Source organism: Dasypus novemcinctus, chromosome 12 (assembly GCF_030445035.2).
Source record: "Dasypus novemcinctus isolate mDasNov1 chromosome 12, mDasNov1.1.hap2, whole genome shotgun sequence".
In the NCBI taxonomy this organism is placed as follows: Eukaryota; Metazoa; Chordata; class Mammalia; order Cingulata; family Dasypodidae; genus Dasypus; species Dasypus novemcinctus.
Window position 1 is genome coordinate 29,365,754 of NC_080684.1, and position 115,540 is coordinate 29,481,293.

Below are 115,540 nucleotides of genomic sequence, written 5' to 3' on the forward strand. Positions count from 1 at the left end.
TAAAAGAAAAAGACTGTCAGCCCAGAATTCTGTATTGAGAAGAGCTGGGATTGAAAAATGAGAGAGAGTTCAAAATATTCGCAGATAAACAGAAATTGAGAGGGTTCATCAAATAGAAACCTGTCCTTCAAGAAATACTGATGGGAGTTCTGCAGATTGAAAGGAAAAAACAGGAAAGAGAGGGTTAGAGGAGAATATAGGAAGGTAAAAATAACTAAAAATATTTTTAAAAAAATAAAAACCACATGACATATATAAACTTAAAGATATGGCTAATGTAACTATTACCTTGACAGTAATAACATTGAATGTTAATGGATTAAACTCTCCAGTCAAAAAACATGGAGTGACAGAATGGATAAGGAAATATGATCATCAATATGTTGCCTACAAGAAACTCATCTTAGACCCAAAGACATAAGAAAGCTGCAAGTAAATGTTTGTAAAACAATTTTGTATACAAAGAATAACCAAAAAGGGCAGGAGTAGCTATACTATTACCAGAAAAAGTAGATTTTAAATACAAAACTAAGGTAAGAGACAAAGAAGTCTACTATATGTTAAATAAAAGGGTGATCTTTCAAGAAGGAAGAACAATCATAAATATTTATGCATCTAACCAGGGTGCCTCAAAATACATGAAGCAAACATTGGATAAACTAAGTGGAGAAGTAGAAGCCTCTGCAGTTATAGCGGGACACTTTAGTACACCATTATCACCATTAGGCAGAACATCCTAAAAGAGAATCAATAAAGAAAAGAAACAGAGATCTTGAATAATACATTAAGGGATCTAGACCTAATAGACAAATTCAGAAAAATATACATTCTTCTTGATGCACATGGATCATTCTCAAGGATAGACCACATACTAGGCCACAAAACAACTCTCAACAAATTCAGAAAGATTGAAATTATACAAAGTAATTTCTCTGATCACAATAGAATGAAGCTGGAAATCATAAGGGTCAGAGACACAGATATGGAAGTTAAACAACACATTCTTTGCAAACAGTGGGTCAAGTAAGAAACTGCAAATGAAAGCAGTAATCTTGAAATAAATGAAAATGAGAACACCACATATCAAAACCTATGGGATGCAGCAAGAGCAATGCTGAAAGGGAAATTTACAGGCATAAATGCCTATATTAAAAAAGAAGAAAGAGCTAAAATCAAAGACTTAACTCAAGACCTGGAGGAATTAGAGAAAAAAAACAACAACAACAAACTAATCCCAAAGCAAGTAGAAAGAAAGAAGTAACAAAGATTAGAGCAGAGCTAAATGAAATTAAAAATAAGAAAACACCAGAGAAAATGAACAAAACCAAATGCTGCTTCTTTGAGAAGATCACTAAAAATGGCAAACCCTTAGCTAGACTATTAAAGAAAAAAAGAGAAGATGCATATATAAAATAAGAAATGAGAAAGGGATCTCACCATTGATCCCACAGAAAGAAAGAGTATCATAAGAGGATACTTTGAAAAATTGTATGCCAACAAGGTGGACAACTTAAAGGAAATGTACATTTTCCTAGAATCACATGAGCAGCCCACATTGCTGAAAGAAGAAATTGATTAACTCAGTAGACAAGTCACAAGTAATGAGAGTGAATTAGTGATCAAAAACCTCCCAACTAAGAAGAGCCCAGGACCAGTTTGCTTCATAGGTGAATTCCAACAATCATTCTGGAAAAACCTAACACCAATCCTGCTTAAACTCTTCTAAAAAAATAGAAGTGGAGGGAATATTGCCTAATTCGTTCTGTGATGCCAACATCACCGTAATACCAAAGTCACACACAGATGCTACAAGAAAGGAAAACTGCAGGCTAATCTCTCTAATGAACCTGGATGCTAAAATTCTCAACAAAATATAATCATATCAACAACACAGCAAAAGAAATATATACTGGCTAAATGGGTTTCATCCCTGGTATGTAAGGATGGTTCACCATAAGAAAATCAATGAATGCAAATCACCATTTCAATAGATCAAAAGGAAAAAATCACAAAAACATCTCTATTTATGCAGAGAAAGCATTTGACAACATACAGCGCATTTTCTTGGTGAAAACACTTCAAAAGATAGGAATAGAAGGTAACTTCCTCAACATGATAAAAGCTATATATGAAAAACACTCAGCTAAGATCATATTCAATGGTGAAATGCTAGGATTTTCCCTCTAAGATCTGGAACAAGACAAGGATGCCAACTGTCACCACTCTTATTTAACATTGTGGTAGTAATATTTACTTGAACACTTAAGCAAGAAAAAGGTATAAAAGGCATCCAACTTGGAAAGTGAGAAGTAAAAATTTCACTATTTGCAGATGACCTGATCCTATACATAGAGAGCCTTGAGAAATCTACAATAAAGATTCTAGAGCTGATAAACAAGTTCAGTAAAGAAGCAGGATATATCAGCACATGAAAATCAGTAGCATTTCTGTACACCAATAATGAGGAATATGAGGTGGGAATCAAGGGGAAAAAGTTATTTACAATAACAACTAAATGACTCAATTGCCTAGGATAAACTTAACTAAAGATGTAAAGGATTGGTACGCAAGAAACTACACAGCATTGTTAAAAGAAATCAAAGAAGACTTAAATCATTGGAAGAATATTCCACATTCATGGATTTGAAGACTAAATATGATTAAGATATCTGTCCTACCCAGATTTACAGATTTAATACAATCTCAATAAAAATTGCAGCAGTAATTTTTACTAAATTGAAAAAGTTAATTTTGAAATTTATTTGGATAGGCAAGGGGCCCTGAATAGACAAGGACATATTGAAAAAGAAAAATGAAATTGGAAGAATCACACTACCAGACTTTAAAATATACTACAATATACTGCAAAACTATAGTGGTCAAAATGCATGTTATTCACACAAGGATAGACATAATGACCAATGGAACAGAATCAAAAGTTCTAATAAATATCCTCACATATGCAATCAACTAATATTCAATAAGGCCACAAAACACAGTCCATGGGGAAGGAAGAATGGCCTTTTTAATTAATGGTGCTTGGAGAACTGGATAAAAATATCCAATAATGAGAGAGGTTCACCATCTCATGCCCTACACAAAAAGTAACTCAAGATGGATCAAAGATCTAAATATAAGAACCAAGACCATAAAGTTCCAAGAAAATAATAGAGGGAAGTATGTACAAGGTCTTGTAGTAGGAAATGTTTTCATAAACTTTATATCCAAAGTGCAAGCAAAAAAAAAAAAAAATAGATAAATGGGACTTCCTGAAAATTAAAAAAAAATCTTGTGCACATAAAAGGAGTTTGTCAAGAAAGTTAAAAGGCATCTTTCTCAATGGGGGAGAAAATATTTGTTAACCATCTATCCAATAAGGCACTAATGTAAAGAAATCCTAAATCTCAAAAATTAAAGACAAACCATTTAAAAATTCTAAAAATGTGCAAGAGTTTTGAATAGAAACTTTTCCAAAGAGGAAAGACAAATGACTAAAAAGCACCTGAAAATATGCTCAACATCACTAGCTATTAGGGAAAGACAAATACAAAATTACAATGCAGTATCTTGCACCTATTAGACCGGCAGCTTTTAAAATACAGATGAGTGCAAGTGTTGGAGAGGATGTGGAGAAAAGGGAACACTTATCCACTGCTGATGGTAGTATAATGATGCAGCCATTATGGAGGGCAGTTTGGTGGTTCATCAGGAAGCTAAATATAAAACTGCCATATGATCCAACAATCCCACTGCTGGGCATATACCCAGAATAATTGAAAGCAGGATAATGAACAAATTGATATGTGCACAAATTGATATGTGCATATCAATGTTCACCGCAGCATTATACACTATTGCTAAAAGTTGGAAGCAACCCAAATATCCATCAACAGGTAAATAAACAAGCAAAATTGGTATATACATAGAATGGAATATTTCTAAGCTGTAAGAAGAAACACAGTATTTTCACGTGGGATAACATGGATAAATCTTAAAGACTTTATGTTGAGTGAAGCAAGCCATTCATTGAAGGACATATATTTCATGACCTCATTGATATGACTTAAGCAAATTGAGCAGACTCACAAAGCTTGAGTCTGGAAGATAGGTTAACAGGAGACAGAAAGGGAGTAGAGGGTGGTGAGCAGATGACCATATAGGCAAAATCTATGATACGGTGGAAGTGTGCGGTTGGGCTGTGTATATGTGTGAGAGAGGTGCAGTGCTATGATTGGGTTTGGTGGTGCTAGTCTGTGAAGGAGAGTAGGGTAGGGTGATTGGGTTGGATTATCCATGGAACTGTGTGGAGAGTTGGAGGAAGGAGCAGGTGAACTCTTGGGATTTTCAGGTCTGTGGTTAAAAGTACAATGGTGGCAATGTTTCTTTGGCAAATATGACAGGGAAGGGCTACTAGAGTAGGGCATCAGATCTGGGGGAATATTAGACACAGGGCACACCAGGGGCATGACTCTATGGAATAAGAAAATGTTCATGTTGTCATAGTGTATTATCTCAGTGGGTGGAGACCCACACAATAAACAAGAAAATATTAAATTCCCTCCTAGTAATCCTGCCATATTCTCAATTAGACAAAAATCTCTCAAGAACACAGGCAGTGCCTAGTAAAAGAAAACAGACCAATATATGAAGCCCTTGATATTATTGCAAGTATCTATGAATCTGATTCTTTACAAATTGAAACTTAGTGGATACCATGGGTTCTGAGGGGTGAGAGGAAAGAATAGATGAATATAGGGTATTTTTAGGGCATGATCTTGCAATTATGGTTACAGGCCATTTTAAAATTCTTCAAAACCTATAAAATTATGGTACAAAATGTAAACCATTGAACATAGTAGTAGCAATGCTTTAATATGTGCATATCAAATGTAAAAAATACACCATCCATTTCTAAAATGTTATTAATAGTGGAGAGTGGAAAAAGAGAGCTCTTGGATATATTGACTCCCTTATAGTTGCTCTGTGAATTTATTTAACCTAAAGTTTCTTTGAAGATACAATGAAAAAAGTAACACACTAGGGGAACATATGGAAGAAATTCAGTGTACATACAAAATAGATTTTAGAGTGATGAAAGACACAATGTATAAAACTTTATATTTATTTTAATTTTTCTATTTTTGATATTTGTATTTTATTTGCTATTTTAAAATCATTAATAATTTATTTTCTTATTTTTATTTGTTTTCTGGGGACTTCATTTTTAGAAATGTTTTGGATCAAAGAAGGGTCACAATGTGGCAGGGGAAGATCATAGGTATGTGGTGCCATAATTGGGGGATCTGTGGGGAAGGGTGCCTCTGGGGCATGCTTCTAAGGCGTATGAATATGTTTATGGGCATTATCTTGTTGGGTGGAGACCCACACAATAACTGAAAGAATATTGAATTGCAATCCTGCAGAGTTCTGCTATAATCTCTAACAGAATGGCAGGTATCCTTTGAGTACATGGGCAATGCCTAGTGAAGGAAGACAGATAAATTACACCAGGCCCTTGATATTGATGATTGTTCTTATGAACCTTTTCTTCTGAAAATGAAACTTAGCCTAGTGTTATACATTGCCTAAGAGTTACCTACTGAAAGCCTCCTTGTTGTTCAAATGTGACCTATCTATAAGCTAAACTCAGCATATAGATGCACATTTCCTCTGGCATAGGACATGACTCTCATGGATGAGCCTCCCTGTCACAGCATTGTTTAAAAAAATCAATTAAGATCTAAGTAAATGGAAGAATATTCCTTGTTTATAGATTGCAAAACTAAACATCATTATGATCTCTGTACTACCCAAATTGATTTACTGATTTAAAGCAATCCCAATGAAAATAAAATAGCATTTTTTACTTAATTAGAAAAGCCAATTACAAAATTTATTTGAAAGGGCAAGGGACCCCAAATAGCCAAAAATGTACTTAAAAAGAAAAATAAAATTGGAGGAATCATGCTACCTGAATTTAAATCATACATCAAAGTTATAGTGGTAGAGGAATTATTGGAAGCTGCTGATGGACTAACAGACTGAGCTAAATTCTTTCACAAAAACAATGAAGAAAGCCAGAATCTGACTGAGGAACCTGCTTGGGGATAAGCAGACCTGGAAAGTGAGGGTCAGAGAGGCAAAGATACCAAAATGATAGATGTGAGTTATCAAGTCCCCATGCCAGCTGGGAAGGGCTCCACTCACCCATTCCCAAGATACAAAACTGGGGTATAATTCCTGGCTAACTGCAGCTGACTGAGAGGGAAAATCTTCCAAACTGTCAACAATTTCAAGGGAAAAGGGAAGAAAAGTCCCTGTGCTTTCCTTCAGTGAATTCAGCCAGGAGAACCCACTTTGATCTCTGATCTGGAGATTCAACACTGAAACATCTTCATGGAAAGGTGCCCTGATGAGTGTTATCTGCTGGCCAGTCTGGAAATTGCATGCACAAAAACTCTTCTCTGTGCTCTCTGTATCCAACCCCTGGGATAAAATCTGTGCTCACTAGCGAATCCCTGGCCCAATTTTGAAGACTTAAGTTAGGCAATTTTGAGGACTGAGAATAAGATGAACCAAATATCAAAGAAGAGCTGTGGATTTAAAAAAACAAAACACACACACAACAAACAATAGGCAAGAGAGAGAAATTGGTCCTTAGCGTAAATTCATCAACATATTCACATGCCTAGAAATCAAGAAAAAATTTTAAGCCATTCTAGGGAACAGTAAGAGATGGCCCACCCAAAAGAACAAACAAAATACCATAAAGAGATACAGGGTTTAAGACAATTAACCACTGATAACTACACAAATCTCTAAATCACTTCAAAGAATTTAAAGAAATAAAGGGTATTAGAAGAACTGGAAGAGCATAAAGAGTAATTTGAAAGCCTGTGAAGAAAAGTAACAGACCTTATGGGAATGAAAGACATGATGGATGAGATTAAAAATACATTAGAAAATAAGAAAGTAAAAAGAAAAAATACACTACAGGAACATAAGAGGAGATTTGAACTGCTTAAACACAGAACTAGCGATTTCAAAGACAGAACATCTGAACTGGAAAAGACAGGAGAACAGAAAGAGAAGAAAATGGAAAAATTGGAACAGAGTTTCTTGGAATTGAATGACAATGCCAAAAGCACAAACATTTGCATTATTGGTGTCCCAGAAGGAGAAGAGAATGGAAAAGGGGCAGAAATGTCAACAAAGTGGCAGGATACAGGATTAATTCACAAAATTCGATGTGTTCCTATACACTACTGATGTGCAATCTGGGATGACAAAAAAAAAAATCCATTTATAATAGCAACTAAAACAATCAAGTATTTAGAATAAGCTTAACCAAAGACATAAGGACCTGTATTCAGAAAACTACAAAGCATTGCTAAAAGACTGAAGAAGACTTAAATAAATGGAAGGATAGTCCACATTCATGCATTGGAAAACTGAATATCACTAAGAAGTCAATTCTACCCAAATTGATGTCCGGATTCAAAGCAATCCCAATAAAAATAGCAACCGCCTTTTTGAAGAAGTGGAAAACCAATTATCAAGTTTATTTGGAAGGATAAGTGTCCATGAATAACCAAGAAGATTTTTTAAAAGAAGAATGAAGTTGGAGGAATTTCACTTCTGTTTTTTTGGTTTTTGTTTTAATTTTTAAAAATTTATTTTTATTTTATGTTTTATTTTTTAATTGTATTTTTTAAAGATACATAGATTACAAAAAATATTACATTAAAAAATATAAAAGGTTCCCATATACCCCATCCCCATCCCCCAATCCTCACACATCAACAATGTCTTTCATCATTGTGGCACATTCATTGCATTTGGTGAGAATACATTTTGGAGCACTGCTGCATCACTTCACATTGTAGTTATCACTCTCCCCCAGTACATTCAGTGGGTTATAGCAGGATATATAATGTCCTGTATCTGTCCCTGCAGTATTATTTAGGACAACGCCAAGTCCTGAAAATGCTCCCACATCACATCTCTTCTTCCCTTTCCTTGCCCTCAGCAACTACCATGGCCACTTTCTCCACATCAATGCTAAAATTTCCTCCATTATTAGTCACAATAGTTCTATAGTAGAAGACCAATAAGTCCACTCTAATCCATATTTTATTCCTTCATCCCGTGGACCCAGGGATGGTGATGTCCACTCCACCTCTATATTGAAAGGGGGCTTAGATACCACATGGTTGATGGATGTGATTCTTCTGCTTGCATTTGTAAGCACTCTCAGTTCCCTGGTGTGGTGGTTGACCATCTTTATCTCCTTGTTTGCTGACCTGGGTAGGTCCAACGAACCAGATTTAAACCTATTACCTAGGTACAGTGGTAAAACCAGCATGGTACTGGTATACAAACAGAAATAGTGACCATTAGAGCCAAACTGAGAACTCAGCAATAGACCCTGACATCTACAGTCGAGTGATTTTTGACAAAGCAGTCCAGCCCTCCCAGTTGTGCCAAAAGAGTCTATTGAACAAATGGTGCTAGGAGAACTGGATATCCATACCAAAAGAAAGAAAAAAGACCCCTATCTCACCTCTTATGCAAATATTAACTCAAGGTGGATCAAAGACCTAAATATAAAAGTGACAACCACAAACTCCTAGAAGAAAATATAGGAAAACATCTTCAAGATCTTCTGGTAAGAGGTAGTTTTTAAGACATACTCAAAACATAAACAACGAAATAAAAAATAGATAAATGGGACCTTCTCAAAATTAAACACTTTTGCACCTCAAAGGAGTTTGTCAAAAGGGCAAAAAAAGCAGCCAATTCAATGGGAGAAAAAATATTTGGCAATGACATATCTAATATGTATTTAATATCTATAATATACAGAGATCATAAACTCAACAATAAAAAGACAAACTACCCAATTAAAAAAATGGGCAAAAGACTTGAAAGAACAATTGTCAAAAGAATAAATACAAATAGTAAAAAAACACATGAAAAAATGCTCAACATCACTAGTGATTAAGGAAATGTAAATCAAAACTGCAATGAGATGTCATTTCACACCTATTAGACTGGCCACTATAAAAAGTTGGAAAACTATAAATGTTGGAGAGGATGTGGAGAGATAGGAATGCTTATTCACTATTGGTGGGAATGTAGAATGGTACATTCACTATGGAGGGCTGTTTGACCTTTCCTAAAGAAGTTGAATATAGACTTGCCATGAGACTCAGCAATATCATTACTAAGTATATACCCAGAAGAACTAAGAGCAGAAACATAAACTGACATTTGCACACCAATGTTCATAGCAGCATTATTCATGATTACTGAAAGTTGGAAACAACCTATGTGTCCATCAACTAATGAATGGATAAACAATTTGTGGTGTATAAACACAATGGACTATTCTGCAGCTGTAAGAAGAAATGAAGTCATGAAGCATATGACAACATGAATGAAATTGGAGGACATTATGTTGAGAGAAGCAAACCAGACACAAAAGGACAAATACTGTATGATTGCACTATTCCAAACTAAATAAACTGTGTAAACTCCTGGGGCTAATAATTAGAATATAGGTCACCAGAAATAGAAAGAGGGTAGAGAATGGAAAGCTGAGAGTTATTCATTGCAGGATTGTTAAAAACATTGTTCGTAAATCCTTGGAAACAAATAAAAATGGCTAAAGTATACGTTGGTGTTTGCATCTAGTAGATGCAATTATGACAGTGGCTGAAAAGGAAAGTCTAAGATCATTTATATTACTAGAAGGAAAGCTAAAAACTGTAATGTGGGACTGTAGAAGATAATAAAACCCCTCATAAACACAAATATGGGTGATATTGCATATATAAGATGATTTTTAGAAAATATAAATACAAATCTATCACAGAGAATGGAAAAGAATTGCGGTTTTGTATGCCAGAGGAGACATAGAGAGATTGAGAGGTGATGAGTATTGTTTGTTTGTTTTTTGGTTATTATCATTATTGGAAAAATGAAAGTGCTCCAGAAGTGATTGGGTGACTAATGCACAAAATATGATTACATAAAATACCACTGATTGTATTTTTTGAATGATTTATGCTTTATTAATATGTAGCAATAAAATTGAAAAGCTGATTAAGAAAAGAAAAATGTAAATATACAAAGTAAATTGGACAGAAATGAAATAGCAGCTATGTATGGCAGGGGAAGCTTAGAGAGATTGAGACGTGAATTGTAAGGGTTACAGTTTTTTTGTCTTTTTTCTTGTTTATTATTAATATTAAAATCAGAATAATGATAATAATCTAATAATGATTGAATAAATGAATGCACAACTATGTGATTATACCAAATACCGTTGATTGTACAACTTGACTAGATTGTATGCTATATTAGTATGAAAAAATAAAACTGATTAAAAAATAAAAAATCACAGGGGTACCACTTTCCTATAATACAATAATAACTCATTCAAATGCAAATTCATCTACCAACATGTAAAAATAAGCACACAAAATCTGTATGGTATTGTCACAAGAATAGACATATGGTATGGACCAAAGGAACCAAATTGAGAGTACTGATATAGTTCCTCACACATTCAGTTAACTGATATTCAACAAGACCACAAAGCCCACTCAACTGGGGCAGAATGGTCTCTTCAGCAAATGAAATAACTGGGTATCTGTATCCAAAAGGAAGAGAGAGGATCACCATCTCATACCCTACACAAAAATGAACTCAAGATGCATCAAAGATCTAAATATAAGGGCCAAATCCATAATGCTTATAGCAGATAATGTAGGGAAGCATCTACTAGGTTGTGTAGTAGGAAATGGTTTTATTAACTTTACACCCAAACACAAGTAATGAAAGAAAAACTAGATAAATGGGACCTCCTCAAAATTAAAAACTTTTTTCATTTCAAAGGAATTTGTCAAGAAAGTAAAAAGGCAGTTCACTCAATGAGAGAAAATATTTGGGAACCACTTATCTGATAAGGGTCTAATATGGATCATATATAAAGAAATCCTACATAAATAAGACAAACAACCTATTTGAATAATAGGCAAGAGGTTTGAAAAAAATGTTTAATTCTATAGACAAAACTAATTTGGTATCCATAAAGAACACAGTAAGAAGAAAACAAAAAAATGAGAAAGAAACAGTTCAAGAGCTGAAAAATGTACCAGGCTCCAAATAGTCTGGTAGGAAAAATTAGACAAATAAGAAACAGTACACAATCTCTCCTTGTTTCCTCTTATAATGTGAAAAAAATAATTTGAGGAGTTTTTGCAGATAAGGAATTTCGTGATTTTTATGTTGATATAATCTTTCAGTTTTCATTGATTCTTCATGAAATGCCTATTTGCTGACTATCTCTTAGCTAGAATAAGTGCTAAATATATTTTATTAACAAAAAATTGAAATAACAATTTTTAAAACTTTAAAACATTTTAGCTCTTTTCCCTTTCTTATTTCTTCTTCATGTTTACATATTCTTTTGGTGGCATTTATTTCAAGTTAAAATAAACATAATATTTATAAAAGCTAAATTAATTCTAAATCTCTAATTCCCTCAATGTTGTCGTTTATTGTTTTGAGCATTCACTGTAGTTGAATGCTCAAAAAAAATCAGTACCCAAAGGTACCTATTAAAATTGTTTAACTTAACTTCAGGGTGCACTCATTACTATAATCTCTCTTCAGAGACATTTTAATTATTTTCCTATAAGAATCCCATCTGACTTGAGAAAAAATGATTAGAAGTCTGTTCATGTTGGAAGGAATATTTATAACACCATGGCTCCCTCTAGAAGGTGGGAAAATAGATTTTACAGCTCATCTCTTTCCCAATAGTCATTTAGATCAAAGTAAAATAATCTATTAGGTGGGTATCCTCAGCATCCAGAATTTGAAGATAATTTTCATTTTCATGGAATTTTTGGGAAGTAGATAATAAATGTCTGGTCTTAGATTGTGCAATATGAGAGAGTCCCACAGATTTCAAGGGCTTTGTCTTGACAATTCACATTCATATGCCATACCTAATTCACTTTATTCCCATAGCTATTGTTCCTTGATGCTCAGACCATAAGGTAGATATGGTAATTAATTTCTTATTTTTGACAAAGGAAGAGATATTTTAGGGTGTTTTCTTCTGTAATGTGTTTAGTTGCATTTGTTTCCATTTCAATTTTTAAAGTAAAATAAGGAGTAAATTTGTAGACATACTGTAGATACGACTCAGTAGTCCTTTGAAAAAACTGAGGTCATAGCCAGGGCTATATTTATGTATCCATAAATAATCATCCCTGCAGTATAATTTTAAGTACATACAGAAACATATTTTCTAACCCCCTGAAACGAGTCTATTGCTTGAAATTTCAATGCTGAAAATACCCATTTTCTAAATTTTAAACATCACTTTAATGATGAAAAATCTAAGGAGAAAAAGTCAATTCTGACTGAATATATATTTGTTCAACAAAATTGTCCCCTTAATACCTAAGGAACACAAATTACTTTCACTACAGACAGAAGACAGAGGAAAGGGAAGAATTTTTTGCTGTTGTTCATGAAGCACAGTACAGGATTAGCAATGTTGAAAAGAGTATTTCATTAAGGCAATTCTTTCCTCATGCACACAGAGGGGATTTTGAAAAAGAAGACAGCAGTAAGGTTGTCAGTTCTTATTACTCCACAGTCTGTTCTACTCATTCCTCTTTGTTTGGCCCTGAAGTCATTGGGAGAGAGTTAGTTCTCCAAATAAAATCAAAGATTAATGTAAGGAATACATATTTGTAAATTATTAACACACTAGTTTACTCATGCAAAAGCGAAACCATTAGTAAATTCATTTTATTTAACAAAGGCAAAAATAAGATTTGTATAAGAAAAAGAGGATTGAGGTAGATGAAGAAGCCTGGGGAGATGAAGAAGCCAGGGGAAACAAAGCACTCTATTTTCCTTTCCTTGTATAAGCAGTTGATTATGTGGGAAGTTAGCAAAGAAGCCAGTCTTTGGACAATGGAAGGATCTTTAAAGAAAAAATAGTTTCAGTTATTTATGAATTCATGGAAAAACCTTGAGAGTTTAACTCTGACTTAAGTACATGTGACAGTCTGTCACTGAAGCATATTTGTACTTTGTTAATATCTTTATCTTGGTTTAAGCCAGCTCAGCACTGGTTCCCTTATTAGAGTTTTCAGTAGTTTTCCTGCATTAGTGTTAATTTCCCTCTGATGGTCCCTTTAACCAAGATCAGTCTTGTCATAAGTCCCTCATCTGAATGTATAATGCATGTCTCCATAAGAAAAGAATATTTCATTGTTCAAGACCCAAAGAACTCATGCTATTTGTAGAACATATTTTAAAGCAAAATGAATGAAATATCTTTCCTATAACTAATTGTTATCTCCTTGGTAAAGAATACTTCATAAAGTGATACAGAAAGAGCAGGAATCCTAGAGACACTGTTTGCAGATCAGACATAGTTTCCTAGTCATCATTACAGAAAAAATAGTGCTGGTCTAGAAGTAGAGCAGTTATTGTTCCATGGAAAGAAGAGTCTTTTTCCTTTTGCTGAAAAACACATGACATGGTCACATCAAAAAAATAAGAACCAGAATACAGGGAATGAAAGTCAATTAATATTTTATTTATCCAAAATTTACATCTGAAATTATAATGTAAATATATAAATTAAGTGATTGCTTTTGAAATATGATACAAAGGACAGCACTGATGGAAGGTGATATAGGTGATGATGTTGGGGTTGGGCAGCACACTTGCCTGCTTGGTTCTCAGACATTAACATACATATGAAACTCTTGATTATAATATTAAAAATAAGATTTCTCCACTAGCATTCTACTTGTACCCTACTACCGGCTGAAATACATTGGGTATGTCTGATTCCCAAGAATCTGCATTTGCAATAAACACCTTTGTTTATTCTAAATAAATGTCACACGTTAAATATCCTAGTCAGATGCAAGTGGTTCTGGAAGAAAAAAATAAAATATTACATGAATAACTACAGTAATCATTTTAGTATAAATTAAATGAATTTTATGAGACAGAACCTGCAGAGTGGAAACTAGATACAATAGTTCCATTTAAAATATCTTATCTCATGTTTTCTAACAGCCAGGCAGAAACAACTTCTGACATAGATTTAAGCAGATGTTCTTTAATAGAACAGAGGAGAAAAAGAAGGACACAGAGATGCTTTATTCTTTGGGAAGAATGGACCTGGGAAAATGTCAGAGTGTAGCACTCTATGCAATCAGGGCACATAACCAGTATACCTGGGGGAGTCAGGCAAAGGAGGTTGGAGGTTTGGGTGGGTGGGAGCTGGGACTGGGATTGAACAAGGACTACTGAGTAGCACAAGCAAATTTCACCTTTGTCACAATTTTGCATAATTTGCATTTGTGGAAAGATTTCTGAGAGGAAAAGACCCAATTAAGATAGGAGAAGAGGAGGATTCCTGTCTTCAAAAAGAAGTGAAAATATATTCCCCTTGACATTAAATATTGGAAAGTAAAAAGGGGATTAAAAATGATTGTGTATTGAGAAGAGGACAATAGAAGAGAGGCTGGTTAAATTTAAGATTCTGGCAAAGGACCTTAAAGTATAAAGAAGGCAGACTACAAGTCAAATCATTCAGTAGGTAATTTTTTTAAAGACTTATTTTTTTTTATTTATCCCCTCCCACCATTGTCTGCTCTCTATGTCCATTTGCTGTACATTCTTCTATGTCCGCTTGCATTCTTGTCAGTGGCACCAGGAATCTATGTTTCTTTTTGTTGCATCATCTTGCTGCATCAGCTCTCCATGTGATAATGCATCTGACTATGGATCAGTAGGTAAATTTTATCTTTAAGATACTCACAATTAGTAGTGCAATATCTTTCTGAATGATATTTTTGTGCTAATAATTGTGTTTGTGATTAACCAATAGCCTGTTCAAAAAGTGCCGGCTACCATCAGTGCTGTGGGGATGTGATAGAATGCTATTTGGCAGAAGGTGCTACTGTTTGTTAATAATGATGACATTTACAGTTTATTTATGAATTGTTACAGTTTTTTGTATATATTGTTTCTAAATATCCCAGTAACTCTGCAAATTATTTTTGTTTGTTTTTATTATTTGTCTTTCAGAATGTCAGGATCAGAATCATCTTTTTGTAACATAGGTTATTGGAAAGCTGTGTAGTCAGAATTCTTTTATGAGTGTGTCTGATTACAAATTCCTGCTTTTGTTTCTACTACAACAAAGAGTATTAATCATGAATCATATCTCCTGGGTTGGGTAAAAGAATCAATCATGAGAGAAGAGGTAATAATTAAACCTGTCCTTTTGCTTTTTGTCCTAAGAGAAATTCATATACTGCTACTGTGGAATTTGTTCTATTTTGATGTTCTATATTATAGAATGAAGTTCTATATGGTCAGAACTGGGTCAGTATGTTGTTCTAATAGAAGTAGATTGACAGACAAGGAGATGGAGAAAACAGGAGTGCTATTAGAAAAGCATTTAAAAGTGGAATAATACAGTGGGTTTTTTCAGTGAATTCATAACAGTTCCAGGGCATAGGAAAGTAGTGACATTAAATTTTCCTTTACAAAAGGCAGCTTTATTGATTTTTCTTTATGTTTAATTATTTGTTTCTCTAAAAAATATTATTCACTAGATAGCACAGAGAATAGGACTGTTAAGTGAACCTTTTACTATGTGCTTGAAGAAAAGGGTAGAATTACTAACATGATTATGTAAAGGTTAATTAAGTAATTAGTTTTAGATTATGTTGGCAAGTGGTCTAGGAGAGTGGATGTGAAAGAAATGGATTTAAGGATCCAGATAGTGGTGTAAATTATTTAAAGAAAGAAGAAAAATATTCTGTCTTCGGTACAAGAAGATTTGGCAGCAATTCTAATCTCCCTTAGGTTGCAGTTTGAGCCTTTTAGCTATCAGTATTATCTTAATCCTTCTACCCTTTTTGAAAGATGAAAGTAAAAATTGAATTAGAAAACAAATGTAAGGTTCAAGGATCCATTCATTTAAAAATTATAGGCATGTCAGCTACAGTTTCTGTAGCCACAAATGATAAAACCAAAACAATGTCCATGTTCTTCGAGTTTATTTTCTAGTAACTCTAATGACCCAAAGGCCCTAAGACTGTTAGAATATTCTTGAACTCTGAAATGTCTCTCTCTATATTATGTATGTGTACTTCTGCTGATTTTAATGCAAACTGTACAGAAAAATTCCTTAAATGAAAAACATCAGTATTTGTTATCAGAGGCAGGATGTCTGGCTCTGTGATGGGGAAGCTGGTCACAAAAATGTCACACTCCACAGAATCCTTTAGAAGGTGAATAAATCTTCACAAACATAGCAGATAATTCCAGCTTTGGAAAAGAAAGGAAAACAGAAAATAAAACAACTGTAGATTTGAGAAAATGGTGTTTGGGTAGCAAAGTCTGGACAAAGGGAAAAAAATAATCTTAAGCACCAGTAAGATATCTGAAAGAGTAATAGAAACAAACAAACAACAGCAGCAGATGGGAAATTATAATGTAATGTAATGTAAGAAGAAGAGGGCTAAGACATAGAAGAGAAAGAGACAGTAGTAGAAAAGGAACATTTACAAAGTTAAGAATTGGGAATATTTAAACCTTTTATAAAAGAGTGCATTCAAACTGACAGTATGAATCAAGAACTTTGAACCTATTGACCAGAAAAGACATTAAAGAACACAGATTAGTCTAGGTCTACAGACAACTTTTCCATTTCTTCTTACATTTATTAAGCATTCCATACATTTCAGAAATAAGGGAATGTTAGGATGTATAAAGCATAACTTTTGCTTTGGAAGTTGTAGAAACATAGAGGAAAATATAAGCATATTGAACATTTGCAATACTATGCAATCCAGTTTAAGATACAGTAAAGGACAGGTGCTTGGAACAAAACACAGGAAAGAGCATAATCTCACATAGTCCGAGTGGGAAAATGAAGACTTCTCTGAAAAATTGATACCTATAGAGAATCTTGAAGGACTAAGAGGCATTAAAAAGTCAAAGAAGGATGGGAGGATTAGCCTGTGCAGAGGGGTCAGTATATAGGAAATAAAAAGAACTGTAAGTAGATAGTTTTACTGCAAATTAAAATATGGGGTGGAAAGGCAAGGGCTGAGGTGTACAGAGCATAGAAGATCCTATCCATGAAAAACATTGCATATCACACGCAAAAAAGATTTATCTTTAACAAGAAATAGTTAATACTGGAGGAGGAGAAGGCTCAGAGAGGACATGGTTTCACTTTCAGAGTATAGAATGTCCAGAATCTGCGGAACAGTCAACTGGTTATGGACATTGACAATGGTTTAGTGGGGGAAAGATCTGGGCTTTGTAATCAGTTATATAAATGATGATCTAATTCATTTGACTGGGTAAAATCATCTCTACATAGTATTGCATAAGAACAAAAAACAGAAAACAAGAAGGAAGAGCTCTGAAGATAGAAGGAAGTGCCAATATTTCATTGATGGGCTGAAAAAAAAGAGTCTGTGTAGGACAGTGATAGGAGAGCTATGTGGTTTGTAGAAAATTCAAAATGATGGCATGAAAACCATTTGAAGAATGACTAAACTTCAAGGAAAAATTTTTTCTGAGGATGCAGGCATGATAAAAATTAAAATCTGCTGTTGACTTCAAAATAAACAGTGCTTGTAGATTTTTGGAAAGCAGTAGAGTTTGGATGTGAGAGTTAACACCAGGTTGAAGTCTAAATTGAGTGATATGATGAGAAAGTAGAGACATTAATGAATTTTCAATGGTATTGAAAACATAATGAAATAGGCATAGCTTGGAAAAGAATATTTAGAGATATTAAACATCTTTATAACTTTAGTGGCTTTGAGGGAAAAAATGTCAATTAATTGAAAATAACTGAAATTTCAATGAACTGAAACATAACATGAAAACATATGAGGATATTCATTTTTGTAAATGCCTTCAACACATTTTCTCATACTATATTTAAAATACTTGAATAAGAAATCATCTGTGTATACTGTAGTTTTGGAAATAAGTTTTAAGGATTACAGAGATGCATAAAGAGGCAAAGGAAGAATCATAATAACAACAGAGAGAATTTATTTCTTAATTGCCTGCATATATCCTATATACACAGTTTGTCAAGGAACAACAACAACTCTTAAGTAGTCATCAAATGGCATCCTCTTTATTGTAACCTATGTGTCAGTCTAATGAATGTAATGATTATAAGGGTTAAACTACACTTTTAAAATTCTGAAATTCAAAGATAATATTAGAAAAAGTGGCATTAATTCAGAATAACATAAATACTTAAAACAATCTCTGTTGCCCATATCACATGTAAAATGTAGGAAGACTACAGGAAGAGGGGCAAGATTGGTTAGGTTGGAGAGGGAGAAAATAAATTTATGCCAGCTTGTTTGGCTTTAATATACCTGGCCTTTTGCTATAGGGTTTGAATATCTACCCCCTCATGAAAATTCTTTGATATACATATTTTTTAATATATAGATTTTGTGCTGATGTTAAAATCAGCAATGGGAAACCAAACTGCAATTACAACCTTCATTCTGCTGGGACTGACAGAGGATCCTCAACTGCAAGTTCTTCTTTTTGTCTTTCTATTTCTTACTTCCATTATGAGTATAACAGGGAACTTGACTATTATCACTCTCACATTACTGAATCCCCACCTTAAAACAATACCATCACCTATAATGCTTGTATAAGTCAAATGTTTTTTATTATTCTTTTTGGAGCAATGGAGTTTTTCTCCTGGCAGTCATGTCCTAGGACCACTACATGGCCATCTGTAAACCCCTTCATTTCATGACCATCATGAGCAGCAGTGTCTGTATTTTATTAATCATTGGTTGGTGGGTGGCTGGCTTGATGATCATTGTCCCACCCATCAGCTTGGGGCTCCAACTGGAATTTTGTGACTCCAGTGTCACTGATCATTTTATCTGTGATGCAGGTCCACTCTTAAAGATTTCATGCACAGATACGTGGTTAATAGAATAGATGGTTATCCTCATGGCTGTCTTTGCACTCATCATCAACCTGGTGTGTGTGGTTCTGTCCTATAATACATCATCAGGTCAATTCTGAGATTCCCTTCTGCCCAGCAAAGAAAAAAAAACTTTTCTACTTGCTCAGCTCACTTGATTGTGGTCTCCCTCATCGATGGAAGCTGCATCTTCATTTATGTGAAGCCTTCTGCAAAGGAAGAAGTGGCCATAAATAAAGGCATTTCAGTGCTCACTACTTCTGTTGCTCCCATGTTGAACCCGTTCATTTCCACACTGAGGAACAAGAAAGTCAAAAAGCTTTCGATCACTCCATAAAGAGGATTGCATTTCTCTCAAAGAAGTAGAAAATTTGTTGACTCAAAGTAAAATGAAAGAAGAAAGTCTCTTATTTATTTTTTGCTCTCTGCCTTATTTCATTGTTTCCTGTCTAGAATTTAGTTTGATTAAATTTCTCAAATATTTCTTTTTAATTTACATTTTTTATTTTTGCAACATCTCATTTTGAACATCAAACATTGCACCAAAGTGAGTCATTTATCTCAAGACAATTGTCTTTATGATAAGAGTACTGTACTGATGTTCACACTTAATTCCTAAAAGTTTAAAACTTATTAGTAATATTGCTGTCTAATAATCAAATACTTCTTCACAGAATGTACGTAATTATTAAATTGAAAGAGCAAATTTCTCCTTTTTCTTACCTTCAAAATAAACCAAAACAAGTTTTCACATGGAAAGAGCATATACTTGAAATAAAATCTCAATTTTTAACCAGCTTCAGTAAACCTAGGAAGCTCTAAACCATGGGAAAACAGAAATTCTCAGAGAAATGTGATGCTTCTCAAGGATTTTTAATATTGCATTCTCATGTCACCTTAAATCACTCATTTAAAACTAAGTGCAGCTCCCATGTGGAGCTGGCCCCTGTGCAGTGCTGACGCACGCAAGAATAGCCTTGCCATGCAGGTGTGTCCCCCGCATAGGGGAGCCCCATGTGCAAGGAGTGCACCCCAGAGCAAAATAAAGTTCAGCCTGCCCAAGAATGGCACTGCACACATGGAGAGCTGACAAAACAAGATCACGCCACCAAAAGAAACACAGATTCCCGGTGCCACTGATAAGGATAGAAGTGGTCACAAAAGAACACACAGCTAATGGACACAGAGAGCAAACAACTGAGGAGGGGGAAGGGGAGAGAAATAAATTTTAAAAAATGTTAAACTAAGTGCACACGTAGTGCTTTCCTTTATTGTGAAATAGTGAAATATATTTCTAAGGAACTAAATCAAATCACAACTTCTAGTCTTTTTCTCAATGCTCTATGGAAGAAATGAAAGCAGTAATATTTAAAAGTGTACAAAATTCTATTCAAGGTAAGTTATATAGTAATAGTTCCAGTTTCTTCCTCTGAAGTAGTTATCAAAATTAATATTGTAAATCCAAGAATCAAAATAAAAAATCCAGCAACAGCAACAAATGTATAACTTAAAAAGTTAAACCAAAAATAGCATTCATTCCAGAACAATTTAATAATGATAACAGCAAAAGGCAATAGGAGATATCAGGGAATTGATGTAGCTTAAACGATTGGCCTCCCATCTACCATATTGGAGGTCCAGGGTTTGATTCCCCAAGCAAATTGCCTGTGAGTACTGCCAGCCATGGAGGAGGGCTGGCCCCTTCAGAGAGCTGATATAGCAAGATGATGCAACAAAAAGAGGCACAGAGGAGAGAATTAGAGACCAGGGAGCTGAGGTTGTGCAAGAGATTGAGCACCTCTCTCCTACTCCAGAAGGTCCCACAATCAGTTCTCTGTGATGCCTAAAGAAAAGACAGATAGACACAGAAGAACACAGAGAGTGGACAGTGAGCACAAAACAATGAAGGGGGAGAGAAATGTATAAATAAAATAAATCTTAAAAAGAAAAAGTCAATAGCAACAGGAATTTGGGAATAATCAGAATTGAAGAAATGGAAACATCTTCCTAATCACTGATAAGAAGTATAATTATTTTTTATATTACATAAATTACTTAAAAGGCAAATATTTAATTTCAAACAAATTGAAAGTGTAAATTCACTTTTTATGAGTTACGAAATCAGAATAGATGGATTAGAGCGAATTGGAAGGAACACCAAATTTTAAGTTTTGATAAAATTAGAAAACTCGAGGCTAATTGAAAGATATAAAATAACAAGGTTTTCAAACCACCAGAAAAAGGGAAAATAAAGAACTACAAACAGGATTAATTTTTGGAATTATGAGCAACAGAACAATTAAATAAAATATTCCTCAATGAAGCGCATACATTTTGAAGCAATGAGCATTACATATCAATGTAACAAACAAACTAATAAACCTCCACGCATAACACATCCTCTCATTAATTATAATCTCTGAAAGTACATAAGTACTTCTATAGGCCAACAGAGGAAAAGACAACAACAAAAATAACTTCTGAAATCAAATTTAAAAAGAATAGGAAATATTTAAGTTAAAATTTTAGTGGGTTTTTAAATAGCCATTGAATATTTCTTTAAATAATTTTCTCTTGGCAGCATTTTGAAAATAAATCCATTTTTGAACTACCAATGATGTGTGCACTCTTTTCAACCATTATTATTAATACTTTTAATTATCACATGAATATAATTCAGTTTTGTCAAAATGCAGAGACAATAACATAGAGTAAATTGAGTAATTTACCATAGGTAGAAAATGAAGGAGACTGAATTGTGATTTCAAGTCGTATTTCAGTTCATTACAATACACTGCCTTTCAGGAAGAAGTTTAATGTTTACAAGGAAGAGTGAAGAAAAGCCCTGTAATTGGAGTATAAAAACTGGCAAGGCAGTAGATCTATCTCTGCTTGCAGTAATACACTCTTAGTTTATCACTATGTCCCTTATATCTTGCTTTTATTTAATCGTTTTATTGACATTTTAAAAGTAAAAGTAAAGTCTACTAAACATAATTCATGTTACTGATGCTGTGTACCATATTAAATTCTATTCTATTATATTTAAGATTTTATGTTTTGATAAAGAGAATGAGATAAAATTGTATTTATCTTCACCCTGTCAATTTTAAGGCATATTTAATATGAACATGACCTCATGGAGCATTCACCATAGAGCTCTCTTGTATTGAAATTACTGTAAAAATATTTGAGTCTGGAAACCTGAACAAGAAAATCTTTGAAATATCCATTATGAAGGCCAAAGTAATTACATGCCATTTAGTACTGCACATTTAATAAAATAATGTGTTAAAAAATGAATGCAACTATTATATATGATATGTTTGCAGGACAGAATTAAATGCATTTTAAAATTAATTGTCAATTTAAATAATATACTATAAAAACCATACATTAAAACGAGAAAAAATTTAGGGTATCAATGTATAAAAATGAAGCAGATATAGAAATGAAGAGCAAGGAAACTTGAGTCAAATAGCATTTTTGCTACAATCTTCTTTATAAGTGAGTTTATATGTAATAACCACAAATATAGGCAAAAAGGATAATTGATATTTAGTATTAGAAACATTGATAACTTTACCTGGGGAGAAAAGTACCATTCTTTTAAACTAGAGGTGAAAGTTATAGGTGGAGGGAGTAATAGAGATAGAAATAAAAGGAAATAAGAAAAAAAAAGTCTTGATAAGAAGTCTCTGTACTGATGAAACTTATGAACCAGCGACCAAGAACACCAAATAGAGCCTGCAATGTTTCCCTACATCCCTGGGGAAATTTGAAATGCATACAATCCTCTTCTCATACTAACTAGAAAGTGAACAAATGTTTGATCTATCCACTGTTCCCTTGACTCAAAATGCAGATAATATATTGTGATGGTTAGGCTATTGTATCAACTCGGCCAGGTAATTGGGAATAGGCACATGTCCATGGAATTCACTGGTCTTACCATGTTTACCATCACCCTGAAACAGCTGGACTGATAGAAGGGTGGAATGGCCTTTTGAAGACTCAATTACAGTGCCAACAAGGTGGCAATGTATTGCAGAGCTGGGGCAATGTTCTCCAGGAAGCCGTGTATGCTCTAAATCAGCATTCCCTCTATGGTGCCGTTTCTCCCATAACCAGGATCAATGGGTTCAGGAATCAAGGGGTGGAAATGGGAGTGGCACCACTCACTATTACCCCTAGTGATCTACTAGGAAAATTTTTGCTTCCTGTCCCTGCCACCTCAAACTCTGCTTATCAACAGGTTTTAGTCCCCAAAGGAGGAGTGCTGTCACCAGGGAATAAAATAATTATCCCATCAAACTGGAAGTTAAAACTGCCACCTGACCACTTTGGGCTCCTATTGCCTCTGAATCAACAGTCAAAGAAGGGAATTACTGTACTGGATAGGGTGATTGGTCCTGATTATCAAGGGGAAACAGGACTGCTTCTACATAATGGGTAAAGAAGAGTTTGCCTGGAATACAGGAGATCCCCTAGTATGACCATGTCCTATGATTAAAAGTCAGTGGAAAATTGCAACAACCCAATCCAAGCAAGACTAATAATGGTCCAGAATATTCAGGAATGAAAGTTTGGGTCATCCCACCAAGCAAAGAACCATGAGAGCTGAAGTGCTTGCTGAGAGTAATGGAAATATGGAATGAGTAGTGGAAGAAGGTAGTGATAAATATGAACTTTGACCACATGACCAATTACAGAAATGAGGACTATAATGGTCATTAACCTTTCTTCCTTGTTTCATTATGATGATGACTGTATAAGTACACAAAATGAATTTCTTTGTCTTCTTTCCCAAACTATTCCCTTATCATGTAACAAATTTATCAGTTTTATGTCATAATGTTTGAGGATGCCATGTTTGAGAGTGAATATTACTCAAGAACTTGGATCCTATCCATATGGAATTAATGTGTTTTTGGTTGTACAAAGGAGAGTTGAACATTGTTATGGAGAAATATATATATATATACATATATATATGCATATATATATGCACATCTGTTATTGTTTTTACTTAGAGTCTAAGTATGGTTTAAGGTAATGTGCATGATTACTGAGTTGATAAGGGATGGACTGTGATGGTTGACTATTGTATCAACTCAACCAATAAATTGTGCCCAGTTGTTTGGTCAAGAAAACACTGGGCTAACTATAATACAAGGGCGCTATGGATTTTAGTCACCATTGACTTTACTGCAGTGGTAAATTATAGATATCTGATTACAGTTACATCAATCAGGGAGATTTTCATCAGCAATGAGTGATGCTTTATCCAGTCTGTTGAATGCCTTTACAGGGGAAGTGATTTCAATATTGAATGAGAATTTCCCAGCTCATCTTTGTACAGCCAATGTCTCCCAGAACTCATCAAGAACCTTCACTGGACTTTCATTGGAGCCCCTTGTTGCAGCCTGCCTGCAGAACCTGGACTTCTGCCTCCCCACGGACATGGGATAGACTCTTATAAAATCACATACTATTGACAGATATCTCTTGTTGATTCTGTTTCCTTAGAGAACCCTGACAAATACATATACAAACAACTGGTATATTATTTTATAGCTTATTTTCTCTCCTTTAGGTATAATATTTAGTTGATCTAAGAGTAGTGCTCAGTCTAAGTACACTATAGAAAATATCAGGAACATGCAGAGCACATGAAATGTCTCCATTATTTTATGCTCATTGTAAGCATTTTTATAAATTTCAAAAACATAAATATAGCTTTATTGTACTTTATTTTTGATAATATGGATTAACCTTCTCATTGATCACAATAATAAAACTAGAAAAAATATCCACAACTTTTGAAGTATGGATAGGCAGAAATTAAAAGGAAAATGGTGTTCAAATATCTGAAATATTCCAGATGAGTCCACAATTATCTAGACCGATTATTCATCCAGAGGTACTTCTCAGTTCACAGAGGTTCTCAAAAACATGGCACAAGCCAAATGCAATGATCTTAACTAAATGAGGAAATAGATTTCAGTATTTGAGACCCCTAGAAGTGTGAGAAAAGATGGGAACAAACCCAGAGGGATAGGAGACTTAATTTTATGACCCCCAAAATCAACACACAAATTGTCTGTGAGAATGCTGTGACCTTGGTTAAGGTGCAGTCATCATCTGGGAAAAGGGCACAAAGAATGATGATCTGGAAAATAAAAGTGGGTGTACTTGAGATTAAGAAGAACTCAGCATGCTCTTAACCCCTGTTCTGTGTCTCAGAGCTGGAGGGAGAGAAAGTGAGAGTAACAATCAGTACCAGAGCTGGATAAGGAGAATTTATTAAGTAGATCAGCAAAAAGATAGAAAAGGACAGTTTAATAAGAAAATTTGCCTCATTTCTTCAGAGATGATGTACCCCTGAACCCCGTTGTGTTGTGTCTTTTTGTTTTCTTTTCACCTCTGTGTTCATACAGGTTCACCTGCAACAAGTGGCACCTGAACAGGGACTTGAATGACAGCAGGGTCCGGGGATTTCCAGATGAATTGGTAAGACAGAGGAACTGTCCCATAGCGGTAACAGGAATTTTCAGTCACAATGGAACGAGTGTGCTTGTTGCTTAAAACATTGCTGAAAGGTTGTGGAGTAAGAGTGAAACAGAAAACTCTTACAGAATTATTTAGATTAGTAGATTCTCATTGTCCATGGTTTCAGTCACAGAGACAACAATTATTTAATGTAGATCAATGGCTTAAGGTTTTGAAAACGTTAAGAAAAGCTTATCAAAATGGCATTCCCACATCTCTTAAGGTCTGGTCATTAATGAATTCGATAACTGTGTCCTTACAACCCTTGCAAAGTGACTCAACTGACAACGATTCTTCTTCCTTCTCCTCTTCTGATACTGACAATGAGGGGTCTGGTGAAGAAAATGAGTATATTTTAGGTTCCATTAGAAATTTAACTCAGACCTCTGTAAAGAAAGATCATAAGCATAAACATTTGGTGACTCAGACCTCTCTGCTACCTGGTAATTATGGTACCTTTAATATTAACCAATGCGGACTGGAGTCTAATAAGGCAACTATTACTAGTTCTGCTCTTCCTTCTCATGAATATTTTGCAGTCTTGCTGCAGCAAGATATGTCTACTCCCCCTGATTATGTAGAAAAAGTAAGTCCAATTCCAGCTCAGACTGGGGTGATGAAGGGAATGCTGCAAGCTGCTTGAGAGGGGGATTTGGAAGTAGCAAAATTTTGCATGTTTTTCCTATTGTAGTTACCCAGCAACCACCTGATGCACAAAACCCTCAGGGTTGGGTGCAATTTAATCATGAACCTATTCCCTTAGATATGCTTACTGGAACTGGAGCTTATGAACATTTACAGCAATTGTAGAGACTATAGGCAAAAGTGCTAAATAAAGTCCTTGTAAGTGAAATCTGTTGAAACGTTGACAAAAATAATGAAACAATTCTGGCAGCAACTGTGCAAACCCTCTGCTGCCTACATGATAATGTGGCTGTGGGCTAGTGAGGGCTGATAAAATTAAACCACTGGAAGAGGAGGAAACCATGAAAACATTAGCATTCTGTTTTGTTTCCATGCTGATTCTGATTGGACCTATTTAGCCAAATTAATAAAATTAGTACAAAATTTTTATCAAGGTGTTAAAAGGAATTTTCAATTTTGAATCAATAGCTTACTCCTAAACTTCAAATTTCAGTGTAATCTTAAAGAGTAATAATCCAAAAAATGTTTATTAACTGTCTGTCTAAAACTGCTAAAAAAAAGCTTAACTGCATTTATGCTGCTGAAGTTATCTTAACTGGTTGCTGATAACTAATAAAAGTGTTTCCAAGAACAAGCTTGCACATTACAGGCAACATGGATTCCAGAAGAGATCTTAAAAGCAGTAAAATCTAAGATGTAAAATGATGGAGAGCCTACAAACAGCTATACAAAAAAAAAGTAAGAAAGTAAGAATTATGAGTCAAATTATAAACTTTATGTTTCTGTTGGTATGTTGTAATATTTTTGTGTTTGTTTTTTCAATGTCAGTGTATATTTTAATACCTGGTAATATAAATTGATAAATAAAAATTTCTAAAAGAGTTCTATTCAAATGGTCAAATTAAATAAGCACTTATATTAATACTTAAGTTTAAATATTAATGAGATCTCTACAATGATAAAAATTGTAAGTCTTAATTAATGAAATTACTATGTCTCTTCATAAAAAATTGTTCTTGCCTAAATTGAAATGAATAGCTTATTTTTCTTCATAAAATAAAATCAAGGATGTAAAACTTAAATATTTTAAAAAGTAAAAGTTTGTAGAAGTGCTGACTAAAATTTGATGTTTGTTCTTTAAAAGTGTGTTTTGTCCTAAAATAAGACAGCTGGTTTTCATAAAATCAGAAAGAATATATGCAGGATGGGACTTGAAAGCATGGGGTAAGTTATAGAAGGTATTGTGGTAACTTTGGGTAAGAGAATATGTTCTGTAAAGGTAAAACTTGTCTAAGGCTAACATAATTATAGTCTATATGGTTTTAAATAATAGTAAGTGTATGGAAGCATTGTTTGAAGTGTTTAATTGACTAATTCCAAGAAGTCATTATTAAACAAAAACTGAATTGTTAATAACAATAAAAATAATTTTATAACAGGAAAGCATGTTGGCAGCCAACCTCCTCTGCCAACTTGTTTCTTAAAACTTTCTAGTATTGCATCCTATTAGGTATTTGAAAGAAAGAAAATTTATATTTGCATATATCCAAATTGAATCATTATTTTAACAAGTTTGTTTATGGTTAAAGTTAAGTAGATTTGATGGGTCTGTCTATAAAGTTTAAAGTTTTAGTATCAATTAGTATACTAATATAAAGTTAAATTTTGTTATTTCTCAATGTTTCTCAAGTCATTAGTCTGTTTTAGTAAAAGTTTATAAAGAATTTTCTCCTGAATAATCAGTATACAAAGAAAGTCGGTTTTATCAAAATAGCTTCTTGTAGTTTAACCTTATCATTTCCTTAGTTTTCTAAGAAGCAACAAGTCTTATCATTTTTAAAGGAAGATAATGTTCAAACCTGTTTTCTCAAAGTCAAATCCTGAAAAGTATCTTTTTATTTCAAACTCTTGCAAAAGATTTGTTCTTTTACCTTGAAAAAAGTAAAGTAATAAAATAATTAAGTTCCCTTAATATGTTGTAAGTTGAATGGGAAGTGTTTAAAAATATTAAAAATTAAATGGAATTCTTCAACTCTCTGTTAATTAAAGTTGTATAAGTAAGAAGTTCATACGAATACTTAGAGTGTATAAAATTCCTGAAAATTTATCAATGTTTCAGCATAATATTAAACAAAAGCACAATGTGATTAATCATGGTTTTGACTGGCTAAGGATCTGGAAAAAATTATCATTCCCTTGGAAACAAAAGTATTTACTGAATTATGGCAAAACAATTTATTATGGCAGTCTGTTCTACCTAATTTTGTTGGGATAGCTGATATACATTTACCATCAGATAAATTTCTAACATTTTTTTCAAAACATACCTTTTATCATCAATGTAATAGTAAGGGACCAGTCAATAAAAAATGATAGTATATATTTTACAGATGGAAATGGAAAAGGAAAAGCTGGATATTATTGGCCCACTAGAAAAATTATTGATACTAAACAAACCTCACCCCAAAAAGCAGAGCTGTCAGCCGTTATTCAATTATTTTCTGTTGTACATGAACCCATTAATATAGTAGCTGATTCTGCCTATGTTTGCTGCTATACTGTTAACCATAATGAGACTTCTTACCTTTCTGAAATTATGGAGATTGATTTACTTTTGGCTAAATTACAAAATCTTATTCATACTCGGTCACATCCCATTTATATTACACATTTCCAATCACATTCTATTCTTCCTGGACCATTGGTTCATGGAAATAATATTATAGATTCTTTAATTGGAAATATTTTGCAAGATGTGCTTCATTTTCATCATATGAGGCACACAAATGATAAAGGTTTAAAGGCATGCTTTCCTTCAGTCACTACAGAACAACCAAAATATATCATCCATCATTGTTCTCAATGTAATCAATATACTCATCTCTCATGGAATGAAGGTGTTAATCCATGAGTTTTAAGTAGTGATCAATTATAGAAAATGTATGTCATTGTAGCCTACATCCATGTAACTGTAGATACATGTAGTGGATTTACTTGGGCTTCTGCTATGACAGGAAAAACTGCAAAACATGTTATTCATCATTGTCTTGCAAAACATGTTATTCATCATTCAATGATGAATACAAAACATTGTATTCATCATTGTCAAATCTCTGCTTTTTGGGGTGAGGTTTGTTTAGTATCAATAATTTTTCTAGTGGGCCAATAACATCATTATGGGTGTGCCTAATAAGATTAAAACTGAAAATGGCCCTGCATATGCTAGTAAATAATTTTCTAATTTCTATAAAGCTTGGAATATCCAACATAGTACTGGAATCCCCTATAATTCCCAAGAACAAGCTATTGTAGAAAGAACTAATGGTATTTTAAAAACCTATTTATATAAATTTTTAAATTAAAAAATGGGAAATGAAGGGACATCCCCCATAGACATAACAAAGATGGGCCTAATTAACAATTTTCGGCCAAAAGGTTTATTAAGCAAAGTCCTTTGCACTCTGAACATTCTTAACATTCAGGCTAACACTCATACATCAGCAGCTGGATGGTTTTGGGAAGGAAAATCAGGACATTGTAAAAATCTTCAACAACTGATATATTATAAAAAGCTTTTAGATAATACATAGTACCCTGCTGTGGTTAAAGTTTGGAGTAGAGGGTATGCTATTGTCATTACAGAAAATGGAGATGAGTTGTGGGTTCCTTCACAGTTTATCAAACCTCAGGATGTGAATGATGCAGATGCTGGTGTTTCCAGTGATAAGAGCTAACTATACCTATTGGGCGTAAATTCCTAATCCACCTCTGCTGGAAGTATGTACTTGGGCAGATACTTCATATCCAGTATGTTTTAATGATTCTTTGGGGTTTCTGGGGTCTATTGAACATTGTCTTCCTTTACATCTGGAAGAAAAAGGACAGTTATTACAAAAGACTGCCTTCCCTTTTATGCATCATTGTGTCTCTGTCAGGCCTAGTCTTTGCTTTCAACCTCATGACCAGAGTTTAATCATAATTGAAGGCATTGCTTTATTTGTCACTACTTATCTATCTATTCCATTTACAAAGTTGAGTTGGCTAAACCACTTTTGTGAAATCCATGTATTTCTGCAGTGAATGATTGGTTTTATTGTCATGGAACCAATGCCATTCAGTCCTTTAATGATTCCTATGGAATAGTATAGGATTGGGCCCCTGTGGGAGCTCCCCTTCCTGTTGGACTGAACATTTCTTGGAATGTTGGTGTTAATAAGACCTTTGTTATTACCACTGCATCTAAAATACACCCATGGATAACTTTAGAAAATATTTCAGCAAATAGTGACAAGATCAAATGGCATAATTTGGGAAAATATATTCCACAACCATGGGATGATTCAGTTAACGTTACTCAACATAATCTATGGAAATGGTTACTGGTTCTGCAACCCATATTGGTGCATTTGTGCACAAAGGAGTTCATAATCCTTCTAAATAAGTTAAATTGGATAAAGGGGAGAAAAAAAATTGCAGGCATGTTTGAGGGTCCCTTTAGTGTTTGTATTAAGCATGTTGGCTACTTTAACTGTTAATGATACCAGTTTTAATTGTTCTAATTGTTCTCTTAGAACCTGTGTTTCTTCCAGTGTCTGGCTACATACTAATAATACTGTTCTACTGACTCAAGGGGGTCATGGAGTATGGTTGCCGGTCATACTGCCTCATCCATGGCAGCTCACTCTTGAATCGCACATTTTGTGGAACTTTTTAAACTATTACATTAAACATACTAAGCACTTTACTGGGTTACTAATAGCAGGAATCATTGCATTAATTAGGATAATTACTGCTGCTTCTGTTGCTGGGGTAGCATTACATAATAGCATTCCTGTTAACACTAAGGAATATGCTAATCATTGGCATAAAAATGCCAGTGACGTGGCATAGTCAAGCTAAAACTGATCTGGAACTTAGTAATTGTGTTAATGATTTAGAAAATGCATTAATTCATCTTGGAGATAGTGTATGTAATTTACAACTAAGACAAACCCTTAAATGTGATTGAAATGAGTCTAACTTTTGGATTACACCATTGATTTTTAATAATAGTCTTACAATTGGTTAGAAATTCAGAATCATTTGCTAGGATATAAGCATAACTTAATGCTTGATATTTTAAAGTTGCAAAAACAAGCACTAGACATATCACAAAATATGCTAAATATTCAATCTATGGATTTTGTGATGAACTGTCATCCAACCTAAATGCTATTAACCCATTTCATTGATGAAGTGATATGATATTCCAAATTCCCTCTCTGGCAATGATTGAAGGACCCCTACTATTATCTGTGAGTCTCATTATTATGTACAACTGCATAAAAAGGTGGATACAAGGACAAATACAGAACTTACAACTGATCCAGGTCAGATTGACACAAAAATACCCCTAAAATAATCATAGTGCTGCTGGTAGTCAATGACAGGTAAGACTTTCAGAGGAAAGCAACCTAAGACAGTCACAGTCACTTGATTAAATAAAAAAGAGGTAATTGTGAGAATGCTGTGGCCTTGGTAAGGCACAGTCCTCATCCTGGAAAAGAGCACAAAGAATGATGATCTGCAAAATAAAAGCAGGTGTACTTGAGATTAAGAAGAACTCAGCATTTCCTCAACTCCTGTTTTGTGTCTCAGAGCAAGAGGGAGAGGAGGTGGGAGTAATAATCAGTGCCAGAGCTGGATAAGGAGAATTTATTAAGTAGATTAGCAAAAAGATATAAGAGGATAGTTAATAAAGAAAAATTGCCTCATTTCTTTAGAGATGATGTCCCCCTGAACCCCACTGTGTTGTGTCTTTTGTGTTTTCTTTTCACCTCTGTGTTCATACAGGTTCACCTGAAACAATTGCCCTCAAATACTTAACTCCTTCTTTGCACATAAAAAAATATCAAAAAACAGAAACAAAGATAAAACAGAATAGAAAGTAGCTGGGAGGGCTCAGATATAAAAATAGATTTTATCAGATATTTAATACTAGGGAAACAAAGTCTGGATTTGAAGGCTGATCATGTTAAAGGAGCTTGGTAAATAGCCCAGTCTTTCTGTTGAAACCACAGAAAATATATTCCTTAGGTATAATGAAACAACTAAATAGAATAATCCTTACAAAATGTGAAGTTAATCCACTACAGGGTGAAGATGCTGCATTAGTTTCCCATTTAATCAGTTTTAAGCTTTTATTAATACATGAGAAAAATTTAATATAATAACACAAGTGATGGGATACAAAATTACCCAAGAACAAAATTAAATAATGAAAGTTAAGTGGCTATGTGAATATCAGACCAATGAGATCTTAAGACAGGAAATATTACTAGAGATGAGAAGTGAAATTTTATAGTGATAAAAGTGACAACTAAATATTAAGGTGTACAAATCTTAGAAGGTCACTTTCTTCCCCAAAATAGTAAGAGGACAGGCAGAAACTGTCCAGAAAAACAGTTCTTGGGCTCAGGACTTAAAGATCTAGAATAAATTAAACCATAAGTCAAAGAAGAGTCCTAGCACAAAGCCACTCAATGTTAAATCACTATGCAAGAAAGACAAACTGATCATGAGAGTAAACTCATCATCATATTTGGATCATTAGACATCAGCAAAAAATAACAAGCCATACTGAGAAAAAGAAGTAATGGCCCAGGAAAAGGAACAAATCAAAACACCAGATGAGCCACAAGATTTAAAGCAAGTAATCAATGATGTTCATGCAAATCTCCTAAATCAGTTCAAGGATTTGAAGGAAAATATAGTTAAAGAAATAAAGTACCTTAAGAAGATCATGGGTGAGCACAAAGAATTTGGGATAAAAGAGGTTAAATTGAAAAAATTGAAGAACAGATAGATTAAAGAATAGAAAAAAACAAGAGAGCAGGGACTCAGGGAATCCAATGACAGCATGAAGTGCACCAACAAACAGACCGTGGGAATTCCAAAAGGAGGAAAAAATAAGAAAAAGGACAGAAATACTATTTGAGGAAATAATGGTTGAAAAATTCCCAACTTTCTTGAAAGACAAGAATATACATATCCAAGAAGTACAATGTACTCCAAATAGTAAAAGTCTAAAAAGGCTTACATAGACACAAATGCAATTCAGAAGTTCAAATGCTAAAGATAAAGAAAGAATTCTGAAAACAGCAAGAGAAAAGTGGTACTTCCCATACAAGGGATTTCCATTAAGACTTGGTACAGAGTTCTCATAAAAAATAATAGAGAAGACAGTGAAGTGGTATATTTGAGATACTGAAAGAGAAATACTGCCAGCCAAGCAATTGTCCTTTAAAAATGAGGATGAGTTTAGTTTACTCCCCATTCTTGAAGAATTTGGAGAAACTAGAGTTCATAAACATGAGACCAGCTCTATAAGAATCACTATAGGGAGATCTGTGACCTGAAAGTAAAAGAGAAAAAAAGGCTTGGAGGAGGCTGTAGAAATGAAGATTATGAGAAAGAGTACCCAAAAGGATAAAAGGACAGACAAAAATAAGCTATGACATATGAAAGCTAAAAGCTAAAATGGTCAAAGTGCATGATGCTTTTACAGCAATGAAGTTGAATGTTAATGAATTTAAATTCCCAATCAAAAGAAACAGACTGACAGAATGGATAAAAACAAATAAACAACAAACAAACAAAAAAGCTATAAGCCATCCATATGCTGTCTACAATAGATTCACCTTAGACCTGAGGGTACAAAGAGGCTGAAAGTGAAAGATTGGAAAAACATATTTTATGAGAACAATCACCAAACAAAAACCAAAAGTAGCTATACTAATATCACACAAAACACACTTTAAATGCAAAAATGTTATAAAAAAGACAGCCATTATATATTAATAAAAGGGCAATACACGAGGAATAAGTAACAATTATGAATATCTCTGTGCCTAACCAGAGTGTCCCAAAATAAATGAGGCAAATTCTGGCAAAGATTAAAGGAATAATGGATATCTCTACAAATAGGAGACTTCAATACACCATCACATCAACAGTTAGAAACTAAAAGCTAGACAGAGGATGAACAAGGAAAACAGAGGACTTTAATAATTTGATAAAGGAGCTAGACCTAACAGCCACACAGAGAACATTACACCCAAATCATCAGGTTATCCAGTCTTCTTAAGTACTCATGGATCTTTCTCCAGGAGACACCACTTGTTAGGTCACAAAGCAGATCTCAATAAATATAACAAGATTGAAATTATATAAAACACCTTCTCTGATCATAATGGAATGAAGCTAGAAATATTCCTATATGGGAAAGGGAAAAATTCACAAATATTTGGAAACTAAGCAACAGTCTAAAACAATCAGTGTAGCAAAGAAAAATTTCAAGAGAAATTAATAAATATCTCAAGAAAAATGAAAACAGGAAAGAACTTAAGACTTATGCAGCAAAGACAGGGTTAAGATGGAAATTTTTAGCCCTAAAAGCCTATACTAGAAAGAAAGAAAGGTGTAATCAAGACCTAACTGAACACCTGGAAGAACTAGAAAAATAAAACAACAAACTAAATGAAAATTAAGCAGAAAGAAAGAAATATCAAACTTGAAGCAGAAATAAATTAAATTGAGAAGAATAAATAAAGAGAATCAACAAAACTAAAAGGTGATTCTTTGAGATGGTGAATAAAATTGATAAACTCTTAGCTAGACTAACAAAAAAGAGGGAATAGGCAAATAAAATCAGGAATTAAAGGGAGGGCATTACTACTAACACCACAGAAATAAAAAGGATCATAAGATGATATTATTAAAAGTTATATGTCAACAAATTAGACAACCAAGATGAAATAGATAAATTCCTAGAAACACACAGAAACCTTCATTGACTTTAGAAGAAATGCAAGACCTCAACAAACCAACCACAAGTAAACAGATTGAATCAGTCATCACAACTCTCCCCAATATGAAAACTGATGGCCAGATGGCTTCACAGTTGAATTCTACCAAGCAGTCCTGCTTATACTCTTCCAAAAATTTGAAGAGGAAGGAAAATTACTTAATTCATTTTATGAAGCCAACATCACCCTAGTAACAAAGCCAGTTAACGATACTACAAGATTAGAAAACTATAGACCCATCTCTCTACTGAATAGAGATGCAAAAATTCTCAACAAAAATACTTACAAATTGAATCCAACTGCGTGTTAAAATAATTACAAAACACAATCAAATTGATTTTATCCTTGATATACAAGGGTGGTTCAATGCAAGAAAATCAAATAATGTAATACACCCCATTAACAAATTCAAGGAATCATCTTCATTGACACAGAAAATCATCTTGATTGACAGGGAAAATTCATTTGACAAAACCCAGGCCATTATATACATTGTCATAACCTACAAAATTGTGCAGGACAGAGTGTAAACTATAATGTAAACTCTACTCTATGATTGGTGGCAATGCTTCAATACCTAACAAATGAACCACAGTAATGAAGGATGTTGTTAATGTGGGAAGGTGTGGGAGGAGGAAAGGGTTGGGTGTATGGGAATCCCCTATTGTTTTATGTAGCATTTCTGTCATCTAAAGCTTCTTTAAAAAATAATTTAAAAAAAGACATGCCATATATCTTTGAGACTCAATAAATTTCAAAAGATTAAATTTTTTAAAAAAGTGAAAGAAAGCTACTTAACATGATACAGGGAATATATAAAACCCCAACAGCCAACATTGTACACAGAGAACAGTTGAAAGCTCTCCCTCTATGATTGGGAACAAGATAAGGATGCCCAATATCATCACTGTTTTTCAACATTGTGCTAGAAGTTCTAGCCAGAGCAATTAGGGAAGAGAAAGAAAAGAAATCCAAATTGGTGAAGAATAAGCAAAACTTTCAGTATTCATAGATAACATGATCCTATATTTAGAAAATCCTGAAATATCTATAGCAAAGCTACTAGAAATAAAGAAGAGTTCCGCAAAGTGTAAGGATACAAGGCAAACATCCAAAAATCAGTAATATTTTATACACTATTAAAGAAAAAGCAAGGGGAAAATCAAGAAAAAATTCCAATTCCAATAGTAAAAAATGAGAATCAGATATCTAGCAATTAATTTAAACAGGGTTGTAATGTACCTGTACTCAGAATACTACAAAAGAGTGCTAAAAGGAATTTTAAAAAGACCTAACAATTAAAGAACAGTTTATGTTCATGGAATGGAAGACTAAATACCATTAGATATCAATTCAACCCAAATTGGCTTATAGATTCAATGCAATACCAATCAAAATTACAACAGCCTACTTTATACAGATAGAAAAGTTATTTACCAAATTTATTTGGAAGAGAAAGGGGCCCCGAATAACCAGACAATAGCTATAAAAGAAGACCAAAGTTGGAGAACTCACACTTTCTGACCATATGGCATGTTTTAAAGAAACAATGATCAAAATAGCATTGTGTTGGCATAAAAATAGGCACATTAATCAATGGATTCAAAGTGAGAGTTCAGAAATAGACCCTCATCATTATGATATCCTGATTTTTTTTAATTTGAGAAGTTGTGAATTTACAAAACACTTATGCTGCCACACAGGATTCCCATAAATTGCCTCACCACCAACACCTTACATTGTTGTGGCACACTTTTTACAATTAAAAAAAGAACATCATCATAATGTTACTGTTATCAAAAATCAATAGCTTATATTTCATATATTATTCCCACAAACCATCCTAGAATTAATATCATGTATTAGTATTGTATATGTGTTATGGTTCATGAGAGAATATTCTCTTATTTATACAGTTAATCACAATCCATCATTTACGATGGGGTTCACTGTGTTATACAGTCCCCTGTCTGGTAGAAACCATCCAAACTGTACCCCCAGTGGTTCTCAGTTTCATCACAGATATGTGCTGTCATCAGCTCAATCCATTTTAGAAGGTTATCATTACTCCAAAAGGAAAAATTCCAAACTCCTTTCCACACCCCCTTTATTGTTCCATAACATTGATATGTAACCTTCTTTGTCATTGCCATAGTATTATTATAGTATTACTGTTATATTGACTTAGTTTGTGAGGGATGCCATTACAAATACTGTAGACAGTTTGGCTTAAACAACAGGGATATATTAGCTCACATTTTGGAAGATAGAAGTTCAAAATCAAAGTATTTGCAGGCCACGCTGTATCCGAAGTCTGTAGCATTCTGGTAGTAGCATTTTGCAATTAATCTCTGCCCCCATGACATGGTGATCTGTCTGTATTTTTTACCTCCTGTGGTTTCTATTCTGAGTCCAAATTTCCTTTGCCTTAAAAGACATCTGTTTTATAGTCTTAAGGCCAACCTTGATTCAACTTGGCCTCATCCAAATAGGATCTTCAAAATCCCTATTTACAAAAGAGATGCATAACTTGGTCCAGAGGTTAGGACTTGAATATGCCTCTTTGGGGGACCTTATTCAATCCCCAATTATAAATATATGTAATGTAAATATATATATAATATATGTAAGGTAAATGTAAATGTATATACATATAAGTTCATACTCATAACTCCAATTCTAATTCAACACTCTACAAATAATGAATAGACTTTCTCCTTTTCATATTTGTAATTTCTTTCCCCTACAGGGAGTAACTAGGATGCCACGTTCTTCAATGTCTCATTCGCCTAAGTGTAGAATATGCACAAAACAGTTATGAATTGATAACACATATCACTGCTTAAACTGACCCTAATATACAGATTTTAATTATTTACAATTTTACCAAGAATTTATACCTGAAGAAATGCACAAATATTATGAATACAATGTGGTGGGTTTGACAAATGAATATATTGATGGAACTTACATTCCTATTCACTGTCAAGAATCACACATCACTTGCAAGCTTCTGTTTCTAGTTGTTACTTTTGATATTTATAGAAAAATTATGGTCAAGAGTAAGCACCTTTATCCAAGGAGACCTCCATACCTCCATGATAAAACAGTCATCCATGGAATTACTGTGGACAAGATAAAGATAAAAGGTATCTGGTGTCGCCTGTTATTCCAATTAATATGGCTGCTTTAAAATTGACCTCAATGGTTCTTTTTGTTGTTTGCCTATTGCAACCATTTACTGGATTCACAGATTCTGTTGTAAAGAATTTATTATACATAGAGAACAGAAGATCCTTTCTGCTCCATTACGTATGAGGCTTCACATGGAAGTGAACACCTGAAGATATCTCTACTCATGGTCTGGCAGTTAAATCTGTCACTTTATACCATTATTTCTCTATATATGTGGACTTCCATGAAGTCTCTTCATGGGATCACTTTGGGCTTTTTCATAGCAAATTTGTTGGGTTCCAAGGTCAAATATCACTAAAAGAGAGCTAGACAGGAACTTGAAATCTCAAAGCAGTTTTTCTGCTCTACTTAACTGGTTGGAGCAGTTACTACTTACTGCTCAAATTCAAGGGAGCGAATTATTATATTTTTGGTTTTGATTTACATTTCTTTTGAAAAATTTTTGTTTTAGTTTTAGGGAAGCTTTAGATTGCATAAATGTGTCATCAGAATTATAGGGAATTCCCATACACCACATCCCCTCCCACTCCCCCAATTTCCACCATTATTAACATTTTTCATTTCATTAGTGTAGTACAGTTATTAAAATTAATGAACACATATTGTAGCATTGCTTCACATCTAACCATGGTCTACTGTTTATATTAGAGTTTACTCTTTGCACCCCAGAATTTTATAGGTTTTGACAAAATTTTTAATGGCCTGTATCCTCCTTCATTGCTATGACATACGGGCAATTCCAATGTCCTCCAAATGCCCAACACTACACCTCTTCTTCCCTCTCCTTCCCCTTAGAGCCTCTCGTGGTCACAGCCTTTATATTAATGACACAAGTTCTTCCCTTGCTAGTATAATATTAAGTTTACTTTAATAATAGTTGCATTCCACCCTTATGTTTGATCATATGTCAATATTGAGGTTTTTGGGATGGTGATACTTACTCTGCTTCTGGTTGAAAGGGAACTTAGATCCTATGGGGCACATTGATGGAACTATCTTGCTTGCATTTGTGGATACTGTCTGGTTTTCAGGATGGGTTTTGGCCATAATCATTCTTTTGTTAGTTGTCCTTGGTGAGTCCAATGAACTGGAGAGTGGTGTTGCAATTCTGCTATGATTCAGAACTCAATCAGCACATGAACAGTCTGAGGATTTATATCTCTGGAACATATATTTAATGAGTATAATGCGAATTATAGGTTCAAATAAAAGAAATGGAAGAGCTATGTGTAGGGAAATTATAAATGAGTCTAATTCTGTTACATCGGGCCGGGGGGGGGGGCATATATTCCAAAGAAAGTCCACTGACAAGGTGATGAATTTCTGTGATTGCCTGGTAAGTCCTGCAGCATTCTGTAATTGAGTGGCAAGAATCTCCTGATACATAGACAGTGCTTCACAAAGGAGAACAGGCCATTATGCCAAGCTCTTGTTACTGATGATTGTACTTATGATCCTAGTTCTTGTGAAGTTGAAACTTAGTCTAGTATTATATATTGCCTAAAAGTTACCTCTTGAGAGCTTCCTTGTTGTTCATTTGGTTCTCTTTTTAAACCAAACTCACCATATAAATGCACTATATCCCCCCTCGCACCAGGTGTGGGTCATGAATCCTGGGGATGAGCCTCCCTCACACCAAGGGATTATTACCAAGTGACATCTAATGAAGTATTTGGAAAAAGACTTTGGCCATAAAGGGAAAATATTAAATACATTTGAGTTTTAACTTTAGAGATGTCAAAGTATGTTAGGAGGTCATTCCAGAGGTCACATTTATGCACATCTCAGCAGGATCTCATTGACTTTCAAAGTAAGCAGTTCCTTAAACATTGGGTCTTCTGAGGATTCTAAAAACATATAAACAGTATAAGGAAGGCACACGATCTCAGGAATTCAGCACCCTATAATTTAAGATTCATTTAGAATTTCTCTACACATGATTATTCTCTCCCTTTTACTTGAACCTATAATTAAAAGTTTACTCAATAAATATATGTGCCAGAGAATTAAATCTTTTGTATTACACCTATTTTTCCCTCTCCCTCAGAACGTCTGGTGGCCACTGCACCCACACTAATGATAAAAGTTCTTCCATTGATAGAATCACAATAAGGCTATAGTAGAATAACAGTAAGTCTACTCAAATCCATCATTCATTATACAGTCCTGAGGATTCTGGGATGGTAATGCCCACTCTGCCTCCAATTGAGAGGGGGATTAGATCTCATGGGGCAGATAGATGAGGCTATCTTCCTTGTAGTTGTAGACTCTCTCTGTTCCTTAGGATGGTCACAATCTATCATCATCTCCTTGTTAGTTGTACTGGATGAGTTAAATAAACTGCAGAGTAGGAGTTGCAACTCTGTTAAGATTCAGAGCCTAACTAGCACATGGAAACCCCAAAGATTTAATTTTCTTGGGCATACACCTATCAACTCTAGTACTAAATATAGATTCAAGTAGAAGAGGTAGAAGAGTCATGTTCAGGGACATCAAAACTGAGCCCAACTCTGTCACACTGGGGAGCATAAATTACAAGGTAGGGTCCACTGACCAGGTGCCAAATTCCTAAGCTTTCAGCCTTGCCTATAATGTCTAGATGTCTCCAGAGCTCTCAATAACTTAGCTATTTGAGGCAATATTTCCTCTGGCAGTTAAATGCCTAGACATGCATAAGCTTTGAAGTCTTTTAGCCATATGCACTCATTTGTCTTTACTCTTTCCCCCTTTTGGTCAAGGTCATTTTTCCAGTTGCACTGCTGGTTGATGCTTGGTAATAATCCCTCAGTGGCAGGAAAGCTCATCCCTGGGAGTCATGTTCCATGTTTTGGGGGAAGGTAATGCATTTATATGCTGAGTTTGGCTTAAAAAGAGGCCACATTTGAGCAACAAGGAGACTCTCAAGAGATAACTGGCAGCAACAACCATTGTTTCAGTAATTGAGAAATAATATTTCCTTAACAATGTATTTACCTTCAAGAGAATCTTCACTTCTTGTAATTTTTCTTGAAGAACAGATTCCACCAATAAGCAACTATTAATTTTATCAAGAATATCCAGTGGATTAATCTATGCTATTTGTAATGACAAACAAACAATAATAACAAAAAACTAATACGACAAACAACAATGGGAAATATTCTTTCATTGATAGCTCAATCAGTCCCACTCTACTAAATCAGTTGGTATACTAGCATAACTACACACTCAACAGGACAAATAAAATGTTGTGGAATCTATGTGGTACAATACTGACAACTGGGGAAAAAAAGCAATATAGGAAACTTCACATTACTACTTTAAAGGAAATGAATCTTATTTTTATATTTTAAAAAGTCATTTATTTAAATTAAAAGACATTGATATTTGATATAATTTGATATTTAAAAATTGTACATAGTGAAAAACATATATATAAGACAGTCATAAAATTCATCATATACTCTCATTTATTCAATATATTCTTTGGCATATCCAAGAAATTAAAATTCCTTTATATATTCTTGAAAAAAAATTTGTTTGTAAAATCAACTACAGGAATATTAAATCAGAAAATATTTTCTACTTCAATTATGAAAGTATGAACAATGTAAATACTAAAATAAATTTATACAAGTTAAATAATTGATTTACATTCAAATAAAATAAAGTTTCCTTATGTTGCCTATTGTCATTATGAATAATCACAGAACAAAATTAACCTCTACATTATTCCTTTAATGGGTAAGTTCTCTTGGAAGATTTTAAGCATATGCAACAGAACATCTTTTATATGGAATAACAGAAAATTAATCTCAGAATGGATAGAATAGAAACAGTTTCTAAACTCACAGTGGCTAAAGTGAGCACTAGAGTTTACTAGACATGAATTATTCAGCTTGAAGAGTCAGATTCATTTTTGTTAAATTTACATATGTTTTCATGTTAGTTGTTTCAATAAATAGTCTTATTTTTCTGAAGAAGAAGAAAATATCTTTTTGAATACAATTAGCAAGGCTTTTTGAACTTGTTGGCTCCTCAGAGTATAAATGAGTGGATTCAACAAAGGTGCCACTGAAGTATTAAGCACAGTTACTTCTTTACTTAAAGTAACTCTCTCAATTGCTGATGGCTTTATGTAGATGAAGATACAACTTACCTAAGTGATAGAGACAACAATCATGTGAGATGAGTAGGTGAATAATGCTTTTTTCTTTGTTGAGCAGAAGGGAATTTTAGAATTGTCTTGATGATGTAGAAGAAAGATAGGATTACTAAGGACAATGTGGCAATAAAGGTCATAATAGCTAATAAAAAAGCAATCGATTCTAGTACCTGTGTGTCTGAGCAAGAAAGTTGTAGGATAGGAGAAACATCACAAATGAAAAGATCAGTGGTATTGGAGGCACAGAAATCCAGGTTAAGACCCAAAATCAGTGGAGGGAAAATGACAAGGAAGCCAGTTACCCAGGAGCCGAGTACAAGCTGGTGACAAAGTCTTCTGCTCATGATGGATGCATAATGCAAAGGTTTGCAGATGGCAACATAGCGGTCATAGGACATAGCAGCCAGAAGGAAAAATTCTGTACCTCCCAGGAAGATGTTAAAAAAACACCAGAGACATACAACCACCATAGGAAATGGTCCTTTCCCTGGACACAATGGTGACTCAGAATCTGGGGATGCAAACAACTGTGAATGAGATTTCCAGGAAAGAAAAATTACAAAGGAAGAAATACATTGGAGCCTTTAGATGGAAATCTAACAGAGTGAGGGCAATGGCAGTTAAGTTCCCTGACGTGCTCAACAAGTAATTTAGAAATAGAAATACAAAAATTACCATTGTAATTGAGAATTATCTGTCAGTCCCAGTAGAATAAACTCTGTTTGGTATAGTTCTTCATTTCACTTTTGTGATTTCAATTAAGTTTTAGAAATAAAAGGTTGTGGAAATCAGAAATTACATGAATGGATTTACCCCCAATGAATGGTAAAGAAAATGAAACTTATTCAGTAACATACACACTTAAATTATTTATATAATACTCCATGATATTTGAAGGTTTAGTCAAGAACTGAGCAAAAGAAGCTGTAACTAAGAGTTTTAATGTTCTATGGAGGTCAAAATGATTTTGAATTTGACATATAAAACCAATGATAGTTGATTTTCCACCTTCTCTATAAACTTCCAGTTAATGAAACTAATTCCAGATTTTCTTCTGTTAATCAATTAGATAAAAGAGCATGGTTCAGAATTCAAACAAACTCCACTAGTTTTAAAGTATTAATTTCTTCAAATTACAATATTGCCAGTTTGTTGTATTAAAATCTATAATAAATTTCTAAAGCCTTACAGTACATGCCAATAAAAATACTTTATATTCCCACAGTAGTCTTTTCTACCTTCTCAATGAACTACTAATAAAGAAAGAATAGTACTAAAAAAAAAAGAGGAGGAGGAAAGAAAGAGGGTAGGAGGGTATATCAAATAAAATAAATACTAGTTAATTTGGTATATGTGGGAAAAAATGAAAATGATCATTAAGCAAACATGGATACAATAAACTAATAAAGCCAAAGCATAATAAATCCTTGGACACTATGCCATGTTTCATCAGGATCATAAGAGAAGGGAGAGCATAGAAAATGCATTGCTTCTCTTCACAGTCTCCAGCCACATACCTTGATCTAAACCTACCCTCCAGATGCAGTACTAGGAAAGTGAAAACTCGCTGTTTTCTTTTCACATTGCCTGGCTCTTCACATATCCAGCAGTCACTCATACAACTACTCAGTGCCTGTTAATACAAAGAAGTATTGGCATAGGATGTATGTGATGACTTGGATGGGGCAACTGTGTTCTGGTAATATTTTATGCTTTTAATTGTGGGATTTCATGTATTAGAATCTCAAACTTCCAGTGATAAAAACTGAGTAAACTGGAAGACATTACTGTCTCAATAAAGCAGAAATATAGAAAAAAGTGGACCCCATTAAATATTAATAACTGGTCTTAAATCTGTGCTAGTCCACGTTTTTTCCAGCTATGGCTCTGAGATGAATGAACATATTTATGGATACCAAGACAAAGGGAAATCTACTATTCAGATTAATATTTTGGCAGGCCTTTCATTGGTTAACGATGAAAATTCTTACCTGAACAACACAATAAATATAACTGAATTTTAGAAAAGAGTAATAAGGATAAGTTAGGAGAGATGTATTTGGAAATTGTATTGAATCATTTATTACTAATGAGATGGTCTTGGAAAAATTCCTTAGCTTACATTTAGTTAATCTACAGAAGGGTGGTATAATAGTTTTGACCTCAGTTATGAGTATTAAATGAGATGTGGATCACATGTGTCAATGTCTAGATAGTAACACACCACTTAAAAAACAGCAGAGAATAATATACATAAAAACTGTAATATGTACTCAGAGCTTCCATCGTTTCATAGAGCTTCTAAGAGTTAAGACTGTAGCAGAAGCGGATTGGCCTGCAATCTGCTCAGACCAGTGGAGGCCTCTGCACACTGCAAGGGATATTCCTGGTTTTAATATACAAATAATATAATTTATAAAATATTATTTTTGTAGTTCAACTTAGTTATCTCCAATTTGCATTATCTGGTATATGTAAAATTTGAACCACTTTCCTAAATCTGAAAATGCAAATGTCAGAATAAAGTTTAATTTGAAGATGCAAAGATAGGTAACAAAGGACAAGAGTAAGTAATGGGCTTAAAATATGTTTGCTTCAAAGATATTATTAATAAAATGATCTACAAGACATAGTGCTGAATTTAATTTTCCAATAATATAATAACTCTACGTACCACTTTTTAAACAAATTTGATTGTTTATGCTGATTTCATGCTCATCTAATTGATTTTGTGGCCCAAATTCAGAGGTAATGTCAAAAGGTTTAAATAGCATTGCTTATTTTATTACAACTTGCAGGGATTTTTCTAATTCCAATGAAAATCACACTAATTTATTAGTTTGTAAACACAACTAACTCATTTATTTTAAGACCAGGAGGTATAATCTTAGAATAATGCACTAATAACACTTTATATGTAGAAATAATTAAATGCCTAGAATTGTTAACGCATGCATTATTTGATAAAAAATAAATAAAAGGGAGAAATATCTGATGAACCTAAAACATAAGAACTTTTTTTAAGGAAAGGCGTGCTATTGGACAAGAGAAAGGGGATAAAGATACAATTTTAAAAATTAATAAATTTATAATGATATCCTCTGGCCATCATAATGGTAATGATTTCAAAATTAAGAAATAAAAAATTAGCAAATTATACAATAAGCACAAAATAACTACAGTTAAAATTAAAGGAACTCTCACGTATCTGTGTCCCAACTTCAATAAAGTCAAAACAGTTGTCTTCTTAAGCAAGTTATAGACCTTTAAATATAAACACCTATCATTTTATTTAAATATTTCTGATATATAGAAAAAGATTAAAAGTTAGTAGTTATTTCCCAATAGCCAAGCCTTAGAAAGGAAACATAAATCATTTGAGGGTGCTCTCATCTTTTAATATAGATGCAAAAATACTAGGTCATATATAAATATAAAGAATGAATGCACTGTGCTATGTTCATTTGTAATGAAGTACTTGACAACAAGAAAAATATTCAAATTATAGGTCCATATACAATACGAACAAATGTTAGAAATCTAATATTCAATTCAAAAGCATATCCCAAAAGACAAAATATAGTTGCTATCATTTCTACATTATTATTGTATAAAAATATACAAAAATGCAATATAGAAAGAGACAAATGAAAAAAGAGAGATAGTAAGATATAGAATTATAATTTTTCATGTATGTGCAGGTAAAGAAGGGAATAAAAAACAAAATTTAGATTAGTAAATATCTCTGACAGGTAAAATAGAGGAATGCAAACCAAACATAGTATATAAGTTATTGCGTATTTCGTTGGGCAGTATACTCTTAGATATTCTTTTCTTCATTATAATAAATTGATTTTAAAGTAAAGAGAGATAGAAAGGTAGGAAATAAAGAAGTAAGCAAGGGAGGAAGTATGGGAGGGTCAGAGGGAGGAAGGGCAGAAGTCAACAACTTGGGCTTGATGCTTAGGTACAAAAAAAATGACTTTTTTCCACCATGATTATTCTAATCATGGATGCCTAAATATTTTCAGTAACTGCATTTATCAGTAGAATATATTTTATAATACTAAAATATGTTTCAATATATTTCCACTTCAACGTGATATGAAAAACTATTAGGTTGCTAGTACAGCAATAAAACAATGTGTGTTAGACCAAGTAGATTTATTTTTAACTTAAATGACACAATGATGGTATGAAATTAATAAATATTTTATTTTATTTTATCCTTTTCTTAATTTATATGAGAAAACACTATTCAATTTAGATTCCTTAATTAAAGGAATATTAAAATTTCTAAGAATAGCACTGTTATGTGAGCAGTAACTAATAATTGACTGACTAAATCCTAGGCATTTTTCAACCTAGAGAAAGATGATGAACTTCACCACTATTATTCAGCATTATTCTTAAATCTCTGACCAATTAAGCAAGTTTATAAAAATGTATCAGGAAATTCAAATAATGCTTTAATGGTAAATAAAACAGATATTCTATTTACTGATCTGATTTGTCCCTTAGAAGAGCCAAAAAGATTAATTGAACCTATTACAACAATAATTATGTTCAGTAATGTGAACAAATAAAATATAATTGGAAATATTCAATAGTCTTTTCAAAATAGAATAATTCAAATGTAAAATGAAATTTCATATTTCTCAAAAAAAATAAACTCTTAAATTATGTGCAAGCTATACATGACAACATCGTTTAAAAGAGAGCAATATAGAAAACAACCAAAACTTCCAAATAACATCCATTCTTTGAATTGAATTTATTCATTAAGATGTTATATTTTGAAGTGAGAACTTTGATAAACATGCATTCATAAGAAAAAAGCCTTTAAATAGATTTTAGACACAAAATTCCAAAACAGTGTCTATAAAGTGATACCATTTTTATGTGTCTATAAAGTCTGTAAGTATGATTTCTGTACTAGTATACAGAAGTAATAAACATGATTAAAGATATTATTTTTATGATATATTAAATAATGCATTATATATTTAATAAGAAATTAAGTCATTCTTAACAATATTCTAAGAGAAATGAAGAAACATAACAATCTTTTCAAACTTGTGCCTTCATTATTTTTTCGTAATACCTAAACGTATCATTGAGTTGAGAAAACTGATTGGTGAGATATTTTAGAGCCATGATTTCAACATAGAAAATTTATTAATGCACATGATTAAGTTATCATGTTGTCAGCAGATCATTTTCCTAATAAATTGAACAAACCATGACAATTTGCAATTTAAAACTATTCCTGAACATGGAACATAAACACTAACTGAATAAGCAAAATCATTTGGCAAGTAATATTCTCTTTCTTTTAAATTCAAATATTTAAATTACTTTCATTATAGTTGATTAAATTATGCTATTCAATTTCCTGATCTGAAGTTTTCTATTCCTTTTAAAACATTGATTGCCTAATATTTTTCCTTCTATGTGATTGATCCCTTTTTCTGTGATATGAAATCAGGAATCCTTTACTCCTTAGATTAAAACATTACATTTCTTTAGTACTTAACAGTTTACTTATTTTGATACTTCTTAGTAGATTTATTCTCCTCTACCTTAATTCTTTAGTAAATAATCTCCATGTGTTTGGTGGAAAGGATGTATTACAGAATCATAGCTAAGTCAAGGCCCTTCTTCCTTAATCATATCTTACTTTCATACTATTTCTGTTGCTAATATGTCTTCATTCTTACATCTAACCTATTATGAAAAATATTATGAAATTATCTGTATGCTTATTGGGGGTATCGGAGTAATTTCTGAATCTAGAAGGAGAATTGGTTCTGCAACCTGTACAAATTTGGCAATTAAATTTCTCAATGATATGTTAACATTGTTCACAAGCGTTGATTGGAATTATATTTTCTCACCTCACATCTTCACAAAAATTAGTTTGAAACTTGAGAAATATTTAATTTCTGCCAATTATTTGTAGATGAAAGAATCGTTCTCTAAGGGATAGTGTCCCCGAGGAGAAATAGAGAAGATTAAATACATTATAAAGAGATTATAAATCACCAGCTGCCTTTTATTTCCTTTCATTTTATTATATTTTATAAAAGAAGTTTTAGGATAAGATGAAAAATATTCATATATACAGAGTTCCCATAAATCCACTGCCCCCATTATGAACACCTTGCTAAGTGTGGTATATTCATCACAACTGATGAAAGCATATTACTATAATTTGTCTATTAACCATTTTCTATGGTTTATGTTAGGGTTTCCTGTTTGTGTTGTACAATCCTTTGTTTTATTTAAATGTTTTTCTAATAGCATATATACAACCTAAAATTTCTACTTTTAACTACAATTCAGTGAGTTAATTATGCTCACAAAATGGTGTTACTATACTCACCATTCATTACCAAAATATTTCCATCATGAAATAGAAACTCTATGCAATCTAAGCATTAGATCCCTCTTCCCTATTTCCACAGCATTCCATGGTGATTTTTATTCTAGTTTCTAACTTTATGAATTTTCTTATTCCAATTATTTCATGTCAGTGAGTATAGAGAATATTTGTCTCTTTGTGACTGACTTATTACCACAAGGATGTCTCAAGGTGCATCAGGTTTTCACATGTATAAGAATTTGATCCCTTTCTAAGGTTAAATAGTAGCTCATTGTATGTTTCTGCGACATTTTGTTTATCCATTCATTGGTTGATGGACTCTTGGGTTGCTTCCACCTCTTAGCAAATGTGAATAATGTCTTTATGAACATCAGTGCTCAATATCCACTCAAGTCCCTGCTTTCAATTCTTTTGGTATATAATAAGAAACAGGATCATTGGGTTATATGACAATTCTATACTTACATTTTTGAGGAACCATGAAACCATTTTCTAGAGCACCTGCACAATTTTACAATACCACCAGAACTGAATGTGTTCTTATTTCTCCTTATCCTCAAAAACACTTGTAATTTTCCATTTTCATTTAAAAGTAGCCATTCTAATGTATATGAAACCATATCTATTTGTGGTTTTGATTTGCATTTCTCTAATAGCTAATGATGTGGAATATCTATATATGTGTTTTTGTCCCCAACTGTATATTATCTATAAAGAAATGCCCATTCATGATTTTTTACCAATTTTTATTTGGGTTCTTTGTCTTTTTTTTGTTACAACATATTAACATATTAACAGACAAGTGATCATCACAATTGATGTAAGAAAGGCATTTGACAAAATCCAGCAGACCATCATGAAAAAACATTGTTCAAAGTATAGCAGTGAGCCCTGTAAAATGACAGCTTCCTACCCAACTGAGAAGGATACATCAGATCAAAGAAAGTCTCAGACAAGTACAGCTTGAAGAACAAAAGGGCTTTTAATAGGGGGTTAACATGGGCCCTTGCCCTTGATGGTCTGAAGAGAAGATCCTCTCTCTTAGAGATTCTGAGCCTTGTAATGACCTAAATTCTCAACTAGGATGGCAGGCAGAGACCATGGCACTATAGAGGCTCGAGGTGTACTTGCCACAGAGCAAGAAGGGTCTTTTCATATTACATCTATGTGTGGATGTGGAGGGCATGTGATGAGGAATCATGATTAAAAAGTGCAGACTTGGCCCACTGGTTCGGGAATCCGTCTACCACATGGGAGGTTTGTGGTTCAAACCCCCGGCCTCCTTGACCCGTGTGGAGCTGGCCATGCGCAGTGCTGATGCGCACAAGGAGTGCCGTGCCACACAGGGGTGTCCCCACGCAGGGGAGCCCAATGCACGAGGAGTGTGTCCCATAAGGAGAGCTGCCCAGCATGAAAGAAAGTGCAGCCTGCCTAGGAATGGTGCCGCACACATGGAGAGCTGACACAGCAAGATGACGCAACAAAAAGAAACACAGATTCCTGTGCCACTGACAACAACAGAAGCGGACAAAGAACACACAGCAAATAGGCACAGAGAACAGACAACTGGGGTGCAGGGAGAGAAGAGGAGAGAAATAAATAAATAAATAAATCTTTAAAAAAAGTAAAAAGTGCTGTGATCAGGAATGTAATTAAGAAATGGACATTTGCAATGTTTCCCTTCAGATAAGAAGTTAAAATTTAACAGGAACTACATAAAATGAGCATTTACAATGTTTGTCAGTAGGGCTGAAGTTTTATCTTTACAGTAATTAAATATGGTATCCATTGATATGAAAGTGATCAAGCAGTTCAAAGATCATATTATTCTTAAAGTTTCCTGGGAGAGTATCTATGCATACTTTATCAGTCACATGCTCAGAAACAGTTATTTCCCAAGGCTTGTTGTGTAACTATTAAGAAATGAAAAGCTAACTGAAAGGAAAAAGATCAGGAACAGTTGTTAGAAAAATGCAAAACCATATGTGATACAATATGCAGAAAAATAAAAATAGAAGGAAAGTTCCTCAACTTGATAAAGGTATATATGAGAATAAACTGTTAACTTCCTTTTCAATGGTGAAGGACTTAAAATGTTCCCTCTAAAATCAGGAACAAGACAAGAATGCCCACCATAATAGTTATTGAATCTTGAATTGGAATTCTAAACAGAGCCATGTGTAGGGAAACCACAACTGAGTCCAACTCTCACACTTCGTAGCATAAATTCCAAGATAACATCCACTGGCAGGGTGCCAAACTTCTGACATGTCAGCACTGCCTATAGTGTCTGGATGCTTCTAGAGTCCTCAGGAGTCTGGTTATTTGGAGCAATATTTACTGTGGCAGTTGATGAGATCCTATTGAGATGTACATAAGGATAACCTCTGAAGTGAATTCCTGATTCACTTTGAAGTCTCTTAGCCATAAGAACTCATTTCTATTTACCATTTCTATTTTCCCCTTATGGTCAAGGTCTTTTTCCAGGTACATTGTTAGATGGTGCTTGGTAACAATCCCTCAGTGCCAGAAAGTCTCATACTTGGGAGTCACATCCCTGGGGGGAGGTAGGGCAGGGTGGTGGGGGGAGGTACCGCATTTACATGATTTTGGCTAAGAGAGAGGCACATTTGAGCAATGAGGAGGCACTCAGAAAGTAATTCTTGATTACTAACTTAATATCATTACTTGTGATTGGTCTGTTGAATTCATCAGTTTCTTCCTTTATCAATGTAGGCTTCTTAGTATTTCTACAAACTTGTCTATTTCATCTAAGGTATCTATCTTGTTGGCATAAAGTTTCTCAAGGTATCCTCTTATGATATTCTTAATTTCTCTGTGATCAGTGGTGATATCCCCTCTCTCTTTTTTATTTTATATATTTACATTTTCTCTGATTTTTCCTTTGTTAGTCTAGATAAGGGTTTGTCAATTTGATTTATCTTCTCAATGAAACAGCTTTTGTTTTGTTTTCACTAATTTTTTCTAGTTTTTTTTTAAATTCTCAGTTTCATTCAGTTCTGCTCTAATTTCTGTTACTGCTTTCTGTTTGCTTTTTGATTAGTTTATTTTAATTTTCTATTCCTCCTGGTAAGCAGTTAAACTTCAATTTTAACTCTTTTTTCTTTTTTAATATAAGCATTTACACCTTTAAATTTCCCATCTCTGCACTGTTTTGCTTCATCTCATAGGTTTTGAAATACTGTGTTCTCCTTTTTTATTCCTTTCAAGGGAGTTACTGATTTCTGATTTCAATCAGAGAAGTTACTTTGAAAATTTCAATCTTTCTGAATTTGTTGATACTCATTCTGTGGCATAGAATGTGGTTTATGCAGGAGTATGATCGATGTAAGAAGAATGCATATCCTCCTGTATTTGCAAAGAGTGCTCTGTTAGGTCTAGATTCTCATTACTTATATTAGGTCTAGATCCTCTAACATATTAATCAAGGTCTCTGTTACTTTATTGATCCTCTGTTGAGATGTTCATTCTAGCATTGGTAATGGTGGATTAAAGTCCCCCACTATAATTGTAGCTGTCTCTATTCCACTAGGATCTTCTCCTGGCTCAGGTCTTCTCTTCCAGGGGTTTGCTTCTCTTTCCTCTGTGTGCTTACTTTCCAGGGCTCCAGCTCAATACTCCAGCATCAAGCGCCAAATCAAAACTCCAACATTAAAATGTGTAACTCTGTCCTTTGCCATGTCATTTATCTGTGAGTCCCCTTTTATCTGTGTGTTGCATGTTCTGCTACTCCTCCTGGTTTTTCATTTGTTCATTAGAATGAACTATGTCTTCCTGTTTTGTAATATGGCTTGACATTTTTTGTTAGTGTCTAGGCATTTGTTGAACTTGATGGGCCTATTCTGATGATTAACTTCTCTTTCTACTCTAGAGTTTTATTTTGTCTTTTTTTCTGTTAAGTTTCTTCTTTGATGCTTAGTTCCACTTATTTTATATCCTTGTAGTTGTCCATGTTTCCCTGAAAAAAATGTAAGACTAGAGGCAATGAAAGGTAGTAGAAGAAAGAAAATTAATAGTAATACAAAAAAGAAATAAAAAAGGAAACATAAAAGAGCCAAGAAAAATAAGCAATAAGTATGAAAACACATAAAAAATACAAAGGGATAAGATTTTAAAAGGTGGAATAAGAAAACAAGAAAAAAAAACAATAAAAAATATAGAATAAAATAAATATAAAGGTAGTGAAAAAAAATGAGGAGCAAATAAGAGAAAGTATAATGAAAGTAAAACAATGGAAGAGGGGAAAAATGAAAGAAATGAAAATGAGAAACTAAGGAGAAAAACAGAAGGATAAGTAAAAAAAGAAGCAGAGAAAGAAAGTATAAACAATACAGGAAAATGAGGCTTCCTACCTAGGCCAATATGAACCATCTCAGATTACCAGTGCTCATCAATCACCCTGCAGCCTGCCCAACACAGGTAAGATACCTGAGTTTAGAGGACAAAGTAAAGAATTTCATGCCCTTATAATTGATTTCATGGTCCAGATTCAGAGATGATGTCAAAAAGTTTAAATGGTATTTTTTATTTTATTACGATTTCAGGGCTTTTTCTAATTCCAATGAAAATCACACCAGTTCATTAGATTGTACACATGGATGATTCATTTGATTTAAAACCAGCTAATATATCCTTAGAATAATGCATGAATAATCCCTTATAAGTAATAATAATAAAATTCCTAGTATTGTTAAAGCATGCATTATTTGACAAAAATAAATAAAAGAGAGAAATACCTGATACACCTAAAACATAGTAACACTTTTCTGAGGAAAAGGCATGCTATTGGAAAAGAGAAAAGGGATAAAAACACAATTTTAAAAATTAAATTTATAAGGATATCCTCTGGCCAATATAATGGTAATTATTTTAAAATTAAGCAGTAAAAAATTAGCAGATCATACAATATAAGCACAAAATAACTGCAGTTAAAATTAAAAGAACTCTCAAATATCTATAGTTCAACTTCAATAAATTTAAAATAGCTAAGTGTCTTCTTAAGCAAGTTATAACTCTTTAAAGGATAAACACCATTCATTTTATTTAAATATTTTTAATATATAGAAAAAGATTAAAAGTTAGTAGCTATGTCCCAATAACCAAGCCTAGAAAGGAAATATAAATAATTTGAGACTGCTTTCACCTTTTAATATAGATGCAAAAATACTAGGTGAAATATAAATATGAAGAATGATTGCACTATGCTGTATTCATTTGCAATGGACTACTTTTGAATAAGAAGAGTGTTCAAACTATAGGTCCATATACAATATACATATATGAATAAATCTTAGAAATCTAATATTCAATTCAAAAGCATGTCCCAAAAGACAAAATATAGTTGCTATTATTTCTACATTTTATTGTATAAAAAATAACAAAAATGCAAGGTAGCAAGAGACTACTGAAAGAGAAAGATAGAAAGATATAGAATAAGAAGTTTTGTTTGGTGTGTGTGTGCAGATTAAAACAAGGGAATAAGAAACAGAATATTTAGACTAGTAAATATCTCTGACAGGTAAAATAGGGAAATGTAAGCCAAACATAGTATATAAGTAATTGGATATTTTGTTGGACTGTGTATTCTTATATATTATTTTCTTCATCATAATAAATTGATTTAAAAAGAGAGAGAGGGCGGAAATAAAGAAGAAAGAAGGGGGACAGTAGAGAGGGGACAAAGGGAGGAAGGAAACAAGGCAACACCTTGTGCTTGATGCTTCGCTACCAATTTTTTTTTTTTTTCCACCACCATGGTTATTCTCATGATGGATGCCTAAATATTTTCAGTGACTGCATCTACCAGAAGAATATATTTTGTAATACTAAAACATGTTTCAATATATTTCCACTTCAACTTGATATGAGAAACTATTAGGCTGCTAACACTGTAATAAAACAATGTGTGTTACAGACCAAGTAGTTTTATTTTTAACTTAAAAGCCACAATGATGGTATGAAATTAATAATGATTTTATGTTAATTAATCCTTTTAATAATTTATATGAATAAAACAGTGTTTTAGAAAACGTAGCAATACAGTTTATCATTCAATTTACATTCCTTAATTAAAACAATATTAAGGCTTCTAAAAATTGCACAGTTATGTGACTGGTCATTAATAACTGACTTACTAAATCCTAGCCATTTTTTAACATAGAGAAAGATGATGAAAAACACCAATATTATTCAATGTTATTCTCAACTCTCTAAACATTTATGATACATACAAAGATGTATCATAAAATTCAAATAATGCATGAATGATAGATAAAATAGATTTAATTTCTGATTTGATCTGATTTGTCCCTGGAAGGGTCAAAATAATAAACTGAAACTGTTACAACAATAAGTTCCTTCAGTAATGTGAACAGATAAAATATAAATATAAATATTTAATAGTCTTTTCAAAAGTAAGAAAAATTAGAATTTTAAATTAAAATTTAGCAACCTCAAAAAAACTGATGTCCCATATTATTTGCAAGCTATACATACCAACATTGCTTAAAAGAGAGAAAAATAGAAAGCATTCTAAATTTCCAAATAATATCCATTCTTTGAATCAAAGTTATATATTCAGATGATATATTCTGAAGTGAAAACATTGAAATATATATATTCGCGTGAAAAATTCTCTAAATATATTTAAAAGCAGTATGTATAAATGGATCATATTTTTATAAATGTGTAAAAATGATGCATGTAAGTGTGATATCTGCAAATGTATTAAAAATAACTAAGTAAATTCTTTCAGTTATATATTAAAACATAATGCATTTATATTTTTAATAAGAAAGAAGTAATTCTTAACAATATTCTATCAAAGAGAAATGAAAAACAAATATTTTTAAATTCTTATCTGATTATTTTTCATAATACCCACAACTATTAGTGAGTTGAGAAAACAGATTGGTGAGATATTTTATAAAGCCGTGATTTTTTTTTTCTTTTCACCTTTTTTCTTTTCTTTTTTTAATATAGGAAACCTGAGCTCAACCACTTGATGTTCATTTTCTTGATGTGGTTGTTTCTAGGAGTCACCAAGTACCAAACCCAAGACCTCCAATGGTTCTCATCCACTTGAACCACATTGACTTTCTTAGAATCATGGGGTTTTTTGCTTCTTTTAAATGAATTGTTTATTTATTTATAAAAGATACAAAATAATTCACATATACAATATAGGAGACTCCCATATATTCAACATCAAACCCTTTTCCCACTTCCCCAGCGATGATCTTTTTACATGTTCATGTTATATTTGCTGCTGCTGCTGTACAGATATTGAAACATAGCTTTCAAACAGTGTTCTATTTTGGTTTACATTATGATTCATATTTTAGACTATAAAGTTTTCTAAATCTTTAGTTTCCTTATGTTTTACATTATGGTTTACATTATTTTTACTTTATTTTAGTTTTTCTAAATTCGTATGCATTCTATTTCTAATCTTTAAACCCAGCACTATATCTCATTTTCCTATTTAATGAATTTGGCAATATATTAGGCTTCATTTTTGAAGAGACATTGGACCACAAGAGGTTCAACTATAGCAGGCAGGGAACACTGGTGTAGGGTATTATTGATGATGGCACATGTTTCAGAGGAAGTTCTCCAGGGCATGTATATAGGGTACATAAAAATGTTTGGATATATGTTGGGTATTTTCATATTAGTTACAGTTACAAATTACAACTAAGGAGTGCTGAGTTCCTAGCCAGGATAGCTCTATCACACTCCCCAGTGGAACAGCAACAACCCCCCAAGGGCAACAACAAAGAACAACAAAGAAGGATGATCTAATAATGAGCCCTTGTTACTGATGACAATGTCTGTGTGCCACCTAGAGTTGCAGGGTGCCTAAGAGTTACCTCCGGAGAGCCTTCTTTTTGCTCAAATGTAGCCACTTTCTAAGCCAAACTCAGCAAGTAACTGCATTATCTTCCCCACCAGAATGGGGCATGACTCCCAGGGATGAGTCTCCCTGGCACCAAAGGATTACTACCAAGCATCAGCTGATGATGTAACTAGAAAAAGACCTTGAATAAAAGGGTCAACTCAGACCAGCAGAATATCTCAGTCTACTTGTAGGATCTTGTGTTAAAAACTGCTATTTGACCTTGAATAAAAGGGGGAAATGGCAAAGACAAAGAGTTTATATGGCTAAGAGTTTTCAAAAAAGAGTTGAGAGGTCATCAGAGGGGTCATGCTTATGCACACCTCAGCAGGACCCCAGAGGCAGCCAAAGTAGATACAACCCAAGGTACTGGTGCTCCTGAGGGCTACGGAGACCCACAGGTTCTATGGTCATAGCAGAAGGTTCTGGAATTCACTGCCATGTCAGTTGGCCCTACTTCAAAATTTGTGTTCCTGAGTGTGACAGAGTTGGACTCAGATGTGACCTTTCTACACATAACTCTTCTATCACTTTTACTGAACTTGCAATTGGCACTACAGTTGGTGTATACTCAGGAGACTTGAATCTCTGGACTGGCCATGAGCCAGCTGGGTCCTGAGCCTCAGCAGAATTGCAACTCCTACCCTCTGGTTCCTTGGACTTACCCGGGTCAGCTAACAGGGAGGTGAATATGATCAACCACCACACCAGGGAACTGAGAGTGCCTACAACTGCAAGTATCCATCATCCATGTGGAATCTAAGACCCCTCTCATTATAGAGGTGAAGTGGACATCACCATCCCAGGGTCCACAGGATGGAGGAATAAAATATGGATTAGAGTGGACTTGCTGATATTCTACTATGGAACTATTGTGACTAGTAATGGAAGAAAGTATAGCATTGATGTGGAGAAAGTGGCCACAATAGTTACTGAGGGCAGGGAGAGGGAAGAAGAGATGTAATGTGGGGGCATTTTTGGGACTTGGAGTTGTCCTAAATGATATTGCAGGGACAGGTGCAGGACATTATATATCCTGCCATAACCCACCGAATGTACTGGGGGAGAGTATAAACTACAATGTGAACTATTATCCATGTGGTGCAGCAGTGCTCCAAAATGTATTCTCACCAAGTGCAATGAATGTGCCACAATTATAAAAGAGGTTGGTGATGTGGGAGGAGTGGGGTGAGGGTGGTGAGTAGTATATGGGAACCCCTTATATTTTTTTAATTTAACATTTAAAAAGTAAGGAGCAGAATAAAAACAAGATACATAGATTACCTAAGATGTTACATTTTAAAAAAATAGGCTATTCCCAAATGTCCTAATCCCCACAACTTCCACTTTCCCATATTAACAACTTCTTTCATTAGTGTGGTACATTCATCGCAATTGATGAACACATTTTGGAGCACTGCCACATAGGATGGATTATAGTTTACATTGTAGTTTACCCTCTCTCCAAATCCATTCTGTAGGTTATGGCAGGATATATAATATCCTGTATCTGTCTTTGCAATGTCATTCAGGACAATTCTAAGCCCTGAACATACTCTCATATTATACCTCTTTTTCCCTCTCCCTTCTTTCAGCAACTTCACTTGCCACTCTCTCCACATCAATGATATTGTTTCTTCCATTGCTAGAATCACAAGAAGTTTATACTAGAATACCAGTAAGTCCATTCTGGTCCACAGTTATTATAATTTTCCAATCCCGAGGATTTGGATTGGTGATGCTCACTTAACCTCTAATTGAGAGGGGTCTTCAATCCCATGTGACTGACGGGTGGGACTCTCTTGCTTGCAGTTGTTCCTCAGTGTGGTGGTTGTCCATCCTCACCTCCTTGTTAGCTATCCTGGATAAGTCCAATGAACTGGAGAGTAGAAGTTGCAACTCCGCTGAGGCTCAGGGCCCAACTGGCACTTGGACAGCCTAGAGATTCAAGTCTCTTGGACATGTACCTACCAACTCCAGCACCAAATATAGGTTCAATAAAAGGGACAGAAGAGGCATGTGTTGAGAAGTAACATCTGAGTCCAACTCAGCACACTCGGGAGCACAAACTCCAAAGTAAGACCGACTGGCAAGGCACCAAACTCTGGAGCTATCTGCCAAACCATAGGACCTGGGTATCTCCGTAGCCCTCAGGAGCCCCACTATTTGGGGTAGTATCTATTTTGACCATCTATGAGATCATGCTAAGACATGTGTTACCTCTCTGATGAACTCCCAACTCATTTTGAAGTCTCATAACCATATAAGCTCATTTGTTTTGATTATTCCCCCCTTTTATTCAAGGTAATTTTCCAGTTTCATCGCTAGCTGGTGATTGGTAGTAATCCCTCAGTGCCAGCAAGGCTCAGCCCCAGGAGTCATGTCCCACAATGGGGGGAAGGTAATGCATTTATTTGCTGAGTATAGTTTAGAGAGTGGCCACATTTGAGCAACATAGAGGTTCTCAAGAGGTAACTTTCAGGCACCTTGCAATACTAGGCTAAGTTTAAACTTCAAGAGCAAAAGGCTCATTAGCATGGTCATCAACATCAAGGACCCATCAATGGACCATCCTTCTTCACTGGTCATTTCTCTACTTGGGAGATTGTTGCTGTTTCATTAGAGAATGTGTCAGAGCTACCCAGGGTGGGAATTCAATATTCTTTCGGTTATTGTGTGACTCTTCACCCACTGTGACAATGTCCCATGAACATTTGAACATATTTATATACTATTATATATGCCCAGTTGAACTTCCTTTCATGTATCTCCCATAACTGACACCCCACATCAATGTTCCTCCCTTGCCATAGTTGAACCCTTCTGTGATTCAAAAGTTATTCAAAAAATGAAGTCAAATATTTCCCCAAATAAAATTTGTAGGAAAATGAGATAGTAATGACAGGCTTAAACTTAAGAAAATACATAATAATTTAGGAAAACTAAAACTTAAATAAAGGTAAAAAAACTGGGGTACTAAAAAATGAAAAATATTTAAATTTTTTTAATGTTTTGCCTTTCATCGCTGTAATAACTGTTGTCCTGTATGTACAGTGGCAGTTTCTTCCATTTCTTCTTCAGATCTTACTTTTTTTTGCATTATGTCTTCAAAGAAGTTTTAGGTCACAATAAAGTCACATGTAGAATATAGAGGACTCCCATATATCCAACATCCTCTCCCTTCCCCTCCTTCCTTATTAATGATCTTTTCACTTGTGGATGGTACATTTGTTTCAACTGATGTACAAATATTGAAACATAGTTATTAACCATGGTCAGTAGCTTACATTATGGTTTATATTTTAGATCATACACTTTTATAAAGTTTTGTGAAATTTAACATGACCTGTATCCATCATTGCAAGATCATACAGAACACTTACACTGCTCCCTAACTATCTCCTCTTGCATCTATTCTATTTCTCCCTCTCACTCCCTGCAGGGCGCACAGCAACCAGCAGGCTTCACTGCTTGAAGGACAAGCTTAATAGGTACTTGCAGCAACACTGAGGGCTTGGCACACTAGTGTATCATCCCTCATTAGGAAGCACCCATACTTTTGAGAGACAGCCTCCCCTCTGCTTAAGAACATATCGGGCCTCCCCAGGATGTAAGTACAACACCTTCTCACTCATTATATGGGTCTCCACCCACTGATGTAACACACTATGACAAATTGAACACTCACACACTCCCTAGAAGCCTTCCCTAGGTGCACCTTCTGCTGAATACCCCCACATTTAACACCCTAAACCAGTAACTTTTGTCATAATTCCAAAAGAGTTTTCTCAACATTGTAGTTTTAGTCACATACCCATTAATCTTCAGTATTCACCTGCTTCCTCCCCTAACCCTCCCCTCAGTTCCATGGACCATCCAACACATTCTCCCCACCTTAGGTCACTGTCAATCTTGCACAGCCCAGTCCAACTATATCTCTACACCCCTGTCATATCCCTTCCCTACACAACTACTCACACTTTATCATAGTGTTTGCTCATGTAGGCATTGGCTCAAAAAAATCTACCTTCCTATTTCCTGTAAAGCTATCTTCCAGACTAGCTCTCTGAGTCAGCCTGATTTGCTTAATTCATACCAGAGAGGTCATGTAATATTTGTCCTTCCATGCCAGGCTTGCTTCAAGCAACATAAGGGCCTCAAGATTCATCCATGTGTTAGTACTGTATCCTTCTTACAGCTGAGTAGTATTCCATTGTATGTATATACCACATTTTGTTAATCTGTCCATCTCTTGATGGGCATTTGAATTGATGCCAACTTTTGGCAATAGCGAGTAATGTCTCTATGAACATTGGTGCACATACATCTGTTCATGTCCTTGTTTCCAGTTCTTCTGGGTATATACTCAGTAGCAGAACTCATGGGTCATAAAGCAGATCTATAGTTAGTTTTTTTGAGGACTTTCCAAACTGTCCTCCACAATGTCTGGACCATTCTACATTACCACCAGCAGTGGATGAGGGTTCCCAATCCTCCACATCCTCTCCAACACTTGTTGTCCTCTGTTTTTTAAATGGCTGCCAGTGTAATGGGTGTACAATGGTACCACATTGTAGTTTTGATTTGCATTTCTCTTATAGCTAGTTATGCTGAGCATTGTTTGATCTTTTAATGTGATTTTTAGCCATTTGTATTTCTTCTTTGGAGAAGTGTCTGTTCAAATCACTTGCCCATTTTTAAAGTGGGTTGTTTGTCTTTTATTTCTTTGTATATGCTGGATATTAGGCTACTACCAGATATATGTTTAACATGTATTTTCTGCCATTGGGTAGACTGTAAGCTCTTTTCACTTTCTTGTCAAACTCGTTTGAGGTGCAAAAGGTTTTAATTTTGAGGAGGTCCCATTTATCTACCTTTTTTCTTTGTTGCTCTAGCTTTGGGTGTGAAGTTCATGAATCCATTTCCTATTACAAGGTCTTATAGATGTGTTACTACATTATCTTCCAAGATATTCATGATGTTGGCTCTTATATTTATATCTTTGATCCATATTGAGTAGATTTTTGTAAAGGTGTGAGATGGTGTTCCTCTCTCATTTTTTTTTGATATGGATATCCAATCTCCAAGCACCATTTGTTGAAGAAGCCATTCTCTCCCACTTGAGTGGGCTTGGTGCCCTTGCCAAATATCAGATAGACTGTATATGTGACGATCTATATCAGAACTCTCAATCCAGGCCTATTGGTCAGTATGTTTGTACTCGTGCCAATACCATGCAGTTTTGACTACTTTAGCTTTGTATTATGTTTTACTACCACTATTGTGATTCCTCCAATTTCATTTTTCTTTTTCAATATGTCTTTGTCTACTCAGGGTCTCCTGCCCTACTAAAAAAATTTCATAGTTACCTTTTACAATTCAGTAAAAAATGTGTTGATTTTTATTGGAATTGCTTTAAATCTGTAGATTATTTTGGTAGGCTAGACATCTTAATGATATTTAATCTTCCTATCCATGAACAGGGAATATTCTTGCACTTATTTAAGTCTTCTTTGATTTCCTTTAACAGTATTGTGTAGTTTTCTGTGTATAATCATTTACATCTTTAGTTAAATTTATTCCAAGATATTTGGTTTTTTTAGATACTATTGTAAATTGGATTTTTTCTAGACTTCCTCCTCAAATTGTTCATTATTGGTGTACAGAAATGCTACTGATTTTTGTGCATTGATCTTATAATCTGCTACTTTGCTGAACTCAATGATAAATTCTAGAAGCTTTATTGTACATATCTGAGGGCTTTCTATGTATAGGATCATGTCATCTGCAAATAGCGAAATTTTGACTTCTTCCTTCCCAATTTGGATGCCTTGTATATCTTTCTTGCCTCAATGCTCAAGCAAGTACTTCTAAAACAATTTTAAATAGGAATGGTGATAGTGGTCATCCTTTTCTTATTCCCAATCTTATAGGGAAGGATCTTAGGATTTCACCATTGTATATAATGTTAATTGTGGGTTTTTCCTATATATCCTTTATCATATTCAGAAAGTTTCCTTCTATTCCTAACTTTTGTAGTGTTTATATCAGGAAAGGGTGCTGTATTTAGTCAAATGCTTTCTACATCTATAGAGATGATCATGTGATTTTTTTTTGTTTTGATCTGTTTATGTGATGTATTACATTGATTGATTTTCTTATGTTCATGTGTTGCTGATTACAATTAGTAAGAATTTTATTGAAGATTTTAGCATCTAGGTTCTTTGGAGAGATTGGTCTGTAATCTCCCTTTCTTGTGGAATCTTTGGCTTTGGTATTAGGGTAATGTTGGCATCATAGAATGAATTAGCCAATGTTCCTCTACTTCAATTTTTTGGAAGAGTTTAGGCAGGATTGATATTAGTTCTTTCGGGAAAGTTCCATAGAATTTACCTGTGAAGCCATCTGGTCCTGGGCTCTTCTTAGTAGGGAGTTTTTTAAATGATTGATTCTATCTCTTTACTTGTGATTGGTCTGTTGAGTTCATCCATTTCTTCTTTTTTTTTAAAGATTTATTTATTTATTTTAATTTCCCCCCGTCCCCTGGTTGTCTGCTCTCGGTGTCTATTTGCTGCGCCCTGTTTCCTTGTCCGCCTCTGTTGTCTATTTGCTGCCTCTTGTTTCTTTGTCCGCCTCTGTTGTCGTCAGCGGCACGGGAAGTGTGGGCGCCGCCACTCCTGGGCAGGCTGCTCTTTCTTTTCACGCTGGGCGGCTTTCCTCACGGGCGCACTCCTTGCGCGTGGGGCTCCCCCACGCGGGGGACACCCCCGCGCGGCACGGCACTCCCCGCGCGCATCAGCACTGCACATGGCCAGCTCCACACGGGTCAAGGAGGCCCGGGGTTTGAACCGCCGACCTCCCACGCGGCAGACGGACGCCCTAACCACTGGGCCAAAGTCCGTTTCCCCATCCATTTCTTCTTTTATCAATATAGGCTGCTTGTGTGTTTCTAGGAATTACTCCATTTCCTCTAAATCGTCCTTCTTGTTGGCATATAAATTTTTAAGTGTCCTCTTATGATACTCTATTTCTGTGGTTCAGTGGTTATATCCCTTTCCTCATTTCTTATTTTGTGTATTTGCAACTTCTTTTTTTTTTCTTTGTTAGTCTAGCTAATTATTTGCCAATTATATGGATCTTCTTAAAGAACCAACTTTTGGTTTTGTTTATTTCTTCTAGTGCTATTTTATTTTCTATTTCATTTAGCTTGACTCTCATCTTTGTTACTTCTTTCTACTTCCTTTGGGATTAGTTTGCTGTTCTTTCTCTAATTCCTCTGTGTGTGGTTAGTTCTTCAATTTTAGCTCTTCTTTTTTAATGTATGAATATATAGCTATGAAGTTACCTCTCAGTACAGATTTTGCTGCAACCCATAATTTTTTCTATGTTGTTTTGCCATTTTCATTTGTTTTAAGGTAGTTACTGATTTCTTTAGAAATTTCCTCCTTGACCCACTTTTTCTCTAAGAGTGTGTTGTTTTACTTCCATATCTTTGTGCCTCTTCTGTTTCTCTGCCCCTTACAGATTTCCAGCCACATTCCATTTTGGTCAGAGGAATTACTGTATAATTTCAATCTTTCTGAGTTCATGGAGACTTTCTCTGTGGCCTAGCATGTGGTCTATCTTGGAGAATGATCCATATGTACTCAAGAAAAATGCATATTCCACTGCATTTGGGGTGTAGTGTGCTATATATGTCTATGAGGTTCAGATTCTCTAATGTATTATTCAAAATCTTTGTTTCTTTATTGATTCTCTGTGGAGATCTTCTGTCTTATGGTGATAATGGTGTATTAAAATCCCCCACCATAATTGTAAAGGCATCTATCTCTCCAATTCGTTTTTTCAGTGATTGCCACATGTATTTTGAGGCACCCTGGTTAGGTGCTTATAGGTTTATGAGTGTTCTTTCTTCTTGAAAGATTAGCTCTTTTACTAATATATAATGTTCATCTTTGTCTCTTAAAATAGTTTTGTATTTGAAATCTTTTTTGTCTGATATTAGTATAGCTACTCTTGCTCCCCCCCCCCCTTTTTTTGGTTATTGTTTTTTGTTGCTCTCTGGTCATCTTTTTATCTTGATGGGTTTATTCAGTTCATTAGCTTCTCTCTCTGCTATAATGTTTTATTTAGTTGCTGGGTTTTTTTGTGGATGTGTTAAATTTTCTCTTTAACACTTTTTTCTTATTATTCTATTTCCTTGTTGTTGTCCATGTGTCCTTGAAGGAAAAAAAATTAGGGCCAGAGAAAGCAAAATAGATAAAAAAAGAAAAGGAATAACAGTAATAATGATAGTAAAAGGTAAAAAAGAAACCATATAAGACCTAGTTAAATGAATATTTAACTCATGTAAGCAATGTGACTAATAGGAATACAATGAAATGGGAAACCAAATATAGAGAGGTATATAGAATGAATTAAAATGCCAGAATGATGAGGAGGGAAAGAGAAAAAAGAGGACGAAAAGAAAAAAGTTATAAAGAAAGAAAACAGAAGAGAAGAGCTAGAAATAAAAAAAATAGAAAAATTGGAGACTAAACAAAGAGAGGTGGAATGTAAGATCAACAACAGAAAGCAGAAGATAGAAAGATGTAGGAAGGAAAAGGTAGCATTGGTAGGCAAAATTGTTATGCACAGAAAAGGGGAAATCAAGGAAGAGGAAGCACAGCAAACAAGAAACAAGCCAGCAGCACCTAATTTAAAAAAAAAAAAAGGTGGGGGGAGGGAGAAAGAGGATAGAAAGACAAGAAAACAAAACAAACAAACCCACATGCAAGCAGTCAAACAGAAACTAAGGAAAACCAGTCTTCCCTCTTAGGCCCCTGTGGAGCTTCTCAGGCTGCCAGTGTTCATCAATAAATTACCCTGTAGCCTTCCCTCTGCAGATTTTGAAGCAGGTTTTAGCTATTAAACTAATTTAAATTTTTTTTAAAAAATTTTAATGAAAATTAAGAAACACAAGAGAAGCTAATACAAGAATAATGTCTATGTTTTCCATGTGCTAGAGTATAGGTTGTTTGTTTAATATCTTGGTGGGTCACTATTCTGAGAGGAGACCAGAATTGAACAGGGACCTTGCACATTCAAGGTGTTAACTCCTCCACTGAGCTAAACTTCTCATTGGGTAGTTAGCGCTTCAGAAAGCCATCTAGTCACCTTTCCCTTGGGCAGGTTTGATTCTTCACAAATTCCTGCTGCTTAGAAGTCTGCCCAGTTTCTTTCTATTCTTATTGCTTTCTCTCCCCAGATAACAGGAGTTTTCCCTTTTGAAATTCAAATGATACCCTGGTGACCTAACTCACCACAGAAAAAATGATTCTCAACCCTCTTTCAGAGCACCCCCTCCCCCCAGGGAACTTTAAATAGACCATTGGAAGTTTTTTAAGCACTTCTACTACCCACTTACCTTAGAGGAATTGAAATTTTGATAGTTTCCAGCACTGGGATATTTAATTACCTGACTCCACCCTCTTCCAGGCCAATTTTCCCTATCCCAGGTTAGTTAGGTAAATCAGGCTGCCTCAGCAGATGCCTCTTTCCTCTTCCTGGTGCCACCTCGAGCCAGCTGGTATGGTCCTGAAAGCTAAAAAGGGGGGTCCAAGCAATTAAACCCACAGAAGGAAAACCCCTCTCCATCCTTCACCTAAACCCTCCCATTCTTGGAGAAAGCCTCATCCAGATGGGTAACTGAAGGAAATTAGAGCTTGGCTGGCCATGGCGTCCTGCCCTAAGGGGAGGGCTTAGCTGTTCCACAGCTCCAGCCTCAAGGTCCAGAAACTCAAAGTTCTACCTTGAGCAATCAATCTCTTTATTGATCTCTCTCCAGACTGATGCCCTGAAGCCTCCTGCTCTGTGAGTTCCCAAAACAGCTCACTGGAGCTTGATCTTGCAACTACTTAGCCATTTTATGTAGAGGGATGAGGAGTCTGCACTTAACCTGACACTATTCTTGCCTCTCACTATCTTTACTCTAGAATCATGTTTTTAACTTAAAATTTTAGTGATGCACTTGATTGACTTTTTATGTTCTCAGCAGTTAATTTTCCTAATAATTTGAACAAACTTCGCAGTTTGCAAATTAAACTATTTTCAAACATAAAAGATGAGCACTAACAGAAAAAACTATTTCATTTCACAAATAATATTTTCTTTCTTAAAATTCAAACATTTAAAGTACAGTCTATTTCAGTTATTACATTTTGTTATTCAATTTCCTGATCTGAAGTTTTCCTATTCTTTAAAAAATATTGATTGCCTAATAGTTTTTCCTTCTCTGTGATTGATCCTTTTCCCCATTGTGTGAGATCAGAAATCCTTTGTTCTTTAGATTAAAACATTGCATTCCTTTAATAAATAACAGTTTGCTTAATTTGATACTTATTAACATATTTATTCTCCTCTTCATTAATTCTTCAATGACTAATATCCTGATTTTTGGTGGGAAGGATGTACCCAGAATCATAGATAAATAAAGTCTTTTCTTCCTCAATAATATCTTAAATTGGCATTGTTTCTTTTGTTATTAATAATATGTCCTAGTTCTTAGTTCCATTTTATTCTGAAAAATAATTTGAAATCATTGGCTTATTGGGGGTATCAGAGTAATTTCTGAATCTAGAAGCAGAATTATGTCTGCAACCAGTACAAATTTAGTGGTCAATAATTCTAAATGACATAATCATTGTTCACAAGTGATCGGAATTAGCACTTCGAAGGAGGTTTGTTTGTTTTTTTAATATTTTTAAACATGTATTTAAAAAGAAAGACTGGAAAAATATCTTCTTACCTTGCTATGTTTAAATTCTAGAGTTGCACGGGTACTTTTTATCTATAGAGCAGTAGATAATCATTCCCTCCACATATCTATGGTGCCATATCTTGTGTAAGCCACAAAAGTGTGTAGAAACAAAGTTGGAAGTGCATAAATGAATCATTATGTTCTTGCTTTTTTTGGATTCATAAAATGGAAAATGAGGAATAATTCATGTTTATTTAGGGAAAGTATAAGATGTCATCTTTAATTCACTCTTGTTTGCCTTCAAACTTGCAATAATTCTTAAAAATGTATAATAAAAATAACAACACTATGTAATTACCTTTAGCAGTACTTGGTGGTATATTTTGTCATCAAAGGTGCATAAGCAAGCATCAACCATAATGATGAACATAATCATTGAAATACAGTGTTTAATTTTGAATTTAGGAAAATTAACACAAAAGGATATCTTAGGTTAATTATAAGTATAGCAATAAAGTGTGAAAGTTTTAGTAATGTTTTTCTGCACGACCACATTTATCTGAACACAGGGTAGTATCTATGCTTTGGGTAATAAATATTTCTAACAAACTCCTCCTTTAATTACCAAATAATTTTTGAGACAATATATGCATACAACTAATCTCACCTCACACATCTTCACAAAAATTATATCTATGATTATTAGCTTGAAACATGGGAAATATTTACTAGTTGCCAATTATTCTTAAAGTAATTAATGCTTCTCTATGGGAAAGCCAAGGGGAATAGTGTCCCTAAGGAAAAATGAAGATTAAAAATATTCTAAAGAGCCTACACAGCAGCCCCTGGCCTTTTTGGTTTTTTTTCATTCTATTATTTTTTGTGATAGAAGTTGTAGGATTACAAAAAATTAATGTAGAAACTGCAGCGTTCTCATAAATCCACCACCACTATTATTAACACCTTGCTTAGTGTGGTACATTCATTCATTAAAATTGATGGGGAGCAGTTATGGCTCAGGTAGTTGAGCCCTCCGCTCCCACATGGGTGGTCACAGGTTTGGTTCCTGAAAAAACAAAAACAAAATATATAACATTTATGAAACCATTTCCTACTACAAAATCTCATAGATGCTTCCCCACAGTTTGGCAATTCTTCAGGAAGCTAAATATAGAACTGCTATATTATCCAGCAATCCCACTACTGGGTTTTTACTCAGACAAATTGAAAGCAGGGACATGAACAGATATGTGCACACTAATGCTCATTTAAAATATTGGAAGTAACCTGAATATCCATTAATAGATGAATGAATAAGCAAACTGTGGTATGTACATTCAATGGAAAACTACTCAGCTATAAGAAGGAATACAATACTAACACTCATGATAACATGGATGAATCTTGAAGACCTTATGTTGAGTGAAGTTAGCCAGGCACTGAAGGACAAATATTACATGATCTCAATGATATGAATTAAGCAAAGTGAGCAGACTCACAGAGCAATAGTATGGAAGTTAGGTTGACAGGAGACAGAAAGGGAGTAGAGAATGGTGAGCTGATGCTCTATATGGGCAACCTGTGATAAGGTGGAAGGGGGTGATTAGATGCATGTAATAGTGAAGTGATATGATTGGGGTCAGCGGATTTGTCTCTGTGGGTGGAAATCTATACAATGACCAGTATTGAATTCCCATCCTGGGGAGTTCTGCTACTTTCTCTAATAGGACATGAAGAATCCCCCAAAATCAGGGGCAGTGCCAAGTGAAGGAAGCCAGACCATTACACTGTGAGGCCCTTGATACTGATAGTTGTATTTATGAAACTTTTCTTGTGAAATTGAAATGTAGCCAAGTATTATATACTACCTAAGTGTTACCTTCTGAAAGCCACCTCATTGTTCAAATGTTGCCTCTCTAAGCACAACTCAGCATATAAATATATTTCTTTCCCCCCAGCATGGGACATGAGTCCCAAGGATGAACTTCCCTGTCATAGGGGCTATTAACAACTGCCTCCTAGCAATGCATATGGAAAAAGACATTGATCAAAAGGGGGAACAGTAATACAAATGAGCTTTTAGGGATAAAAGACTTCAAAGTGAGTCGGGAGTTTATTCCAGAGGTTACACTTATGTAATTCTCAGCAAGAGCTCCTTGACTGCTACAGCAAACAGTGTCTCCAGTAGGGGGGCTTCTGAGGGAGTTAGAGGTAACCAAAAACTATACTCAGGGCAGACAGCGCAAGGATTTGTCACCCTGTCATTGGGCCTCACTATGGAATTTATGTTATCCAGTGTAACAGAGTTAGACTCATTTATAGGTTTGCTACGCCTGGCTCTTCTGACTCTTCTACTTGAACCTATACTAGCACTATACTTGCTAAATATATGTCACAGAGAGTTAAATCTTTGACCTGTCCATGTGCCAGTTGAGTCCTGAATCTCAGCAGAGTTGCAACACCTATTCTCCAGTTAATTGGACTTATCCAGGACAACTAACAAGGAGGTTATGGCAGACAATTCCCTTCCCAAGGAACATGGAGTATCTGTCACTGCAAACAAGATAGTTCCTTTCATCTGCCCCATGGGATCTAAGCTTCCTTTTAATTAGACACAGAGTGAGCAACACCATCTCCAAATCCTCAAGATTGGGAAATGAACAATGAACTAAAGTAGACTTATTATTATTCTACAATAGACTTACAATTATTCTAACATTGGAAGAATTCTTTTCATTGGCATAAAGGCAGTGGCCACCAGAGTTTCAGAGGGATGGGTGAGGGAAGAATAGGTGTAACATGGGGGCATTTTGGGGACATTGGGTTATCCTACAAGATATTGCAGTGACAGAAACAGGCCATTGTATGTTTTGTCATAACCTACAAAATAGTGCAGGGTAGAGTGTAGCTGTAATGTAAACTGTAATCCATAGCTAGTAGCAATGCTTCAACATGTGCTCATCAATTATAACAAATGTACAACACTTATAAAGGATGTTGTTGATGTGGGAGTGTGGGAGGGGGAGGAAGTTGGACATATGGGGATCCCTTATGTTTTTTATGTAACATTTATGTAATCTAAAGTTTTTTAAAAAGAAAAAAAAAGCAGGAGAATTTTTTCTTTTTTTATTAATGATATTTCAGGGATAGATGCAGGACATTTTACATCCAGCCAGAACCCACTGAATGGACTGGGAGAGAGAGTAAACTACAATGTAAACTATAATCCATGCTGTATAGCAGTGCTCCAAAATGCATTAATCAAATGTAATGAATGTACCACACTAATGAAAGAAGTTGTCAATGTGGGAAGGGTGGTGGGTGTAGGGAGTGGGGTATATGGGAAACTCTTATTTTTATTGTAACATTTTGTGTGATTTATGTATCTTTTAAAAATGATAATAAGGAAAGAAAGAGAAATGATTGAGGGAAAGTAAAAAAAAAAACATACAAAGAAAAACCGACACCAATAACAAATATCACAATAAAATCAATTCAGGTTAGCCAAAGCCAATATGGTTCAATGATTGAGCACCAGTTTCATCCTGGGTACCTGATACATTAAAAAAAAAAAAAAAACTAATGAAAGCATATTATTATAATTATATAATTGGTCTGTTATCAATTATTTATCATTTATATTGGTGTTCCCTGTTTGTGTTGTATAATCCTTTGTTTTACTTGAAAATTTTTTTCTTATAACATATATACAACCTAAAATTTCTTCTTTTAACTACATTTAAATATACAATTATGTTAATTATAGTCATATAATTGTGTTACTATGCTTACCATCCATTACCAAATCATTTCCATTACTTCAAATAGAAACTATATACAATCCAAGAATTAGCTCTCCCTTCTCTACCCCCATACTGAGCTATGGCATAATATAATCTAGTTTCTAACTCTATGAATTTTCTTATTCTAATTATTTCATACCAGTGAGTATATAGAATATTTGTTTGTGACTGACATTTCCTCTAAGATGTATTCAAGGTTTACCATGTTTTCGCATGTATAAGAATTCAATTTCTTTCTATGCATGAATAATAATCCATTGCATTTATCTGCCACATTTTGTTTATCCATTCATTGGTTGATGGAAACTTGAATTGCTTCCTTCTTTTGGCAAATGTGAATAATATCACTATGAACATTGGGTCTCAAATATCCACTTGAGTCCCTGCTTTCAGCTCTTTTGGGTATATACCAAGAAGTGGGATTGTTGGGTTATATGGTAATTCTATACTTATACTTCTGAGAAACCAGTAATCTATTTTCCACAACACCTGCACCATTTTACATTGCATCAAGATTGAATGAGTATTCCTATTTTTCCACAGCCTCAACAATACTTGTAATTTTCTTTTTTTATTTAACAGTAGCAATTCTAGGGAAATACGAAAAAAGTTTTGATTTGCATTTCTCTAATGGCTAATGATGTTGAATATATATGTGCTTTTTGGCCAACTATGTATCTTCTGTGAAGAAATGTCCATTCTAGATTTTTGCTCATTTTAATTTAGGTTATTTGCCTTTTTGTTGTTACAACACATTATTAATAACAGAACTAGGGGGAAAAAGACACATGATCATCTCAATTGAAAAGAAAGGGGTTTGCAAAATCCAGCAGACCTTCATGATAAGCCATTGTTCTGTGTATACTAGTGAGCCTTGTAAAATGACAGCTTCTCATCCAACTGAGAAGGATACATCAGACCAAAGAAAGTCTCAGACAAGTCCAGCGTGGAGAGCATAATAGTGTTTAATTAGGGGCTAACGTGGAGACTTGTGATAGATGGACTGGAGGGTTGACTTCTCTTGGAGTCTGAGCTTCATCATGGCCTAAATCCTTATCTATGGTGGTAGGCAGAAAGTGTGACACTTCTGAGTTTCAAGGTGCACTTGCCACGTAGCAAGATGTGTCTTTTATACCAGGTTTCTGTGTGAATGGGGAGGGCACATGATGGGGGAGCATGATTAAAAGGCGCAGAATAGATAATTAAGAAATGGGCATTAGCAATGTTTCCCAGAAGGGCAGAAGTTATACATTAACAGAACTACATAAAATGAGGATTTACAATAGTGCTGAAGTTTGTCAATAAGGCTGAAGTTGCATCTTTATAATAATAACATAATGGATTCATCAAAATGAAGATGGTTAAGAGTAAACAGATTAGATTATTCCTGGAGTTTCCTGGGAGAGTATCTAAGCATATTTTATCAATCATTAGTTCAGAAACAGTTATTTTCCAAGGCTTTCTTTGTAACTATTAAGAAATGAAATGCTGACTGGAAGGGGAAAGAACTGGTATGGTTGTGAGGAAAATGCAAAATCATATACAATACAAACATGTAGAAAAGTAAAAATAGAAGGAAAGTTCCTCAGTTTGATAAAGGCCATCTATGAAAACAAATAGTAATGTCTTACTCAATGGTGAAAGACTTAAAGTGTTCCTCTAAAATCAGGAACCTGGAACTGGAAGTTCTAAACAGAGCAGTTAGGCAAGAAAAAGAAATAAGAGGCAGCAAAACTAAAAAGGAAGAAGTAAAGTTTTCCCTATTTTCAGATGACATAATCCAATAGACAGAAAATCCTGAAAAATTCATAATGAAGACCCTGAAACTAATTTAAACATTCAGCAAACTGGCAGAGTACAAGGTCAATCTGAAGAAATCAGTAGTGTTTCTATATACTGGTAAAGTACAATATGTAGGTGAAATCTGCACAAAATCTATTTACAATAGCATCTAAAAATAAATTTAAAAATATATCTTGGAATAGATCTTTTGTTGGTGTCACTATTGCTGTTTCCTGCAACTTTGAAAGATCAGTGGTTCTTAAAGTTGAAAACAACAAAAGCAATTTGAGTTCTTGAATTAATGAAAATGGGTTGTACCCAGTACTTGCAGGATCTTTTATTTTAGAAATGGAAACCTATGATAATCTAAAAAAAAGTATGCAATATCTTAATAAAGGCTTAATAGTATTCCATGATGTTTTATTTTAAAGGCAAAATAGAGACTTAAATTTGCATGAATTTTTCATTCATAGAAATTATACTTTTCATAACATTACAATGTCATACTCACTTTGTTGGATGCAGCAATGAACTTGTGGCTAAGTAGAGAATAAGCTTGTTCCTAGGTGAACATGCTGAAGTGTTTAAATGTCATGATGTTTGCAAATCACCCTTGAATTGCATAGCAAAAAGAAAAAACAATACATAGTCTACTTAGAGGGTGCTCTATAAGAACATTTGGTAAATATTAGAAAAATGATTTTTTTTTACTATTCTTACAACATTTCTGAGAGAATGAAATTTTCTAACATTAACCCAAACGAATTGAAAGCAGGAACATGAAACAAATGCACACCACTATTCATATTGACATTATTCACAGTTGTCAAAAGATGAAAGCAACCCAGAGATCCATCAATAGATAAATGGATAAGCAAAATGTGGTAAATACATACTATGGAATATTATTCAACTGTAAGAATTGATGAAGTTTTGACACATGCAACAACACAGATGAACCTCAAAGATGTTAGGTTGAGTGAAATAAGCCAGTCACAAAAGGACAAATATTGCATGTTCTTAATGATATCAACTAAGGATAGTGAGCAGACTAATGGAGGTAGATTCTGGAAGATAGGTTACTAGGAGATAGAAGAGGCATAGAGAATGGTGAGCTGATTCTTAATATGTGCAGAATTTATAATAGGATTGATTATAATATTTTAGAAATAGATGGAGGTGATGATGGCAGAGCAATATGAGTATAATTAACAGCACTGAATTGTGAGTGTGAACATGGTTGAAAGTAAAAGTTTTGATCCATCATCCATGAAGCTAGACAAAAAGCTCGAGGATAAAATGGGCAACTGTATAATTCTATTAAATCTGGAGTGGTCAAAGATTGTAGTAAAGAATGCAAATATACAAATTTTCTTTCAGGATATATAACAAAGCTACATGGCATTGATAGTGGGGTGATATATAGGGAAAATGTTCCTAAAACATACCTTTATAGGATATGAATGTGTTTGTGTTGTCATAGGTATATTTACTCAATAGAAAGAGTTCTCACAAGCAACTGAAACGATATTAAACTTCCATCCCAGGGAAATCCTGATGCCTTCTCAAATAATATGGCAAAATCTCTGGAATATATAAACCAGGCATACAACAAAAGGAAACAGGCTTATAAGCCACGTCCTTTATCTTAATGCTTGTACATTTGAACCTTATTCCTACAGAAATGAAACAGCCAGATTACAATTAATACCTAAGAGTTACCTCCTGATAATACCCTTTTTACTCAAATGTGACCTCTCTCTAAGTCAAACTCAGAAAATAAATTCACTACCTTCTCCCCTCCAGATGTTTGACAAGACTCTCTGGCATTGATGGATAATTAGCAAGTGCTAACCAGAGATGCAGTTGAAAAAGGCCTTGACAATAAAGGGGAAACATTAAAAGCAAAAAAATTTTTAAGACTATGAGGTTTCAAAGTGAATAGGGAGGTCATTGCTTATACAGGTTTTAGTCAGATTTCACTAACTGTCACAGTAACAAAGCCTCATACAAGACTGTTTGCAAGGGGTCTAGGGATGTCTGGACACCAGAGGCAAGGCACACACCTCATAAAATCATCATGCCTTTTGCAGGCCCCATTTTGGAACATATAATAATCTTTTCCCCCAATGTAACAGAGAAAGACTTATTTATAATTTCTCTAATCATGATTCTTCCACTTTTTTCACTTCAGCCTAAATTTTCAATGTATCTGTTAAGTATATTTCTCAGAGACTAAATCTTTGGATTGTTCATATGCCATTTAAGCCCAGAGTCCCAGCAGAGTAGTGGCCAATTCCTAATCTCCAATTCTTAGGGCTTTCCCTAGACAACCAACAAAATGATGATGGACAAGTACCATCCCAAAAAGCAAGGAATATCTACAACTGCAAAGTAATTTCTTCCATCTGCCCCACAATGTCTAAGTCCCCACTCATCCTGAAGCAGAGGGGATAGCATCCCAAATCCCTCAAGGTTTAGTCATGAACAATCCTAAGGGCAGAGTGTAACACAGACCAAAGTAGATTTATTGATATCATAGTTATTATCTTACGTTAACAGAAGAACTTGTAACATTGATATATAAATAGTGGTTGCCAGGGCTCCAAAAGGAAGGGGAAAGGGTAAATGGTTGCAACACAGGACATATTGGGGCAGTGAGATTCTTCTGTATGATTCCACAATGACAGAGACACATGACTTCATACATTTATCAAGACCGATGGAACTGTATAGTACAAAGTGTAAACCATAATGTAAACTATAGACTTTGGCTAATAGCAATGATTCAATATTGGTTCATCAACTATTATGAATGTGACACATTAATCTAAGATGTCAATAATAAGAAAAGCTATGTGTGTGGATGTGGGAAGGTTGTATGAGAAGTCCATATACTTACAGTGTAATTTTAAATCTAAAACATCTCTAAAAATAAAATTTAATATTACATTAAAAGAATATAATGCAATCACTTGAAGAAAAATAAACATGTATCATTTACATGACATAAACTTCATAAAATTAAATATACAATTTTTTTGGTGAATGTACAAAGTTGTATAACCCTTCATTTTTACATTTTCATTATTCCCAAATTTTCATCTTCATACTTATTCCATCAGCGTTTGACACAGTCCTTCATACCTTCTTGAAATGCTTCCATCACTTAGTTTCTGTTTCACTCTATTCTATTGCTTGTATGTTATTTATCTGATCTCATTGCCCTTTTCTCTCTGCCTCTTTGCTCGGTTCTGTTTCTCCAAAGCCTCACAGCATAAGTGTTCTCTCAGGATGCAGTCCTTGGACACTTTCCTTCTTCAGCACCGTGTTCCCTCTTTAGAGCATCTTGGCTAAAGCACCATCTATACTGGCAGTGGCTTCTGTATTTAATTATCTATGCCAATCTTTTCCAAGCAGTCCTGATACACACAAAGCAGCTTCAAAATATCTCTGTGTGTATGTCTAACATGTATGTCAGCTCCTCCCAGGAACCTGCTCCAGCTCTGGCTCCCACTTTCTATGCCCTGGGATTCCAAGTATGAGGGGTTCCGGTGACTACTTTGCCTTCTCTTTCCCTCTACCCCATATCCATTCCTTCTGCATACCTATGTCCCATCATCAGAACAAGTCCATATCTGTCCCCTCCTCTTTGCCTATACCTTTTTTTTGTGTTCAGCTCCACCTTTGACAGGATGACTGTGATTTCCTCCTTCTCTTTTCCCTCTTGCCCCTAATTTTGCTTAAGTATATGGAAAAAGTCACATTTTGCAGTTGTTTGCACTGTTCTGTATATTGTGCATTAAGTAAAATGTAGTATTCACAATGATAAAATATTCAATATCTTTTCTTACCTTTCTCTGTTTATTTTATCCATTGTAGAGAGTTGTAAAAAGTTCCTAACTCCTTGAAATATTGCAATTCTGTTACTTTTCCAAAGCTATGCTATTAGTTGAATACACACATTAAATATTTTCTTGGGAATTCAAACCTTTTTAGCATTATGAAAGGGCATTTAATTTCTAGTTTTTTCCATATTTATTTTATTTGATATTGACAAAGTGAAATAAAATGTTCTATTTTTAAAGATTAAAAAAATCATGAAATAACTAAGAACAACATAATGTTCTCACAATTCATCATTTACAGAGAAAGACTGGCATTAGGTTCAGGTGGAAGAGGCCTCTTTCAAACTAGACTGACTTTTCCTGGATTCAGATAAAGGAGAGATGGAACATACCAATAAATAAGGAGAAGTAACATCTGCATAGCTTGGAAACTTATAGATACACTAACATGTATTCAAGAGATTTTACTGAGCATAGAGCACCAATAGACATATTCAATTACCATGTGTGCTATTAAGCCAAGTGCCAGTTATAACCTGAAGGGACTTTTTACATTTAGGTTCCATGTTGGGTTATAGCAGAGACATGATTCAAAGTGATCTTTGGTAGAGATAACCTGAAAACTTAAAGCCATTTACTAAATACACATTTATTCTTCACATTTGAACCAACATCTATCTATCTATCTATCTATCTATCTATCTATCTATCTATCTATCTATCTAATCATTTTTCATGCCCCACATTTTTATGTTTTTTTAATTTTGAAGTATTTCAAATTTACAAGACAGTTGCAAAAACAGAGAATGGCAACACACCCTGTCACTCTGATACCCAGACCTAATTTTAACACTTTGCTACATTTGCTGTATCTATCTATCTATACATATCTACTTATTTGTCAGTTTTTTAAACATTTGAGAGTAGGATGTACATATTGTGCTCCTTGAACATAAAATAATTTCTTGCACATTTCCTAAGAACAAGGATATTAACTTGTGTAATGACCTTAAAAATAGTTATCAGGTTCATGAATATTAACATGGATAAAAAGCTTTGAGTCTATTTTCCAATTTTATCACATGCCCCAGTAATGTCCTTTTGGGCCTTTTCTCTTCCATTGTTTGATCCTATCCAAGACCATGCATTACATTAATTGTCATTACCTTTTTAGTAGCTCTTTTTAAAAATATTTTATTTTATTTTATTTTGAAAGAAGATTTAGATTATATAAATACTACAGTGAAAATATAGGGGAATTCCCATATACTCCCATTTCCCTTCCCATACATTTCCCCATTAACAACACATTTCATTAGTATGGTGCATTTATTACAATTGATAAACACATTGAGGTGTTACTGTTAACCATGGTGTATAGTTTACATTATAGTTCACACTCCATATTGCACAATTTTATAGGTTTTGACAAAATGTATAATGACCTGCATATGTCATTGCAAAGTCATACAGAACAATTCCAATGTTACTAATGCCCCATGTTACTCCTAATCTTCCCTCTCCCTCCCCTCAGAACCTCTGGTGATCACTGCCTTTATATCAAAATCACAAGTTCTTCCATTGCTAGAAAATAAATGTCTACATTATTCCATAGTTGCATTCTCAGCTTAAGTTTGTTCTTTTGAGGATTTGGGGATGGTGATGTACACTCTGTTTCTGATTGAGAGGGGGAATATAACCCATAGGGCAAATGGGTAGAACTGTCTTGCTTGCAGTTATAGATACTTTCTTTTGGGATTGACACTGTCCATCATCATCCTTTTGTTAGTTTCCTGGGCAAAGTCAATGAAATGGCAAGTACCTATTACAACTCCCCTAAGATTCAGGGCTCAACTAGAGAATGTAGCAGGACTTGCCAGGATGGGAATTCAATAATCTTTGGATTATTGTGTGTGTCTCCACACACTGGACTACACCCCATGTCCACTAGAACATATTCATATTCCATAAAGGCATGCCCCAAGTACATCCCTCCCTACACATTAACCCATTACCTACACCCCATACCAGTGATCCTCCCATGTCACAGCTATGACCTTTCTACAGTCCAAAACCTCACCCAAAGCAAAACCAAAAAATAAAAATAATAAAAAATAAAATAATAATAAAAATAACAAATAAAATGCAAAAATAAAAAAAATTCAAATTTCATTAAATCTTTTATCTCCATAAGATGTTACCTTTTATGTACAGTGACAGCTTCTTTTGTATGCTCCCCTGTCTTCTTTTATTTCCTCTATTTTCAAGGAAGCCTTAAAATACAGAAAAGTCACATAAATTTAGAGGGGATTTGCATATAACCCAACACTTCCCCTTCTCACGTAATGGTAAATTTGTTACAATTCATGTACAAATATTGAATCTTTTCTACTAACCATCGTCAATGGTTTATATTATGGTTTACATTTTGCACCATGCACTTTTATAGGTTTTGGCAAAATTCATAATGTCCTGTATCATCATTGCAAGATCATAAAAAACAGTTCTAATGCCCTAAAATGCCCTATGTTCTATTTATTCTATACTACCCTCTCCCTCCCCTTGGACCTATAGCATGACTAAATTTCAAGTTTTGAAGAATAAAGTTCATAGTTACATTCCTTATTATTGAGGGCTTGTCTTATTGGTCTGTTTTCTTTTCTTAGGCACTGACTATGCTCTTGAGAGATTCTTGCCCCTCCAATTGTGAACAAACCAAGACTCCCCAGGCTGGAGATTAATATTTTCTCATTTATTGTGTAGTTCTCCACCTACTGAGATAATACACTATGAAATGATGAATATTTTCATGTTCCATAGAAGCATGCCCAGGTGTGCCCTATCCCACATATACCCCACCTTGCCATATTTGCAAGAAGAACATTCCCACCATTATAGTTTTAACCACAGAACTACAAATACCCAGAGATCACCTGTTCCTTCCTCTACTCTTCCCCCAGTTCCACTGTTAGTCCAAACCAACCCCCCATCCTACACCCCTCACATTCCAGCACCATTGACCCCAATCATATTACTTCACTGCTATCATATCCATCCACTCCCAACTACCCTCTTCCACCTTATCATAGGTTTTGCCCATATTGAGCATAGACTGACCACCATCTACACTTTTCTTTCTCCTAATAACCTATCTTCCAAACTCTAGCTCTGTGAGTTTGCTCCATTTGCTTAAGTTGTATCAGTGAGGTCATGTAATATTCGTCCTTCAGTGACCAGCTTACTTCACTCAACATAAAGTCTTCAATATTCATCCATGGTGTCCTGTAGGCTAATACTGCATTCCTGTTTATAGATGGTTAATATTCCATTGTATACATATTCCACAATTTGCCTCTCAATTCATCTATTTATGGACACTTGGTTTGCTTCCAACTTTTGGCAATGGTGAATAATGCCACTATGAATGCTAGTATATATGTATCTGTTCATGTTCCTGCTTTCAATTCTCCTGGGTATATACCCAGCAGTAGGACTGGTGGATCATTTAGTAGTTCTATATTTAGCTCCCTGAGGAACCACCAAACTGTCCTTCACAACGGATGCACCCTTCTACATTCCCACCATCAGAGGATGAGTGTTCTCTTTCCTCCACATTCTCTCCAACACTTGTAGTTCTCTGTTGTTATTTTTTAATAGCCACCAGTCTGTGATGTTGAGCATCTTTTCATGTACTTTTTAGCCATTTGAAAAAATGTCTATTCAAATTTCTTTCCCATATTTTAAATGAGGTGTTTGTCTTTTTATTTTTGAGAAGTAGTGTTCCTTTATATATGCTGGCTATTAGGCCATTATTGTATAAACTTTGCCAAATATTTTATCTATTGAATAGGCTGCCTTTTCACTTTCTTTACAAAATTCTTTGAAGTTCAAAAGTTTTTAATTTTGAGGAGGTCCAATTTATCTATTTTTTCTTTCATTGCTCATGCTTTAAGTGTAGAGTTTAAGAGATCATTTATTACTATAAGATGTCATAGATGCATGTATTATCTTCTCAGAGCTTTAAGGACTTAGTTTTTACGTTTAGATATTTGATTCATCTTGCATTAATTTTTGTATAGGTGCAAGATAGTGATCCTCTTTCATTCTTATGGATATGGACAGCCAGTTCTCCAAGCACCATTTTTTGAAGAGGGCCACTCTGTCACAGTTGAGTGGTCTTGGTGGCCTTTTCAAATATCAGTTGACTGTATATGTAAGGATCTACATCAGAACATTCAGTTCTGTTCCATTGGTCATTATCTCTATCCTTGAGCCAATACCATGCAGTTTTGACTACTGTAGTTTGTAGTATATTTTAAATTCAGGTAGCATGATTTCTCCAATTTCATTTTTGTTTTTCAACATGATTTAGCTTTTCTGGGCTCCTTACCCTTCCCAAAAATTTCATAATTAGCTTTTTCAATTCAATAAAAAATGCTCCTGTAATTTTTAAATCTGTAAATTAATTTGGGTAGGCCAGGTATCTTAATGATATTTAGTATTCCAATCCATGAACATGGAATTTTCTTCAATTTTTAGGTCTTTGATTTCCTTTAACAATGTTGAATAATTATCTGTGTACAAGTCCTTAACATCTCTTTATTATGATACATTTTAATCATTTCTATTCATTTCCAAAGATTCACAAACAACCTTTTTACCTATTCTGCACAGATTAACCCTTAGCTTTCCATTCTCTACACTCCTTCCATTTTCTGGTGACCTATATTCTAATTATTAACTCCATGAGTTTACACAATATACTTAGTTCATAATAGCACAATCATACAGAATTTGTTATTTTGTATCTGGTTTGCTTCACTCAATATAATGTCCTCCAGCATCATCTATGTTATCATATGCTTCATGACTTCATTTCTTCTTACCACTGCATAATAGTAGATTGTGTGACTATGCCAAAATTTATCTATTCATTCATCAGTTGATGGACACCTCGGATGTTTCCTATGCTTGGCAATGATGAATATTGTCTCTATGAACATTGGTGTACAAAGGTCTGTCCATGTCTCTGCTCTCAGCTTTTCTGGGTATATACCTAATACTGGTATTGCCAGGTCCCACGGCAAGTCCATATTCAACTTCCTTAGGAACTGCCAAACAGTCCATCACAGTGGCTCTACCATCCTACATTCCCCCAAACAGTGATTAAGCATCCTTATCTCTCCACATTCTCTCCAACATTTATAGTTTTCTGATTTTTAATAGTAGCCAGTCTAATAGCTGTAAAATGATATCTCATGTAGTTTTGATTTGCTTTCCCTTAATCACTAGTGATGTTGAACATTTTTTCATATATTTCTTCATCATTTGTATTTCTTCTTTGGACAATTGTCTTTCAAGTGCTTTGTCCATTTTTTTTTAATTGGGTAGTTTGCCTTTTTATTGTTGAATTGTATGATCTCTTTGCATATCATGGATATTAAACCCTTATCTGATATGTGTTGCCAAATATTTTCTCCCATTGAATTCACTGTCTTTTCATCATTTTGACAAAGTCCATTGGGGTGCAAAAATGTTTAATTTTGAAAGGTCCCATTTAATTTTTTCTTTTGTTGCTCATGCTTTAGGCATAATGTTTAGAGAACTACTGCCACCACAAGTTCTTAAAGATGTTTTCCTCCATTTTCTTCTAGGAGTTTTATGATTTTCTATTTATATTTAGGTTCTTGAGCCATTTTGAGTTAATTTTCCTATAAGGTGTGAGATACAGGTCTTCTCTCTTTCTTTTGGATATGGATATTCAGTTCACTCAGCACTTTTTGTTGAATAGACAGTCTGGCACAACTTGGAGGACTTGATAGCATAGACAGTTCTGGCACAACTTGGAGGACTTGATAATATAGTCAAAATCACTTGACTGTAGATGTGAGGGTCTAATTCTGAGTTCTTGATTTGGTTCCATTTGTCAATCTATCTCTCATTCTTTATGCTAGTATCATACTGTTTTTACCATGGTAGTTAAGTAGTATGCTTTAAGCCTGGAAGTGAGTTTCCTCTAGCTATGCTCTTCTTTTTTCAGAGCTCTTTGGCTATGCAGGGCCCTTTACCTTTTTGAAAAAATTTGATAATTGTTTTGTCCACTTCTGCAAAATAGGCTGTTGGAATTTTTGTTGGGATTGCATTAAATCTATAAGCCAATGCTAGTTTGACTAGCATTAACATCTTAATGATATTTAGTCTTCCAATCCACGAACATGGAATGCCCTTCCATTCATTTAAGTCTTCTGCACTTTTTAGTAACATTTTGTATTTTTCTGAATGCAGTTCCCTTATGCAGTTCCTAAGTATTTGATGGTTTTAATTGCTATTATAAAAGGATTTTTTTCTGATTTCCTCCTCAGATTTCACACCAATATTTTATAGCAATGCTATAATTTTTGCATATTAATCATGTACTGCCACTTTACTGAACTCATCTATTTGTTCTAATAGCTTTGTTGTGGATTTTTCAGGAGATTCAAGATGTAAGATCATTCATCAGAGAACAGTGAAAGTTTTACATCTTCCATTCCTATTTGGGTGCCTTTTATTTCTTTATCTAGCTTAATTGCTCTATCTAGAACTTCTAGCACAATATTGAATAATAATGGCAACATTGGGCATCTTTTTCTTGTTCCTGATCTCAGCAGGAAAGCTTTCAGTCTTTTACAATTGAGTACAATACTAGCTGTAGGTTTTTCACATAAGCACTTTACCATTTTGATAAAGCTTCCTTGTATTCCTAAATTTTGACATGTTTTTTCAAGAAAGGGTGATGTATTTTGTCAAAAACCTTTTCTTCACCAATTGATATGATCATGTGGTTTTCTTCTTCAAATTATCAATATGGTTTGTTATATTAACTGATTTTCTTTGGTTGAACCACCCTTGCATACCTGGTATAAAACCCAATTGTTCATGGTGTATAATTCCTTTAACATGCTATTGGATTCTTTTCATAATAATTTTGTTGATAGTTTTTACATCTACACTCCTTAGAGATACTTGTCTTAATTTTCTTTCCTTTAAGTACTCTATATCTGGTTTTGTTATTAAGGTGATGTTGGCTTCATAGAATAAGTTTGATAGCATACTTAGATCATTTTTGAATTGGTTGAAGTCACCTGTGAAGCCATCTGTTTCAGGGCTTTAATCTTTAGAATGCTTTTAATGACTGTTTCAATCTCTTCACTAGTGATTGCTTTGTTCAGGTCTTCTATTTCATTAAGGGTTACTGTCGGGGTTTTGTGTGTTTCTAGGAATTTAGGAATTTATCCATCTCCTCTACATTGTCTAGTTTTTTGGCATACGGTTTTTCATAATATTCTCTTATGATCTCTCTTATTTCTGTGAGGTCATTGGTAATGCCCACCCCCCCCCCCCCTTTCTGATTTTATTCCTTTTCATCTCCTCTCTTTTTCCTTTGTGAGTTTAGCTAAGTTTATGTCCATTTTGTTGATCTCAATGAACCAACTTTTGTTTTGATGATTCTATCTATATTTTTATTGTTGTTGTTGTTCTCAATTTCATTTATTGCTGCTCTGATCTTTACTAGTTCTTTCTTTGGCTTGGTTTGGGATTAGTTTGCTGCTCTTTTTCTAGTTCCTCCAAGTATGCACTTAGGTCTCCAATTTTAGCTCTTTCTTCTTTTTTAATATAAGCATTGATGGCTACAAATTTCCTTCTCAGCACTGACTTTGTAGAATCCTATAGCTTTCGATATGAGCTGTTCTCATTTTCATTCACTTCAGGATATGTACTGAGTTCTCTTGCAATTTTTTCTTTGATCCACTAATTATTTAAGAGTATGTTGTTTAATCCCCATGTATTTATTAAATTTTCCTTTTTCCATAAATTATTTTCCTTTTTTTTCCTTTTTTTCTGTCCATTATTGATTTCCAGCTTCATTCCATTATGATAAGAGAAAGTGTTCTGTATAAGTTCAATCTTTAAAAAAAAAAATGAGACCTGTCTTGTGAACTACCATAAGGTCTATCCTGGAGAAAGATCCATGAGCAGTAGAGAAGAAAGCATTTCTTGCTGTTCTGGGATGTAATGCTCTATAAATGTCTGTTAGATATTGTTCATTTATCATAGTATTCAAGATCTTTGTTTCCTTATTTATCCTCTGTCCAGATGTTCTATCCAATACTTAGTGCTGCATTGATGTCCTCAACTATTACTGTTGGCATGTCTATTTCTTATTTCAGTTTTGTGTGTATGCAAATATTTATTTATATACCTATATGTATTTATTGTAGTTATTTCTTCTTTGTGATTTGCCCCTTTTATCAATATATAATGAACTTCTTTATCATTTATAATGGTTTTCATTTAAAATCTGTTTCATCCAATATTAGTATTGACTCCAGATCTTTGTTGTTACCTACTATCTGCATGGTATAACTTTTTCCAGCCTTTCACTTTCAACCTTGTTGTGTCCTTATCTCTGAGGTGAATCACTTTTAGGCAGCATACAAAAGGCTCATTTTTTTTAATCCATTCTACCAGTCTATCTCTTTTGAATGGGGAGTTCTATCTATTAATTAATATTCAATGTTATTACTGTAAAAGCATTAGTTACTTTATCCATTTTGTCCATTGGCTTTCTGTTGTCATTTCATACTATTGTCTCTCTTCTTACCCTTGGGTTTACCCTACCTAATAATCTTCATTTCTAAACTTTTCTCCAAATCTCTTGTCCCTGTTTTCCTGTTTTGTTTTTTTTCTTTCAGAATGTAGCATTCCCTCTTTAATTTCTTCTAATTCTGGTCTTTCAGTAACATATTCTATCAGTTTTTATATGTGTGTGTAGACTTTGAACTCACATTCGTTTTTGAAGGACAGTTTTGCCAGGTAGAGAATTTTTGGTTGGCAGTTTTTCTTGTTCAGTCCCTTAAATACATCAAATGACTTTCTTCTCCAGCAATGTGCCTGACACCAGCTGTTGGATAACTCTCTGCATCCCTTCTCTTCAGGAGTACCAGGAATTGAACTAGAAACCTAATATATATGAGGCAAAAATACTTCCACTGGTTTACCACCACTCCACAACTTGGGTGGGTGCGGCGGCTTGCTCGGTCGGTAGAGGTGGGGTCTGGCTGCGGACGAGGGGTCGGTCCAGCTCTGGACGAGGGGTCGGTCCCGCTTGGGACGAGGGGTCGGTCCCACTTGGGACGAGGGGTCGGTCCGGCAGCAGACGAGGGATCGGTCTCACAGGGGTTGCGCGGTTCGGCTGACGGGGTCGCCCGGCGAAGCCGGCGACGAAGGGGTCGCCCGGAGAAGCAGGTGACGAACTGGGGACAAGGGAGGCCAGGCCCTTGTCGGGGGCTCTCAGGACTGGAGGGCGCACGCAGAAGAACTACCGTGGAGACAAGGTAAACACGCAAGTCCACTTTATTGAGGGAGAGGCAACAGTTTTATAGGGGCTGGGGAAGGCTGATTGGTCGAAGCCACGCCCTGTTCTGATTGGTTGCTGGAGAAAGGTCAGTGGGCGGTACTGGATGGGGGAGGGGCGGTGATTAGGGATTGGCTGTTGCTGTTGCTGGGGAAGGGGCAGGGTTTAGGGATTGGTGGCTGCTGTTGCTGGGGTGGAGGGCAGACTTGAGTTTCCCGCCCACGCCTGGCTGTTGCTGCTGTCGGGGGGAGGGAAAAGGGCAGACTGGATTTTTCCGCCCACACCTGGCTGTTGCTGCTGTCGGGGGAGGGGAAAAGGGTAGACTGGATTTCTCCGCCCACGCCTGGCTGTTGCTGCTGTCGGGGGAGGGGAAAAGGGCAGACTGGAATTTTCTGCCCTGTGCCTGCGCAGGGAGAAGGAAGAAGAAGGGTGCCGCCCCACAAGGCATCGGGTGGCGCCATCTGGGAGGAGGGGCGGCCGCGGAAGCATGGCTGCCGAGAAGGGGAGACCCGAGGGCACTCTGTGCCCATGCCGAGCTTCCTTCAGGGGTGGCGGTGGGCCCGACCAACCACCCTTTTATGGGGGCAGCGGAATTAGGCCTACCGCGGCCGCTCCCCTCGCCAGGCCAGCAAACCACACTTCAGCCCGAGGGGTGACCGCAGGTGGGGTTCTGAAAGCTTACCTGGCTATTCTCTCCCTCTTTCCCCTCAAGTGAGTTGGGCTTCTAAGAATTTGCTGACCATCTTTCCTACCTTCTTTCTCTCTAGGGCTGTTAGGCACCTGTTAAGCCATCCTTTCACTGTCTTATTTCCATTCTGTCCCAGGGCAAATGTGTATGACAACTTGCCTGATCAAATCCACCCTACCCTCTCCCTGGAGTCATTTCAGCTGTGGCTGGGGTTTTTACTTTATTATTTTTCCACTCTGTTCCACTTACTGTACTCCCCAACCCCTACACTTCTCTCCCCACTTGCTGAGTTGGCTACAGTCTACATTCAAAGAGGGTTCAGTTGGTCAATCTCACTGCAGAGTAAGCACACTCTGCCCTCCTCTAGAACCCCTTCCTCAGGGAGGAAAATCTTTTTGCCCTCTCAGCTGGTTGCAATGAGCTAGGGGATTACTGAGGCTATCTGCTTTGATGGTGGCAGATATGTGCCATTCCCAGTCACAGGGGTTGATTAAGTCACGGTTTTCCATAGTCTCTTTGTCTCTCTGTCCCTTTTTCTCCTGGAAGATGTGTAGCACTCCCCTTCTTTGCAGATCCCCACAGCAGTTCCCTTGGATGGATTTTTGCCCTTCCTCTGGTGTTTTTGTGTGAGAATCAAGTCCTGCCTTATTATTCAGATGCCATCTTCCTGGAAGTCCACATTTATTCTTATTCTACAAGATACTCAAGAAATAAATTAATTCAAATACAAGCAAATCAATCAATTAATTTAAAAAGAAACCTCTGGAAGCTGACAGCAAGGGAGTGAGCAAGCACTACTTTGTTCTCAGAGTTAGGTCAATCCCTTGACTGACAACCTTAGACTGCTATTTACACCCAGTAGACCTAGTCTTTCTACTTTGTCTACAGTCAGTAGACCTAGTAGAGAGACCCAGAATGATAATGTTTTCAAATTGTTGGTGTCGGACCAGGATTTTTATATTACATAATTTTCCAGAGCTTTCTAATGGTTCAAACTTATACACCATCCTTAATGCTTATACATTCCTAATAAACTATGATGTTTACAACATATGTTGGTTTTTTACATGTTATGCTTTACATTTTAGAACATGGAAATAGCTTTATCATGTAAAAAAAAAAGAAAAATTGCATATGAAATGCAGCTTAGAAAAAGAAGAGTGGAGTTTGTTATGGTACCTTAGATAGAGTGAACCAATCATCATCAATATTTTGAATAGTAGTTTTTGTGCTGCATAGGGTTTAACACCTTAGATCAATGTATAAAAGATTAATGAAGACAGATGAAAAGGGGCCTTTCCTTTCAAATTGTGAGAAAAGGACAAATGTCAAAGGGTTGTTAAGAAAGGAAATCAAGACTGACACCTGAACCAAAGTGAGTTCATATTTAACTTTATTTTAAGAAAGAGATTATAGAGAGGTTAGATTAGCTTTTGTCCTTGAACATATACCCATAATTTGTTATAGTCAGATAGTTGCCATCTGTAGACACTGTTGGTTTATTTCTGTATTTCCATCTTCCTTTTATTCCTTTCATTACTCTGAACATTTACTAGACACTGCATTTGAAAAATTATATACAGAAAGAACTTGAGGCATACCATGATTTCATCTCCTTCTTTGACATATTTTCTATTTTCGTTCAAGGGCCAGTGAGCACCAACATCCTCTGCCTGCAAACTTTTCTCCACTTGATATCCTTGATTCCACACTCACCTGGCATTCCTTCCTCCTACATCACTGTGAGCTCTTTCTATAATTTTTACTAATTCCTCCTTATTTCTTTGACTTCTTCATGCAGAATTAGCCCAAGGAGCAGCCTTTGGATCTGCTATCTTTTCTTTCTATCCTTATTTCCTATATGCTCTCATCCAGCCTCATGTTTAAAACCACATCTATGTGAAGATAATTTCCAAATTTTTATCTCTAGTTCATAACTCTCCTCTGAACTCCATACCTGTACATATGACTGTGTACTTCACTAAACCGAGTCCAACACTTCCAAGTATTTTCCATCTGTTTCCTGTCAACTCCTTTCTTACAAATACCAGGACCAAACAGCATAAATTCACCCTTATCTTCTCTACTTTTTTACACTACACATGTATTCCATTACCAATATTGTGGGGTCTTCAAAGAATATACAGAATTGAACCATATCTCACCACCCCCTGCTAATCTTCGGGCTAAAACCACCCTAAATTTTTGGATATTTTACTAAATTTTTAAGTGGGTACAAATGTTGAAATTGAACTCACATCACAGGAAAAATTAGTGTAATCCCTCCATCCACAATTTGAATCTTTATTAGAGAAATTTTGAGTTTGCAAAACAATCATGCAAAAAATATAGGGTTTCAGGATACCACTCCACCATCAACATCTTGTATTGGTGTGAAATATTTGTTACTATTGATGATAGTACTTTGTCTATAATTGTACTATTTTTAACATTGGTTACATTTGTTACATTTTCTAAGAGATTATTAAAATTGTTCTGTCATCTATTATTTGCATTATGTGTATTTTCCCATATATATATAGTTGTTTCATTTTCAACTTTAGTTAACAACAGTGATTAAAAAAATAATATTTTTATGTGACAGGTGGAAATATGTTATAACAGGTTTTTCAAATCATATTTTATTTTAGTCAACCTCTGAATGGAACCAGACTACAGAGTGTGGTAGAGGTGAAGACAGGGTGATGGAAGGAATACAAGTGAGAAAGAGATTCTATGAATTGTGGCAGTGTGAATTGTGAATTACACCCCTATTATTCTTTTCAGGAAAATTAATTGAATTTTAGGCTTAGCTGTGACAACTTCTGGCTTTCAGACTCTCTGGTATAAGAATGAAACTAGTTCACATCAACTTGACTTGTATTCCAAAATCATCGAAATAATAAATGGAACATTTATAATGTTCTTTTCTCTACCAACACACCTATCTTGGACATCATGATTTTCTGTATTGACATAGGATAGTGGGTAGTTAATACACAGGTGTTTTGATTTCCTATTACTTTGACAGATCAATGGATTTGGATTCCTAATAAATATTCATATAGATTCTTTCATATTTTTAGATACTTCAAATCATTGACCTATACACTGTTTCTATTAGTTCGGTTCTCTTAGCTCAATCCCTTTTAGCCAACAGAGAATATATATTCCAATTATTAAATCATTCCTTGCTTTATCTTGACCACCACTCTCACTTATTCTCCCAGGTTTTTTTTTACTTCAACTTTCCTAACTAATGAAATCAAGTTCCCCTGACAAAGAATGAATATCTTTTCACTTTTGTAATTAATCCAATATTAGACCTTGGGCATCCATTCTCTTTTTCCACTGGAGATATTAATGAGATGATGTATACATGGAATGAAATGTAGAAGAGGGAAGTGGGGAACCTAACCTGAGTGCTATAAGGATTTTTAAAAATTAGTGTACTCACAATGGCTCCCTTCCTTCCTTTATGAACGAAGTAATTATGATAAATTCAAACATCAAATTAAAAAAAATGAGACAAAATAAATAAATGGTGTTTGATTATTTATTAATTAACATCACAACCACTGGCTATTCATTTGGGTCAAACCTAGATATATTCAGATCTTATACCAAATTATAATCCAGACAGACTATAGATATAAAGGTAAGTAAAGGAAGTCATAAAATTTGAAGGATATATAAGTATACACAAATAAGATAAATAAAGACCCTCAAATAATGGCAGCAAATTCAGAAATATTAAAGCAAAAGATGAATATATTATTTTATTGCATAAAAATAAAATTGCATATCAATGCCATCAACACTTCTTTGATATGCTACATAACTAATTATTAAATATTATTTTAACATATATAACTGGGACATATCCTTCAGTTATGCAACTATCATAGAAAGAGGAATACAGTCAGTGAAAACTTTAAAAAAAAAATCCAAAGGACAGGAATATTCAATTTGTAAATAAAATTAAATAACCAATAAACACTTGAAAAATTGCTCTATGTTATTAGCAATACATGAAATGTGAATTAAAGTAAATAAAGAACAAAACTTTGACTCATTATTTTGGCAAAGATATGGTAGACTGATAATATATCTTGACTTTGGTGCTATTAATGCCTCTTCCAGTCTCCAAGGATACCATACCAATTCCTACTTGTATTTGCTAGGTTTTGGTTTATTTTTCTTTGTGACATTAATTATATTTTAATTTCATTGGTGACTTTGAAGCAGCCACCAAGGACACTATTGTTTTTCTTTTCTTTTTTTTTTTTAACTTAGTTGACCCCGCCTATTGCAATTTGGCCATATAAAATACCAATCTTGTCTGTGGTGAAATTTTCAAGGGAATGCTCCCGTGTTAAGATTCTTGGGTCAGATACTCAACTCTTCATGAATCAAAGAGATTTCAGGGTTTTCCTTACACATTTGCTTTCTATCTGTTTAGCTACTTAGTTTATGTAAAATATTTCCTTTTCTAAGTTATTCTGATATATTGATTCATGATAAAAATGTAAGTGATAAGGATATCAAAATTGAGATAGCGTGTGCATGTACTTCCACGGACTGCTTGGAGTGTAAGTTCAATGAGAAAACATGATAAGAAATTATATCCATTTCATTATGAACATATTCTTGAATAATTGTGAGTTTCACTAAGAACCTATGTGGAGAAAACAAAAATTAAGCAGGAATGACAGACTAAAGTGTAAATATATTTTCATACTTTTCATTTCAATTATTTTTTCTTTTCTGAAATATGGATGAAATAATAACATTTACAATCATTTTCCTAAACTAATGTATTTTGTATTAATATTTTAAAAATATGTAATTATGTATTTATAGATGTATTTATATATTTAGTTACAATTAATAAGTAAATATATAGTTAATTTGGATAGTCCATAAGGATGAGAAATTCATTTCATTTCCAGAATGACATTTCATTTTTGAGAAATTTTATTTTATTTCATGGAAGCAAATGAAGTCTGTTTTATGTAATGATAAAGTAGGTGAGCAACAAAGTAAACAAATTTGAAGCACATACCTTGTGTCATCTACTGCCCCCACTGCCAATACACATGCACACACACATACACTCATACCCCGTATCATACACATAAACATATCTCCCCAACTCAAACGTTGGTCTGACATCTGACATCTCATGCATAAAATAACTCACTTGTTTAAGGTACATGATCTTTGAAGTACAAATATAGTAAGCACAAATCAGTAAGTTATACTTGCACAATTATTAGAAAGTTTCTGAGACAGGATTATGAAGTAAGTAGCTACCAGTACAAAAAGGTTGTTTACCATATTGCAATATTGTCCAAGATCAGCAGAGACCTTTACTAGAGGTAACAATAGCAAAGGAAGAAGAGATGAATGCTAGAAGGCAGATGGGATGCAGAGAATGATATGACTTGTTTTTTCAATTTGAGCTCTTGTAGGTACTACAAGTGTGAATCTGCAGGAGAGGATAGGATACCAGATCTTCGGTATTTGTGTGTGTGTGTGCTCATGTCCATGCATCAGTGCTGTTTCCTTCTCATAGTGTCTTTTTGTTTTGTTTTGTTTTTTTAAGAATAAAAATTATATTACATTTTATTTTATTTTTTTCCTCTTTGGTATCTTTCTTATGTAGATACTATCTGAGACGACTTTCTCAGAGAAGAAATTGGGGAGCAGGCTGTGGTTGGAACTAAATATCTAATCACAAAACATCCAAAAGGAAAGCAAGTTCCAGTCTAAATTGACTACAAACTAAGTAGTTAGCCTTCTACATTATCAGCAAAGTATATAATAGAGTCAGTCCTAGTAATATTTGAGATTTTTTAGCCAAACTTTTGAATAAATATAATATAGTAAAAATTATCATTTGTTCATATCTAGAACTTTTTAAAGCCCTAATTACCATACACTTAATTTTTATACTTAATTTTTTGCATAGTCTGTATTTGAAATAACCGAAGTAAAAAGCCCTGTGCAGTTGTGATGAGTAGAGCTGATGACATACCCATTGTTTGGAGTTATGTACCCCAGAAAAACATGTTTTAAACTTAATTCACTAATGTGGATGTGAACTCTTGTAATAGGACCCTCAATGAAGTTATTCCTAATAAGCTGTGGTCTAGCTGAATCAGGATGGGTCTTACACATATATTACTGAAGGCATTATAGGGAAGGTCATAGAGAGAGAGAAAGCCACAGGGGGAATCCAGAAGCTAGAATTCACAGAACCTGGAAGAGAAGGGAGAAGCCAGGGGAGGTTGTGAAGTGCATTGAAGTGTGACAGAAAAACCACGGACCAAAGGGGCTGGCAGTCTGCCCATAAAGTCAGTCTCCTGAGAGAAAACATCTCCTCAACAACACCTTGACTTTGGACCTCTAGCCTTAAAACCACGAGCCAATGAATTCCCATTGTTTAAGCCAACCCTTTGCACAGTATTTGCTTCAGCAGCCAGAAAACTGAAACACCCAGTCTGAGTGACTATTTCCTTCCTTTCACAAATTGTGACACTGAAGGATCATGGGAGCATGATGTAAACTCTTGTAATGAAGAAAATATCTTCAAAATGATTGCAATGCCTACTATAAAAATGCAAGAATAAAAAAATTTTGTTTGAATCTTGAAATATCAGTAAAGCAGTATCCTGATCATTGCCCATAAAGATTTATTATTTTTATTGATATAATTAGAAACAATTATATTCCAAGAAATGTCTTAATACCTGAGTATAATATTGAGAACAAGATAGCTGCTTATCAAAAGAATATCAATAATTTATCTAATAGGGGGAGACAGAACAATAAAGAAGCAATACAGCACAGCTGTAAAATAGGGAAGATGGATGTAGCTGTACCTTGGACATGTACATAGCCCCATATATCAGGACTTATTCTAGATGCATTGAGGAAAATGGATTAATAAAATAACGCAAAGCAGAGGCAAGAGGTCTAGTTAGAACATGAAAATTGCATTCCAAATATGAAGCAAAGGTAGAAGCATGTGAAATATAAAAGATGGACTTATTCATAGTATATTAAGCCTGCAGAATCTAAAGAGATTGCCCACTATCCAGATGTGGGAACAAGGTAGAAAAAGGCCTGGGAGAAATCTAGGCTTTTTTAGTTTTGGCAAGAAGATTGAAATTAATGAACTGTCAAGACCTGTGGTAGTGGAATAGTAGATAAGGCAGTCAGATTTCAGCAGTCTGAGTAAATAAAGAAAAGGGAAAGGAGTAAGGAACACAAGTGTGGTCTTCACAGACACTGGAGAAAATATGCATAGGTAGTGACTAGGAGAATTTTAAAAATCTATTTAAATGGCATGGCTCCTGAAATAAAGTGATTGAGTGGACCTTAATCTGAGTTACATGAAATAAATAAAACTTGCAATAAACCTTTCCTCATTAAACCATATTGGTTGTTGTAGTGGTTTGAAGCTGTATGTATTCCAATAAAACATGCTCCAAAATTGAATCCATTCCTGTGATATAAACCCATTATAAGTAGAACCTTTTGATGAGGCTACTTCAAATAAGGAGTGACTTACCTCGATCAGAACAGACCTTAATCTTCTTAGTGGAGATCCTTATAAAGAGAATGAATACAGTGAGAGAGAAAGCCACTGAAGCAAGAAATTATAATTGATGATACCAGGAAGAAAAGGGAGAGAGCAGCAGATACCACCACATACCTTACCAAGTGCAGAGAACTAAGGATCACTGGCAGCCAGTCTTCAGAAAGAAAGCATTGCTTTCATGATGCCTTGATTTGGACATTCTCCTGGACTCTAACCATAGGTGAATACATTCCTGTTGTTCAAGCTGAATCACTTCATGATATTGTCTTTAAGAATCCTAGGAAACCGAAATAGTAGTCATCCAAAAGGATTTTGTGCATTAAACATTAGTAAAATGTATAGAAATATGGATTTGGTCAGGAAAATGTCCAAATTCAAGGGTTTGGCATTTTCTTAACTATTACATTTTACCAAAGTATTACATAAAGATGGAAAAGTGAACAATTCACAGGAGCATAGCTCTATGTATGGAAATAGAACATTAGCAGCATCATATAAGCCCCATAGACCTATTCCCTACACTCACATTTCAACCTGTATATAGTCACTATCCTGATTTCTAAAATCATGAAACAGTTTTGCTTATTTCTGAGTCTTATGTGAATGGAATCATACTTCATATATTCTTCTGTGTCTGGCTTCTTTCATTCGAAATGATGTTTACAATAATGCACCATTTTGTTGTTGCATGTAGAGTGTCATTTTTTTTTCTTTCTTGTCATATACTTCCATATTTTGAATATATCACATTTCAAATATTGATCCTAACACGTGCTATTTTGGTGTTTCAAGTTTTTGTATTCTTGAGACAAATGTTGCAATGAACTGTCTTAAACATATATTTTTTTCTATATGTACGTATAAATTTTATTGGATAAGTTCCTGTGCAGTAAAAATCTCCTATTTCATAAGGTATTTGGATATTTAACATAATAGATGTTGGAAAAGTTTTCATGGTGCTTAGAGGAATGTACATCCCAATTTATAAGATATTAAAAAACTACTTAACCCACATTCTTAAAAATGTCTGTTATGCTCCATCCATTTACGGTGGTTGTGAATTTATTTCCTATTCTCTGATTACTAAAATGATTGCATTCTCATATGTGCATTGGCCTTTTAAACATCTCTTTTGTGAAGCATCTGCTCAAGACATTTGTCCATTTTTCTCTAGATTAGATTTTGTTTCCTTACTGACTTGTAGTACAATTTATAGCTCGTGGTTGAGAGCCCTCAACCACTATTGCAAATATCTTCTTCCAATCCATGACTTATATTTTTAAACTACACTTTTTTAAAGTATAAATTACATGCAATGAAATACTTATATTTTAAGTGATGAATTTTGACAAAATATATGAATAAATCTTTATTACAGCTACTGCAGTCAAGATGAATAATTGATATCATGTAAATATGTTCTGTTGTGCCCTTTCATATTTAACCCCCAGGAAAAACACTGAACTTCTCCCAGAATAGATGTGATTTGTTTTTATTTAGAGGTCTGTATAAATGAAATCATATATTATATTTTCTCAGCAAATGTTTTTGGCACACTTTTAAAAATTTCATCCATGTTTTTGTATACATCAAATCATCATTCTTTCTACTGATATGTAGTATTTTATAATATAAATAGAATACTATTTGAGTAGTCATTTACCTCTTAATATTTACTTGGATTGCATTCAAAATTTGGTTATTATGCATAGAGTGGCAATTAAGAAGAATTTCTGTGAAGATATACTTTCATTACTTTTGGATAATTTCAGGTGAATTTGCATGTAATACATTTTTAGTTTTATAGGAGACTACAAACTGCTTTACAAAGTGTTTCATCACTTTATATTATCACTAGTAACATATGAAAATGCCATTTCACTCACATGTCCATCTAGGCTTACTTTTTTTGACCCTTTCAAGTTTGATTCTAATTAGTGTTTAGTAGTGTCAGATGTTGAATTAGTTTGCATTTCCCTGATAATTGACGATATTGAGCATTTTTTCAGGTGCACATTGATCATCCATGTACTTTTTTAAGTTTCTGTTCCAATTTTTCACCATATTTAATTAGGCTGTTTGTCTTTTTAGTAGTGAATTTTGCATGTATTTATGTGTGCATATTGTACTAGATATATGATCTTTGTCAAATACATATTTTATCAATATCTTCTTCCTATTATGTGATTTTACTTTTCATATTCCTAATAGCATCTTTTGATGAGGAGAGGGTTTTAATTAGGTCTATGAAAATTTAAATTTATTTTCTGTTTGGTTCAACATTTTTCAATATGTATTTCTTATTGTACCAACACCACTTGTGGAGAACACTTTCCTTTTCCCCTTGCTTACCAACAGTTAATCTATTTCAGTAATTTCATACTATTCCAATGCATGATATGTTTATCCTTATTTTAATACCACACCTTCCTGATTAATGTACCTTTAGTAAGTCCCAAATGAGTTACTGTGAGTCTTCCAACTTTATTCTTATATTTAAAAAATGTTTTGGATATCCCAGGTCCTTTACAATTGTATATAAATTTTAGAATCAACATATTGATTCCTCTGAATTTATAATGTGTGGAAAAATAACAGCAAGTTTGAAACATCCAATTTTTGAACATTATGTGTCTCTCTCTTTTTTAAGATCTTTATTTAATTTTTCACATCAGTCTTTTTCAGTTCTGCTTTTTTGTCTTTTCTATTTATTTAATTTTTGCCTACATATTCCATGTTCAAATTATGTTGTAAATTATATTTTTATGGAAGCTTCAATTTCTTATTGCTGGTATATATAAATACAAAATTTAATATTGACTTGTATCATGTGTCTTTGTGAAACTCATTTATTAGTTCCAGTAGATGTTTTGTAGATCACTAAGACTTCTTTCAATACATAATTGTGCCATCCACAAAGGAAGACAATCTTACTTCTTTATTTCCAATTGATGTGTCTTCTTTTATTCCTTTCATTATTATATGGGATAAACCCAGCAGTTTTAAAATGAAGTGGGGATCCTTGCCTTCCATTTTATGGGAAGTTTCAGGTTTTTCTCATTACATGTACTCACAATAGTTTGTTTAGAAGGTGACCTTTATCAGACTGAGGAAATTTTCTTCAGCTCCCAATTTACTGAGAGTTTTTACATGTATGGGTACTGAATTTTGTTAAAGAATTTTTTTCTGAAATTGTTGTGATGACTACATAGATTCTCTTTTTTTCTGTTATTCTGGTGAATACAATGATTAATTTTCAAATATTAAACCAACTTTGCATTCCTAGATAAAAATGACTCTGTCATGCTGTATATTATTTCATTGTTGATTTGATCTATGAATTGTTTTAGTCAGGGTTTTTTTAAAATCTATGTTCATTAAAGGTTTAAGTTAATAGTTTTCTTTCAATATTGTTTTGTTTTTATATTAAGGTAATGCTGACCTCATAAAAGGAATTGAAGAGTATTCCTACATCTTTTGCTTTCTGAGAAATTTAAGTAGTATTTTTTAAAACAAAATATTATATTAAGGATTCTTTAAAATAAAGCATAATATCTAGTAGTAAATAACTCTAATGATTTTTATGCCCTTCAAATACAACCTCTTATTTTGGTCTTTTATTTTTAATATAAAATTTACAATGGCTTGCCAGTCTTCTCTCCAATCTTCTAAGATTTTATTTAAGATTTTACCAAATGTTTAAATCAATTATGGGACAGTCAGCTACCATACTAAATTGTGTTTTCCAATCCATGAATTAAGCGAAACCTTCACTTGTTTATTATCAATTCTGTTTAATATTTTATTTATTAAGGGCACAAAATTTTTAATTAAATTTGTTTCTCTGAGTTTTGATTATTAAGTAGATGGTATTTAAACTTGTATCAACTTAGCATTTTTATTTTTATTATAATGCAGTAAATTTACCTTTTCTTGTTGCAAAGTTGAATAAATATTAAAACAGGTAGGTTTGTGTAATCACTATCAATTCAATTAACAGTTGCCTAAAAATCTCCATTACACCACCCCTTTTCAGACATGACTTCCCCTAACCCAATCCCTAACAACCAAAGATCTGTTCTAAATTATTATTGATTTATTTTTTTCTCTTTTTGAGAATGTCACAAAAATGGAGACAAAGCTGTTATCGTTTGAGAATGGATGTTTTCAATCAGGGAAATAACTTGAATAATACTTCCAACTTGCAGTTTATATCAATAGTTCATTCTGAATTTTGCTGGATATTAATTCACTGTATGCACATACCGCAGAACATTTATCCACATTAGTAATCTCCACTATTTGGAAATTATTAATAGATCTGATATAAACATTTGTTTGGAGATTTTTGTGTGAACATGTTTTCATTTTTCTTGAGCAAACCCTTAGATTGTTTTAGTTTGCTTCAGCTGCTATCCCAAATACCACATAATGGATTGGCTTAAACATTGGGAATCTTTGGCTCATAGTTTAAGGGTAGGAGAACTCAAAAATCTAGATATCAGCTAGACTTGCTTTGTAGCATTTTGGAGCTGGCTGCAGGCAATTCTTAGGGTTCCTTGGAGTTTCCATCACATGGTGATGTCTTCTTTTTATTCTAGGTTCCTGCTGACCCACAGGTTCCAGCTTTCTTCCTGTGGCATGTGCTGTATAGGCCTCCAATAATATGAATGAAGTCAACACTCATTCAGTTAAGCCAAACCTTAAACAAAAATAACATATTCAAGAAGTTCTATTTACAATCACTTTCAACTGTTAGAAAGGAGGATGAAAATTAAGAATGAGTTGAAATTAGGGAATATAATTCAATCTGCTACAGAGATGTAATTGCCTGGAGTATATAGTAACATTATGCTTAACATTACCTGACTCTTTATAAGAAGTCCTGTGTAGTACATTATATTATAGATTCCCACCATTAATGCAAGAGTGCTGCACGTGCTCCACATATTTGTCAGCACTTGCTATTGTCATTGATTTTTTTTTGCCATTTTAACAAATGTGTATTTATGTATCATGATGGTTTTAATTTGTATTTCCCTGATAGCTAATATGGTGTTGAACATACTTTTATGTGCTTAACTGCCTTTCATATTTTCCACTTTGGTAAAGTGTAGATTTAAGTAATTTAATATTTTTTAATCGTATTAATAGTATTTTTATTATTAAATTGAGTTTTGATGTTCTTTAGATAATCTGGATAAAAATTATTTGTAGGATATGTTATTTTCAAATGATGTTTCTAAGGCAGTAGCTTGTCTTCTTATTCTTTTAACAATGCCTTATACAGTGTTTAGCTTTTAATTTTGATGAAGTCTTACTTATCATTTTCTAAGAAAACTTTGACTAACCCCAGGTTTTTGAAGACGTCTTCCTGTACTTTGTTCTAAATTTACATAATTTTGCATTTTAAGTTTAGATATGATAAATTTTGAAATGTGAAATTTAGGTCAAAGTTATTTTTTCTTTTGGATGTTCAATCATTCCAAAATCATTTACAGAAAAGATTATTCATTATCCATCGATTATCCTTTGAAACATTGCCCCCAAAATTAATTGATATTGCTTACATGTGTTTATTTCTGAACTTCCCATTCTCTTATATTGTTCTACATGTATTTTCTTTGCCATTAACATGCACTTCTTGGTTATTGTAGATTTTTTTGTAAGTCTTAAAATCAATTTTTCAAAATTGTTTTGCATGTATCAGTTCCATGGTCTTACCACATAAATTTTAGAATCAGTTTGTTCATATAAACAATAAAGAAAGACCCACTTAAATTTTTATCAAAATTGTGTTAAATCTGTAGATAATTTTGGAGATAACTGGCATCTTTACTAGGCTGAGTTTTACAATCCATGGACACTTTATGTAAGTCTTCTTTGATTTCTTTCATTGATATTTTGTAGTTTTAAGCATACAAATTCAATTAAGCTCATCACTAAATATTTAATTTTTTTTTCTGGAGCTATTATGAATGGTTTCTGTTTTTAATTTCTGTTTCCAACCTTTCATTGCTAGTGTATAGGAATATGGGTGATATTTTGGTATTCACTAGTGGACTCTGTCTTTCCTATTATTACTTATTACACTAAGGCTTTTTGGTAGTGCCCTTTGGATTATACATAAACAAGCATGTCATCATCACATACATCACATAAGGACAGTTTTATTTCTTCCTTAACAATCTTTGTGCCTTTTATTTCCTTGCCTTGACTTATTGCAATAAGACTTCTAGGATAGTGGATTAAATTTATGAGAATGGCCATACTTAACTTATTCCCAGTCCATGGGGTAAAACATCCAGCTTTTCACTATTAAGTATGATGTTAGCTGTAAGGTATTTTATCAAAATGAAGAGGTTCCCCTGTGTTCCCCTGTATTCTTTTATCCTGAATGCACATGGAATTTTGACAAATACTTTTTATATATCACTTATGATAAAGTGCATGTGTGTTTGTGTTTACTTTACATGATTAATGTGGAAGATTACATTTTTTTTTTTATTGAACGAACCTTACACTCTAAGTATAAATTCCACTTGATGGTGATGCATTATGCTTTTCATATAAGGGGTTTGTTTTGTTAATATTTTAATATTATATCTATATTAATTAGAATTATTCATGTCTAGTTTCTTTTCTTGTGCTGTCATTTTCATGTTTCCGTATCTGAGTAATGCTGCCTCTATAAAATAAGGTGGCAAGAGTTCCCTATTCTTATATTTTCTTGAAGATATTGTGCAGAATTAATGATGATTCATTGTAAATGTCTAGACCTGTTATTTTCTTTAGAGTGTTTTCAAGTATAAACTCAATTTCTTTAATAGTTAATAGACAATTCAGACTATCTATTTCCCCTTAGATGTTTTTGGTAGTTTGTGGTTTTTGGTAAGTTGGTCCATTTCATCTAAGTTGTCAAATATATTTGTGTACACTTGTTCTTAGTATCCCCTTACTAGTTTTTAAGAACTTTGGTCATATACCCTCTCTCAGTCCTGATATTTCTATTCTGTGTCTTTACTTTCTGCTGGTGTGTTGTTTTATTTTGATTTTTGTCATCTGCAGAGCGGTTTATCAATTGCATTGATCTGTTTAAAGAAACAACTTTTTATTTCATTGTCTTTTCTCTATTACTATTTTTTATTTAGTCAATTTTTGGTCTTTATCTTGGTTTTCTTTTGCATGCCATGATTTTATTTCTCTCTTCGTGTCTGGCTTTTTACGGTTAAGGGTTTCAAATTTTGAGATCTTCCTGTTTTTCAAATGTAAACATTTTATATTAAAATTTTCCCTCTCAGCACTGCCTTAGCTGTATACCAAATACTTTGATACGTCAGATTTTCATTGACATTCAGTTCAATGATATGTTTTTTAAAACCCTATATGATTTGGTCTTTGATCCATATATTATTTAGAAATTTGTTATTTAATTTCTAAGTGTTTGGATATTTTCTTGTTGTTTATCTGTTATTGATTTCTATTTTGATTCCATTATGGTCAGAAAACATCTTCTGTATGATTTTAATTATTTAAAAATTTTTAAGGTTTGTTTTGTGATCCAAGATATAGCTTATCTTATTAAATCTCCCATGTACACATGAAAAAAAATCTTTCTTTGTTGTTGGGAGGATGATTCTATAAATGTCAATTATATCTAATTGATTGGAGCACTGTATATTTCTTTTATACCATTATGTATCCAGTCAACTAGTTCTATCAATTAGTAATAGAAAAGTACTGAAGCCACCTATGAATATTGCAGATTTATCTTTCTTATTTCATTTGTCAGTTTTTCTTCACATATTTTGATGCACCGGTTTTGAAACTTTATATCCTCTTGTTGAACTGACTCATTTATCACTACATAGTTTTATTTTTTATGCCTGCCAATTTTATTTAATCTGCAATCTACTTTGCTGATATTGATACAGGCACTCAAGCCTCCTTTTAATGATTTTGTACTTGGTATTTCTCTTCCTATTCTTTCAATCTTAACTGATCAATATCAATATATTAGAATTGAATGTCTTGTATATAGCATCAAGATGGACCTGGACCATGTTTTCTTTAATCCATTCCTATAATTTCTTTATTTTAATTGGCTTGCTTTTATAATTCTACTTATTTAAATTTGAATTTAAGTCTCATTTGAATAATATTATTTATTATTTCTGTTGTTCATTACCCTGCTTCTACTTTCCTGTCTTCAACTGAACAATTTTTAGTGTTCTATTGTAAATTTTTTCTTGATCTGTCTTAAACATTTATTAAATGTTTTGTGTATATGTCTGGGTGTGTTCTAGGAATAGAGAATATACACCTGACACTTCATAGACTACTTAGTTACAATATTTTATTCCTTGAGATATAATGTAGAAACCTTGATACTTTATAAGACCCTTTACCTTCCTCCTTTATATTTTGCATATGATCTGTATTATGCTATCTGCATTGAAAACTCTATCGATAACATTATAGGTTTTGCTTTCAACTAAGTGTTTTAAGAAACAATTTGTTTAGAATTGTGTGTTTTTTTCCTTTCATTTTTACATATTTGATAGAAACCACCAGTTAGGCCACCTGGGCCTGGAGTTCACATTATGGAATATGTTAAATAAACATTTGTTTTCTTACATAGAAATAAGGCTGTATAGTTTAGATACTGCATCTTGAATGTTCTTTGATAAATTTTTATAATTCAAAGACTATTCCATTTTTGAAATATTTTTAAATGTTTGTATTTTTAAAATAGATGAATAATCTGTGGTCATTTCTTTGATTACTGATATTGATTATTTTTGTTCTCCCATCTATTTCCTAAGTTTGGCAATACAGTTATCCATGCTATTTATCTCTTCTATGCCTCATCTTTTGATTTCACTAATAGTCTCTCTTATTTTTCTGTTTTCTATTTCATTGTTATTATTTCCTTTCTCCTATTTAGTTTGCATTTGCTTGTCCCTGATTTTTGTTTTCTTTGGTTGGAGATTGGTAATTGATTTGGGAAGTTTTTCTTTTTCTCGAGAGGATTTTTAGTTTTATAAATTCCCCTTAAAGTACTAGATTTAGCTGCATTCCACAAGCCGTATTCCACAAGTTTTTATGTCATGTTTTCACTTTTATTTTTCCTTGCACTTTTATCCTTTGTTCATTTTGAAACTCTGATAAGAAGAATATAATTGTTGAGGAATTATTGTCCTTTTAAGAATATGACTTTCATCGTTATGATTTGACTCTCTTTATCCTTGGAAATAACCTTTGCTCTGATATTATTATTTTTTAGGATTGAACCTGGGACTTCATAAGTGTAAAGCAAGTACTAAACCACTAAGCTATACCTACACTGCTCCATCTGATATCTTTTGGTCTGATATTAACATAGCCACTATGGCCTTCTTTGATTAGTATTAGCATGATTTTTTTATCCTTTTCTTTCAATGAACTTCTGTCTTTATATTTAAAATGAGTTTTTTTGTTTTATTGGTATTTTTCATTTTTTCCTTTCTGTTTTGTTTTTGTAGTGACATATAACTGAGTCTTACCTTTCATCTAAAATAACAATCTCTGAACTTGAATGGAATCATTTGGACCATTTTCTATTCATGAATTCTGTTTTTTCATCCTTACATTTCTCCATTTTTCCTGTTTTTCAATCTTCTTTTGGATTAATTATAAGTTTCTAATTTGTCCCTTATTTTTTAAAGCACTCACACCACCAACAGCAGAATAAATGTACTTTTCAAATGCTTATAGATCATTTACCAAGATAAACCACATTCTTGGAACCCATGGGGCAGATGGATGGGACTATCATGTGATAGATTAGATGTGTGTGGGTGTGGGTGTGTGCATAATCTTATCACAAATTACCTTCAAGTAATTTCATATCACTTCAACTATGGTATGATGATATTACCACAGTGCACTTCCATTTCCCACGTATGTTTATAATATCAACTAAATGTCATACACTCCATAATGATTTCTATTATTTTTAATTCAAGCAGTCAATTATCTTTTGAAGTGAAATTTTTAAATGTATTATACATCTAAACACTTATTTAACTTGTCCAATGCCTTACATTCATTTGTGTAGAGTGAAATTTCCATCATATTTTATTCCCTTTTCCATTAAGGACTTCTGTTAATGTTTCTTTAATACAAATCTGTTGGTGATGTGTTCATTCAATTTAGGTTGGTGTAAGACAGACTGTATTTAGTCTTTATTTCTTAATGTTACTTTCTAGGAGGGCAAAATTCTAGTTGAGTGTTTTAGGCTTTTTGTTCAGTACTTGAAAGATTCTTTACCATCATCTGACATCCACTACTTCAGAAGATAATTCTACTATCATTAATATCTATTTTCCTCTTTTCAGAATGTTTATTTTTTCATAAACTACTTATAAAATTTTCCATTTATAGTATGGTTTCTACAATTTAGTAATGCTTTGTCTTGGAACAGAGGTTTTTTTTATCTTTTGTGCTATGGGTTTGTAGAGTTTTGTGATTATAGGGTTTTTTAGTGTTCAATGAATCTTTAAAATTTAAAGCTATTATTCTTACAAATATTTTTCTCTTCTAACTTCTCTCCTCTTTCTTTAGTGACACCAATTACATATATTGGACTTTTCAGAATTTTCCCAGAGCACACTGATGATCTGTTCATTTTTTTTTTTTTTTTTGTCCTCTTTTTTGGGTAGTTTCTATTGCCATGTCTTACTGTCACTATTCTTTCCTTCTGCCATGTTTAAGTTGCTTTTGATCTTAATGTAGTTTTCTTCTCAGAAATTGGATTTTTCAACTTTAAAAATTTAATTTAGTTCTTTCTATCTGCTGTATCTCACTTAACATACTCAAATTTTCTCTATCTTCCGAGTGTGTGGAATAGAGTTAATAAAATGATTTTAATGTGTTTATCATCTACTTCTTTCATCTATTCTTTTTCTGGATCTATTGTTATACATGAATATGCTTTTTTATTATGAATTGTCTGTTTCTTTTCATATGTGACAATTTTCTATTGGATTTCAGACATAATTAATTTTTTGTGCTGGATATTTGTGTGTGTGTGCATGTGTTTATAATTCTTTATACCTGTATTCTGTAATCTGGAAACAGTTTGATTTTTTTTTAGTTTTGTCTTTTGCCCTTGTTAGATGGAACCAAAACAGGTAATTTTAGTCTAGGGATAATTTTGCTAAACCACTAAGGTAATAACCTTCTGTGTATTCTACTGAATTCCCCTTGAATTACAAAGTATTCCACTCAAGCTGGTGGAAAAAGTAACTATTCTTGCCAATATGAAGGAATTATTCTGTCTGGTATTTTGGGCCAGTCCTTTTCCCAGCCCCATTTGGTTTCCTTACAGGCAGTCATTGATCAATATTGAGTTGAAGAACTGAGGTTTCCCCTTTGAATATCTCCAGGGTTCACCATTCTCACTCCCTCTCTTTCTCTCTCCCTTTCTTCCTGTAGCTTTCTCCTTTCTAATACTCAGCTTTGTGAGCTCTAGCTGCCTTGGCTTCCCCAAATTCTTAGCTTTGTCCTCTCCACTCTGGAAGACCCCTAGGCTTCTCCTCAGTGCTACTTCACTGTGCTTCAGGTAGAAAACTCCCTCTGGTCAGTGAGCTGATAATTGTAAGTTTTACCTTATTTGCTTCCCTCTCTCAAAGATAGTTTACCTTTACTACCTGATGCCTGATGTCGGATACCTAAAAATTGTTGTTCACTGTATCTTTTATCTTTAAAAAAATCAGTTTCAGGTGTGAAAGTAAATCAAGATATACTTATTTTACTTTGGCTGAACATGAACATTCCTTTGCCACTATTTCCTTAAATATTGGATTTTCTTTCATTCTCTCTCCCTTCTCTCAGTGCTCCAATTAAATATTTGTTTGAATTTTTACTGTATCCCATATGGCAATCATGTTTTATCTGTATTTTCCATCTATTTATCTCTTTGTGCTTTAGTCTGGATGCTTAATTTTGATGTATCTGTCAGTTCCTTTATTTTTCTTCAGCTGTATCTAATCTGCTCTTTTAGTTATTAAATTTGTAATTTTGTCTTCAATATATTTTCAGTTTGAAATTTGCATTTGTTTTTTGGCTTACAGTTTGTTGAAATTCTTACTTTTAGGTAATGTCTCTTTTATGTTTGTTTTTGTTTTATTTTTCAGCATGTAGTCATGTGTCCTCCAAAGACATATTTAATTTTATCCTCTGTAATGTATTGTATTAGTCAGCTAAAGAGTGCTGATGCAAAATACCAGAAATTAGTTAGTTTTTATATAGGGCATTTATTTGGGGTAGGAGCTTACAGATACCAGGCCATAAAGCATAAAAGTTACTACCCTCACCAAAGTCTATTTTCACATGTTGGAGCAATATGACTGCCAATGTCTGTAAGGGTTCAGGCTTCCTGGGTTCCTCCCTTCCAGGGTCTTGCTGCTCTCTGGGTTCAAGGTTCCTTTCTTCCTGGGGCTTGCTTCTCTTTCCTCTGTGTGCTTACTTCCCGGGGTACCAGTTCAGACTTCAGCATCAAATTCTAACATCAAAACTCCAACATTTAGAACCCTTAACTCTGTCCTTTACCAGGCCTTTTATCTGTGAGCCCCACCCATTGGTTCCCTGCTTTACATAATTTGCATAATTACTTAATCAAGTAAAGCTATGAATCTGATAAATCTAATATGCCCAGAGGAAAAGATTGGTTTAAAACTTATTCCAGTATTTCTTTTTGTAATTCATCAATAATATCAGACTGCTACATGTATATTGAAAAATCTTAGGGATAATTTGAATCACTTAATGAAGAGTATTCTTCATAATGATACTTTCCTTTGTTCAGGGAGACGTTTAGGCCATATCACTTAAATCCAATCAGAAAGTGAGCTAATTAAAATAGAGCTTCAGTTTTTTGAGAGATGATTTAAATCTAGTCCATCATAACTTCTAAAATATAGTCCTTAGCAATCTCAGTGTAAAGGGTATGATGCCTTCCAATTACTGTCTTCCTTGGTTGAATTTGAACTCCAACTCCATTTTGTTTGCCATCCCAAAGCCATGAAAATTACAGAGGATATATTCAACGTCTCTGATGAAAAATAGCAAATAACTCAATGAGAAATATAGTGTCAAATATCATGTTCACCTCTCTGAGTAACTTGTTTTCACAAGTCCTCACTGCTTTATAGCCTTTAAATACCTTTGGTGAGATGAGTTTTTATTTAGTGGCTTGTTAGTTTTTGTTATTTTTTTTCCAGATTTTCCATTTGCTTTTGGTCTGAGGGTTAGATAGCACATTCATAGGAGAAATTTTCAAGATACTTAAAATATCAAAGAAGTAAAAAATGTGATAATTAAATTTGTTAAAGAAGAAAGAACACATTTTATAAGCAATAGATAAAACATATAACAGCTATTAAGGGTTCTTCATAAAGAGAAAGTAATAAAAGCACAAAATTCTTTCCAATGGAATCCATTTAAAATAAGATTATTGATCACTGAGCCTATAATAAATAAGAAAAATGGGTCATTTGGTATTTCTCCCTTCTGGTATAGTAAATATTTTCTGATAACTGAGAAGAGTTCAGATATACTTTATTTCTGATATTTTGTATGCAGACTACCTAAATCACCAAAGATAGCAATGAGAAATCAAACAGCAATAACCACATTCATCTTGCTGGGATTTATAGTTGAGTCACAGCTGCAAGTTCTGGTTTTATCTTTTTATTTCTCTTCTACATGCTGAGTGTAACTGGAAACCTGACAATTCTCATTCTCACCTTCACAGATTCTCATCTTAAAACACCAATGTATTTTTTTCTTCAAAACTTCTCTTTCTTAGAAATCTCCTTCACAATGGTCTATATTCCCAGGTAACTATAGAGTTTATCAACTGGAGACTATACCATTACTTATAATTCCTGTGCCAGTCAAATATTTTTTATTGGACTCTTTGGGGGCACAAAGTTTTTCCTCCTGTCTGCTATGTCCTATGACTACTAGGTGGCCATCTGTAAATCTGTTCATTACATGACCATCATGAACAGTGGCATCTGTACCATCTTTGTCCTCTGCTCCTGTATCTCTGGGTTCATGATCAGCATCACGCCACTCAATATGGGCCTCCAACTGGAATTCTGTGACTTCCTTACCATTGATCATTTTGGCTGTGATGCAGCTTCTCTTTTTAAGATCTCAAGCTCAGATACATGGTTCAAAGAGCGAACGGTTATAATCTGTGCAGTACTTATATTCATTATCACACTAATAGGTGTGATTCTTTCCTACATATATATTGTCAAGATGATTCTAATATTCCTCTCTTCTCAACAAAGAAAAAAAGGTTTTACCACCTGTTCTTCTCACATGATTGTCATTTCCATCACTTATGGCAGCTGCATTTTCATCTATATAAACCTTTAGCCAAAGAAGAGGTAGACATCAATAAAAGTGTATCTGTGCTCATTACATCTGTTGCCCCTTTGTTGAACCCTTTCATTTATACTTAGAGGAGTAAACAAGTGAAATAAGCTTTCAGTGACACAATCAAAAGAACTGCATTTCACACATACAAGTAATAGTAGGCTAACTTCAAGCAAAAAACTGAAAGAATAGTTCTTCACATTTCTTCCGATGTCCTAACTAGTTCAGTCAGGCTGACCTTCCCATGGTCCTTTGAATCTTGATTTTTTAATCTATTCTGATGAAGTCATTCTATTCTTTCTCCTCTCTAATCTCAGTCAGCATTCTTTCTATCATTAAGAGAAGATAAGAATAGACTTCCAGGAAATAAAACCTTCCCAAATCTCTCATTCAGTTTTTCCAGCACTATTCAAAAAGAATAGATATTTTGGAGCAAGAGCATTTCTAGACTTCAACTTAAAATGTGACAATGCTGGGAGAAACACTTGAAATACATGAAGAAATATTTCATCCTTCTTTTAAGATATTGGTAGACAAACTTTAACATAACAAAACAGGCATATTATGTACAATTAAAACAGTGTAACTAAAGGGAGAAAATAAATACCACTTATCTGAAAAAAAAATAACATTAAAAAACATAATAAAGGCAGAACGTTTTAGAATATTCTTTAGAAATGAGAGTAAAATTTAGAATATAGTTACTCGACAATGGTGTGCACATACTTATATATGTCTGTACACACAAATATGTAGACCAATCAAAAAAGAATACAAATAAGAGGACTTTTACTTTGATTTCTGTCAGTTACTGGTATGAGCCTATGCCCTCTGCCTTAAATAACCATAAAAGTGAATAAATTGCTAAGGAAGCTATTGACAATACACAGCTCAAAATTGAAACTGCCATCTTCTAGAGAATGGAAATTCAGTAAACAAGTTCAAAAACAGAACTCACTCATTCTAAAGTGAGAGCTACAGACTAAGCTTAGCATGATTGTCTCTCTGAGCTGGCTTGGCAAATATCAGAATTTAGTGTAGCCAAAGTGGTTAATATGTGCAAGTCAGGATTACTGCAGGAGGGATCTGGACAGAGGGGTCTGTGTTTGAAGTTCTCCTGGTATCCCTGGCAGAGAGATTGACTGAACACATGTAGAGCAAGACTGGTCAAGGCTTACCAGAGCAGCTGTGACAAGGCTGAAAGTTTGAACACAGATACTAGAAACCAAGCAGTCTGCAGGTAAGAATTATTTTCTAGTGTAGGACTCAGCAGACTAAAGCCTAAGGGAAAAATCCATCCACCAACATTTTCTGTGTTGTCTTTGTAAATAAAGATTTATTAAAATACTCATTCATTTATCTATTGCCAGTGGCCACTTTTTTTTCTTTCTTAATTTTTTATATGTTGCTTTCAAAAAATATAAAAGGTTCCCATATATACCCCACACCCCTCACCCCACTCCTCCTACATCAACAACCTCTTTCATCATCATGGGATGTTCATTGCATTTGGAGAATACATTTTGGAGCACTGCTGCTCCACGTGGATAATACATAATTACATTGTGGTCTACTCTCTCCTCCAGTACATTCAGTGGGTTATAGCAGCATATATAATGTCCAGCATCTGTTCCTGCAATATCATTTAGGACAACTCCAAGTCCTGAAAATGCCCCACATCACACCTCTTCTTCATTCTCCCTGCCCTCAGCAACTACCATGGTCACTATCTCCACATCAATGCTACAATTTCTTCCATTACTAGTAACAATATTTCCATAATAGAATATTGGTAAGTCCACCCTAATCCGTATTTTATTCCTCCATTTTGTGGACTCTGGGATGGTAAAGTCCACTCCACTACTTTATTGAGAGGGGCTTAGATCCCACATGGATGATGGATGAAATTCTCCTGCTTGCAGTTGTATGCACGCTTGGCTCCGTGGTGTGGTGACTGACCATCTTCACCTCGCTGTTAGCTGAGTTGGGCAAGTCCAAAGAAACAGAGAGTAGGAGTTATAACTCTGTTAAAGCTCAGGGTCCAGCTGGCACATAACCAGTCCAGAGATTCAAGTCTCCTGAGTACACACCAACCCTAGCATCAACCACATGTTCAGTAAAAGTGACAGAAGAGGCATGTGTAGAAAGGTCATATCTGAGTTCAACTCCATCACACTTAGGAACATAAATTCCAAAGTAGGGCCAACTGACATGACAATGAACTCCAGACCTATCTGCCATGACCATAGAACTTGTGTGTTTCTGTAGCCCTCAGGAGAACCAGTACCAGGGGTAGTATCTACTTTGGCTGTCTCTGGGGCCCTGTTGAGGCATGTGTAAGCACAACCCCTCTGATGACCTCCCGACTCTTTTTTGAAGACTCTTAGCCATATAAATTTCTTTGCCTTTGCCATTTCCCCCATTTATTCAAGAGCAAAAAGCAGTTTTGAACACATGATCCTACATATAGGCTGAGATAGTCTGCTGCTCTGAGTTGACCGTTTTATTCAAGGTCTCTTTCTAGTTGCATCACCAGTTAGTGATTGGTAGTAATACTTTGGTGCCAGGGAGACTCATCCCCAGAAGTCATGTCCAATGCTGGGAGGAAGGTAATGCATTTACATGCTGAGTTTGGCTTAGAGAGTGACCATGTTTGAACAACATGGAGGCTCTCAGGAGGTAACTCTTAGGTATCCTGCAGGTCTAGGCCTAGTTCATATTTCAGGCACACAGGCTCATAAGCATAGTCATCAGTATCAAGGGTTCATCATTAGATCATCTTTCTTCATTGGTCTTTGCCATTGCACTTGGGGGATTGTTGCTGTTCGATTGGGGAATGTGATAGAGCTCCCCTTGGTAGGAAGTCAGCACTTCCACAGTTGTCATTTATAACTGTAACTACTATAAAAATATCCAACATATATCCAAACAGTTTTATGTACCGTATATACATGCTCTGGAGAACTCCCTCCCAACCATGTGCTCCCCATCAGTAACACCCATACCAGTGTTCCTCCTTTGCCATATTTGAACCACTCTGTGGTCTAAAACTTATTAAAAAATGAAGCCTAATATATTGCCAAATTCAATTCATAGGAAAATGAAATATAGTGATGGGTTTAAAGATTAGAAATAGAATACAAACTAATTTAGAAAAACTAAAATAAAGTAAAAGTAAATTGGGGTATTAAAAAATGAAAAAGTATGATAAAACTTTGTCTTTGACATTTTGCCTTTCATCACTGCAATAGGTATTGCCCTTTATATACAGCAGCCTGGCAATTTCTTTCATTTCTTCCTCAGTTTCTACATATTTTCTTTTTTTTTTTTCCTAATTTTTAATTTTCTCTCCACAATAGTTTTAGATCGCAGTAATTCACATATACAACATAGGGGACTCCCATATATCCAACATCAAAACATTTTCCCCCTTCCCCAACAATGATATTTTTACCTGTTCATTCTAAAAGGCCTGAGTTTGAAATTTGGAAGGTAGGAGAAGTCATGCAGAAGGGACTAGTGTAAGGGTTTATTTTTAAGTTGTAAACTGTCACTGGAGATAAAGTTCTATGATCATGTCATGTCTAAGGCATGATTGACAAAGATGTAGAGGAATGGAGCTTTCTGCTTTCAGCCTTTTCCTGGGAATGTTGATTAAGTCCACCTTTTTCCAGATTTTAAGTGACTGTAATAAATGGGAACTATGCAATTTCCTGAGCCTTTCTCAGTAATAACATTAAGTTATACAAAATTCCAGAAAGGCACAGCTCTGCTTGAGGAAATAGTTGAAGGAAGACTTGATTTTCACTCCCTTTGTAACAGTCTTCCTTGACTGGTATGGAAGTCAAATAACCATGTGAATTTGACAGTAGAATAACAATTAAGCAGGTGATTCGTCTGATTGCTCAAGCTTTTCTTCATATGGTAGCCTACATAGCAGGAGTTCTTAACAAGAGGTCCATGAGTTTGAGTTGAAATTCAAAAAAGCATTATTCTTATGGGAACATGTTGATGTGGGTGTGATATATTTATGGAATAATACACAGTATAGTGTGGACTTAGTAAGGGGACCATGGTTTTCACCTGAGGAGCAAAGGGGTCTATGGAACAAAAAAGGTTAAGAACATCTGTTATATAGGAAGTCAAACCAGTCAAGTGTGGCTTTAGGCCAGTATAGAACAGGCTAACACTTAATTTCTCAATCCCAATTTCAGAGTCAAACCAAGGACATTTTGCCTTTTGAAAGAACTGGATTCAATATGTATTCCCCAGTTTGTGACAGGGATATATTTAGTTTTGCTGGTGTTATCGATATAAGCTTTTAAGGTGGTTTTGGACCTGTTAACCGCTTTTAAGGTGGTTTTGGACCTGTTAACCGTAAAGGTCAAGTTACTGTACTTACTACACAGATGATATCACTATAATTATCTTCTCAGATGAAGATTCTCAGGGAGAGTTAGAGGCTATAGTCATCCATACCACAGATAAAGTCAGGGTGGTAAATTCAGCTAACATTTATTTCCTAGCCCAGTTTGTGAAATTACTGGAAATTGCAACAAACTGTGAAATTTATACTATTTCTCACCATCCATGAAACTAAAGAGAAAACTCAGAATCTGGTAGGATTTTTTGAACACTGCTGAAATCATTCCTCACCTTAATCCTTTTAACTTGTATTCATAAAAAAAAAACAGAAAAGAGAATACACTACTACTGGAGCGGGGCAAGATGGTGGCTGAGTGAGCTTACCTGACAATATCTCCTGCAAAGAAGCAGCTGGGCAGCGTTGGAGGCTCTTTGGGACCAGGCTGTTTCAGGATTTTTGCAGGACAGGAGGTATCTGGACATCGATTTGGTGTGAAGGTAACAGAGAAAATACGTCTATAAAATATACATGGGGGTCCCGGCTGCGCGCGGAAAGCTCCCTCCTTGGGTAGGCTAGAGCCGTGGCACCTGGGCACCAGGTGCTGCTGCGGCGTGTTTTTTTTTTTTTTTGGAGGCTCTGCAGTACTGGGGAATTCATAAGCCCTGAGCGGCCTATTGGGGGGTTAATAGGACAGGAGGCGCTTGCAGACTGATTTGGGGAGACAAACGGGAGTTTTATTGCGAAGCGGGGGAATTTTTGATTGCAGACACAAATAATAGTGCTTCCGCCTAGAGCCCCACACCCCCCCAAACCTGACTGCTGATCTACAGTGGACTTAAATTGATAGCAATAAAGAGACGCCACCAGGGTCTGGCAGGGTGGGAGACTTTTGGAACTTGATTAGGGGAATATTTTGCGAAGCGTGGGAATTTCAGGTTTGGATTCTGTTATTAGAGTTTCCAGCTGGAGCCCCACCCCCAGGCCTGGCTATTGATCTGCATCGTTAAATTGGCTGCAGTCTAGAGGCGCCCCCAGGTGGCCGTTCCAGAGGGTCACAGGGTGGGAGGGGTCCTGAAGTCAATTGGTGATACATCCACAGAATAGACCCCAGTAAGTGAGTTAATTGTGGAGTACAGAACACAGGACAGAGATTTTGGATGTAACCTCACCCATAGGGCTGGCACCCAGCTGCGGGGATCCCTGAAGGCTGTGTTGCACTGCGGTGCTCCCAGGCTCCCTGTTAACCAGATTTGAGGTTGCCAGGTCTGAGTCCCCTAAACCCTGGTGGCCCACACCCCAGAGACTCACACCTCTTGAGTCTTCACTATCTCAGACTTTCCATCCCTGAATCCATCACACCCTGAGGTCCATCTGAGGTCCTTGAATGTCCTAGCATTTTTTCTTTTTTGTTTTGTTTTGTTTTGTTTTTACTTTTATTCTATTTTATTTTTTATTTTATTTTTTTAATGTTCTGATTGCTAACTTTGCATTATCCCCTAGTCTTTTCTCCCAGCATATCCCCCAAAGTCTTTTTTTTTTCAATTATTTAGGTTTTTTTTTTTTAATTGGTATTGTGGCTGTGGTGGTTGGTGTATATCTTTTTCTCTTTTCCCTATCTGTTCCCCGCCCTTTACCCACCCCCTTTTCTTCCTTTCTTCTCTTTTTTTTTTCTTTTTCTCTCTCTCTTGTCCCTCATCTTCTTCTTATTTTATTTTATCTTAACTATGCAATAGGTGCTGCAGGGGACACCTCACATTTGCTGGGTTTCCTCATCATCCACTGCCTCATTTCTGTGTGAATAGATTTGGCTATCTACACTATCCCCTTTCCCCTACATCTTGATAGCCTCCATCATCTAGTGTCTCTCCTATATTCCACTTCCCTTTCTTTGATCCACAAAGTGTCTAACTCTTAATTTCCAATACCTTTGTTTTGTTTCCTGTTATCCTCTCTTGAAACTATTGCCTTCCTTTCCTCTTTCCTTCTCTCACGAAAACAATAGCTTTTTAATTCATACCATATTCCTCCCATATTCATTCAATTACCTCATTAAAGGTACTCTACCTACTGCTATAACTCTACACAATTTACATGAATCTAACATCCATCATCCCAAATCTCATATTGTTGCTTTGTT

The 115,540-nt window shown here is 34.4% G+C and overlaps 1 pseudogene; it reads right to left on the reverse strand.

The window, feature by feature from the left end:
- Window positions 1–42,238: 42,238 nt before the first annotated feature.
- Window positions 42,239–108,776, reverse strand: LOC105746825 (olfactory receptor 6C70-like; annotated as a pseudogene).
- Window positions 108,777–115,540: the final 6,764 nt, after the last annotated feature.